At 39.2% G+C, this 108,013-nt stretch overlaps 3 protein-coding genes and 1 long non-coding RNA gene across 8 annotated transcripts in view; 3 read left to right on the forward strand and 1 right to left on the reverse strand.

Moving 5' to 3' along the window:
- The window catches only part of PSMD6 (proteasome 26S subunit, non-ATPase 6), a 9,851-nt gene extending 4,057 nt beyond the window's left edge, over window positions 1–5,794 (forward strand). Inside the window, exons 6-8 of the mRNA XM_075158699.1 lie at window positions 423–591; window positions 1,909–1,986; window positions 2,109–5,794. Of these exons, the coding sequence (XP_075014800.1) occupies window positions 423–591; window positions 1,909–1,986; window positions 2,109–2,205 (344 nt within the window). The 3' untranslated portion in view covers window positions 2,206–5,794. The remainder of the gene's footprint in view (window positions 1–422; window positions 592–1,908; window positions 1,987–2,108) is intronic.
- Window positions 5,795–11,388: 5,594 nt separating this feature from the next.
- On the reverse strand, window positions 11,389–98,936 carry ATXN7 (ataxin 7). 3 transcript variants are annotated; one of them, XM_075158697.1, is made up of 13 exons: window positions 98,774–98,936; window positions 79,722–79,814; window positions 71,451–71,711; window positions 70,746–70,814; window positions 47,822–47,926; window positions 19,824–20,076; window positions 18,861–19,123; window positions 17,951–18,033; window positions 15,948–16,213; window positions 15,331–15,529; window positions 14,324–14,445; window positions 13,078–14,035; window positions 11,389–11,783 (listed from the first exon to the last, which is right to left on the reverse strand). In XM_075158697.1, the coding sequence occupies exons 3-13, from the start codon at window positions 71,698–71,700 to the stop codon at window positions 11,766–11,768; spliced, it is 2,586 nt and encodes an 861-aa protein (XP_075014798.1). In that variant the 5' UTR covers window positions 71,701–71,711; window positions 79,722–79,814; window positions 98,774–98,936; the 3' UTR covers window positions 11,389–11,765. The 3 variants fall into 3 exon arrangements, with proteins under 3 accessions (XP_075014798.1, XP_075014797.1, XP_075014799.1); XM_075158696.1 differs by lacking the exons at window positions 79,722–79,814; window positions 98,774–98,936 and adding an exon at window positions 71,845–72,095; XM_075158698.1 differs by lacking the exons at window positions 47,822–47,926; window positions 79,722–79,814; window positions 98,774–98,936 and adding an exon at window positions 71,845–72,096.
- LOC142086123 (uncharacterized) lies at window positions 71,840–88,427 on the forward strand. 2 transcript variants are annotated; one of them, XR_012674974.1, is made up of 5 exons: window positions 71,874–71,921; window positions 74,104–74,170; window positions 79,169–79,257; window positions 81,340–82,000; window positions 86,451–88,427. It is a non-coding gene; the product is annotated as an uncharacterized LOC142086123 (long non-coding RNA). The 2 variants fall into 2 exon arrangements; XR_012674973.1 differs by lacking the exon at window positions 74,104–74,170 and having other exon boundaries at window positions 71,840–71,921.
- On the forward strand, window positions 98,376–107,553 carry THOC7 (THO complex subunit 7). Of its 2 annotated transcripts, XM_075158701.1 has the most exons (8): window positions 98,376–98,549; window positions 99,065–99,182; window positions 100,020–100,147; window positions 100,509–100,595; window positions 102,048–102,105; window positions 105,684–105,750; window positions 105,872–105,941; window positions 107,166–107,553. In XM_075158701.1, exons 1-8 carry the CDS (start codon window positions 98,531–98,533, stop codon window positions 107,231–107,233), a joined length of 615 nt encoding a protein of 204 aa, XP_075014802.1. In that variant the 5' UTR covers window positions 98,376–98,530; the 3' UTR covers window positions 107,234–107,553. The 2 variants fall into 2 exon arrangements, with proteins under 2 accessions (XP_075014802.1, XP_075014803.1); XM_075158702.1 differs by lacking the exons at window positions 98,376–98,549; window positions 99,065–99,182 and adding an exon at window positions 99,350–99,545.
- The last annotated feature ends 460 nt before the right edge of the window (window positions 107,554–108,013 follow it).

Below are 108,013 nucleotides of genomic sequence, written 5' to 3' on the forward strand. Positions count from 1 at the left end.
CGTTTCTTCAGGTAGTTACGTACCAAGTACTGCTTGTTTCCAGCACCGCATTGCTCCTGTGTGACAGCTGATCCCCGCGCTTGCCTTCAGTGAGGTGGTCCCCCTGCATAGAGGGGAGACTGGCTCACACCCCGAAAGAAGTATTCTCTGCTGACAAACAGGGTCATTAGCTTTGCCACAATATTGCTTCCAAGTTATTAACTGCTTCTGGTTCTATGACTGATACAGGTTATACGAATTTACTTCTCTTCAGTGTAGAATACCTTTCATATCCTGAAGTATGCAAGAGTACAATATAGTTATGTTCACACTGATTACTTATTAACTGGTGTTATGTGTTTTATTGACATAACTGATATGTTACATTTCTTAGAGATTACTGACTCATTTTCTTTCTTTTTTTTTTTTTTCTTTCTTTTCAGCCATTGTAGAGCAAGAGATGAAAAAAGATTGGCTGTTTGCACCTCATTATCGATACTATGTACGGGAAATGAGAATTCATGCATATAGCCAGCTCCTAGAGTCTTACCGGTCATTGACATTAGGATACATGGCAGAAGCATTTGGAGTCAGTGTAGAATTCATAGATCAGTAAGTTATCTGGCTTTTTTTAAGTTCATAAAGATCTCACTTTACACCTTTCAATTACTTATAATGATCATATTATGAATAAAAATCTTTGTTCTACTTTGATTCTAAACATGCCAAGTTATGTTTCTATGGAAGAGCTTGGCTAAATTTAAGTGAACCTTATGTTTCAATAAAGAAAATAATCTGATTGCAATATCTCATGACAACTTTTCCAGTTTTTCTTTCACTCTAAACATGTGTGAGAAACTAGTTTTTTATTAATAACTTTGTTCTTTATACTGCTCTATCTATTGACCTTCATATGCTATGAAACTTAAGATTTCAGAGGATGACTTAGTTCACAATTATGCGAAAACTTGACTGTTACAACTTTGGGGATCCGCACATTTTATGTACCCTACAAGTCTCCGTATTTAGTTTTGCTTGCTTTCTGGTACATGGGCAGGATCTGATGTTTTTCGCTTAACTCAAACATACACTGTGGTCTCGATCTGCAATTCTTTTCTAGTGTAAAACCAACGGATTTAAATCATGATGAGAACTAACGTGAAGTGAGAAATAGACTTTTACTCTATGTACATGAAACGCTTTGTTTCAAATGCCTTCACTAGAGTCATTCTTCTCGCATAGAGACGTTTCAGATTTTCTAACATAGAAAAGTCTTACAGTGTTACTGCTTGAAATATTCAGAAATGAATTAATAGGTGTTTCAAAAGAAACCAAATACCATTCAATTCGAAGGTAAATGTTTTAAAGTCATACCAGTTCTGATGCTTCCCAGTAATTTATTACTAGTTGTAACTTGTCTTACTCTTGATCACAGGAATATTTTCTTCTACTATCAGTAATGCACTGTAAACCACCAGTGGATTAAGCAAAAAAAAAATTAAAAAAGAAGCAGCATATTTAGAGCTACTAGAGAGTAGGGAACTATTAAAAGACTTTTCTAATTAATTGACTGGCATGAAGATATTTACATCAGGATAAATTCCGAATAGGTACACTACACGACTGCTGCCTTTGAATTTGAAGAGTAGTTGATACTAAGCCAAGTGATAAATTTCACTAACTCAACTTTGGCCTGAGAAGAAAATACTAAGACATTTTGTATTCAGATCACTAGAATGATTATTCTTGTGTGTAACGTCCAAGCTTTAATAAGATGAGGATGTATAAGATGCCTTATGAAAATATATAGGCTGTTGCTTCAGAAATATAGTGTGGTGACAATGTTGTTTTGTAGTAGCAGGTTCAGTACTGCTAAGTCTACAAGTCCTTGGTGAAACAAGATTTAACCAACTTTTTTTTTTTCCTTAGGGAGCTTTCAAGATTTATTGCAGCTGGGCGATTACACTGCAAAATAGACAAAGTAAATGAGATTGTAGAAACTAACAGGTATGCTAACAATTCCAGTTAAATTCTATACATTTTGATGACACTTATTACAGAAATGTAAGTGGCTTGGTGTAAAACATTCTCACTTCTAAATCCTTTTTTTTCCCCCTCACAATTCCTAGGCCTGATAGCAAGAATTGGCAGTACCAAGAAACCATCAAGAAAGGAGATTTGCTGCTAAACAGAGTTCAGAAACTTTCCAGAGTAATTAATATGTAATTTTTTAATGCAAGGGGATGCAAAATTTAGATGTTTAAAACATTTTGGAAGTAACCTATAAATATATTGTATAACTTGGTATACTGTAGGTAAAAGAATTACTAGCGAGAGAGGTAGTGTTTTTACTTTCCACTTCATTATGTAAACAATGTTCTGTTTTGGTGTATGGATCCCAGTTCATTTATTAAATGTATGATACAGTTGGTGATCTCTTGTAATATACTTTGTTCTTGACTGTATACTTTACTTGACTGTGTTCAATATTTAATAGCAAAGCAGGGTCAAGATCTGTTAACAGAGAGAACTACTGGTGATCCTATGCTTGCTTTTTTAAGACTTCCGTATTTGAATCAAAGGTGAAAAGAATCCGTTGCATAATAATAGTAAAGTAGCCAAAAATTTTAGTTTGCGCACTGTCCAGACAGAACGAACTCTTGTTGCAAGAGGATTACAGCTTACGGGAGAAGGAATAAGGATACAAATGACTGCGGTGAAGCAATAATATAACCACAAAAACTGTAAGGACTATGACTTTGGGAACATCTTTAACTGAAGTAGCCTCTCCCTTAAAATGACATTTTTGCTAGCTGTTGAAAAGAAAGTCAGCACATTAGCAAAGCATTACATTTGTAATTACTTCCTCTGTTAGATTTGCAGATGCCAAAATGACGGTAGGAACAGGGGAAGACACTACTGCAGTTTGACACAACTGATCAAATACTGAAGGGGGTTATGATTTCTTTCTTCACAGCTGCTGAGGAGTAAATGTTTCGAGTAGGCTGCTGCCATACTGATGACACATGGTTTCTGGCTGTAGCAGAGCCTACGGCAGCAGCTGTTTACCCTGCTTGCTTGGCTTGGCTTGAGGTTTCTTTTTTCCTCCCAAAGAAAGTCTGTGACTTAGTTCTGTTAGCTGTTTGATGCCACTGCTCTTAGCAACAGAATCCATTTACTCTCTGTATTCATTGCGACTTTAATGCTTGAAGTAACACCAACAGGTAGATGTGCCCACAGAATGATCCTGACATTTGGAAGCTGCTGTGCAACAGCTCGGACAGCGTGGCATTTCGCACGCCTGCTCCTCTTGCTGGGAGAGCACGGAGGATCTCCCGACTTTGAATCGCTGCCACCTGCCCGAGGTTAGAGTCCTCAGCAGTCATGTTGAGGGTCCATTAATATTCTCTGTTGAACTGTCCTGAAAGCCAAAATACGACCTAATGATTTTTGGTTTTCTTTTACTACTTACTAGAAGCTGTTTTGTTTTTTCCAAGTAGCAGCTATTTAGCTAAAGTTTAAAGATTTAAAGTTCAGACAGTACTAATTAGAAGAAAATTCTGATCTTTGCTTTCATTAGAATAGTGAGAGTAATAACAGAGAACCCTAGTTTGTTTACCATGTGGTCAGCTATTGATTCTGTATTTTGTGTGTTCACACACATACCACTTCAGATAAAGTTTTAATAAATTTAGGCCAATATTCAGACGTTTCAGGCTGCAATAGTACCTCTCAGTTTTTCTAGATCTGTTCCATATCAGATAAAGTATAGCTAGCTAGGAAGACTTTAATTCTGGCTGCCTTTTGGTAACATCTTTTCCACCTTCCATACATGCAAACATTAAGCGTTTCAGAAGACCATACTACAGGCGGTATGGGCCGTAGGCTTCACTGAATTGAGGGATTTCATTTTTGGTACACAGCTGAATCTTCCTTTCCAACATATTTGTAATTGAACTGGCCTTAATTAACTATATCAAAGCTTCGCAAACTAAATCTCAGGATTTCCATTCAGCTTATGTATTACCATATATATTTTTAACTGTAAGTTGAAGGGAATAGAAACTTACTCAAGAAAACTAGGCTAATGGAGGCTTCATTCACTCGAGAGAAATCTTGCTGCTCTTTTAGTACAGGTAAAAGCAACAGAAAAAAAAACCCTGGAAATGTCTACTTTGTGAGGAAAATAAAAGTATTACTAAAGATTCTTAGTGTGCTGTAAGATATTTGCAGAGCTTTCACTTTTTATTTTATTCTAACCATCACTATCATCCTGTGGGAGCCAAGCATTTCCTCATCGGGCGTTCTCTGCGCAGGCAGGTGGAAAACCAGAATGTTCAAAACAGAAGCACGTATCCTACCAGAGCAAAGTGAGAACTCATTTTCAGTGTGCCACCAATAATTTCATTCTAGTACGAATCTTGGTCAAGATGTCAGCATTATCTAATCTAGAAAAATGCAATTCCGCTAGAGACAGTTTTTAAAGACCTCCGTTAAAGCTCCCGACTTGCCTTGCTCATTTCCTGATCTCGGCCCGTGTCTGCGAAGGAGGATCCGGGAGGAACCTGCAGAGCTTCTTGATAAAGCTTTTTGGGCCAAGGCCTGGCAAGAAAGTGGCGGCAAATTCTACCTGAACAATTTTAAGGCTTTCAGCAGCAGTTCAGCCTCTCGGCCGGGACAAATGGTGGTGGGATAAAATTCTGGACAGTTGCAGGGAAAGGCAATGCCTCCGGAAGTCCGCAGCTGGATGCATGAAGCATAGCCAGAGCAGCTGTTTATTGTCCTCCTGAAAAAAGAAAAAGCAATCTGGTACATAGTCTTTTCCAAAGAGCGGGAATGCTGAGGGGTCCAGGGTGGTCAGGCCTTGAGCTGATCAAGGGCATAATTTTTTCTATTCTATTATTTTTAACTGCCTACTTCAGTTTCCACATCAAAATCAGAAGCAATAGGATTTCTGCTTCCTTTAAACCCTGAAGTAACTTCAAGTTACCTTTCACTGTCCCGTGATGATGTTAGTTTTACCTCGGGTTTATTTCATCTCATAATTTCCATTTATTTAACTGATTGTGAGTGGCACTCCAGACACACCCGTTCACGCCTCGGTCTTGACACCTTTCCATGGATTTATAGTCCACATGCCAAAGTTGTACATTCTCTCTTGTAATTTAAGCTTGTGCCGTTCCTTGAACCAATGCCATTCTCCAGTGTCGCTTTGGAAGGCTGACTTCATACTAGCAACAAGGTAGCCAGAATCGGACACAGGTTTCAAGACACAGCCACACCACGGGGACGCTTTCCCCTTGCTCTGGAGGACGAAGAAAATTGCCGGCACTGTGTTGGAGAGCAGCTAAACCGAGCAGCAGCGCAGCGTCCCTGCTGATGCTGAAGAAAGCTTTTGCACCGATTTGGCTACAGGTGTCAACTACAGTCATTCCCCATGGGCTTGGACAAGGCTTTTTGACTGACTGCATCTCTCAGGCCAGTTTTCGTCCTTTGGAATGAAGTTTGACTCCAGGTTAGTTTGAACAACTTCAGAAAAGGTTTTTGAGATTCCCCTGAGGTTTGGTGGGCCAGAAAAAACAAACCCAAAACAAGCATATGCCGCTTTTGCGCGACAAAGATCCCATGCTGCTTGTTAGGAACAAATCCAGCAGCTAATGCCGTTCTGAGCCAAAGCACTGAGAAAAGCATTCAGTCAAATTAAGAGTCCCATGGTGGATCCTACAAGCCACGTGTGTTTGATTATTTGTTGCAGCAGAATGTGATAATAATGAACCAACAGGAATTTGCATTTAAATAAAGCCAATTGCAAGCCCTTGTATTGGTGGTTTCAGTAGTTGGCATAAGTAACAGCGGCCACAGAGCGCTTCAAAGGCAACGGGTGCTGGGGCCGTTCGCTGTCGGCGCGGCTGCACGCAGCGAGGGCCGCGGGCCAGCTGTGCACCCCTGCCTCCAGAGCTGCAGGTGCAGGACCAGGATTTAGGAGTTTTCCCACCACAGGCAGGTTGTAGCCTTTGAGCCCAACACGTCTCCACCAGAAGGCTGACACCTTCGGGTTCGAAGGACGTATCACCAGCTTCCATTTTAAATGCGAAGGGTTCCGACAATATGCGCATGTACGCAAAAGCATAGAGAACCTCTGACATTTGGATTTGCATTGCGCGCACCACCGAGCTCAAACTCCTCCACACCAAGTGGCTCCTCCTGGGTATCAGCAGGAGCATTTTCCTATGAGACAATCAGTGGCAGGAGAGAAACTGTCAACTTCAGGGAAGTCTGTGTTGATGGGGCTCTACCCCAGCACCTGGTCAGAAGGCGTTTTTCATGACAAACCCCTTTACTGAACTGCTGGAGTCACTGGGAGAAGCGGTAAGGCGCTGGGCAGCTCTGCTCCCTGCCCGAGGGCAGGGCTCCCTGGCCCTGTGCTGCAGGGGCCGGCAGCGGTGCCTAACGCAGCAAAGGACGGGGAGAGCCAGGATACTCCAAACCCGCAGAGCTCCGAGTTACATGGGATAGACGCAAATTTTTCCATCTTTTCTTCACCTTCCCAGTTTTAGAGGATACAGAACCCTATTTCAAATGCAGCTAAACGCAGAGTTAATCCTTGAATTCTGAAGCAGACGCAGACAGCTCAGTCACGAACTTGCCTGAACGTGATGACAAGCAGAGAGCTCCGCTCTGCTGCGCGACCTCCCGTCTCCTGCACGCTCCGAGCTGCCGTCGCTTGTACGGCCCAGCACAACCAACCTCGGTGCCAACATTTATAGGGCGGAGCAGAAATTAGAAATTGCTACTAGAAAAGAAAGATATTTGCAGGAACGTGAGACAATAAATCAATAAATATCTTCAGTCAACACAAAAGTTAAATGTAGAAACATTAGAAGTACTCATTATAAAAAGGCAAAGCAGAACCTGCTTGCTGCCTGACCCCCCACTTGTATCTTGTAGCATTTATTCCAAATACTAAAGAAAACTTTGTTCTTATTGTTGTAAGAGGAAAAGGGGGGGGAGAGGGGGGAGAGAGAGAGAGAAAGACTGAGACTAAAGGAAGCATTGCCATGGATGTAACTATGAATTCCTATCCCACTAACAGGAGTTTTACCGGTTTTACAAACCGCTCCTCAGAAGTCATCCACCACACACGAGTCCCGAGTCACTTGCAGAGGAAAGCCTGCAAGGGTATTTACCTGTTGAATTCACACACTGGATCTTTAAACTGTGAAAACACAGAAGATGCTTTTTCGGAAGGGGGGTGGGGAGGGGGGGAAGGAAACAGGGTCATTCAGCATAGCGCATTTGGCGTTGTGTAAGCTGCTTCTCATTATTCTACTTGGAAAACGATACAAAGCCTGAACCTTAAGTAACACAACGTCCTCTGCACCAGAAAAACACTGCGGAGTCGGTACAGGCACCTCTCAAAAACAGGTACCAAAGACCCTGTAGTACGTAAAGACCCCATCCTGCCGGGCTGATTCTGTAGCCGCTCACGCGATGCTGGGGAACAGTGACAGAATTTGACCACATCCAATTCTCTGAAATTAGTTCACATAGGCACCGATACAGATAATGTTTTCCTTTAATGGTGAATGATTTTATAATGAAGCAGAAACATATAATGTATTCCATGCAACCAACCTCATTTATTGAAAAGTCCTAATTTTATTGCCTTGTTTAGTAACATGTTTGTTCAACAAACTAATCTTTTTCATGAAGCAAAGCACAACTTTTTCTTATAAATAGTATAAATTATTTTATTTACAGAAACTTGTTACAAAACAAATAGACTATATATTTATTTTTCTTTTAAATATCCAAAGTAATTTTTCTATCCCATGACATTTGTTCATGTACTATACAGCAGCCAACACAGAGTTCAGCTGATCAGATGCTCTTGATTATGTATACAAATTATCAAACTATTCACACATTTTACACAGGAGATTGCTTTTAGAACCAGGCTCAACACCAAGCAAGATGCTTTCAAGGCCTACATTCACATTGACATTATGTAGTGCTCATTTTAAAATTATCTTTAAAACGTAAAATATCTTGCACAAAAGGTAAAAATGATTATTTTCTGCTGAACAGTGAAACATTTAAGAATCTTTCTAAGCCCAATTCCCTCCTCCAGGACAGAATGAGTGAAAGACGAGAGAGAGATTCCTTGGCAAGAGAACTCTTACAGGAAGACAACGGCCTTAGAAACGTCATGTGGAAATCACATCTTTCTTTTTTAATGGTTTTAAGAGGTACTTACTTGGGTTTTTTTGTTTGTTTTGTTTTCCTGGAATACCGACTATTTTGAACATTTTCTAAATTATTTCATTTATGAATGAATAACTCCCCCTCTCCCTCCCTTCCCAAAATGAGACAGTTAAATAAACTGCTGGTTAAAACCATATTTCAAACGCTTGGCATTATATTAAATATGAGCTATCAATGGGATTGTTCCAACACAAGGTATTCTAATTAAAAGATTTTACAAAAGTTACCAGCATCATTCGCTTTCTTTTGTCAACCCATCTCATTAATTTCAGAAAATAAATATATGTATGTGTGTGTGTATATACGTATACACACACACACACACATATATATTATATATAGGTGGAAAAAGCAAGCTCCAAAATTTCAACTGAACATTCAAGTCTTTTAAGGAGAAGCTGTCTAAACAGTCCAAGCTTAAAACTAGTTATATCAGGCACTTTCAGTTTTTCCGTTAGTTTTAAACCACATGAGACCCACACAAATGCGCACGCACACACACGCACACAAACACTAAAAAAAGAGAAGCAGTGTGTCACTTAGCTAAATGTAGTCTTCTGGGAATCAGGCAACTGATAAGCAATGCCGTATCGACCACTTCGGCTCCAATCCTGCGCTGGGGTTCCCGCGGCAGAACCCGACCGCAGGACCCGGGCAACAGTTTGCGTGTATCCACTCCCAAGACATGAAAAGGGACACAGCTTTCACAAAACGGAGGCATCCCTTAAGTTGCAAAGTAGGCATGTTAACTATTGGCTTGGCAGTGAACCACTTCAAATTATAAAAAGGTATTTGCTTTTTTTTTTTTAATTAATTAATAAATAAATACTAGATGATCTCAATTGTACCAAAACTGGATATAAGAAAAAAAGACCTGTGCAAAAATACATATTTAAATATGTACAATCAATTAACAAAATATGTCTTCTGAAATAGGGATACTTCAATATTTATAATAGAACAAGAAATTCCAAAATAAAGATACAAAAGTATGTTTTTTTTCTTGTATAATTCTTTGTTCATCATTGCAGCAATTTTTTAGGTTAAGAAAACTGCAGGAGTCATAACGAGAAGTTGGAAAGACTATAAAAACTGTATCTCTTAAATTAATACCAAAATCTGTCTAGAAACAACCCAGCCACTGCAAATTCAATTTTTCAAGGAAAATTAATTTTAAGCTTCCTTAATTATTTACAGTAAGAACTATGTGACAATAAAAGCTTCAGGAACAATGTTCTGCTTATAACCAAGATCTAAAACATAATATTTAAGCAGGTCTATGCTCAAGGGCAGACAGAATTTACGACGTTCTAACTCTTTACTCCTAATGGCTTAAACCCACACGACGCAGGTGACTGCAGACCCCGGCTCTGTACGAGCAGCAATCAAGAATTCACTTTTTAACATGTCTGCATGCTATCGAAGGAGCACGAATTTGCCATTTATGCTTTCAGATCAACAGAACCTTAGAAAACCAGAGGAGAGTTCAATCACAAACTCGCTAGCGTTCAATCTTGCCAAATTTTTGTTTCCTTTACCTTTGTGTCTATCAAGAGTCAAATTGCACTTGTGGCTGACGCTATCCTGAAGTGGAAGCTCTGCCCCAGGGACTTCATCAGAGCGTGGATTTCACTCCAAACGTGCAGGATTTAATACGCTTTGATTTCTCTTTGTGGCATATCACTTTGGTTCCTTTTAAGTTAAACCAATCGCAGTTCTAACAATCCTTTCAACAGGGCATCTTATTAAATACGAATCCTTTTGTTCCTGAAAAGTTGTCTTTTTTTTTTTTTTTAAAGTTTGCATAATAAGCGTCTCTAGTACGTTGCTTTCTCAATGTGATCTTTTGTATCAATTCAAAGCTAAAGTGTCTGCATAGAGGCTTCTTGTTGTTTTGCTGTGTAACAATGATTTCGTAGCAAGTTCAGGTTAAACTGAAAGCATCGTTAGGTAAACAACTAAGCAACTGCTACTCAGAGTGGCTTTGGATTCCCTGATGTACTACTTGCCACCAGAACTGGGGAGAAGGCTGGGCTACGCGAACAATTGGACAGGCTCAGATTGTCTCTTCTCAGCAATAGCTGGTGCCCCTTTAAGGCAGAAAAAAAAAATGTCTTCTTCGTTAGGAATTTTCCTTTGCTTTGCCCCTTAATAAAAGTTTAGTCAGTTTTGAGACTTTACCTGGTGTTTAAAAACGTAACAAAAACATCCAGACAAATCAAATCATAATACAATAAGCCCTTTAGCGGAATTCACTTTTGAGGTGTTTTGAAGCAAGACAAAATATTTCATAAAAATTGACTGGACTATATAAAACTGTGTAAAGCCCCCTTTATTCATAAAGCCTGGGTAGGTGTGGGATGACTGTGATGCACACATCTCGCTTTGCGGTGAACTCGGCTGTCAAATTGGCGCTTATTCCAGAATTTTGAAAAAAATTGTACTGAGTGGTTGAAAGCATAACCTGTTAACAATTTAGTTATACAAACAAGGCATAAAGTAACTGACTTCTACGTTTTTTAGAAAATATTTAAATACTTCAAATACTTAGTTTTAAAAGGGCTATTTTTACCGCCTGGAAGGCAAATCCAGCCTAATTTAACCAATACAGTTTTTTTTAAAAGAACAAAGGCCTACGGTATACAGTATAGGTCAATAAATACGTTCTTTGGGCATATAGTTTTAGAGGTTATTTGCCTTTGTCTGTTTGATGTTTTTGGATATTTTAAAAAACAAAATGAACTTTTATTTTCTTCTGCAATCAAATCTTATTCAAAAGAATAGAAAATAGGTTTTGTATCATGCAAGTACGACATTTTTATACTTGTTTTCTGAGCGATGGCCTCAAACAAGTTTTTCTGGTTTTTGTTGGGTTTGTTTTGTGTTTTTTTTTAAACTCCTGATAGCTTCTTATCCCAAATTACTTGCAAAAGGCTGGGCAAAACACAGACTGTTTTTTGAATTGTGCTATTTTTATATTCCATTAAAGGAACATTGCTATAAAAACACTAAAGCCATATTCCCTTCTTGAGGGCTTCTTTCCATTGTGCCTCACACATTTTTCCCCCTTGTCGCGGGGTCCTCTCCATTGAGGGTGTCTGTCTGGTTAGCTATCACCTACAAAAGACACCATCAGTATAAAAATAAGTCCACAGTAACGTTTATTTCCCCCCAGAAAACATTCGTTTGCCCGGCCAATCTATGTCAAATAGTGGCAAGATGATGTACTCCTGTAAGTAAAATCTCACAGATTTGTAGCAAACAGTCCAGACCACCGTTAACACTGATAAGAGCAATTATGTGGCTGAACTTCATCCAGTGTCCAATTCTAGTATATTCGCTGCTACAGACATGGCTTCAGGGAAATTCCTTGTTTAAGTGACAGTCCAGTAGATTTCCACACCTGAGGACCATGGGAAGTTGGGAAAACTCAAGGCATCTTGGAGTCCAGAATTCCAGATGGAGGTTTTGCTTGTAGTGAAAATTGTCCAGTTCGTTTCTCACCATGGTGCGTTCAGCTATCAGGGACGTGCCTTCGGCTTTTGAGCAAGCAAAAGAAAGAGAAGGATGAGTGAGCCAGGCTGTTATAGCAGATGCCCTTAAAAGACATTTTCTGGATAACAAGAGCATATTTTGGGGAGAATCAGCAGGCACAACGCAACACCACTAACATGCGGTTGGCTTCTCCAAGACTTGACAATTCTCAAGCTAGAGCTCTTTAAAGTTAAAATGGTTTCAGACATGATTTCCTTCCTTAATTCACTCAAATTGTATTTCTCCTTTATTTATATTGCATAGTTGAAACAGTAAGTATTAGGTAAGTCCAAAAATAAATTGTCATCTGAACGCTTTTCTTGTTACAGTAAACACAATATAATAGCGAAAATCTTCCTCTATGGCTGAAACTGAAAATTCAGAAACCATTCTAAAAAAAGCTCTTACTGACCTCCTAGCTCTCCAGGTACACAGATTTCAGGTTATTAGCACCAGAGGAAACAAGAAGTTTCTTGGGGTTTCAATCTCGAGAAATCTAGTTCTAAAGCTACTCTCTAAAATTCCATCTTCTCTACTCTCCTCGAGCTGTATCAAATTATTTTTACCCTTCCAACTGATCCTCCAAGCCAATTTGAATAGTTTTATTAAGAAGTCTGAGCTACTGGTTTCTAAGTTATATCTCATCCTAATTTCTCAAGAACTTTCTCTCCCAATACACTACTTTTCTAGTGCAAAAAAACAAAAAAAACAAAACCCCAAAGTCATTTTTAAAATGGGATCTTACATATTCATGAGGTCTGCTTCCTTTACAGTAAATCTGTTTGCTTTACCGACTAAAAAGGTGTCTATCTTATTTATAACATTTAATCTCGTTATTACTAAGTTAGCCAATGACACCTTGGGATAATAGGCTTATTTTATCACAGTATCACAGTTCTGTTATCAGCATCATTATGTTCCACTTTGTAGAATGTTTGTTACTGACACAGAAACAAGAAGTCAGGCTGAGACATGCAGCTCAGTTCCATGGCTGGCTTTTAAAATTATTTTTTTAATGTGTGAGGACTGAATTTCATCTGAGAGCAATTCACAGGCAACATTTAAGGAACTTGGAACGTCATACTTAAGGTTACTTTAAAAGAAGATAGCTACAATTTATGAGAGTGTTTATAAAAAACCTGCGTAAATGTGCTATAAAAACACTCAAAATGAGTAGTGGACAAATAAGACAACTATCTTTTACTTGAATTGGCTAGCTAATAATTAAGAGAACACATCTCATATAAGAATGTGAAGAGGCATGTTCATATTCGCTTAGTTCGAGACAAAATTTCATACCTGATGAAAAAGAGAATTGTTCATCAGCCCTTGCGTCCCTGGGATTGCACCAGTGTGTTTTGCATGAACGTTGTTCACCGATGTCAATTTGGCAACTTTGTTTGATTTGCTGCTGCTGCTGCTGCTGTTTATGCTGCTTGAACCAGGTGAGCACTTTCTTTTCTTTCCTATTAATTTGTCAAGGGAAGTATGCGAATGTGAAAAACTGCTGTGTGAATTTACAGTCAGCTCGCTGGACTGATGAACAAACGGCCCTAAGGAGAGCGTGGAGTCGCTGCTGTTCATCATCACACTCATTCTCTTTATCGATTCTGCAGGGCTTCCAGTCGGAGGACCCCTCCCTGATTGGTCATGTTTGAGGCTAACAGAGTTAGCTTTGCTAGTCATACAGTTGAGGCCAACGCTGTGGGACGAAGCTGTCACCGATGGATGATAGGAGGTCCCAGAGTTTCCAGAGTTAACCACACAGTTTTTTCTAAAGGACTCTGTGGAATGAGAAGGTGCTAGCAGTGCGGAACTGTTTTTACGCTTCTTTCCTGAGCCGCCGCTGCTACTGACGCTGCCGGTACTGTTACAGGTGCCACTGCCAGCAGAAGATTCCTTAGGTTTAAAAGATTTGCTGGATTTCATTTTCTGAGGTTTGCTGGGCATAGGTGAAGGTACAGAGGAAAGCACTGTAGGTGTTGAAGGGGATGAAGACACTTGTCTCGATTGCATACTGCAGACAGGATCCACTGCACCCAAAGTAGCAGGATTGGCATTTAGTGTCGTTCCATGTGATGGTACCGATTTGTTATTCAGAGACACACAGGAAGGAGATACCAATGCTGGCGATGACATAACCGTGGTGGGTAAGAGGAAACCTGCTGCACTGACACCGTACTGCGAAGCAGGCATGGAGTTTGTCCGATGTGGTGCACGAACTGACGCTGTGTTAGTAGAGGCTGGAGGAATTTTCCTGCAGGTGAACAGAAAACGAAACAAAAACCTACATAGCTACCATTCTTCAGAATAATACCCAGTCTAATAATGCTACATTGAAGTGATTGTATCTTGAGGTCGATTAATGCCACTAAAATATTTTATTAAATTAATGGTTAATTGTTGCAAAAAATGTAAAGCATAGACTATCAACCTTAATTCTGATTAATCTGAACACAAAATTTCTGTTCTTTAACTAGAATCAGAGGTTTCATGTATTTCTACAAATACTAAGAACAGTAAGAACTCTTTCACTTCTACTCACTTCCACATCTGTGAATTAAGATGTTTCTCCAACATGAAGTCAAGTGCACACCGAATATGGTTCCACCGCTTGTCAAACACGTAATAACCTCTTCCAATTTGCCGACTACCAAATGTGCAAAACTGAAAAGACAGATTTTTGTTGGTGTTTTCTACTTTCAGTAGCAACTCTCTGAATAACAATGCACTTGTTTATAAATAAATATTGCTAAATTAATATACTTTTAGATGTTTAAATCAAGGATAAAAAAATAAAAATTAGAATTTTTATTTCTATGGTGTAACAACTATTTTAAATTTTTGGCCTTGGAATATTGGGATCATTTTCTTCCCATCTGATACTCCCATACTTACGACCAAAAGCAGTGGTCAAATTTGAATCCCTGTGATTAAACAGGGAAGGACAATAGTTTGTGTTTGTGTGTATAAAAACATTATATATATATATATATATATGTAACATCCACTTCTGAGGAGCTATCAGCTATCTGCTCATAGTCTGTTTTTAAAAAAAAAGAGGAGATAATTTGATATACAGGCTAGGCTATAAAGCTTGTGCTTTTAGTTAGACTAACTAGCTTTTGTCAAGATTTAAATATTAAAACAACACGTTACTGCTACTTTTACTGTGATGATTGGCACCTTGAGTAAAAAATGTGCGTGTGGGGGGGAAAGTCCAATAACAAAATCTCACCAAAAAGGCACTGTTTACATGTCCTTATTCCAAAACCACAGCCCTTTAGAGCAGTTACCAATTTCATCTTCAGTATTTTGGCATTTTGATTTCTTTTGGATTGGGGAAGTGAGCTCCAAACATATTTCTTTAGCACGCTTACTTTGCAACTACAGTTAAACCTTCACTGCCTACTAAGCAACAAAATAATTTTCTTAAAATCTAGGAAAAAAAAAATCACACCCAACAGAAAACCACCCTTAAAACCCCCAAGTAATTTGTTTACAAGTTCAGAGGCAGCGAGAGACCAAGGTTAACTTTTACTTAAAACGTACAGCGGCTGGTTGAGGATGATGACCTGAATAATGACAATCCAGTTTTTCAACAGGCTCTTCTTTTTCATCACATTCTCCCTCATCACTGGATAACCGAGATGCTGGCTCAGCTGCAGGCAAGGGAGGGTGCGGGGACTCGTGGACAGAAGGAGACTCGCTGGGGGCATTTCCACTGTGCTGGGCTGGACAGCCTGGAGGCCTGGGCAAGGCAAGCAATAAAGATGTTATTGAACTAAGTCTAGTTAAAAATTCCAAGCTTAAGTGCTTACTGTTACTGACAGAAGGAAATCTACATTAACAGACTTCTGATATTTTCCATAGTCTCATAACACATCTACTGAGAAGAAAGGCAGGAGGTATGGTACCTCTGGAAAAGCAGCGTTGCCCAATCGCTGCTGAACCGCTTTCATTGATGCAAGTCAGCTTTTACTATTTCAAACACCAAACCCTCGTTGCTAGGAGTTACAGCTCAGCATGTAATTGCTAATTGCAGACAGTCACCAGGCCTAGAGCAAAAATACTGCCCTGTCCAACAGATCTATATCGCTCTTTCAAAATCCACCTGATGAAGCTACCAGTATTAATTTCATACCATTGGATCTGCAGATTTTCCTTACCTTGGAAGACTGGGGGGGTGAGGTTTGGGTTTATTAGGTAATAAAGGCTTTGATTCTGTAAGAGTAACTCCATAAGAATTTTGGTGCAGCTCCTGGGAAGTTTTAGTAGGTGAGGGATGTGGTTCCCTGAGAGGGGGCATCTGCTGATGATGATCCGAATGTCGAAGAAGTTCCTTTTCCCTGGTTTTGCTTTTGTGCTCGGCTAATAACACATCAAATCGTTTTCTTCGACCCTGTACAGCCCTCCGCTGGGTTAAGGAATGTGTCTGCAAAACCATGAATAAATCATTAATCCCGGCCTATTAGATCTGTGGAAATCAAACACTCAAAACACGTGTCTAGAGCTCTAAAACAGAAAATCATCACACTCATGGTTTAGTAGACAAATGGAAGAATGACTTAGAAAAACTTTAAAATTGCTTGGTGGATGATTATAACCCTGTCTGATACAAAATAACAAAAAACAGCAATCGAGTAAAAGGCTTCTTTCAAATTTCTTTTTAAAAAAGAAACTGCTGAAGTTCTTGTAAGGTTAAGACTAGAATTGAAAATCTTTGTTACATTGATATTTTAACTGCCAACTAGTGCACAACCAAAAATACTAAATATTTACTTTCACTTATGAAAATATTTAACACAGTACTGTTTAAAATCAAACTTTTAATGGGAGACATGACATATAAAAATACTTTGCTTCCTTCTATATACTAATATATTCCTTGAAAACTAACATAATCAAATAGATATTAAGGAATGCAGAAAAATACAGCAGAATCCACAGTCAGACAGAACTCAAAGTCCTTTGAGTGCCCTGAATGCTACATGTAGTAACATGTGTATGTGTATACATGGCACAAATTCTAGGTAAAGTGAAGTAGATGGAAGTTATTTTTCTGAATTGTTAAAGTCACGTACAATACCTTTTTTTCATATGGCATAAAAGGTTTGGTTGCGTTCACTTTAGTAGGTAAAAATTATTATCACATAATTCAGACACAAATAGCAATTCCTAAAAATATTTTATGAGTCTGTATAATATAAGGAATTGCCAAGAAAAGTTTTTACTTTCTTTCTCTTTTACACTTTTGATTTGCCTAGTTCTCTTGTAAAATCTTGAAGCTTTTCCCTCCCCTATTAGCAAAACAATTGCCTCCCCCCTGTAATTCCAAAAGGGCAATGTGTTCAAGTTCAGTTCCTCTGGGTCATTAGTACCAGCTTCATTTACCTTTGTTCTGTAGGTGGTTTATTTACCAGATGCTTCCCCTACTGACAGTTTAGCTGCTTTGCAGGAAAGTAGCTAAATTTTACACAATTGCAGGGCATCTAGATTTTCGGTTCCTCGGGACTAAGTGATACCCCTCTGTTCCCCATGATTTTTGAGCCAGAGGACACATTTCATCTGACTTAAAGTTTTTATGGATTGTTTAATATAGAGTTTGACCTCTAGGCATACTCCGCGGCTTTTTCAGAAGACTCATTTCTGAGTTAGCTGTAGTCGTACATCAAGCAGCATTAGCATTTACACAAATACCTCCTAAGTATCTGCTGCAGACTCTGCTGGGGGGAAAGGAGGGGGAGTGAGAGGGGAGGAGCTTGATTTATTAAAATCCTGCATAAACAAATAATACTTTTAACGCTTCTGAGGAATTTTAAAATTCATGATCTAGGACCCAAAGGTTATCCCCAAAAAGAAGAACATGCTGGCCCCCTACTACCTACATGTAGAGTAATGTAATGTAATCTGTCTCATGTCAACATCCATGTTTAAAGGGTTTATACAAAAATACAAATCCCAGGTTACTTTAAGGAATATGTTTTTGAATAAATAATTAACTGAACTTCGAAAACAATTCCTTCTTGGTTCTGGGCAACATGTTTTGAGAGGTATCATTTACAGCGCTAATTACTGACAGAAAAAAATTGTAGTTTTCTGTTTTCTGTCATATTCCATAGGAAATTGAATTAAAACTTTACACAATCTTATTCTGATTAAGATATCCTACCTTGCATGTCAAAGACCTAGTACAAGGTTTCCTGGTTTCCACATCAATGACACCACAGTATATATCAGGATCAAATTCTCTCTCTGTCAAAGGTACACAGTATCGAAAAGTTATCAAAAGACATTTTGAAATACTAACATTTATTTTTATTACAAAAATTAACCATATTGGAAACTGTTTTCAAATGTAACACAGGCAAATGTACAAATAAAAATGCACAATAAAATCGTACAAATAATTGCACACTCTATTACAAATAATGTACAAATAATTTCTACACTCTCAGCAAGTGAGGTGTGCTGAAATACAGATCTCAAGTCTACAAACTGAATGGAGAAATTTACTGTAAGGGACTGTAAGGGACCCCAAAGGAGGAGTAGATCCTGCGTGTTAGGATTAGAGGTCACCATCGATATGAAGTGTGACAAACAAATGGTGTGGGTTTTGTTGTTGGTTTTGGTGTTAAAAACTTTTCTACCATTCTACTAACACTCAAAGTTACTGTGTTTAAAAAGTGTAAAGAGCAGACTGGGTTTACATTTTTGAGTTTATGAGGTGCTAGTTGTTTCCATTTTCTATGTACATTTCCATGTACCTTCCATATAGAAAGAAGGAAAAGAAAATCTTTAAAGATAGAAGAACGTAATTTTAAAACTGTAAGAACTGACAGCCCTTTGAGGTCTGTATGGTTTCTGAAAGCAATAGCCACATTTCAAGTTGTTTGCATCCTTTAAGAGTATGTCAAGTTATAGATCTAAATTCTAATATATAAAATGTACCTAATTACAAGTTACAGTGTTATAAAAGTGTTTAATTTACTTCTGAAACTTATTTCTATATATTCTATATATGTATTTCTATAGATACACTACTAAGAGGAATATAGCAAATAATAATTAAAAACAATTACCTGACAATCTTTTATGTAAAAATTTCCTATTATTTGTATTTTCTTCAGGTTTCTTTTCCAAAAATGGAGGCACAGAGAGAAGACCTTTACCATTCAGTATCTGTCCAGGGGAAGGCAAGGGTGGCTTTGGTATTGAGGGACAATTAAGGCCAGTCTTTATTGAGGAACTCACAGTAGTAGAACAAGTTGGACCAACAGCAGCTTTCAGTTGGGCACCATCTATCTTTGGATGAATCTTTTCCACTTTGACAGATGGAGTCATACTACCATTTATGAAAAACAAAGGGGGAAAAATTGAAAATTATAGTCATAAATTATAAAAAGTACTTAAAATATGTTATTACTCAACAATACTCTGATCTATTCATAATGCAAATATAGACCTTCCTCCTTTATTCCCAGTTTTCTTATTCTTATCTTTTTATTTTCACTTTTTTTTTTTAATGATGTCCATAATCTCTTCTGTCCTCTTTTCCCCATTTCCTTGGAAGTACTTCAGAGAGTCATCAGGGACTTCAGAAACTGTTATCTGGATTCACACACACAGCGTATCACCAAAGCAACTAGAATGGACCTGTTATGCGCAGTGAGAAATGCCCCATTCTGTGACAGTAAATTATGTTATCAGTTCTGCAATCTCACGCGTGCAGGTCAAAAATCACCTGAATCAGTGCTAAAACTCCCTTATGATCAAAGTATGCAGATTAGATCAAAGAATTAAGAGCCCTTAGCAAAATGACCTTTATTTATAGTGATTTAAAATGCAGCTTTGCAAGAGTTCTTGTTCAACATAGTCATGAGTATTATCTATAATCTTAGGCTAGGCTGCTGGAAAAGATCTGGAGGAGTTTAAAGTGATTATCTCTTAAACTAAAAACCCTCTGAAACAAAAGGAAATTCTACTGATATAGCAGTGCCTATGCAAATAATAACATTTAATTCTTTGTCAAAACGCATACTCACATTTTATCATGGGGAACTTTGCTATGCTGTACCGAATGCATTAACCTGTTGTTTCCGCTGATGGGCAGCTTGTCTTTGGGTGATTTCAACAACTTGGAATTTGATGATGATGCACTAGTACCTCCACTGGATGAACGATTGCTCCCACTTCCACTGCTACCTTTGTTTTTTGAAGGGAAAGATGAAATGAGGGAAAATACTGAAGAGGAGGGAGGAGTCAAAGGCGGCTTGCTGGAGGAGCTGTGTCTTCTTTCTGAAAAGGAGGAAAAAAAAAGGGGTTTTAAGCTCCCATACAGAAACAATTCTTAAATACTTCACGTTGTCATTTACTCCATTAACATTTTTCCTTTATTGGCTTGGGAGGTCCCCTGCCACACACAGAGCACAGAGGATTCAAGCCTCACTGTAATCCATGAGGCTCCACTCATCGCTGGTCCCCAGCTGGTTACCGGAGTCTCTTTTAACTTTGGGAGCTACATTCCTCAGCCACTAAAGCTTAGCTTTTAATAACACTCCCCACTCTCTCTCCATCTTAAAGAACTAGAAAGTGAGAATCAGACCTAGACCTCAGACACACAAAGCAAAGAGACCCCTATCCTCAGGCCAAGCAAGCTTAAATATCATATTTCCTCAAAGGATAACAATTATCTGTAAATATGTTTCCTAATGGTCAAAATTGTATTGGAGCCAACATTCTAACTTTCACTTCATGACAACCTTTTAGTATGGTCTACCAGACCTTCAGTGTCGAACACCCCTGAGAACAGCAGCTCAAGTATTGACCTACATTGGTTTTTGGGGTGTTGCGGGATTTTTTTGGTTTTGTTTTCCTCTTATTAATTCTATAGGATTTCTATTTAGGAACAACATCAAAAGGAGCAACAGATACTCTTCTACAAAAAAAAAAATCTGATAATTTGAATTAAGAGTGGTCAAGTTCCATCAATGAATGTGTTGGAAAAGAAATTATTTAATTGACATTAAACCATTAACACTGATGTATTGCTAGCACCATTTCAGTTAAAATAGTATAAAGGTAGTTCTTTGGAACAATGAACTTCTCAGTCACAAAACACCTGACAGCTACACATGGACCTGTTAATTGACCATTTGCTGGACTGATACTTGGACATCTGTGATTCCTCGATGATCTGTGTAATCAACACCTGCTCGAGAGACATGTCTAGCAATCAAGTATATGCAAACCACAGATCTAAGAGAGAACCAAGAATTAGCAGGTCTATCAGGAGAGTGGAAAGGCATCCTTCTCCTTGACAGCGGTAACACTTCTTTCTCCGCCAAGTATTGTTAAAGGTGACCAAATCCACCACCGATCAATCCCAGGATCACCTTACAGATTTTGGCTTAAGTTTACTTAAACTGTGAAAGAAGCAGGCTACTCACGAAGTTACAACATCTACAGCCAAGAGTGAAAGTCAAGTCCAGTGCAACCGGTACGGAAGTCTGTAACGCTCTGGAAAATGTAAATTAATACATCCGTGTTCTGCTTATAGGACCTATTTTCCCCCTAATCCTAAATACGGCAATCATACGCCACTCAGATGATGACCACAGGGCTCCATTCGTAGCTGGAAACCATCAAACAAGACAGCACCAACCCTGCACCAATGTCGTCAGGCACATCACCCGCTGCACGGCTCCTGCAAGCAAGACTCTAACAGAGTGCAACAGCAATAACCAGGGGAAAAAAGACAAGCCGCTCCAGCAGTGCAAGACGACAATATAGGAGTCTAACACCTGGCAAGCTAATTTCTTACAGAGGTGGGGAAGCAGCATTTTAAATATGTTCATTAGCTCAAGAGAAAAAAAGTGAAAAAGCATAGAGCTTAGACTAGGGAACTGCAGTCAAGAAATGATCTCTGAGACTGAACCAAGAGATGTGTGTTTCTCTGTTTAACTGCAAAATGGGTGCAAACTACCTAACAAACCTTCTGCAAAAGAGTCATCACTTCTTAATTAGTATTTACCAAAAAGGTCTAAGAGGTCAGGTTAAATGCCCAACAGAAATACGCTACAAATGCAGTAATTTATTACCCATCTCAAGAAACAACTGCTTTAAAATTATAGTATTTAGAATAACTAGTTATCTGTGATGTTCAAAGTCATCTACTTAGTTTTCTAGAACCAGATGCCATTGAAGAGTTTGTAAGTGAAGTATGTTAGCATATTTATGTTCTAGTAAATGGCTGTGCTTCTAATATGACATGCTGCTTATTGCCAAATGTCTTTTTATAGCAATGGCAAGAATCCCTGAGCAGCTCTGATAAGTTACTATTTGAGGGCCATTAGTTCAGCGATGCTACACCCTGTGAGATTACTCTGCGAGATAATGAGAAAAATTGCTCAATACTCTTCCACCTTCTGTATATTTAGAAAATTCAAGGTCCAAGTTCTTATCACAGTTACAAATAATCTTTAATAAACCAGTGGATGACTAATGCAATCTTTGGGAGTTTGTTTTGATTTTTTTTTTTTTTTTTAAAAAAAAAAGGAAGAGAGGGTGTTACTTCCTTGGAGAAAACCTGGCAGATGAAAAGAGAAAGGGACTAGAATAAGACTGAGTACTTCCTTGCATCCCATCATTAGGAATAAACTAGACAAAATATTAATCTCAGCTATTAATCCAAGTGATATGAACACTTCTTTTCCGGCAACTTTAACTGGTACTGCTGTCATACTAAACTGAGATGTTACTGACTACTATTTGCATGAATGTTTCATAGCATCAATCTCAATACAAGTGAGTTAATATAAAAAGAAAGTGTTTTACACTGCTGATAATCAGAAAAGTTGACCTAAGAGAACTAAGGCTAATGGCTGATCACACACCAAGGTTACAGTCTACCTGTTAGAGAGAATTTCCATTCTACAGGCAGACATATGATTTGGAACACACACAAAAAAAAAAGCCAAATGAGCTTTTTATAGAATTGTGGGACAATTTCTGAAAGAGATATTATTAACATTGTAAGTCTGTGAAACCTTCACTCACTCCTTCTGTATGTAACCACGACTTGTGTAGTTGATCAACAAAATGAGACGACTTTTCAGCTTATTTTTCGTAACCTGCCTGGACCTGTTTTGTGTGGACTATGTACAAGTAGAGGTAGGGCTGCTACTAGGATTTGCTTATATTTAATGTTTCAGTCTCTTTATAAAATTCATGGTTTTAAGTGAAATCTGCTTAAGGTCTGTTTTGTAAACCATCTGAATACTACTGATGTCTTATTGGAGAAAGCTAATATTATTTTTGAAACCAGACATGTTTTAAGCATGGCATACTTGATCTAATGAATGTATTTATTGACAGACTGACATAGTCTTTTAATGGAATAATTACTACACAAACTGTCACTGAATAATCAAGACCACCATGCTTATTATGCTAAGCATATTATAATGAGAAATTCTACTAATCATCTGCCAATCTAGTACGGTTCCCATTTGCCATTAACTCTGACTCTGCCTGAAAACATTTAAAAATATAATTATTTCCAGGTGTTCAGTTTTCAAATTTTAAAAGTTAGGACTCACGTTCCCTTCACATAACTCTTGAAAGAAAAATATTTTTTTTATGTCATGATTGCTTTTACAACACATCAAAGTGATTATTTCAAATATTGTGTCTGTGTAACATGGTTCTAAACTCTAAAATTTGGGAGGAAGATTTTTTTTTTGAGGGGCTGGGGGTTGTTGTTCAAGGGTTTTTTGTGTTTTTTTATTTTAAATATCAGAAACATGTAAGTTTTGGCATTGGACAGAGAACCTGAAAGTCTTCCTTGATCCCACAGCACTGGGTAGAATCTGACCTAAAATGAAAGCTGCATTCAACACTAAACCTTAACAGATAAACTCCTCCCTAAATACCTTTGCATTTATAGAACATATTTGTGAGAAGGAAAAGGGCTAAGGAGAAGGGCTGTACAGAGAATTAGAAAGCTGCGAAAAGAGATGGCATCTCAGCAAAGGCACTCTGCTCAGTGACCAGGATATCTGTTAACTATCAATATGGAAAAATACAGAGATAGTTTGTGTGCTACTGGACTTACGGTTGAGCAAGCATTATACACACATACTGCCAAAGCACACTGGACTTCCTGATAAAATGGATATTGATAACTTAAATCTCTTCAAGAGCTTTAAAAAAAAAAAAATAATAATTAAACAGCTTCACTTGGCCCTTAAGTCTGGCTGCCAATTTTCTCGGGTTTAAAATCTTATTTTCCATTGTATGTTTCCTACTAAATGTGCACTAATTTCTGACAAAATGCAAAAAAGTAACCTGGAAAGGGAATTTAAAAAAAGGGGAAAGAAAAAAAAGAAAGCTTCTCACCATGTTTGGCTACTACTTTTTATTCTTCCATCAATGGGTAAACACTTGGACTTACTGTGATTTATAACTTTATTTCTATATTAAAATAAAATAGGATATCCTTTTATAGAGAAAAATATTCTGGTTTTCATAAAATGCTACTTTCTTTGCTGCATGCTTAACAAAAAAAATAATTAAGAGTAACAATACTTTTAAAATTTTGAAAAATATTCTTCCCAGGTCTACACTTAGGTCCCAAAATCTAGGAAGTGTTTTGTGTGCTGTTCATTCTCTCTGGGCATCAATTAATAGCTTTGGGCAGCAAATACAAGATGTACAGATCAAATTTCATAAACCCATTTTTTTATACTGACTTCTTACGTAAGTACTGGGCAAAAAGTCAAACTGACCCGTGTCAGTGCTAGCAGAGCCGTCACTAAAAATGAAGCACAGCCATTCGAACACGCATGAGTTTAGTTCAGTGAAATACATTGCAACCTCAGTTAACATTCAGAAAGACAATTTTAACATAGCTTAGCCTAGGTGTAAGAGTATAACGCAGACTATAGAATTAAATGTGTATATTGAAACAAAGCATAAAGGTAACTTTATGTTTAAGTAATAATTATTTCATATATCTGTCTCACCTGAAGCATAAGCATGATAAAAGTGCAACTTAAAGCAAGCTTATCTTTTTTTCCATGGTACTGAGCTACTGCTTGACTAGTCATTTGAGAAATTATTTAGTACAGCCATATTAAAACAAACATCTTTTACCTGAGGATAAAATTTATTTTCTGTCAGTATGATTATTACTTTTCTAGAGTAATTGTTGAGAGCTAATTTACTTGATCTTCTAATTTCTCTAGAAGGATCAGATCCATGACACGACAGGAAAGCACAGACTGGAACACTGCTGTGGAAGGGCACCTCACAATAGCTCCAGATTTTACTCAGCAACCAACTGAAATCCCTTTTGTGGCTCTACCCCAAACGCCTGGGTTGGGCTCTGATCCACCATCATTCTGACCTCATCATGATAAAGAAAAAAGAAAAAAAAAAATTAGATCCACGAGGATTTTGCAGGGGAATCTCGGGGGCTAAAACAATCATGGGCATAGCAGGCAAATTACTCTTCCTTTGATGCCACCCTGGCAGCGTGCAGCTGCTTGGGAGCAATCGCCTGCGTGGGATCTTGATCTGCTGCTCACTCACTTATTGCTGCTTCATTATCCCGCTCTAATCACAGGGCCTAGATACCAAGGATTCTGCCTTAATCTTCCACTGATGTCCCTTTAATCATCCCATCAGTTCTGTTTGCGCTGTAAGTCAGGATGAGGTCACTCCGTCCTCCATTGTGTGGTGTTTAAACTTACGCTCTTAGCTCAACAGACAGAATCTAAACCAAGTTATATTTTCTGCTCCAGCAAGAAAGTTACAGAAAAGAATATTTATGGAGTCCAAGCTATAAGTATGACAGACTGCCAAGGCTTGATTGGCACCAGTACAATCTGTCATGTCTCTGGAGAGAATTCTTCTTACTATTTCATAAAAAAACCTTGCTTTGCAACTGGCAGCTGATATTATTGTTTATCACTCAGTGTTAGCAAAACCACGAAGAGAATCTGACTGATAGTCAGGTATGCTTATGGCACTCCATTCACAGAAAAATAACACTTGAGCAGAAGAGAAAGGAAAAAAAAAGGAATTATGTGATTTACATTGCAGCATAGCAAATGCAAGTCAGGGTGGCACATACGTAAGCATTATGTTGGTTTACGTATTTACACCACTTACCACAATGGTCTTCCTTATCTTGATCAGAGTTCTTCAATATTATAAAAAAATAGTAATAGGTATAAACCATTTATCTAAGAAATAGGTTTATATAATATCTTTTATACAGACTATGGCTAAGTTAGCAATACTGATGCAATCTTACGTCCTGCACTTCCTCACTTTAAAAATATTCCGTGCAATTGCAGTACAGAATGTTTCTGTAGATATCTGTATATCACCATGCAAAGAGGCAGTTAAGCTACAAGGACAAAACTTTACTTAAAATGTGTCTCTTCTCAAAAATCCATTAAAATGCAAGACACGTAGCCAATTTTGAAGAGTGTATTTTAAAACCCAGAGCTCACCTCCACAGCTTGATATATTAACAGGTTTGCTTTGACTAGCAGAGATTTAAAACATGCTGCTTTATATGTTTTTACATTATACCTTTACCACATATGTGCTACAGCACTGTTCAAAGACAGTCTTACATTTACATTGAGATAGTTAATAACCAAGAAGATAAAATGACCTTCTTAGGGGCAAAAGATAGAATTTAAGTTGAAGTCATACATTACAGAGCAAAACATAATACAGAGATCAACGATTTTTAAAATTCCCTTTAAAATATTCTTTCACATTAAAGCAATTTGTGGAGGCTTCAGCTTGGTAAGTGCCATAAAACATTTATGCTCTTCCACAATGAGAACTCAGAAAATTATCTTCCTCTGAGAAAATCCTTTGTTGAAGCCAACAGACAAATAAAGCAAATACATCAAGACCTTTCTAATTGCTGACTGGGTATGCTCCAAAATTATACGTCAGTTCCCAGGACATTTTTACTTCTCAAATGAGGGCTGTATCACCACTAAGCTTTACATGTCATCTGTTTTCTGCATCTTTGTTTAACGGCAGCGTTTACCTCCCGCTCTGCTGTCCAGCACTCCTTGTTAGGGCGAAGCCCCACTGTTCCAGGTACGAATCAAAACACACACTACAAGTCTTCCTAAAAAGCATATAAAATCTGACTATACTTTAACTAGGGTGCACTGATTTATTATGAAAACGCGTAATTACAGAGAACAGATTTTTTTTCTTTTAATGCTTTGGTTATAAATGCTCAATTCAGAACCCAAAGCTCTCATATATGCAAATATTTGGGTTTCAGTGTATCATTCCAATTCCAAAATCCCTCCACAGTAATTCACACTGATTTAAGACATGTAAATAAAACATATCTGGATGTTTATGACGGTCCAGCATACTTAACTAATCTTCCTCATGAAATCCAAACTTCAATGCAACCAAAAGCCACTGATCTTTTTGAATGATGTGTTTGTAATAGCTACGTTAACTAAAAGTGTCATGTAACCTACTTCCTATCAGTCCAGAAGTCCTAGACTGACAGATTTTTAGCTCAACTTTCACTTTGGTTTGCTTTTAAAAGCAGGTTTTCCAGAGCACTTAACATAGGAAACGCAAGCAAAGTTGGGAATTGGAAAACATCCTCTGACAAGTATTCTGGCTTTCATCTTCCCCAGCCTCACTGCGCCACATCAGGTGTGCCACTTCAACCCTCTGAAGTTTCCCAACATTTAAATTTGAATATTTGCAAATTATTTACTCAACTCCCAAGAGGTGTTATGACAGTTAGTTAGTTAACCACATCCCTTTGCACAGAAACAGAACACAAATGTTAGCTATTATTATTTTGTTCATTTCATTACAGTAGTTATAGAGAAGCACTGCCTACTTTTAAAACTGTAAAACCAATTACTCGACTTCTGACTTCTAAATACATATGTTTATAATTTTCCTAGAGATTTACTTTCGAGAACCGAAATCCACTCACAAGTGATCACTGTGCAAAATACGTTAGATAAAGGAGCACGAAATTCTGCGTAAGCAGGGTCACAGTTTTGTTGCTGCCATTGAAGAAAACAGAGGGGGGGAGCAGAAAAAGATCATTTTCACTAGTAAGATTCTGAATCCCAACTTCAATATTTTAAAATCACATTTCAAAAAGGAGACAATCTTGTAACTATAATCTAGGGTATTTAAATGACGCTTTTAAAAATGGTACAACTACTGTGTAGCCAGGATGGTGTTGTAATTCTCTAATAGCACAAGATTAACTGGGCAGGAATGGCCATCTCCACTACAAAAACTGCTGCAAAATGGCCCCAAACCCAGCACACCTCCCCTGATCTCCAAGATTACCACCACAGAAAGGACAGCAAGGAGCAGACAGAGTTACTAAGAACGTAGCAAAAAATAGCAAAGCTAAAATGTATTTAAATAAATAACCTTCAAGTACATCCCTTTCTCCACCGTTGCCTCTCCACAATTCTCTGCACATTACTAAAGCTAGTTTTTCCATTTTTCTGTATTTGTTACTAATCTTTTCAAAACCCCTTGTATTCAACACATATGAGTAGTTCTGTAATAAATTTCCACAGGATTTAAAATTCCTCTTTAAAATACACGGGGTTTGCCCCTGAGAGATGTAAAATAACCTGTGAAGCATCAACCAACACAGACTGTCGTGCCAAGCCTGCAGACAGACTAGGGTTTTGCTGTGTTGTGCGGCGCTCGCGCGCAGCGGCAGACTGGAATCAGGGACGCTCCTGTCAGGTTTGTTTCAGCTATTCAAAGCCTCCTGGAGACCAGTAAATCTCTCAAGAGCAACATGGGAAAACTGATAGAAGCAGGACATTAAATTATTCACGGAGCAGAACCACAAGCAAAATGGAGCCAGGAAGACCAACTGTTGGGAGGTTGCCCTTCATCACCCAGAGGAGGCCGTTTTCCCCATCCTTCTCCATCCCCCTTTTTGCTCAGGTAAACCCAAACGCAAGGGCTTTAACATCTCAAAAAGACTCCGGCATAATATCCAAGATCAAACTTCTGGTACCCTTTCCCGAGCAACTTGCCAAGAGGTGGGGGAAGGAAAGGACAGATTTCTCACCAGGGAACTGGCCCTGGACCTTTCGGTCGGTAGCCGTCTTGTAAATCTGTCAAGCGCTGGAATATAAATATTGCAAAGTTATTATGGAAGGAGAGCAGAGTGTCTTAGATGGTAATCGGGCCATGGAGAGATTATAATGTCCACATTATGAGCACTAATCTCTGTGTAGCCTGTTGACGACATGACAATACCTGCACTGTCTGATTAAAAAGCAGGTATCGAATAAATAATTTTTTGCTATTAAAAAAATTGTTATTTGAAAAAAAACTTTGGAGAAGCCACAGTGATAGTAAACAAAAACGTCAAAAAAAGGTAACCAGTATAGATTAGCATCGTACCAAGATGCAGCATGGGTCAGCTTCCTCAAAAATACAGCTGGAAAACTGTTCTCTCATATATGCTTACCCTGAATGACATTAAAGAAAAGCTTCAGCTTTTCAAAACAAGCATAAAGCAAATTGAAAATAAAAAAACATTATTCTAAACTTTTATTAAAGTTGAATAAACAGAAGTTTAATAAAGAACTCTGTGTTGAAACCATGGGAATAAAGAATTAAGGGAAGAACCACCACCTAATTTCTGATTTTCTCTCTCTCCGCCCATTTTCTACCCAGAAATCAGGTTTACACCTTTAACACCATGTTCTTCCCCTTCAGCATCAACAATGCTCCTTACAAGACCTTATCACATACTATTATAATATTGTGTAATATATTCAGATGAGTTCACATATCCAAATGCCTGTCTAGCTTTCATCTTGCTAATGCTTCTATTCACGCCACAATCAGGAATTTTAATGTTTTCCCCTGTAGCTATTTCTTTACATGTAGCAAACTTTAATCCTTGCATGTTGACTGTCAGACTCGGCTCCGCTACAAAAAAAAAAATGTGCTGACATTGAAAACTTGCTTAAAAGCTGTTAGCGAACCAAAATACAAAGGGGGTTAAGGGCTAACTGATAAAGTTCTGGAGATGGGTGTAAAAAAAAAGTCTTGAAATGAAAGCTCTCCATATGAAAGAGATCAAGAAGAGTGAATTGACTTTGTTTTGAGTAGGAGAATAAGAGGAAATATCACAGGTTATACAAAAATAGTAGTGTCAGCTAAGTAAATCGCGTTCTTTGATTTTGTCATTAAGAAACAACAAGATAAAGAGACATTGAGCACAAATATTTTTCTTATGTACTGCACAACTAACAAGTGACATCCACTGCGACACAATATGAAAGCTTTGTGAGATTAAAAAGATAAACATGAACATGGCTACTTAGAACTAGCCACACACCGACTACAACAGCCGTTCCTCTCCCCCGACGTGTTACTGCTCATGGCAGAGACGAGGAAACACTGACTGATGGAGCTGAGAAGGAAGCTCCCGTCGCTATCTCTGACGTTACCCATCTCTCACATCTGTCCCCATATGTACGGCACCAACCACACACACCCTATGGATGTGACAACCCATGCGCTTCCCTACAGCGAACGGGACAAAAGCATTACCGAGCCTCTACACCTATGGGCAGCGCCCACTTGCAGGAAAACTTCACGGGGAAATGAGAACGGCGTGAGGGATCCAGGCTGGGCTTCTGCCTGCGCGGCTAACACCCCGTTTTCTGACCAAGTCTTTAAACACAAGAAATGTTGAACTTTTCCAGGATGGAAAATGAAGATGGGAAGCAAACCTGTGGTAGGGTGAATTGCAATATTGTTAAAAGATGTTTCAAGAGTCGAATAACTTTCCAAAATCTGAAATCTCTTGGAACCATAAATACTCAATCTGCAATTTCAATGGAAAACAGAGAATAAATATTTTGGTTTCTTGTTTTAAATCAGATCCTTACGTTATTTTACACCGATTTAAGGTTTTTAGGCATTAGTCATTTTTCAATTATAAAAAAGGATCATTACAGCTTATTTCATTAACACTGGTCAATCACAATTGGCGTGAAAGAACTGTTTTCATGTTTAAAAACATCGACCGTGTTAACTATACACTAATTAAAATTTTACAGCAGCGTTAGCACAGCAAAGTCTCACAGAAATCACTAATACACTCAAACGAGGGCACAAACCTACTGTGCTTGCACAATAATGTCTTTCAAATGAAATAAACCAGCCCTTTCACATTTCACTTTGAAAGAACCAAGCAATGCTGTAATTAGGATGCGCTAACTAAAATGTTTGTGCAAGTTTAACCTTTCAAATAAAAACACAACTGCACTTGACACATCCAGGCTGTGTCTGTATTTCCTATTTCCTCCTAAACCAGAGATAAAACGGCACAGACCATCCTGCCCACAGCCAGCCAGCCACACAGAGCCGTAACAAGGAATGTATTTGCCCTCTGATTTATAAATTACACGGATGAGTGCATTCAAGAAAACAAGCTGAAATGAACACGCTTTTAATAGTTTCTTTCTTTAATTAACACTTTGATTAACAGCTGCCAAGTTAGCTAGAGGCCTGACAGGACTGCAATCGGCTGTCTACGTTTTTATTGCTATTTTCTCCCCTTGCACTTTCCCCATCAGAGCAGCAGCTTCAGAGCGCTTGTTGCGGATTCCAAGTTTCTGCGGGGACCCAGCTTGGGAGCGGAGCCGCCTCCCGCAGCCCCCCGGGCAGGCACCCGCACAGCTCCCAGCGCCGGCCCCGGCAGGGGCTGCACGGCACAGAGCAGAGCAGAGCTGAGCTCGCCGCTTCGCCCCCGTTCATGGCAAACTCGCCGCCCGCCCGCTTTTGGAGTCGGGCCAGACCGCTCCGGTGACATTTCAGAAGGGCTCACGCGGGCCACTTGCAGCACGGAATCCCTCCCCGTGAGATTATCCATGTCGCTCGGCGAACTCCGCCGCGGCCCCGCGGCACCCGCTGTCCTCGCCAGGCTGCCTCGCCACCGGTGCTGGGCTCCCAGCCAGCCTCGGCTACCTCGTGGCAAACAGCTGCCCCCGGGGGCTGCCCCCGGGGCTCTGGCCAGCCTCAGCGTTACCTTCTGCCTGCTGCCGACGGGTGCTGGAGCCACGGAGGAGGCTGGAGATGGCCATGGCGGCAGGCCCTGCGGATGGAAGTTAATCCCCTCTCCGATTGCCGTGGTGAGCTGCCAGGCCCACGCCGGCGGCGCTGGGACGGTTCCCCCGCGGCTGCATCGCCCAGCCCGGGGGCAGCTGGCATCCCCGGAGCTGCAGCTCCCTGGGCTGTTGGTGGCCCATGGCGGCCCGGGGGGGCATGGCCCCTGCTGCCCCAGCAGAGCACCGGAGGACGCTCCTGGGATGCTTCTCCAGCAGCACAAATTCATTCCAGTATTTACTGTCCTGAACTTCCAGATAGGTCTCGCCATCCTAAATGTCCAGACTTGGATGTCTGAACATTGGGGTCTGATTTCCACCCAAAGTGAGCACATGGATACTAAAATCTAATCTTTACCAAATTACTAATTTCTGGACCATTTCCTAAGTAATCACTAGAAAAAATTATAGCGTATCTGCTGACAAAATAGAATAGGAAGAAACAACTTGTGGCTTTTGCTCTTGTTTTAAATTACCATAATCAAAGCTGAAACTTCTGGCCTTCCTCACTTATCAAATTACACCCAAGTTCATTTTTAAAACCAAGCAATCACTTTTTCACCAAAATAAAAAGTTTGCCAAGAGGAAAGGCATCTGGCTTCTACAAACGCCTTTGTGTATTAGTATCAGTGTGTTAGCATATCACTTTCTTTTCATAAAGAAGGGTTAAACAGAAGCAGGGAGCACCATTTCAACAGGTTGGGTGTTGGTTGGGTTTGGTTTTTTTGTTTGTTTTGGTTTTGGTTTTTTTTTTTAAAGGAACATACAGAAACCTGGAGACTACTACTCCCATTAACAAGCTTAGAAACAAATCTTAAATCCTAAACCACAAATATTAAATACTAACTTTCCCATGTCGGTGCACTCAGAACACGAGACAGCAACCAGTCCCTCTTTTGCTCTGAATTTCAAGAGAAGTTGACAGCTCATGTCACCTAACCATTAATTGTTCAGGACAACTCAGGAATACAAAGACATTTCCTTGGATTACGCTGTTTTTAAAAGACATCTCCTTCCATTGCTAAAATTAGTACCAGAGGCATGCGTGTTTTTGGAGGATTTGTTTCTATTGTATACTCTTCTACTTGACACCCATAATTAAAACTGGATAAGTCTCCAACAGATTTTAGTGGTTCACAAAATTCTTGACTTTAAACTACTACGTGCGGAACCAGCACTGATGTATTTGTTTTCTTACCCACTAGAATATATCCTTCCTTAGTCTTTGATTTGCTCTAGTCTCATTTTAGAACCAAGAGGGCGAGTAACTTCTATTTTTTTGCTTTTTCCACAAATAAACCGACCAAGATCAGGCAATTTAATTCCCACGTGGAACAATATAGAAAGCTGTCTTCCTTCTGAGTAAGGGTGAGGACAAAGAGTCCAATCGCTAAGAAACCCCAGCAGCTGGGTGTCAAGGCAGGAGCTGGAATGGAAGGGAGAGGCATGACGGTACATTCACATGGAGAAAAAACCGCAACAGCCCAAGGGAAGGCACACAATGGCCAAGAGGGAATGCAACGGGATTTTATGGTTGCTTATGTTATAGTAGCAGCATATATGTCAACTGTCTCAATCTGTGCATTTGTTTTTATTTACTATTTTCCAATGACTAAAGGCTTTTAAGTAACTTTATACAGTAAATATTCATGGGTTTCACCTTGAAACAGATTGATGCATGTGCCACAGTTAAATCACATGCTGCAAGTGTACTCTGACAAATGCAAAAGTAATTTTAGTTAAATGTAGTAAAAACAACCCATTATATAAGGCAATGAAATAATGAAGTTCTTTTCCTGCTACTAAATATCGCAAATGGTTTTAAGTTTTATTTTCTATCAACACTACTTAAAGTCATTTAAAAAAATCCCCAAAACACCAACAACATTAGTCTGAACACAAACACTTATATCATCAGTTAATACCTGAGTTCAGAGGCCTAAAATTAGCCTTGCAAGCTGTGATAATACTTTGTGCAGATACATAGACAAAGGGACATACATCTGCCCACACGGATCGCTCCCAGGGAATGAGGCTGAAGCGATGAGGCTCCTGCTCTAGCGCCAGCTCAGGACAGCGCAGGCAGGGCAGGCGTCCAGGGAGTTCAACATGCATCCCTGCAGAGGACCTAATTTCCAGGTCTTTGCTGTTGCAGTATCATCCAAAAAGAACAATTTGAATTGTGTTAAAACCATTGGAATGGAAGAAAGTTTGCTTCCTACCACTCAAGATAACGTAAAGAACAGCATCAACCCCCTCCTTTCTTCGTTTCCTCACTGAATCCATGTAACATGAAAAGATATTTATATCACGGGTGATGCTATCACTATGCACACACATACAGTAGCTCCCTAATATGAATGAGTACCGCAGAATGTTAAGAAATGCAAAAAACCAAAAACAAACAACAAAACCAAACCAAAACAAAAAAAACATTCTACAACCTGAAGTATTCTGCACATTTTGCATTGCCAAGAAAATTGTTTTTAAGATTGGCTAGAGAATTTTTAATCTTTTGTTTACATTATATTTTCTTGCCTGGTTTTGTGAAGTGAGATAAAAGCAGCTCTACCATGTCTCCTTACACTTGTCTACATTTTAGTGTTCTGTATTTTGAAATGATAGGTTAATTTCAAATAAACGGGAGAGCTGGATTTGAGGTGGTGTGCTCGCCCACCCCCTCCACTGACAGAGGTCCTAAAGATACCGGGGTTTATCATTAGCATTAAAATCAGCATTCAGACAGCAAAGGTGGGACCTCTCAGCGGAAGAGAGGAAGATCTTCACTGGCTGGTTCATCATGTGCACGCTCCAGCCTGGCTGTGGCATGCATATGTCTTATTAAACTGACAGGCAAATAAAAAAAAAAGCGGGGGGGATGCAAAACATGACATGAAACCTGAAGCTACATATGTGCACAGAGCAGGAGGTGTTACAATGGGAGGGAGAGCGATGGCAAAACACACAGGACAAAGCCACAGACGACCAGGCTTCATTATCTCCACTGCAGATGAAACAACTCATTTATCCTTTCTCAAAATTCAGCAATCTCAGGCACCAATTTCACAATCACTTTAAGCTGGCTGGTGCAAGCTAATACTGCCACAGCAAAAAGCGTTCCTACCCTCTCCCCCAATCCTGACCGCTCAGTTCGAGCCTTCGCACCATCTGCTCTCCCCGTAACAAAGAGCAAAACCATCCGTTCAAAGACCTGACAGTCTCACAAACCACAAGCCTTCTTGTGCCAAAGCTAGCAATTAACAGAACGAGGACTAGCAAGAATTAAAGTGTGACTTGATCCCAGGGAACAGGCTGGAGGCCTAAGCAACTGGGGATGACAAAGAGCTGCACTGTGAGCTGCAGTTATGATTAGTTTGCCAGTTCCTGGAAGTTTTGAGGGGTACATAAAAAAAATTTAGATTCGCAAGGAATTTCATCTGATTGATATCAACACTGCATAAGCTCGGCTTGCTTACACTGCAGCCTGCTTATGTTTATGTTTAATACTGTCTAAAATGATTTCGTTGTAAATATTTTGTTTTAAAGAGATTGTTTTGTTACTGGCTACTATTATTGTTCTTCCTGGAAGGAAGAGAATGATGGGCCCTGAGCCAACACCAAACTTCTTAAAAGTTGATCAATCGAGAACTCCAGCTTGGTTACTTGGAAAAACCGACTTTGCTGCTATGGGGAATGCACGGAAAGAACCCTGCCGGACGCTATGTGACACGATGAAACCAGCCTTAGTAAAGGCAGCAGCAAAATCATATATAAAAAGTAGTGCTTCTGACTTGTATTTAAGACCTTGTGTGTCTTTTTTTCCCCTGAAGCTGGAAACAAGTGCTCCGAAGTACCATCATGAATGAAATTCCCAGAATCTCCAGAACCATGGGGCAATGGATTTTGAAATCACTGGATTTTATCTTGAGCAGCTGCCACAGAGTGTCTTATGTGCTACAGAAAAGACAAATATATCAGGCAAGATTTCTGGTTTTGGTGTTTTCTTTTCTTTTCCAAGTGGCATGCTTAGAAGTTCCTCAGGTTTTAGAAAAGTGGAGCAAATCCAAAATAAAATGGGTGGCTGAGTACAGAGGAACAACTTGACAGGCTTGTTGGTGCACGATCAAGTGACAGCATTTTATGCCTTAGTATCAACTCCACTTACACAACGTGCTTGTTTATACGAAATACAAAATAAAACTGCTACCCATATAGCACGTGTACACACAGAGCGCGAAGGCTTCTATATAGACTTATGCCATTTTCAGGGACTAAAACCAGAAAAAGACATTTAGCACATTAGATTTCAAGCATACAAACACAGCTATTGTGGACCACTGCCACCTGGACACCTGGGACAGGGCAGAGGAAACAGCAAGCAGCCCAGGAGCTCATCAGGGCTTCCAGCATGTCCTAACTATCTGCCAAGCCTCCAGCCTCCCCGGGTACATTCTTGTGATCCCAGAAAAAGGTGATGGGTATGGTCATAAAGGTCAGTACCCATCCTCATTCTGAACACCGATCGATCCTATGGACAGCGTGCTGGACTGAGAAAGGAACTGGCCACTATCAAAATTAAATGACAGTAGCTGTCATTCTCCACCTGTGACAAGCGAGATGCGAGCATCAAACCTTGCAATATTACGCACATATATTAGTTTATATAATTTCTATGGCTATCAAAGCAGTCACAGGTATTTTTAGAAGCTGGCTGGTGCATAGCTTTGTGACCCACTTGATGACCTTTGGTCAAAGAGTACATGGCACTATGACGGGGATGGGACTGAACTGTGGCGGTTTAAAAACCTCTCCGTTGACCTTAGAGGCCAGGAGAGGGCCAAGATGGCAGGCTTCCAGGCATATACATGGTTATGTGTAGCTTGTCAGAGGCTGTAAGCCAAAATGAAACTGAAGAAAATGAGAGCTAGCTAGTCCCATGCCAATGATGAGAAGGGCCAGAGCCTTACAGAGTACTGTAAGGCTTAGGCTTCTCATTATGATCTAGAAAAGTGAAAGAAATGAAAACAATTACTTCACTAAGTCCATCCTAATACAGCAGAACATCAAAATGCTTAGCCTACGAACTCAAATGAAGACTTCAGCCACGTAGTAACAAAGGAGACACAGCCAATTTTCCTCTTAGCAAGGAGAGGAGCCATGAATTCCATGTGAATATCTGCAGACAATAATGAACAGCTCTTAAAACTATCAAAGTATATCACACAAAACTTCTGATCAGCTTAAATCCAGCTCTACAAATAATCCACAAACATCTGAAAGTTTCAGGCTCAAAGATGGAAGGGCGCACTGAAAGGGGTACACCTTCTACCTAACCCACAGAATTAGCCGCAACACACCGCAGAAACTAGGGCCTTTCCCACCGCCAGACACAACAAACAGGTTCTTTGCAACCCGCGGGGTCACACATAGAGGACACGGCACAATACAACTTCTGCCTGGCGGCGGAAGAATATCCTATGGGGTAAAAACATAAGAAGCCATTTTCTCTGGCTAAAAGAGAAGGCTTCCTTTTGAAAAGCTGCTCTATATAGAATTGTGAGTTAAAGATTTTCTGACAATCTTGCCAAACAACGAGGAAAAACTCAGTTATGTAGGAACTGCTTCAACTCTCCAGGAGCCTGGTCTAATTGCATCCTTTACAAACCAGCGTAAAGAGTGAGAGTTTCATACCAACATGGACAACTCATTATTTGGGGAACAGAGAACAGAAAAGAGGACAAGAATCTCTTGATGATGGCTCTTCCTTCTCTAATACAACCTGGGGAAACAAGTTAAAATGTAATTGCAATCTTTGTGGCCAGCAGTGCTCTCAGATATTGCAGAAGTTGTATGAGGCAGCAGAAAAGGCAAAGTTTATTAGGAGTTTATATATTAGACACACTGATGGCTTTTTCTCCTACATCATTTTGCTATTGTTCAAAGGACTAACCTGTTGCCCTGCTGCATGACAACTAGGGGAACATCTACATAAATTATAGAGTCAAAATATTGATTTTCTATACAAGCACTACATTATGGTTTTGTTTCATCAATAGCAGATAATAGGGTTTGGAAGTATTTTGGCTGTTACTGCCCGAGATAGCTAATGATGGCCTATTTAGTCAATAATAGTATCACAGACCTATGTAAAATTTCCTATCATATTTATCTATTTCTGTTTGTTATTTTCTACATTTTTAAAAGATATTTCTAATTGTTTTCAAGTTTCACATTGTTATGGAGCTCTTATTACCCAGTACCAGAGCTGGGTACTGTAAGAGCTAATCCAAGACTGCTATTGAAAAGCTGTTTGAATCTTTGCTACAGGTAGACACAACACAACATTTAGGAATCTGAATTGACTTCAAGGCCACTTACATTACTTGGATATAATTATTTAGTGTTCAACTGAATTAAACCTAATGAGGAGCTTGAAAAGTTGGCATTCATTGTGCTCTTTTGAAAGTGAATTTCAGCCTGCAATTATTTTTTTTTTTTAACTTATTACGTAAATCATGTGGTTATTGATTGCTATTCATCAGTAAACTTACAGGTTTCATTCCATATAAAGTGTTATACACTCCCTCTTCTGGTAATATCTTAAAAACACAGTTTGTAAACTTTATGTGTATGAAATGTTAGATTTTAAGTGTATCATATTGCCTGGAAGAAAAAAAAAACAAAGCAGTATCATATCAATACCTGGAAGTTTATTTTTAAAAAGCCAGCAAACTGGTGATCAAAAATGAGTAAATAAATAACAGGTGAAAATTACTTGACATAATGCCTAACGTAGCAGCCTACCTACTTTGTAGCTGTGCCTAAATACAAAATGTTATTTATTTCTTTTAATTTGGTAAGAATAATATTGTCTTAAGTTTTTCCAAAAGCACGACACTCACATACACGCCTGGGTACCATTTGGTGCACTATTGCTGTAGGTGAGAACATAGCTTTCAAAATGTTGCCTACTTTTCCTGAGGCAGCAGATGAAGTACTGCCTACAAAACACTGCTTTTATGTAGGTCCAGCATGGGTAACTTCCTTCCATCTAGTACACGATCTCCTTTTCTCTCCTCTTGTAGAGAACTGGTGGGCATTCCTCTTACTGCAAGAGCTGTGTGAAAGCTACGTACATCCTATGCACCTCCTACTCTCTAAAAAAAATATTATTTACAGTACAGAAAATGAGAATTTTTAAATAAACTTAAGAAGTCCAGCAAGAAATAGTAAAAGGGATGTGTAAGAAAACAAACAGAAGATGACCTATTAATAAGTGCACAAGCATGCCTGTATCCATCTCTTTCCTTGATGGTCAGTGCCTCATAAAGCCGGGAGAGGTGTCTCAAGTAGGACGCACTGTTGTTCCCCCCACTCCCAACCAAAATGTGCAAAATCCAAGAATGCCATGACGTTACACAAACCACACTAATAGCATTGCTGCCAAAACATTAAGAGAGGAAAAACCAGTGAAAAAGCTTATGTTTGTTTTGCTCTGTCAAACCTCTCCTTCTGTCTTTCACTTTCCCCCCCTCAATACAGAGTAATAAAACCAGCACCATATTTACTTTGTTCTCCCTCCTGCAAGGTCATTTTCTCCTACCTTCCTTATTTAGCTTCCTCTTTATTGTCTTCATCTATTTCTTTTTGTATGTATTTTACTTACAGTCTTTGTTTTACATTTCCTTTTTTAGCTATTCCCCCGTGTCCTCTCTTTCCCCTCTCGGACACACACCCACCCAGACTGCAAACCACTTAATTCTAGCTCTGCTGAACCAGCCCTGCCAAAGCTGCCATTCTCCTGCCTGCGCTAGCTGGCCGCTGCTGCCCCAGCCAGGTGCTGCACAGCTCTGCGCTGGGAGCAGTGGTATCTTGGCAAAAAATTAATGTAATTGATGGTTACTGATGAGATTTCCTATCTGTCCTTTGTAGCTGTGCTTGCAAAGAAAAAGAGATTATGTGCAAATCCTCTCCCTTCCAAACGCGGCAGTTTGAGAGTCGGCTGGTGGGATGAGAGGGTACAGTCTGTGCAACTTGAAACTATGTGCTTCCATGAAAAAAAAGCAAAAAACAACCCAAACTATTTTCTTCGTGACAGTTCAATACTCAACATTGTTTTACAGGCTTCCCAGAATACTCCTCCCTGGAATCATGAAGCGCTGTGGTGTTCATCTGAGGTTTGCAGTTCTTGGAATAATCTACAAAGTTCACAAGAACACATACTTCTCCCCAAAAAATAAATGAGGAAGTCCTTACAAATAATTCATCTGCGTGTGGTTAGCTTTTGAAATTAAACTACTTCTAATTCCACCCTCCAACACCAAGTTCACACCTCGATAGCTCTGACGCATTCCCAACTCTCCTCCACAACAGCAGAAATCCTGCCCTTTTTTATTCCGATTCAGGCTTCTTCCACCTCCCCAGCTCTTAAACAGGTTGCAGCTTCATTCTTCTGCACTCAGCTTAGGGCTGCGTGCCAAACCCTGCGTGCCCATGGCCTGCCCTCGCAATGCGTGCCACCTCCTCTGGCCGAGCTCCAGCTTGAAGGAGTGGCTTAGGCGTTAGAAAGAGCCCTTTTAGCTGTGAAGGAAACCTTCCAAGGATGTGGAGCTCGTAAGCTGATGCAGAATGGCCTTCCCTGAACCCGCAGAAAATCTGAAACGATGGTTGAGAGCTGTGTTCTGCTCCACATGCCATTTCAGCATTCAAAATGAGTCCTGAATGATAAAACTTAACATTGGCTTTTAGATCGGTTAACTCTCTCATTGTCAATCATTTTTAATTGTAGACCTGATGCAACTATCCCAGCTGGTTTCTTCCAAAGTGAAGCTGTAGTCAGATATACTCAACAGCTACTTTTTATTAGAACTACTTTTCTTTTTAGATCTTACTCCAATCTATTTGTCAACATACTAACTTTCCCCCTCTTGCTAACAACTATTTCTGTAAGCAACAGTGAACGCAGCACTGCTTCCTCTTTTCCCACAAAGATAAATATCTTTGTTTTTCTTTCTTTCCACTTGTTCTTCCCCCGTCAATGTTTACCTTGAAAAGGAAGCAGTCAGTCCCAGCCTCCAAACACCTAGCAAGGAGATCACTATAAAGGAGCAGGGTTTTCATGGAACCCTTGTATAATTTTATATGTTAGACTTATTTTAAATACTTCAACATTTTAGTAAGAATAGAATAAAAAGAGATATTCTCTATCCAGCCAGTAATAAAACACAAGGATTTCTGCATGTAGGTCTTCTGCTATGGCAGAACAGCATGAAATTCGATTCACGCTAACCAAAAGGCAAGAAAAGCCAAAAGCACACCAAAGCACTTTAAGTTTGCAATATTTTAGCACTCACAGTGCTGTAGGTAGAATAACATGAGTTACACGGTAAGCGGTAAACTGAACAATCAATTTCTTTTTTAAATCTGAAGCCGAACATCACCTTTTTTGTTAGCTGATACTTGAAATTGCTTTATGTCTTCAACCAGAGCTTGACAAATCCATGTACCCACAAAAAAGGAGGAAGTTTTACTAGAAAACTGCCATCAACTTCTCAAACAGACTCCCTATGCTTTCATGTAATAAACAAAGACCACAGCCATTACGCTTACAAAAATAACCTTCTGCACATGAACCGTTTGTGATGTTACAATTAACCACAGCACGTAACTTCATCACTCCTTAAAATCTGCATGGCAGAACTTGTTTGTGACTTTAAATCCCAACTAGCACATTTGGTATTCAGCTAATAGCTTTGGGGTACACATTTCAAAGCCCGAAATATATTTACAGAGTTTCTTTCCAGGTGGTAATACTTTCTTATTTAATGATGCATTATTTAAAAATAACTAAATAATCAGCTGAAACTTTTTTTTCTGAAATGAATCCTGTGCTGACCTCTGAGCCCATTCCCGTCTGGGAATATGCCAAGATGATTCTTGCAAAAGCTACAGAATTTCACAAATCTCTGCCAAGAAGAAATGAAACTAGTTGTTGCTGGACCCGGAGACTATGATCCAACTACTGGAATCTGGACTGTGGAAACTACTGTGAGAGGACTGCGTATTTAAACAGAAGCTCTGAAGCTGCCAATGATAATTTGTTAAATCATATACATTAACTCGAGCCACAACATGCCAAATGCCACCTGTGCCCGTTTGGCAATATGCTTGGCAGATTACTCCAGCACATCTGTGACACATCACATAATATTCAAGTTTCATTTTGGTTATTAGACTACTACAGAAGATTACCGATATCCAAGAAAATTCCTATGATTTATATAAAACATTTTCATACTGCTTTAAAAAGACATTAGCAAATAGCGGACACTTAATTACCGAAACAAATTGCTTGCTGCAAAAAGTATGCAGGCCATAATGAAGGCTCAGGCAATCTCCTACAAGGAAAAAAAACAACAACAACAACAAAAAAAACCAAAACCCCAAAAAACCCAACACAAAACAAAACAAAAAACCCCACCAAACAACAAAGGTCCTCAGGTCCAGTGGCTCTGGAACAAGATTCAGTACATTCCTTTCTTTCCTATCTGCTTCAAATGCTGCCTTGTACAGACACTTTAACTTTGTAATCCATGCTAAACACTCTACTCTATTTTAAACAACATCTGCAGAACTTCGAAAAAGAAAACTTACAAATATTAAATACTGATGTCAGATTTTTCAGAACAATTAGCTGCTGCCAAATTTGAGGTAACACAAAGAAGGTAGGACAAATTTATATTCAATTCACAGTATGTCAGAAGACACCAAGTGCATAACGCTGCAGGGCCTGTAATACTTAAATTACATATGATATAACATCTGAAATACAACAGCATATTAGCAGGAATAGTTAACGGATCATTTATCCCAATTAAAAACACAATAAATATCACATGTTCTCTCCAAATCCAAGCACTTAACACCAACACCAAAAAAACCCCCTTATGACTAGCTAAAGCAGTAAACCTGCTAACTAAAGGTGGGTGTGAGAACTGGCCGAGGGAAGAAAGAATACGGTTATACAGGTAGATGAAGGAGACTCATGACAGACCTCACACTGACTTGCAGATTGGACCCAAGTAACACAAGTGAACATCTCTTTCTCTACTGCCAGGATCTGCCTTCTGAGTCTCTCCAGGCTGAGTATAAGGTTGTGTGATGACCTCCTCTATTCCAATCTCACAACCTCCTAGGAATCACAAAAGGTGGGCAAATCTGTATTATTATCCTGTTTCCGAATCGTATGCTTCACACTTAAATGTGCACTGACTGGAAACAGAAACGCTGAAGCGATTCCCCACCAGCTCACAGAGCTGCAGCAAGCAGAGCTCAGTGTTGCTCACCTTTGCCACTGCACGCCAAACCTACGGAAGTTAATCAAAACGCTGGGCATAGCTTTTTAATGACTCAAAGCCTGATACACTATCATCATCTCTTCCAATATGTACTGGATTAATGGTTTTCACAATTGCTACATGACTCAGACACTCTCCGTTTAAGTCTGACAGGTAGCCGCCATTATTATTGCTGAGAGTTTAACCTCACTTTATATTTACGGAAACCAAGGCACAGAAGAAACAAACAACTCTGCAAAAAAAATGGGAAAAATTAGAAGGAAGAAACGCCACATCTCTCCACTGATGCTACTTCCACACTGCTGAGCTGCCTCCTCTCCTCTGAGCCACAAAGCAGCCCAGATGGTGCAGAGAAGCATCTCTCCTCAGACAGGAGGCTGATAACCACAGGGAGATGCGATAAACCCGTGGAACGGCTGAAATACCAACGAAAGGTCATACGGCCCGAAAACCACGTCACTTCAGGGTTTCCACGAACAACCTGAAATAACTGTCGCGATGGCTTCCTCAAAGAGCAACCTTGCAGCGCAGCATGGGAGCCGTATCTAGCACATTTTCATGGGAAGGAGAGAGAGGAAATAAAAGGGGCACAGGCACATCCCGCTGCCTGCCGAGGGGGCACTCCTGAGGAGCGTGACGGTTAGCAATCTGACCGACAGCAGAGTCATTTTCGTATGTTAAGAGAGGAAACTGTGCGGGGACTTAAGAAATACACATGATTTAAATACAGAAGGAGAGTCTACGTGGCATGGAAGTTGGAGAGGCTGGCACACGATCATCCAGAGTGTAGAGAAATACTTCAGCTGCAGAAAAATACTGTGTTTTTTCAAAACAGGCCATCACAATAAGTGAGCTCAGGTGCTTCACCCATGAGACTGAATGCCTGAACATTATACCTTTTTTCCATCTTTCACCTCTGAACTGATCTTGAGCCATCCAAGGAAGATGCCGATACCATGACAGCGTAACCATTCAAAAAGCACCAGCAATAAAGGACTTAAATCCCTTGTCCAGCCCCACAAATGAGGCATCTGAGATCTGACAGAAGAGAGGATTTGTCTTGAAACAACTCTCCTCGGCTGGCTGGCCTGCTCCTGCCCCGCCAGATGCCCAGCACCGCTGCCACCCTAGGCTGAGAGGGCAAAACCATCTCGGTGTACTGACAGTCAGCTGCCCTACACAGGCTGGAAGAAATACCACAAGCAGAATTCAGAGATCTCGTTATATTAGATTGCTTTTCAAAACGAACCTACACGTGGTGTTACGCATACCAAACACGTCACTGAATTTTGTAAATCAATGATAGTATATATATCAACAGTATAGAATAAATTATTAAAATGGCAATTCATACTCCAAATGCATGCTTAGATTGCCTCAAAAAGTAGAATTTTGAATTAATACCTCTTCTAGTCAATCAAAACCCACGAAATATAAAAGTATCAGTTACATACAAAAATCTGTGATTTGTATCAATAAAGTATTTTACTAAAAAGGTCAAATATTCTGATGAACAAGGTTACATTTAAATTATTTCTGACTACTTGTGGTCCAGGGAAAAAAGCCAGCATATGCCGTGCAATGCACTCTCAGCCTACCTAGTTAAGTAGTTTATCACAAATATGCTTTGGAAGAAATTAATTAGCTCATTAGGTTTAGCTAATAGTTTGTTTGGCCTTCCTTTGACAAAAGTGACATTTAAAAGAGCATATTCTACTTCAGAAAATAAAATCCCACGTGACAAGTTTCAAAGAACACCAAGTACAAGCAACACATACCACCAGGAGTTGTAGAATATTTTAAGAGATTACTCTTTCTCTGGTAATAATTAAAAATAACTTTAAAAGACCCTAAGAACATCACAAAGGTACAGCTTCATTGATGCACTGTTGAAGTTGAACTTGTTGAAGTAATCTCTCCTTTATCAATCCCTGAAATAATGCCACAAATAAAAGACCTAATTCAGGGAAAACCGACTGCGATGAATTCGGAGTGTTTTATTTTCTCATTATCATGACAGCGTACTTTCTGTTTTAAAAGAACCGTGTGTTTTGAGGACTTCAGCAATTTCCTTCTCCTGAAGTACAGCGTTTTAAAAAAAAACCACACAAAAAACCCACCGTTGCCTGGTAATCAATCACCTACCATATTTATCAGCTTTCACATTCAATTTGCTAAAATGAGGGACAACTGTGTAGGGATTTCAAGAATGTGAAGGCTGATAAAAAGCGAGGAGAGCACTAGCTCTACACAAAATCACCAACTCAGCCTTCTTACCTTTCTGAGGCTATTAGTTTGGCAAACTAAGGTCCTTTAATGACATTCACCCCACCCAAGCCTGTTTTTCTCATCAGAATGACCCCGCCTGTTTCCTCTGCACGCCGCAGCCCTTGCCGAGCGCCTTCATTGTTCAGAATGTTAAGAAATACTAAGAATAACCTCATCATTTCCATCCCCTCCTTCTACATTTCTCTCAAAGTATGAATCTGCCACTGATGTAAGGTTTACATTAGAGAAAGTTTCATGTTCAGAGATCACGCTCCTACAATATGATACAGAATGGGAACATTACATTAGTATTTATTCTTTCATTTTTTTCAAGTATTTTCCATACCTTAATTTTGTAGTTCCCTCTTCGCTCTGTCTCTTTTAAATTGCAAGTAGCACTTATAGGAGAGTTTGAATTAACTTCTTATAACAAGTTTAACACTGGTAGAAGCAGCGTTACAACACCCCATGCTTTCATGTCCACGGTCAAGAAGCAATGCTGTACCTATTCAGTTCTTGAACTGCTGCTCCAGTCTGCCCACAAGGCTGTCATGCCAACAGCTACGATACTGGTTCCTACAGTACGGGTGTCCGTTTGTCAGACAGTATCTGGAGATCACCTGCTCATTTCAGAAAGACAACGCAGAGTGTCTGCAGATATCCACAGCTCTCCATCACTACCAACATGAGCCAGTTCCGTATTACTAGCCTCAAGATGGAAGAGTCAGTATGCCAACACTCAGAGCTGGGTACCATCCAGACCTCCCCCACAAATTTGTTTTTAACTGTCAGAATCAATTTAATATGGCATTTTAGAAGGACTTACTGGACATCAGTGACAGGTGAGGCAAGGGGTGGACTTGCTCAACTGATACAAAGCCTTCTAGCAACCAGAGTAAGAAAAGCTGATGCTCTTCTGTTCTTCTGTCTCCCTACAGCTCTGGAGACTTACATCCACAAAATTATGTTTTGTTTTGTTTTTTTAAATGTTATTACTACTGCCATCCACAGAATAACACCAAACTAGTAAGAATTATGTCACAAGACCTATCAGACTCTTCTCCAAGACACTCTGTGTGACACGACTACAGAAATCCAGCAGCAAGGGCAAAGATATAATCCGTAAGGCATTATAACACAAAAAACCTCAAGTAAGAGGTAGAAAGGATAAGAAGTTCACCCTCTGCACAGCGTAGGAAGACCCCTTCCCAGTCTCTAGGAAGCAGAAGAAGCGAGTATGCCTTTTCTTGCCAAAGGGCTGGAGTATTTAAGATGCAAGAAAAGTTATCCCTTGTTCTCAACACTAGAAGAGCCTCCCCACCCATATCCAGCATTTTCTACCCTTTTAAACACCGAGGCATATACATCAGTAGATGCACTGGGCTAGAAAAAAAGGAAACACATACAAATACGCACACACAGAGGGAGAAAGGAGTAGTTCAGAAGATGCTTTGTCCGTCTTTTTTACTAACACTTGGTTAGAAAACATCTCCTGAATTTCTCAAGAAACAAAAAGCCGAATATGCAAAACCTCCTATCCAAATATTGGCATGGAATTGTTTGAGATTAATTTCTAGTCTTGAGAGGAGTATGAAAAAGAAGAACTGCCAACCTCCCCCAGTTAGGTTTGTAGTTAGTAACAAAGCACTTGAACTTGCGTAGCACTTCACATTTTCTCAGTCCTCTATAAACACTGGCTAACACCAACCAACACAACAAGAGCTTCCTAGCATAGTTTATATACAAAACCATCGGACCAGTAAAACAAATACAAATTGATACTCCTGAAAATAAATAAGCAAGCTTACTGGCCACTGGAAGCATACTATGTTTTACAACAAAATTTGTAAGTTTAGCTTTTAGCTCAAGTTCACAGTTCACACTGCAACAGAACCCCTGTAAAAATAATTTGTATAAATACACAAGGAGAAATGACACTCTCAGACGCAAACACACTACACATACTGTCTGTGAAATACACCATATATACATGTCATTTCAAAATTGAACTGTACGTATGCAGCATTTCAAGAAGGCATTAAAAAAATTAAAAGGAACAAGATTTTTACGTAGCTGCATTACAATGTATATAAAATGATTAAAACACAGGTTATGTTCTTTGACATTATTTATAATGTAATGATCTACGTACCATCAATTTAAAAAAAAAAAAATTGCCAGGCTTAATCCTGATTTAACCTCACCCTTAATTATTAAAAATAGTTAAGCACTTACCATAATGTGATTGAAATGCCTGTGGTTTTACGACCTGATTACAGTGGTTACACATCACCAAATAGAAATCATCATGAGCCGGGCAAAGACCAAATATTGGCATATCTAAAAACAAAAAGACAAAATGGCATCTCTCAGCTGCTGTCAATTATTGAAAAACAGTTTAATTACAGAGCCATGACACTAGTGTTGAATCATAATTTTAATACATTTGTATCAAATTTGAAAATGAGCAAAAAAGAGCATATAATGCAATAGATAATTTTGTGCTGGAGTATTACAAAAGCAAAAATCTTCCTACAAAGATAAATGTAAAATGAGCGATTATTTGTAGAAAACATCTATTAGAAAAGTGATTTAGGACTGATTATCTTACACCAGATGCAAGAATGTAATAAAAAAAAACTGACTTCAAATGACAAACACAACATAAGAGGGGATGTTTTATGTATTCTGAAAGGGGTTTGGATTTTATTCCAATTTCATTAAATGAATGAAAAAATGAACTTTATTTTCTATTTAATTTTTTAAACCATTTTAAAAACAGACAGTCGTTTACCAGGCAGTATTACATGCCTAATGGTTTTATTTGTTTAACAGTACATTATAGTCCAGCCATCTGCTGCCAGAGATCTGTGTAACAGCTATATAAGAGAGAGAAATAGAGATAACAATATGTCAGAGCATGTGTGGATTTCAGAGATAACACACATACTTGCAGACTTTTACTAATAAAAATAGTTTCTACAACTTTGTTTTTAAGAATACAGTTTCTTAAGAATACAGTTTAACAGTTAAAACTGCATTCAGAGACTACTGGAGCATTAAATACAACATTTACTACACAACTTAAAGGTATACTACATTTATATAACTAAAAATGTTATTCGATCATCAGAAGACAAAAAATAGGAAACTGCAAACGTAAGAGTATAAATTTATTATTGCCAAAGCATGTGGCTAAGGGATCTATAATACTATTTAAAGGTTTAAAACTGATATAAGAAAACTTACTTTCTTAAAAAAAATACTCAAGTAATAGATTTGTTAACAGTAACTTAGAAATTAAGTTAAACTTATTTACCTCTGTGCTAGAACTGACCCCAGGGTTTTGTTTTAAAGCTACTAATTTGCCTATGTGTATTTTTAACAACATCCATATTTTTGTTTACTAATGGAACACCAATTATGAAATAAATTGAGTGGGCTGCATTTTAAGAGTGAATGCGCCATAACCCAAGGTAACCGCTGGCAGTGCGACGCTATCAGCCCTGTAGAGCCCCACGGACTCCACTTCGTTTCTTGCAGAGAAAAGAACGTATCCACACCAACCAGCTTCCAGAATTAAGGGCTCCCTTTGTAGTAAATATCTTCATCATAAAAATTTAATTACCTTTCTTTAACAAGTAAGGTCTATCCCAGGTTTTCCAAAAACCTTATTAGTGCTACATTAAAATTAAGCATGATACCTGCAATAACAGCTGCAACTGGAGTTTGCAGTTGGACGCAAATACAATGACCATCGACATCTGACATGGCTGCAATAGATCAGAGCTACACTTACCTAAATCACAGGCACCTTTTGGCAACTGAGGTTACATTAAATAAATAATAAATTATAAACAGATTTGCACTTCATTAAGCAGCGAGTCTTGCTTATTTATTTTTATGATATTTATATAAAAAAAGCTCGGGCACACCTAACACTGCAAACTAGGCAAAACTGAGTAAATATAAGCTGGGGAAAAAAATCAGATAGGAATAATAAACTTCTATTTTTCAATGTATACTTTCTGTGATGTAATATTAAGCTAGTTAAGGAAAAAAAAAGTATAAACTGAAATGTCATTGCTAATATTTCATGCAGGAGCTCTTTGGGTATGCCTGCGTAAAAAAGTTTCCACACAGCAAGCAAACACTCCAGGGTCACTTCCATTTGACTACTAATACACCATGATGAATGGGACAATAACAGTGCGCACCGCCTGCTATTTACATTGTTAATAGCACACAGACAGGCTGCTACTGTATAATGTCTAACGAACTGTAAATCCACACCCTGTAACCTGTTCTCATAACCGTACCTTTCAGACAACACTGGATTCACAGACTTTACACCAGCTTGTACAGAATGCGAGGAGGGGAACCATTAACAGGAGGAAAGGATTGCCTACTTCTGTGTCTCTTGCAAGATAAAGCCCTCCTTGACACTAGTCTGAGACACCACGCTCACTCTATTTAAGTATCCTTTTATGAATATTTGCTGGCAATTCAGAGCTGCAATTTTAAACGACAAGTGAAAGAAATTGTCAGAAACTGATGTAAACAAAAATGTTTTCCCATTTCAGTTCGGGGATCCCAAGAAATCTGAATAATTTACAAGCATCCTTTACACCGTGAAGCACATCTTCAGAGTTTCAAAATCAAAGCTCCAAGCAACAGAAAGCAATGCCAAAATACTAGGAAATACACAAAACTCATCAAGAACCATTCTAAGAGTAAAACTACTTGACACAGAAAAAAAAGACTTGTTCCAACCCAAAATCACAACCATGACTTCAAAGGAAGTCACGTACAAGACTCCTGCCAGATCACACAAATCAATGTAAAAGATGATCTACCCCTGCAGTGCTCTCCTACAGTACTGAGAATAGAGCAGCATCTAAACGCAGGGAGGGAGTAGCGGGAAGGTTAGAGTCCCAAACGCAATTCCTTTTGTTTTCTCATATGAGGTAAAAAAAAACTATAAAACTATAAAAACTATAAAACTATAGCTTTTTATTATCAAAGCATTTATTTAAAATGGAGACAATCAAAACCTTTTGTTGGAGAAACCCAGAGGGCCCCAAATAAGACAGGAACCCGACTATGCTGAGCACTGCATGAATGCAAGAGACCAGCCCACGGACTAGATACCAGGGGGCAAAAAGTAGTATCAATACTTCATGGAGACCTGAATGTTAGTTTTAACAATGGGTTTGGAACTGTAAGGAGTGTGACCCAGCCAAGATCAGCTAAGACGACTGGAAGAGACCTAAATCCACACTTCCCAACCCAGAAGCCTCGCTCTTAGGCGGGTAAGCTCCCACGCATTTAACGTGCTTCACTGTCATTTTAGTCAAGCAGAGCAAGAGCAGGTTTCAGGGAAATCTTGTTTCTGTTTCTGTGTTCCAATCCAAGGGGCAAACATCTATGCAGCACTGCTATGAGAACGACAAAGTAGACCATGCAAATGTTAGAGAATAATATACAGAATAATTTAACAAAACTTATGTAAGTACGTACCAAGAGTAGGAGATGGATGCCTAATTTTTCTGTTGCCCCCCAACCACTTATGAAAGTTCACAAGTCTTGCAGTTGATATTCTAACGTCTAATACTTTATACCTATTTCATTTAATGACATGCAAATTCTCTATCTAAAAGTCTAATTGAGTTTATATTATTTCACCAGTGTCATTTCAAATGTACTGTTTCTCCGAGTTTAAAGATTACTTTTTGAAATACTTCACTGTAAATGTAAATCCTGTGCCTCTCAGGGAAGAGCCTAGCAACCGTGATTCGTATGTTCCTCTTTCAAAGCTGGGCTCATTTAACTCTCTCCATCTGGGAACATTTTTCAAGGTCAAACTAAAAATTTAAACCAAGACCTCAAACTTTCCATTTATTTTTTTCAATAAATGCAGTATTCATACAGTATCAACATACAAATACTGTTATAGGAGCTGCTAGTTACATTAATTCTATTAACATCATAAAGAAAAACAACTTCATTCACCTCCATAATATGAAACCTCTGAACATTGTGACCTCCAGAATTCACTTCTCCTTTCAAATGTAACTTAGTTACTGTGTTTTTAAAAAGGTAACTTGAAATGATATATTGCGGTACACTTCACCAAAACTAGAACAAGCCCATGCCATAGGCAACTCTGAGATATTTTAATTGCATTATTTATTGAGCATGTAATAAGGAAAATGCTTCTTATTTGGAAAAGGCCAATACAGCATCTTTTCTAATAAAAAAGGAAAAACAATAACGGACAATCTGGCTTACTGTACATCAAGTAACATGGAGCTCAGCATGTCTACTCTGAAAAACTTTCTTAAATTGAGCTGCCACCTCTTCTCCTCCTGAGGGATGTAGAAGCACATAAGTCACCTAATAATTTCTTTGTATTTTCAACATTTTCTTTCAAGACAGTTACACTACAGAAATTCACGCCTGTGGTCGTTAAAAGTAACTGTGTCTGTGTACTCTCAATTCTATTACTTAACATCACAGACAACAGAACAAATAAAACAGGCTAAATCACGCAGCTAGAGAACAGGTCGGCAGTTTGTGTTTATTGAGCCACTAGATTCAGTGACTTCCACAGCTCCGCTACGTATTTTTATTGGATTTTTTTTTTAACCCCCCAAATTTATCAAATTTCCTACAAATCTTCTTGTCCCTTTTCAGACTGGGACCATTGCACAGTCCATCTATCCTAGCATCTAATAAGACAATATCCCTTCTAGAAATGAAATGAAATACCACCAAAAAAAGTGAGGTCAAGATCTTCTCCAGGACAGCAAACTCTGGAGGAAGAGGGTAAAAGGAGGCCTAATCCTGGCTGTTTGCAGAGACCAGAACACAAGCTTCCTATTTTGCAGAAGTCTACTCACCGCGACTGAAAAAACGAGGAGAGTGAAAACTGAAACAGAGGAAGAGAAAGCAAAACCAGCAAGGGCAGAACTGAAAGGGCAAAGAACAAACTCTATCACAGTTAGAGCAAAAGAATAAAACACTTGATGAAAAAAGTGACAAGAATACATAAAAGTACTGCAGAAATATTTTTTAAGCCAGAACGCTGCTAATGGTCACTTTTTCCCTATCCATTCTCAGCATAAGCATCTGCTTATTAAGATTATTTCTTAAAGCCTGAATCTGATTTATCACAAATATGTATGTACTGCTTGCCATTTACTGTAATTTGACAATGGACATCATGCTGATGCCCGATGTGAACAGCAAAATGTTTTGACTACAGAGATCCCCACGGCATTGCATAACATGCCTTCAGCACATCACCAACCTGAGTATACTTCCACAATATTTTTAATCACTATAGTTAATATTAGATGCATTAAAACGCGATGCCCTAGACTATTAACTTTACACTCACAACAGATATAACTCCCTATTATCTTTACAACTCCCCAAACACAGAATTTATTTTTCTTTTTACTGGGGCCTGATCCAAATCCACCCTAAGTAAATGTACCAACTTTTATCGATTCACTAGGCTTTCCATTAGGACATCAGGGAATTGTTCTGGAGGTACTATATAAGGAAATTATAAATATATCCCATTATTTTGAAACGTTGCCAAATCTGGATTATTTGAACTATTTATTTCATGGACCAAGTAAGTTCAAATAGTGTCCACAAAAGCTATCTTGAATACGTTTGCTCCGTACTAGCTGTGTTTTCTCTTCTCGTTAAAAGAGAATTAGTCTTGATCATACTAAGGTAAAAAATATGCGAATACACCTTGTTTGAACTTGACTTAAGTGGTAGATCTCTTTCTCTAAAGGCATGTTTTTATTAGAACTTTTCTTTAAAATAACACAACTCTTCAGTAACATCTGAAAAAATTTCAAAAAGGGAAGAAAAAAACACAGCAGCAGTAACTTGAAACTAGTTGACATCTTGAAGGAAAAAAAGTTTTGTGCCACCTCCTGTAATTTGCTTATAACACTTGTCCCAGCTCCTGTCAAATCCTGTTAAAGTAATAAAAATATTTCTATTCTTTTACCCTTTATGGTTGTGGAGGACATGAATGTCATTTTAATATCTGAAAGCAGACAAAACCTCCCACATCACTATTTTTAAGAGCTTGTGATTTGGGGGGGAGAGGCACGAGGAGGGAGAAGGAAGGCGACTAACCAGCGTTTAGGACCACATGAAACAGCCTGCACCAAACCCAGGCAGATTTCAAACAGAAAGCTGAGCTTGGTTACAACCAGACTAATGGCTTATAGTCAGCCCCAAAAGCTAAAACTTAGCTAAGAAATCCTGCTGGATTTATTGCTGACATTAGTTGTCAATAACAAGTAATTTTCAGGTGCAGAGAGGATCCTAGATGCAAGCCTGCGGCAGCTTGCACAAATAGCACTACAAGGTATATTAACTTAGTTATCTTAAATAAAGCTCCCATCAATTGTAAGCCATATACTCCCTTATTTTAATTGATATGAATGTTTTTAAAAAAAAGTGATCTAAGTTAGCATCTGAAAACTTACCTTTCATACACAAATACTTCACTTTCTGCAACTGAAATATTATTTCTACACAATATTTTTCCAAACTATTTTCCAGAAACTCCCAAGTCCTTACCATTCATGAACACACAAGTGTTTTTGTATACTTATCAATGTTGAAATGAAATTAAACTACTGGCAATTTTTTTTACTGTATACTATGCAAAATGATAATAAAAAAAGAATATTCCTAAACAGATATTGTGAACAAAATAACTAAAATCACGTAATTTTCAGAGTGCTCTGGTTTAGACAAGTTTTAAATCAAAATAAGAGATTCTAGTAAAAATACACATACTTGATGGTTTTCTGCAAAATTTCAAGTAATGAACACATGTATTAATAGAACACAAGTATTTTATGAACCATATGTGCAGGCATAACAAATTTGTGCTTGCAAGCAACATATGCATAATCAAACAAACTGAACATAAACAGATCAAATTTACATACAGAAACACTTTTTTTTTTTAAATTTGTCCATTAAGGTCTGTGCTCATGTTGCCTCAGATACAAAAGAACCTTTTAATACAAAATAAAGCAAAACAAATGGACATTCCCATACCTGAGCTGTTTCATTCAGGCTCAGAGGGAAGCACTGCTAAAGTATTTTCTGCAAGGTTATCTATTTTTTAAATTCCTTGCCAACTGCGCTCTGTCCATTAAGTAACTTACATTTTTTGCACATACAGCTTTGAAAGCCCAGCTACTTGAGGAGACATTTAAAAGGCACAGCTCTCCTTGGGTTCTGAGCACAAGTGCATGAACTTTGTTTCACCGTGCAGTTGCTGATTGATCGGATGAAGGAAGGAACAGCTGAAGACTTGATTAAATGTTTTTTACTGCGTTTTTCACTTTGGCAAATATAGCAATTACACAGCATTTTATTAAAGTCCTAAGAATACCCAAACCTCAAAGTTTTGGCTCAGAGAAATGACTTTCACTTCAAGACCAAAAGTCCCCACCATCTAGTTTAACTAGACACAGGAGCTGCATTACGAGATTTGATCGGTCATAAATCTTTATTAGCGTTAGAACGCTGTATCTCTAAAAGCAGAGTCCTCTCTGTCCAGTCTCCTTTCCAAACTCAAGACAGACTATTCTTCCAAAGCTACAGTTCTGTAGTTTTTACTTTGCTTTTCCAAATTCAAGGCAGAATCTTGCCCGGTGAAGCCTGAAAGGGTGAAGGAGGACCTACCTTTCCCGGCTCACGTTTTCCGTGGGTTCAGCCATGCTGCATTTCCAAAATCCCATCCCCTGCACCACCCCCTCCAGCTTTACCTCCAGCAAAAAGGTTTGCCACATGCTGCAGGCAGTAACACTCCTCCCTGCATACCCCAGCGGCAAATCCAAACATCAGTCCTTTTGCAAGGCTACAAGCGCATGATCATTGCAATTCTCCTGCAGCCTTTCCTCTCTCCTGTTCTCTAAAATTTAACAGTCTTGGGAAATTTCTGTATCATGCCCACTGATAAAAACTGAGCAGCAGATACCAAAGAGAAGTGTGTCATGCACACGTGCACCTGCAGCCTAGCGTGCAGCTGGGAGTTCTAATTTTAGGCTCCCAAGATTTGAATGTTCCTGTAATTATATATAAAACACATATTAAAGCAGACATCTAAGTATTTAGTTAAATTCTTTGTATACGAATTCAGCTACGCACAATTAATCTTTTAGAAAATCTAACACAAAAAGTATGTCAAATTCTTCACTCAAAACTATTAAACAGTTTTTCTAAGTTTATTATTCAGAATAATACAACATTTCAGTGAGCAAGTTTACACAAGATTGTCTGTAGAAAGACTGATTAATACATTTCTCAATGAAATACAAGTAGCATATTTAAAGCTTTTCAGCAGATGAAAAAGTCTCCCCCTCACACTGTATTCTGTTACATCAGGTTTTCATCAGCAAATTTGAATGAATTCAGTCATCTGCAAAAACTATTCCCATTTACTCATTAATTAGTTTTCAGAGTTGAAGATATTTTAAATTTCTCCAGCCAACTTGTATAATATTACGTAAATGCTGAACATACAATTTGTCATGTAAGAAATCTTCAAAGTCATGCATTATTTTTAGGTGACATGATCTCATCGTGCCACTGCTACATTTTAGCTAACAAATTATTATTTATGTTTTTGTGGCAAAACCCCCTATTTGTTACATACCTAATCCTAAAATACCTTAAGGAAACCTCAATGTTGAGTTTAATTTTGCAATTATGACACAAAAATTAAACAGAATTCAGGAAATAAACTTGGAGTTTACACAGTAATACTAAAATCTGGGGTAATTTAACATGAAAGGGTACACAGAAACACTTCAGTTATTATGCAGAAAAACAGGGTCTATTATGAGGGGACAAAGAGTTCTGGCCAAGCAACTAGTCACAATCATAGCCTCAATTAGAATTAACTATATCATCCAGAGAATATTCTGAATTGTATCTTAAGTCATATACCCCAAAGCATGTTACTGTTATGAATTGTTTTCACATCAACAGGTTTGGTACTTTTCTCCTCCTTCACACACAGCACTCTGTGTACTTTGCAGCAGCTGTACTTTTGTAGTAGGAAAAAGGAAGTTTATTTAAATCTAAACTCACAGTTTACATAAAAGCGCTCATTGCAGCAGAAGTATTTTGATACATCGTGACTGCAAATGGTAAACGTGTTCCAAGCTCCTCACCCTTTCTCATCTCTTATCTAGGCTTTTGAGGAAAAAAAATTTGGCGTTTTTGCCATCTTTCCCTATGTAACTGTCCACATCACAGCAACGCAACTGGGTGCTGGCTGTATCTCGGCGCCCAGTAACTGAGGAAGTAGAGCGATAACAACAATTCACTTACAGATTTACACATTTTTCTTACTCACTGAGAACTGGAGGAATATAACATACCCATGACTGTATCTTTTGTGATAGGCAAAACCAACAAAATTTAGTAACACATAAAAAAATAAACAAAAAAGTGACATCAAAAACACAAGAGTCAATACAGTCTTTAAAAATATTAACTTTTTCAAAACCAATAAAAATAAGAACTAGAGACAGTTATGCATCTCTCGCGAGATGGCATTACTGCAATCTTCATATTAAAAACATCATCAGCTAATACATTATTTTCCCCGCTACACAGGGCATGCGTAGTGCTCATCTTTCAACCTCTTCCACCCCCTCTCCTGCTGACCATGGCCCCAACTCCTTTGTGATACCAGCACAGCATTCTTAATTCTGCAAAGACAATGCATCTCTGCACAAAGAATACTCTGCATACATTTTACATCATGTACCTGATACCAGGTAGGCAAAAAAAAAATTCTAAGGAAAATAATACAGACAACCTGTCAACTGAATTCTATTTCAGTATTTTCTTTTATTAGGCAACCCAACTACCTAAAACCACCCCACCCTTGCCACTCCCATTCTCCATGCACTGGAACATCCACTTCAAAAATAAGACTTTCAATCACGTCTAATACAGCTATAAGGAAACTGATGCCTGTCAATTTTCACATACCAACTTACATTTCTGCACCCCTCTCAATTTGGCAGGCACTATTAGTTTTTCTATTAAAATCTACTTCCTTTGCTTTACAGATTTACTAGCAGTTGATTTGATACAACAAAAAAAAATACTGTAAGGTGCACAGCAACAGCCATATAAATGTACTATAGCAAAAAAAACCCCAACAGTACTGTGATATTTAATAAGATTAAAAGATAAAGTGGAAAATAAAACAATGTTTTTGTTGTTATAGTGCAGTAAAAGAACTAACCCACTTCTTACGTATTTGAACACACATGTAGTGCCACAAAGTCTTTTAAACTTGGCTATTGCATACCTTTAGACAAATAAATACGACTATTTCAATTGTATAGCTGAGGAACCAGTAAACCGCAAGTCTTTACTTCTCACAAATGATATATTCCAGCACATACAGAGCTACAGTCATCCGAGCTTCCCTTCCAAGAGGCTATCTATCTATTCAGAAGTGTTAGGCTTCAAACCAGTACCAGTTGACCTCTGAGACAGTTAATAATATTAACTAAATAGGTAAGCACTGAAGAAAATCAGGCTACCTGTTCACAGTATAAGGTCAATAATTCCACAGCTGGCTGTTTGTGATACAACACAAACCCAGTTCAGCCTAAAAACTCTTTATGGAAGTGAATTTTTTTTTTTATTGGTATGGAATTTCAAATTCTTCTAAAGAAGAAATTTAGGTTTTGCCTTTGCATGTCATCTCCCTTTTAGAATAAGCCCATCACTATCCTTATTTCAAGATGTATTTCTTCACCGTTAAGAGTGATTTGCCTTATTTTAGGAGCCCGCCTTCACAAAATTTTCCAGAATTCCATCTCCAAACATTATACATAAAATACCTGATATCTGTTACAGAATAAAAAAGACTCTGAAAATACTGGGCAAAGCAATCTGTACCAGGTATTATCCTTCCATATCTGGCGCTAGTTCTCTGCTACTGAAAGCACCCATTTCACTCTTAAATAGAAACAGGTTGGGAAGGACTGCAACTTTTAATATTTTTAAATTTAGATGTATTCAGAAATGAAGATCACTTAGGTCATATTATACATGCAGAAGATCTGAAAGGGCTGATATGCTTTAAAGTAACTTTTCTGCTCTTTCATGGTCTGGGCCTCTATAATATAACCGGAACACTGGCCCACTTGTGATGTACACAGAAGGTAATGCCTACAACAAAACAGAAGGGAAGGAGAAAGAATTTGCTCACACTACTTAATGTACTGATTTGGTTGGTTTGGTCTAACTCACATTTTTGACAGACACTTCTAAGACTACTGCTCTCCTCTGGTCCCTCTGCAGCTAACAGTGCTCGTTGCACTTGGGAAGATGGTATATGGATACATATGAATGGATCTAAATACACAGGGGGAGGGGGAAAAAGGAACTTTTCTCCCTTTTGTAGGCCAGCTAGGAAGCAACATGCTCTGCTCTTGGGGGAAAAAAAAAAAAAAAAAGTACTGAATTGGGCACAAATTTTAATTTTTAAACATCTCATGTCAAAAAGGACATAAGAACAAACCTGATTATACAAGCAGCAAGACAGAGAAAGTCATCCTTATGCAGATACAAGAAAACTAGACATATTCGGCATATGACTGTGCAATGAGACACAGGCAAGCAGTGTCCTGCACCCCCCGAGAACCCCACAGACCTCAAGCAGTGGTCCCGGCACATCGTGTTACAAGCCTAGGGCTGTTTGCAAAGGTCTGTAGAGGAGATGTCACAGAAGACATATGGAGTCAGTATTAAGCAAGAGGCACAGCAAAGAACATAAGGAATTGGTATTTAAAAAAAGGCACGGAAAAGAACATTTCAGAGCACTAGTTAACTGCCCCTAGATGACTCAGGATGACAACGGCAAGTAAGATTAAATAGATAACAGAAAATTGAAAGGTAAACAGGATCCTCTGATATTATGACAAATTTGTAGAGGTTACCACCCTCCAGTACACTGAAAACAAACAACACATCCACCTTCCTAAAGCAGACAAAAGGTAACTACTGCAAACATACCTAGGATAACAAAACTGTGGTTTACAACAGAAGCAGATCCTTTGCCAGACACAGCAGTTGCACGCGCATGAATTTCAGGACCTAGGCTGAGGTCTTTAGCGCAAATCCGCCCAAGGACTACAGCAATCTCCACTGGTGCCTATCCAGGGTAGGCAGGAAGCCAAAACCACTGCTGCCAAACTTGTTGAGCCAGTCTTCCCAGCGCTGGCCCACAATGCACCGCTTTGTGTTTGGAAATTGCTCAAAAGCTTTTGCTTCCAGCAACAGTGCAGAGTACTTGGGGAAAGATGCCAAAGGAGTCCATGAAAGGGTATCACAGGGCCACCATAACAGTACAGACACTCCAAATGCTCCTGTCACTTGGTGACATCACCCTGAATCACTGCGATGATGAATGACGCGGCGCTTCCTGTGAAGCCCTGATCTCACAACACCACTCACAGGAGTGCAGGAAAACTCTCAACGTGATTAAACTATAAATAAAGCTGCTGATGTTGCACCTTACATCATCATGTCTTCCCATTTTACAATGCAGAGCACCGTCTATCCAGACTGTGATTTTGGTCCTTTCCCAGGGCAGGGGCCTTCCTTCACGTGGTCGTGGTTATCCACGACGACTCTCGACAGCGGCAGCAGGATGACAGAGAATTGCAGTGTTGCACAGAGAACCCCTTTCTCATCCCAACCAGTTGTAAACAAGCCTCAGACGAGGCACACTGACAGTGCACTGAAGATTTTACCCCTGTGCTCTACCTACTGCACAGATAAAAATAGCATTCTTATCTCCAAGGCTATCAAGCCAACACTTCAGATGATTAAATTCAGGCCACAAAAACAACAGAAGAGACTTGCAAGTTTTATTCCAGCAATGACACAGTGGTCTATGCCCCTACATTTCAGGGCATAGGCTGATAGGCAGAACGAGAAGGAAATTTCCCAAACAAGGGCTGATGCGTTTTGGACGACTTCTCCACACACCCCATGGAAATAGCGGTGTTGAAATAACCAGGCAAAGCAAACCAAGTCAGCTGGCTATTAAAGCAGGTCCTAGAGAAGGAACAACAGATAAGGAGAGGGCTCTGCCCAGCCTATAAACAAGACATAATCAAACTGTATCAGGTATGGTTCAGACATCGGTATTTTCCCCCAAGTCCCAGAACACAAGTGGTAGTAGAAGTCTTCCTTCAATCACTTAGCCACAAAAAAGAGCATTTAGGACAAAAATTTGCAATCTATTATATAAGCACGTATTACACTAGCTTTGGTAGGCAACACAGATATATGGAATTTGGCTCTAAACTTCTCCTTTGTAAATTATGAACTACAATATGGAACAGAAGCTCCTTAACAAGTACGATTTCTAGACAGTTGCTTGGGGTAACACAACTTACACAGAAATGAAAAACAAAATTGCTTTCCGAAATTAATCTTTAAGTCCTTTTATGAAGTAAATGCTGCCTATCAGGACATTCATTTAAGCCCTTCCTCTCAAATCCATCCAGCGAGAGCAGGATGACTGCCATCTCTTCTAGCCAAGCAGAACACACGTATTCAAACACAGATTATACATTTTAGAAAACAAATTAACTGAAGAAAACATCCTAAAACCCAAAAGTATATTCCTTACAAACCAAAGCCGAAAGCCTTCTAGTTGTCAGGGGCAAGGTAAACTCCTTTAATACATTTCTAGAGTCATCCTAATTGCACTGGAGTGAAACAGACAATTTTAACATTTCCTGGCAAACGTGGGAAAATTCCTGGGAAAATTTAGTATTTTGAAAGCTGCTTTCCAAATTATTTTACATGGCTGTCTTAATAACCCAACACCCACAGTGTCTGACTACTGGGAACAATTTTTGCTCCTTTGAAATATCCATCAAAAATACAGCCAGTTAACCCAAATTTTTGCAGAGTTCAAGGCCTCTGAATATTTCACGCTACTACAGATTTGTTCTGAAGGGATAAGAAGAATATTTGGAATGGTTCACATTTACGTATACTGTATTGATGATGCCTCTTTCTCCTTTTGGCATCATTTGCAACAGCCCTCCAATAGAAGATAAAAAAACGGTGCCGTAACTCTTCCTCAGCAGAGTAACCCAGATTCAAATTATATTCTCTCCAGTTCACAAAGTTACTGGGAACCGCCTCGGGAATTTCAGTCAAAGAAACTTTTCACTTCTATTACCTAGTTTTCTAACATAGCTAATTACTGAAAATAATTAAAAAAACTAACCAATATGTTAAATAATATAAACTAAATTCTTACTTGCTGTTTACTTTTCACAATACACTTACCTATTATAACTACGGTTATTCACTGATATAATATCTCTAACACTCTTAAAGATAACCAAGATACAAGATCTACTATACCATACAATCATATAGGTAGCCATGTAAAAATCAGATCAGATTCACTCTGAAAAGATACATAAGCAAGTATGGCCCAATGGACTCTAGGATTACCAGACCAAATACGTGCTGGAAAATTCAATATCTTCTTTAAGCAACCATCACCTTATTTTGGAAACAACTTGAAAGTTAGAATGTGACCATTATTTCACAAATGTTGCACTCAGCAGAGATGAAGGAGCTGCTTAATCCAGCATTACTGGGAGGAAAAAAAAAAAGATCGTAGAACCACACCCTAGGTGTAAACCGATACAGATTTTCTTCTGTATTTTAGCCTGAAACAATAGCCAGAGGGTGTCATTTAGGCTATACACACCTTGACAAAGCAATGGCTACAATATCTAGGGACTGACAATTAAAATGTTTGCATAGCGAAGTACTTCTCTGCCGGCTCTCTGATCACAAGGTTGTAGTGAACGTGGCTGTCTCCCACATGCAAACTCTCTCGCCCGCCAAGCCCCGTAACCTGGTCCTGCGTCCTCCCCCCAGTCACAAGCAAAACCCTTGTTGACTTCAGTGGCTCACGACAAGTCCTCACATCCCCAGATACCACTTAATAAACTGGCAGAACTCCAATTTTCCCACTGACAACATCTACTACGTCATTTATGCAGTCAATGAAAAAAACTGTAGACAGAAAACTGAATTTATGAAGGGCAAAATACAACAGAACTTGATGTTAAAAGAAAACAAACATCCAATTTACTGTGTATTCAGTGTATTATTTGCTTTTCAAATTTAACTCATTAAAGCTTCTACGCTTCATTTTAATGCAAGCTGCTATAGGACTTTCAGGCAACTATATCAGCGTGAAATTGTCCAACAAACTTTCTTGAAAATAAAACCGTGAGAGCTCTAGATTTCAGAACAAAAGAGCACATCGCAGACTTACAACCTCAAAGCTGCTCCCTATTGGATTTTAGCCCTTCAGCTGCTTTGTGTGCATTTTTTCAGTGCCAGTTGAGAAGATTGCATTTTCTATTACTACAAACAGTTGATGAAAGATGCAAGTCCTGCTTAGCCACCGAAAAGCAGATCAAGAACACTGCGTAAGTTTTCTGGCTATTATAATCCCACCAGAAGAGAAGGGAGGCATGACCAATTATCCCTTTCACCTTTTATTATCAATGAAGTTTGTCTATGAGCTACGCTGAAGCTATCAAAAGTCGAAATCAGGGCGGGGGTAAGCTTGTAAATAAACGATCTTTCTTATGGGAAAACAGGTTACCACAAAACAGCTTATTCCACAAGGGCTGACAAGCAGTGTTTACACACAAATAACTGAGCATTTGAGTATTTATAATCTACTTGAGCCAATAACCTAGAATATTTACCATCACAGTGACCATTTCCAAAGCTAGCGATCGTGACTCCAAGTGATGTGGGAGCAGCTGCATGTGCAGTTTACTTGGATGAAGTCATACCCTGTAGTATCTGGGGTTACCATGAGTATCTGACTTACCACGAGAACCAGTTTGAGAGCCACTGCAGCCCCGGTCCTGGCTCACAGCTGCACACAGCCTGCACAAGCAGAGAGAACTTCTGACTGGGCAAAGCCTTCTAGCAACAGGAACACTGGTTACAATAAATTCATTGCCTTCCATGACAACTGCTTTTACAGTCGTGCTACTCTGCTTCCATTACATTTGAATTCCCTTTGCCAGTTTTTAACACTTGCTGCTAAAAACATAAGGTGTAAGTACAAAGCTGTATTAATTTCTCTGCTGTCACCTATACTATAAGAATGTCTAGGAAATAACGTTGAGTATCATACATACAGGCAACTTCACAGCAGTGATGATTTTCTTCAATAAAAGGGAAGACAAACAATTTTTAAGCATCTTCTAGACTATTTAGAATACTTAATTAAAAATCAAATATGATAATGATTTGTGAAAGATTAAATCTTTTCTGTCTTGTAACTGATAAGAGATCACACGTATCCCCAGCCGGCCTTTGGCAATGTAAGAACTGTGTGCATTTTCTTTTATAGATCCACTGCAATGGAAGAAATAGCTTTTAAAATAGTTACCTTAGAGAGAGTAATCTGCATCCTCTTAACCCAATTTATTTAAAAGTACCCTTCACTAAGCCTTTTTGTCTTTCCTGCTCTACTTAGATGATAGTGTATCGACTGGTGTGAAAGTTATATTTCTACATGATATTTATCGCATTGTTCTTCTCTTACTGAGCATTTGTTGTTAAATATAGAACAGAAACTATACAAAAAGCAATATTTAATCAAGTATTATCAAGACATCACCTCTTCTGCACAGGGATAACCTAGCTAATCATACATACCACTTAAGAAGCATTAGATAACAGTGAATTCCTGACTGTTATGTATGTGTATAGACAACTATTTCAAAGGTTCTTATAAAAAAAAAAAAATCCAGCTTCCTCACATATTATGGATAGATTGAGGCAGTTTTGTGGCTGCAGTTCCAGTGAAAGTCCCCAAAGCCCTGCAATATCACACTAATAATATGGTAATATCTAAAACCTGCAAAATATCTTTAAAGCATAAAAGATGACACAGTTCTAACTTGCAGTCTAACATCACAATATTCTATTTATAACATGTGACTCATCTCGCCAGAAATAATTAAATATTGTAAACAGAACTTGGATTTAAGGGGAAAAAAATAACAAGAAGAAAACGAGGGCCATTCACTGCAGATAATCTCAAAAGTAGCTTGAAAAACATGCAATTTGAAAGGATGCTATCTCATAAAATCTCTACAATTTTCTTAAACAGTTCAATGCACTTTTAAAGTCTCCTTATAATTGTTTTACGATAACCAGTCCACAAATCCTTAAAACATTTTGTGTAAATAGTCAATTAGAATGCAATGAAATGAAGAGGAGATTTATCTGATTACAGACTGTGAATAGCTATGCAAAATGTCAAAAAAGAAGCATGGCACTCTGTACTGCTACCTTAAAATATTTATTTCAATCTACTAAAAATTCTCACAGTGTATTTGCAGGCAGTCAAGGACTATAGAGCCCTCTAAGCATCTCTGACATGATTTAACACAACAAAAATCAACCCAATTGAGCACCTCCCAAGGCTGAATAAAAACAAATTTAAATTTGATATAAGATGCTGTCTCTTACTTGTATTTACAACTTAATATTGGAACAAAAGTTTCACCAATGCTTTAATTATTTATTGAGCCTGCTGCTAGGAAAATTCTAGACCTTGGGTCTATGTGATAAAGATGCTTCTAGTGAGCCCTCCTGGCCCAGTCCTGGATTTCACTGCTTAACCCAGCCCAGCACAGGCTCAAGAAGAACAAGGGTTCACTGCATAGCTCTCAGTACCCTCGCAGCTCTGGTAACTTCCATTAATAACAATTAATATAATCAAATCTCAAAGCTTCTGCCGAATGCCCAAGAGGTTCACGGAGTCTCTTTTTTCGCCGCCCCCCCCGCCCCCGCCCAGACATCCTAACTGTCCAAGACCAGAAGTTCAACTGCTATCAGGTGACACGATGCTGAACAGAATTTGCTCCCACCTGCTCTCCTGATAGATTCCTATGGTCATAAAATCTTCTGGAGAGTCTTCTGAAGGTGCCTATCAAAAACCGACGATCTGCATTCCCACAGAAAATTCAACACGTCTTTATTAAGATTAGTATAGTCTAAAAACGTAAGAATGGTACCAGGCTACCTCACCACACAGCCAGCATCAGTTCTGACCTGCGATACCTCCGAGCACATCTAACACATCAGTGACCATCGCTCAACTAACCGCAACCTACGATAAAGTAACTGTCTCCTGTGCATCTCCCTCCATGATCATCGAGAGGACCACCTCACCCAAAATAGCTCAGTTACATACAGAGAGCAATCAGAAACTTCCTCGGGATTCTCAGAGGCACCAAGTACAAACAGTTAGAACAAATCACTGGCAGACTGTATGGATGCTGTAAGGGTGGCAAAGACCTCTTTTTAGCCAAGATTCAACAATCTTGATCAATGACAATTGATCAAATCGAGCTCAAGACCCAAGTTACAAATGTTCTCTCCTCTTCCTCCTACACTTTGGTGCCAGTTAGCTATAAACTATGGTGACACTACTAGTGAAGTGCTTGAAATAGGCAGTACCAATGGATTCACCTCTCAAAGGATGTAACACACACACACACACAAAAAAGAGGGGGGGCTCTATGTGTAACTGAAAGGATGAGATGCTTAAGCTCTTGCAAAGACACTCCATGGTTTCAGCATGCACTTGAATAAGCTATCAAAACCAAACACTCCAACAATTTTAAATTGTCTAACCAAATCTCTCTTCTGTTCTCCACACTTTTATTTTCCATTCTGAAATGCTATAGATTCCTTTGCATTTTTATTATTATACATATTTCAAAATTATTTTATGAGTCAATATAAGAATCTAACAGACTTTCACCCCAATCGCTTCAAAAGGCTTGCACACATTAACAAGTATTACTGCAAGTAATGATGATCTTTGTTAAAAGCAGATAGGCTCTTTGTCTCTCCAATACAGCCTTGGGGGTCATGACGGCTTGGGTTTTGGGGGTTTTGTTTTATTTAAAACAACATACAAGATAACTGGTAGCAACTGGAAATTTACTGTGGGGAAAGTCAGAGTTTCTTGGGGGGTGAGGGAGGGTTAAGCCCCCAGTCCCAATGAACAGCTTTAGGCCTCGTTGTTTCTACTCCGAGCTTCTCTACTCTTCCACAGAGCAAAACAAACCAACCTGTTGTCAAATTTTGCAAGAAGCAAAAGTTCACTCTGTTGAAGCCTGTCAAAGTTACCATGAATGAACTCTATGCTTACAAACACAGTTCTATTTAGAGATCATCTTCACAACAATAATGGGCTAGAAAATTTTTTAAAAGAAAACCAAATTCAACACAGGTTAGTTAGCAAGAAGATCCTGAAAAACGAACTTGTTTGCCAAAATGTTTCAAGCACTGATTACTAAGTTTGACACTAAGAATCATTTTCTTCAAATAAAAAAATATCAGACACTACAGACACATCAACCTCCTTTTGAGACCTGCTGCATCTCCAAGATGAACTGAGTGTATGTGTGAGCATGTTGGTTGTATCTGACAGAACACGCTCCCAGTATCAAACAAGTTTGAAAGATGCACTTCAGTAAAGTTTCATTTTAAAATATTAGCAAAACGAATGAAGAAGACTAGATTTTCTGCCTCACTGTTTTAGAATGCATTTACAGATTATAATGCAACATGCTATACTTGCTTCGTCACAGCCAAAGCTGTGTGGCAGGGAAATCACACCTTTAGCTGGTTCACAAGCAGTAAGTAATTAAGTGGCTGTATGAGCTAAAAGATTCTGTCATGTGAACTACATATGAAAATAACTGAAGTATGATTGCTTCTAATATGCTCTTACATTGATAGCATTGCTCATCATGAGAAGATTTCAGTGTACTAAGTCAAAGTAAATTTTAAAGGGTACTTTAAAGTAAATTTTTCCCATGGTGGAGGATGCCCCTTTTCTCATTTCCATCGGTTGGGGATTTTCTGTACCAAAAGCGAGCCAAGTCCATCGGGCCCGTACCTTATTCCTGCAGCTCTAATTGCTACATCAAAGCTCCGTGTGGACTGTTACTGCCTCAAAAAACAACATGTAGGAAAGCATCCAGCAAGTTTCTCACTTCAGTGAAGGTCTGCGAGGATTCCAGCAGGAATGATTGCATATTATGAATTAGCAGAATAGAAAGCATATAAGAGTAGTGAAAAAGAAAACAGGGAAGTATGAGACACAAACATCGGGAGTTTGGGAAGCCCAAATTCAATTTCTAGTTCTTACTTCAATGAGAGCTTGGTTATGTCAAGGAGGGTTAGATACAGAAAAAAAGTGTTTGAGACTATGGACTAATTTTAGTTTCCTGATCCCTACATGGAACTAGCATCACTGACAGGTATTAAGGACTCATCAAGCTTCACAACCACCAGCATGCTGAGAGAGGAGCTGCCTGATCAGCAAATAGGAAATGCCAGTGATAAAGGTGGGTCTGAAATCCTGCCTCTCTCCACAGCTTGCAAATGTTGTCCTGGAAGTACACATTTATGTCCTTTATTCCTTTAAAAGAATAACAGGCATCATTCTTTTCCTTTAACAAAAGGAGAAGCTGGTAATGTTAAGCCCTTTTTTAACACAGTGCTACGACAATGGGAACACTCATTCTTCATTCAGGAGACCCAGACTCTACTGCCTGCAAGCCCAAAATCCACCTCTTGCCACCAGGCAGGCAGATGATGAAGCTATTCCCACTAGAAGATGCAGAGAAACCGCATGTGGGAAAGGAAACAACTACAACCCATAACCCATAACTACAACTCCGGGTACACAGGCCGGTGGGAGCCTGACCTGAAAGCTGACAATTGTTAAATAAAGAAAAGAGTTCTTGGTTTAGAACCCAGTTCTAATAAGTGGGCTGTAAAGTCATGTTCCCTCCTTCGCTCCCTCTCCAGGCCATGAATATTTAATTCTTTTATGCAAACTGGAAGAGTTGCAATGCAAGGTTAAATTAGCCTAAATAACCTTGAAATCCTTTTGTCAAGTTGGGCCTCTGAGTCAACTCCCAATCTGTAGAGAAATAACTTTCTTACACAACGAGTTCTGTTGTTAGCCGTATTTAAAATACTGTGTGGTACCATGACAAAAATCTTGAGGTTAGAGTTAATTTAACAAAATTTATACCTTTGGTTCACTTTTCTGTGTTAAGATCCATGGTTTAGACAGTCGAATTATTTAATAAATGTTTGTTCCTCAATTTTGAATGCAAAATTCTTCCCGGGAAAAGGAATCAGTTACAGCATTCTCAAAATTTTATTTGATAACACAACACATACATATGCTGGCATGTTTTGCTGCCCCTAGTTCTTTAAGTGCAAATGTAATTAATACTACTTTTTCTTTTGCTTTATTTTGCAGTAGGCCAAGCTCCCTACAGACTAGCTACAGGTATATGCCAAGGCAGTGTCTCATTCATATGTCATAAAGCAACCAAAATAAATAGACCTCTGGAAGCCTGACAGAGCTACTAAGTTTCACTTTTAATTCTCAAAGTGTTTTATGAACTTCCTTCAACTCATAACCCTACAAATCATTCACATGGTTGGAGTCAGTGCGGAGAAGCTGTGTCTCTGTGGTCAACCTATGCAAAAACAATTTCATGATCTCTCTCCAGAGGGGAGAAGAAGAAGAAAAAAAAAAATTATTCTTCACCCTGCCAGCTAATCTTTAAAATCTGGAAACCTTAGATGCTTGCATTTTAAGAGGTAGAAATAAGAAAGAATGTTTAAAAATCCTTATTAGTAAAATCTTTACTAGGATAATGTGTATGCTTATTGTTACAAATGCTGTTTTAGCACTTGAATGATTTGCCTATTCAGAAAAATAAATCAAATATCCAACACAACTATTAGATTGGAACTCGGCAATGAAGTAATAAAGCGATTTTTCAAATGCCTAAGAACTTACGAACACTTAGAAGATGGCAAAATGGCACAAGTGTTTCTGAATGTCGCAGCATAGCTGTCTATTGCGTCTCTCTTACAGGTCAGTAACCACTGACTCTGGTGATAGAAATTGATTTTTTCCAAATTTTAGCAACACTAGTAATTCAACAACAAACAGACATTTTGATTCAGCCTCAGTATAGCTCACTGCCTCCCAATCTTACTAGCCTGTGCCACCTTGCTTTAGTTTTCATTTGCTGTTTGTAGCTCACAAGTAGATAAGTGCTGAATCAGATCATCTCCTACGGTCCTGGCAAGTCCTGCCTTCCGTGATCATAAACCAAGTTTACAAACTCAGTCTTCCATTTCTAACAGTGTCAAATAAACGACTCGGGTCTAACTGCTCTAACATTTAAAATAACGATGCCTAGTCTACGGCATACTTCTCAGTGACAGAAAGTCCAACGGAACTGAGCTAGCGCCAACAACATTAAGAAAGTTTTAGAATGTTTCTCTGCTATAAAACAATCGTTAAACTGGAAAAACAAAAAAAGAAAATTGAACATCACAAATCAGACTCATCACTGTTTTCTCCACTCCCTGTTACTAAGTTACCATAATCTATAGCTTTCATCCATCATTTGCCTACAACTTCAAGTAGCATTGTTACTCTTGAAACGAACTGGGCTGTTGATGGGCTTTTGCTAATCACAGGTGAAAGGTCACTCTCATTTAGCAGTACACTAAGAAATAAACATAACACATTGACATGACAGAGAAGGATCAGTGTTCAAATACTGACATGCATTATATTAAGAATCAATATTAAGAATCAAATATTTTAGCTCAAGAGAAGATATTATCAGTGCTGGTCACACAGCTTCCTTAGGACTATTTATAGCAAAAAAAAAAAATATCCAACTAGAAACACAGTAAAGACAATACAATAAGTAACCTATGCCCTACCTTACCTTGTAGTTTTGAGATTATGTATTAATTTAATAATAATGCTAATAACACCACTCACTGACAGGCCGCAAGTCCCAAATCCAAAGCGATAGGATTGAAGATAGGTCTCCTTTCTCTTTCCCATGCACGTTCTCTCGTAACTAGTTACGAGCAGGAAAACTTCTCCGTACACTTTTCTTCAAGAATGAATCGCACTCACCTTCTCGGCAAAGTCGCATTGCTTCTCGGTTTCTTCCGTATTCCTTGAAACTTTCTTCTAATGCTGTTCCTAAAACCAAAAAGCCACAAGATCTCAGTCCACGCAGAAGTCGCAGAGTAGGGCTGACCCCCCTGCTACTGACCTCCGGTCCCTTCCCCTGTGGGAACAAACCAGCCCGTCAGGGATACGCGCTCCTGTCGCCGCGGCAGTAAACACGGCTTCAGGGAGACTGAGATGGGCCGTCCCGTCCCCCGGAGCGGGGTCGGGGCCGGGGCCGCCCCAGCCGCTGTCAGCGGAGGGGGATGCCTCACCTGACGCGGGATCTCCCCCCGCCCCAAGCCCAGGCGGAATCGAGGGCAGGAGGTGCCGGCCTCCGAGGACTGGCTCCGACCTCCCCAGCACCGTGTCCCGGATTACAGGAACTGGGGCAAGCGCTGCCCGCTCCGCGCCGCTCCCGAGCCCCCGGCCGGGCGGTGCCGCCGCCTCGGCAACCGCGTACCGGACAACGAACTCGGCCGCGACGTTGGGGGGGGGGAACGGACCCAACCTCCTCCCCGGGCCCCGGCCCCCCCCCGCCCGGCGCCCCGCCGCCTCTTATCGGCGCCCCACGGTCCCTCCGGCGGCGGGGCCGCGCCCGGGGCACCCACAGCCCGCGGGGAGCGGGGGCCGGGCCGGCAGAGGGTGTTGGGGGGGGCGGCCGCTCACCGTCGTTCCCGTGAAGTTTAGCAGCATCGACCCAGTGGCTCCAGGGCTGCCCCAGCATCGCCTCGGGGCTGGGCAGGGACCTGCGCTCCCCGACGGCCGCCATTGCCGCTGCGGTGGCGGCGGGGCCGGCGCCGCTCCCGCCTCCTCCGCCTCCGCCTCCTTCGCCGTGGCGGGGCCGCCGCTGCCGCTGCCTGGCCGCCGCCGCGCTGCGCTGCTCCCTTCTGACGTCACCCGCGGCCCGCGCCGACATTCTTTCCGCTGCTATAATGTAACGAGAAAAAGTCATCGGGCGCTTAAGGTGGCGCCGCGCTTTTAAGGAAGCGCCGCGGCGCTGTCAGCCCGCTCGCTCTCCTCCCCGCCGGGAACCTGCGGCCCTGGGGCGGCGTCGACTCACCTCTGCGGCGGCCCGGGGGGCAGGAGCCGGGTGCCCATTATTGTACGGGGAGCGCTCCCTTCCTCTTCACCGTGTAGGTGAGGCGCGTTTGTGTGTTTGCGCTAACAAAGCAGCGGAAGGGGGGGAGGGCAGGGCTACACCGCCCGCCAGGCGCTCCCCGGCTCCATGGGCCGCCTTTCTCGCTCCGCACCACGGCCCGCGACCCTACAAAAACAACGGCCGCATCACAACCCCGCCTGGCACCCGCTGCCCCGGGAAGGGGGGCGGACCAGCGACGCGACGCGGCGGGGCGGAGCCGGGCTTGCGCGCCCCGCCCCTCCTCGCCGGTCCACCTTAAACCCGGCGCCTCCTTAAAGGCAGCGGCGAGCAGGAAACTCGCTCCGGGCGGCGGCGTCCTCCCCCCCCCCGCCCCCGCCTGGAGCCACCGCCCCCGGGCCGGGGGGGGGACGGACACGCCGCCCGCCCGGAGCGAGTTTCCTGCTCGCCGCTGCCATCGTTATACTCGTAACCTGTCTCCCGGGGGGGTCTTGTCATTGTTATTCCGCGTTTCTTTTTAAACAACAGCTTTTTTTTGCCTGAACTTTGGGATGACGTTGGGCGGTATTAAAAGCGACGGTTAAAGGATGCTTTCCTGCCTGAAAACTCTTAGTAACAAAGTTTAAGCTTTGCAAAATCAAGTTCTTTGATAAAAAATTTGGTTTCAGGATCCATTTATTACAGGGTTTTCTCTCCAAACGACTAAAATGTTCAAGTACCAATGTCAAACTCCCAGGCCATGATCTGCAAAGATTTCTGGCCACACTTGATGCCACTGTCAGTAATAACACCTTCAATGAACAGCAAAAACCGTATATAAATCTGTGCAGGCTGTGCTGCCTCCTCTATAGGTACTCAGCCCACAGGTAAGCTCGAGAGCACGGGACTTGCGCTGTCGGTGGAACTGCTCACAGATCCCATACGCGTATTTGCGAAACTAGACAGCAGAAATCAAAACGGTTTTGATTTGTTTAGACCACGCGGTCCCAGTCCTGCAGAGGTATATGTACGTGCAGGCTTAGCTAACACTCTATTTTCATTTGAAGTGTGGAACTATACAAGCTATAGATGTTTCTTTCCAAATTTATGCATATAAAAGATGTATAAATACAAGCTCATCATACAATTGTCATATGGGATGGGATAGGCTGCAATTATAAGAATAGTTTCAGTGTTCCACCCAACTGATAATTTATGTCACACTCAGAACATATCTTGTAAAATTGTAGAATAGCTAGTGAGATTTTTCTCTCCTCTTGATCACTGTAAGTCTAATTTAACTGGTTAAAAAAAGGCAAACACCATGAGATTTAGATAAAGATAGCAACAATGACTTCTACCACAGACATTTGTAGCAGGATTAATTAACAACGGCTATCAGCTTCTTGAGCTGGGCCCTGATCTTTCAGTTGCAGGTGTTCATAACTGTACTGTAGCTTCCCAAAACACTGGAACAACTCTTCAACTTAGGTCTGAGCATGAGTAAAGGTGTTTATGCGAGCAGAGTCTAAAGACAAATGATGAATGGAGGGCATTATTGTTTGATTAATTATCAAATAGTATACTTTATAATATAGAAAACTACTTATAATTAAAGCTAAGAACATCACTGGAAGAAAAATGTCAGTCAGATTAAACAATTTCTGAACAGAACCTAAGCTACTTTTGTGATATAGAAGCCAGATAGGAAAAAAATCTGTGATTTCTTTCAAGCTTAGTTCTTCAAGTCCTCCACAAATGGCGCCTAATACAACATCCATAGCTGAATTCAGACACCAGCCATAGCACAAGGCAAGTAACAGACAGAATTATATTCTCTGTGTCAAATATTCTGGTTTATATTACAAACTTTACTTCATTCATACATCTCTCCTTTGTTCTGGAGGAAGCTGTCAGAAAGCTGCCTCAGCTGCAGTTTGAAAAAGATCCTCGATATATCCGACTGTCCATCAAATTCATAAAGGCTTTCACTATTATTTATTTTACATAGGTCACAAAACAAATAAAGTGATGGGTGACCAAACAAAGCCATAGAACACCAACGCCTACCGACAGATTTTACCACAGCATATCAATTTAATGTTCACACATCACATGATTCTTTTCTTTAAACATTGCTGATGTATTTATGTCAAATTATGCAAAAGTAAAATGGCTTAATTTGGCAAAATTACATTGATTAACTAACTACTTTAACAAGCCAATATATTATCAACTCTTCAGTTTCTAAGGTTGACTCTCATCAAGTCACTGAAAAGCACCTCTTGCTTTAGAAGTGCCATCCAAACAGGTAAAGCACACACCACCTTTATTTCATACACCTTTGATTATCTCCTTTCTTGCTCTTTTTTGCTCTTTCAAACTGCTTGTTGCATTTTTTCCCCTCCCTCTTTCACAACTTCTCCTTTTTTCCCTATATATTCCCACTCAAGAGCTAATTCTGCAGTCTGGGCCTCAGGCTGTCCTTTAGTAAACCTTAGTCCGCTAGTAAAGTATTTTCCCACTATGTCGTGAATACATCAGTATTCCAGTAGAGGGAGGAAAGTGGCAGCAGTAAGATCAGTTCATCAGTTCAATGCACAAGACCGATTAGTCAGAGAGCAGGAATAGGGGCAGATGAAAAACCAATTTTACAAGGACTGGAAGCGGAGAGAATTTTCTTTTCCCACAAACTCACTATGCTGAATATGTGTTTGGGTTTTTTTAAGCACACAAGTGCAATTCTCTTAAATTGTTTCCATAGTGCTATACACAGATGCATTGATGGTTTTAGGGAAAAATAGGGAAAACCCTGAAAATCCATCACGTTAGAAGGAGATCAGAATTGAAAACACATGTACAAGCTGTAAACTTTGAACAGAGGTGACTATTACGGATCTGAGACATCCAGGCCAGGAGTATAGTCATCTGAAGCTCCCTTGGCAATCAGTGGAGAGCCAGGGATACTTTTGGGATCAGTTTGGTCCCTCTTGGTCCAAAGCACTTTTTGAAGAAGCCCTTCTCTTCCCACTGACCACAGAAGGAGGCAAGGATGACCATGCATATAAATTAGGCACCTCCATTAGGCACCCAGAATTAAGTGGGATGAATCTGCTCAGGAGTGGGCAGAACATTCATGTGTGGAAAGCGCTGCCTAGAAGCCAATGCTCCCTTAAGAGAATAAGAAGTGGTCCAGAAATGCTACAATTCAAAAGGCTTAACTGAGGAAGCAAAACAGACGAAGAAGTAGCATTGGGACTGAGACAGCGTGTTGAATAACCACAGACTGCTTGTATGTGTGAATGAGGACAGGTATTCAGAGAACGGAGGAAGTTAAGCTCAGATAGCAAAGTGGAGAAGGAAAAATGTGAGGCAGGAAAACAGCAGAAAACAGTGGATGATGTAGAGAAAACAGCCAAATAATGGGGTGAAGAAAGCCTAATCAAACAAACAAAAAATATTAACACAGCCTGCAAAAGAAAAGAAAGAAAGGAGCCCAGAAGAGGAAACAAAACATACAAAAAAGGAAAACCCACAGTTTTAAAGCTCACTAAATAGATGTAACAACATATTAAACATGGTTGGCGATACTATGATTAAATGTATGCCTACAAACAGCATGTAACTGCTTAAAAATGCAGAGGATGGTTATTTTGTGGCATGATACTGCAGGCATTTTTTCACCTGTACTGGCAGGTTTCATTCTTTTGCCAGGTGGTCCGGGAAAGCCATTCAAACAGGGAACACCTACCTCAGCTGTTCAGTTAGAATCTGTAAGACAGCCTCCGTATAGGACCTGAGATATAATAATTCTTAACCGCAATGAAAAAGGAAGGATGGATCTTTTAAGAGCAGAAGTACAATGATAGGATTCACCGATGATTTTCCACAACAAAAGCGAAAGGATGCATGAATTGAAGTGCAAAGGAAGAGACAGGGAGAACCTACAAGGGTGTCACTTTATCAGTACTCCGAAGAAAGAAAAATAGTGAATTCATAAAAAGGTCTGTCAAGGAAAAGATCTGAGGGGCATTACAGCATTACAGGAAATCAAATAAGTTAATTCTAGCCAAAAGGTATGAAATGATCAAGAAGGGCTTAAAAACTCAGAACAAATATTATTAGTGAAGACTCGTTGGTAGATGAGATTCAGGATGAAATGACAACTCAAGTAGTTGATACGCTGAAGTGAAGTCCTGACCCTCCTGTCAGCTCCTGTTGACAGCAGTGGAACTGGGAGTACATTTTGTGCATTTTAAAATATGTCTCCAGTCTGAGAAGTATAAGAATATAATTGGGGAAGTAGGGAAGCAAGAGATAAAAAGTTCATATAAATCAACATGTCCAGATGATGGGAGAACTATCCAGCCATAACAAAACAGACCATTTCGTTTAAGCCCCACTATAGAAAAATACCGATACATTAAGAAAAACGCATTATGGTAATCTGTAGTTCACTCTCACCGCCAGTGAAATCAAGCAACTTCTCCCTCTGTAACTATACACAGGGCTGTGATCCTGCAGAATAATAATCATGAGCAGAACACAATAAAAAATTATACAACAAACTATGCCAGTCTATTACCCTTCTCCCACAGATCCTGGGAACAGGTTGATGTGTATAATTTTATTTAGGAGTAACACTTCAAAGGGGGAGCTGAAGATGCTCAAAAGTGCCAGAATACAGCTACTTTAAATACTGGAATATGAATTTTTTGTGGATACCTACCATAAACCACCTGTACCAGGGAAAAGAACAATAGTATTAAGAGTAGAAGACTAACTTAAAGTATCCTTTTCTGAGGAGAAGGAGTGGGGGAATGGAGGCTAATAAACGTAAGTAAATCTGAGAAGAATTCTGCATTAGGATGAGAATGCTATAGATGACCCCAAACTTCACGATGACTATACAGAAGATAACATAATATTTTTACACCCAAATTATAAACCTATGTCATTGCTATGTGTTAATAAGATATACAGTATCTAACAAGACATTGCAACCACTTCCTTCTTTACTTAACTATCAAATATGTCTTAAACGCAAGTCAAATTCCTGCAAGAACTGATAACATAGCAACCTAAAGCAGAATAAGGAGCATAAGGAATACAGGAACACAGATCCTTGCCCTGCTTAAATGTCACTAAATACTGTCAATTCTTGAAGAGACTTTTACAGAGAAAACACCAAATAGTGATACAAAGTTTTCAAGTGTTAAAGGTAAATAGCTAAAACTATGCAAAATACATCCAGTTAATGATTTGGAAATCAAACTAATCTTTATTTATTTTACATAAGGTATTAAAATCACCTTTTGAATTTGGAAATGTTAAAACAATTTCGGCAACCTAACTATGCAGATGAATCATTTTAATCAGAGGAATCAGAAATGGGTATGACCTTTTAAATTCTCATTTATACACAGAGAATATGATGTTACAATTTAGAATGATTAAAATACACAGCTATTCAGGTCAATTGTAACAAAACATTAGTGCTGAATTTCCATTTGTTGAAATCAAAGCACTTAATGGGAAGAGTTTGATATCAACGATCTTCCGATGGAACCTACCTACCACGCAAGGTTTCATAACTCTGCCTGGTTTCTTGCCAGCTTGTCTACATGGCTCCTTGGCAGTTCACTGAGGCAGAAGACTCTGGGTCCAAGCACAGCCCACAGGACTCAAGTTCCTTGAGACCACAATGATGCCTACCTATGATGCGAAGCTGCCTGAGTCCTCATACCCTCAGAAGTTTGACATGCTGATTAACATCAAAGCAAGGATCCTGAGAAGCCTGGCACAAGGAAATTTAAATTTATACCGTTCTTCTCACATTTGATTGCTGCTTGCTGATACTACCTGCACTGACCACACGCTTAGCAAGTTAGCAACAAAATATCATACAAATTGGACATGGACAGGCCTATGGGACTTGACAGGATGCATGCAACGGTGCTAAGAGACTTAGCCTGAAAGGTCAAGGATGTGGACCATGAGATTGGTGGCAAACGGGCTAAACTGCTGTGCTCAGAGAGTGGTAATGGCTGAAAATCAAACTGGCAATCAGTCACAAACAGAGTTCCTTGGGGGTCGATATTGGGCTCAATCCTATCCAATATCTTTTAAAATTACCTGGATGATGGGAGTAAATGCATCCTCACCAAGTCTGCACATGACATGAAACTTGGAAGACAGGTAGACACATGGGAAGGAAGGGTCACTGTGTACAGAGGCTGTGACACGCTGGAAGACTGGGCCAGTGCGAAACATTAAAAAACTGGACAGGGTCCAGCAGAGGGCCACCAGCGTGATTAGAAGGTTGGAAAACTTACTGAAGAAATGAGAAAGAATTGAGTTTGTTTGACCTAAAGAAGAGAAGGCTCAGGTGGCATGTAATCATAGTCTTCCAATAAGTAAAAGACAGTTATAGAGAGGATGGAGGTACCCTCTTCACAAGAAACACTAGGGCAAGAGGCAACAGGCACAAGTTGCTTCAGAAGTTCTGTCTGGATACAAGAAAAAAATATTCACTGTAAGAACAATTAAATATTGGAACAGGTTGCTGAGAGAAATGGTAGACTTTCCCTTGCTGGAAATACTGAACACTTGGCTTGACCAGGCCTCGGATAACCTGCTTTCAACAGAAGGCTGGACTAGATGTTGTCCAGAGGATTCTTCCAAACTAGACCTTCCTATAATTATATGAAAATCTGATAGATGTTGTGGCCCTATTTAGTGACGAGGAAGAACAATGCCGACTTTAGTTTGCAACTCCAGGCACTCTGGGTCACTAATATAGCCACTTCTCAGGCTGCTGGAAAATCCAGGGGAAGCATTTTGTTATAGAAACTTCATATATTACAGTTTCCAATGTTACATATTGCAAGAGCCACACCGTGACAAACATTCCTCACTCTTCTTGAGCCCAGATTAACTCTGCCACTTAAATAACCAGCTCCATACTAACTGTAATGGCCCTTTCTGCTGCAATATATTTTAAGATATATTAAAAGATGATTTGCACAGCAAATACTAGCCAGGCTGTAATATACTGGATTCTTCAAGTCTGTGCACAAGAAAAATGCAAACTTAGAGTGAAGTCTTTTCTTTCGTGATGTCAAGCAAAAATATACCAAATGGTGAAACACGTGATAATAAAGAGTAGAGACAAATGTAAAGGAAACAGAGAAACAGATACTATTTCAATGAACTAGCAGTACCTGATAAAATAATCTGCACTAACAGCTTTTAAGCCAAAATTTCAATTAATTATCACAATTTTCTCTTTCTCCTAACATTTTGCCAGGAATGCTAGTCACGGAGAAGAACCCCACTGTGTTAGGCAACTGTACAGTCTTTGCCTCCGTTTACAACTCTACTTTCTGAACTTCTAAGGTAACAAGTATGGTATATACCAGGGCCTAACAGCCTTCAAATGCTTTAAAGCATCAAGGAAACATGGAAATAGACAAAAACATAGTTATTCAGAAAAAGAAGTTTACTTCTTCTAAAATATAATAAATAAATAAATTAAAAATATGCCTGTCTGCCACATCTTACTTGTCCCAATCACTTCATCTAAGTAATTGAGAAATATAATCCAACTTACTTTTATCTTTTTAAGTTTGACTGTTCCATGCATTGAACTCCCTTTAGGTTGATTGCAAGGTCGCTTTATTTCCCACTGAAACGTATATTAAACACCTGCATTTAAAAAAAAAAAAGGCTCCCCACTGCATCTGGTAACACTTCAGACTTGCTTTGCAACCCTGCTAATATCCTGTTCTCCACGCTTCTCACATCTAAAGTATGTGAATATTACGCTTAAGGAAAATATTTGGTCAAGCATGTCACAGTACCTTGAAAGTATGGTGAATCGCTGGGTTGATTTATCAATTGATCTTCATCTGTTCAGATTTTGGAAACTTTTCCTAACTTGTACCTGATTAATTCTGAAAGAAAACAAAAAGAGTACAGCAATAAGACATTTGAAACCTTATCTCCATTTCATAACTAGAAATGTATCTATTTAAAAACTAATACAAAAATTTTATCAATTTTACAAATACAGTTTCTGCAATGGATTTAAAATTGAAAGGTAAGCAGGGAGCTGTTATGCACTCGTATGTACAGAGCAGCTCTTTAAATGGCAGCCTGACATTACCAGAAAGGTATGCATTGGATGAAATCTCAATCTTCAGCCCAGTTACTGCACTTATATCGACTATTACTGACCAGATTTCCAAGCAGAAGGTCTGTATCATCAGCTGGTAACACGACAGCGCTGGATTTTCTACACAGGATTTTTCTAGAATATAGCACTACTCCAACAACAGGGGCTCTCGGAACGCAGTCATTGACATTTTTACCACCATGTCATAGAACGCGGATTGCTAAAAATGATCCCTCACGTAATAGTCATTAGTGACTATTACTGTATCGCTGATGAAGAATTTAACAAAAATTAGAGAGATGTACAGATTGAGGCCTTTCCCACAAAAGAAACTTTTATCATCTCAAGATCAGGTTTTAAAAATCCTTTCATTCAATGCTTATAAACTTACTGTTTATATAAACCAAATTTAAGCACTGTTTGCTTTGGTTTAGCATAAATCAATGCCTAATTGGTAAAGCTAAACCAAAGTCCTGTTAAAACTTAAAAAAAAAAATTTTACTCATCCTTGTGCAGGTTATAGTAAAGATCAAATAACTGACTTTTATAAGTGGCTTGGAATTAAACTGGTGATTTTTTTCATCTACTAAAAAGTCATCAAGATAGATATAGATAAGCCAGTCTAGCGCTGGGACCAGATGACTCTTCAGAGAAAACTGGTTTTTTCCCCTCCAAGGATTAAAGTCCAGACAAGAGGAATGCAGTCCAAGAGGGCATCCAAGCTGTCCCACAGGCGGTAGGGCTCTGCCCCAGTGGAAGGTGCAGAACGAGGCTTTTCCCTGCTGCTGCTGCTCCTCTGGGAAGCTGTCTGCAAACTGAGTTCATGTCTTTAAATTCTTCTTATGCACCAAGGATAAAACCCTTTTTTTCGTTTTATTTTAAACTGCAGCTTAGCAGCTGACACTATCTTGACTGAGATCACCTACAGATCTATTTACTATTTCTAAGCTTTACCCTGCTCAGTGACATACTTGATCCTTAGAAGCATATCCGAGCTTAATTACGTTCTAGTTACTCAATAAAATCCAAAATTTTCTTGTCTGCAGTGGACAACACTTGAGAGCAAGTACAGTATTATTTTCTCTCTCCTCTGCAGTCATTGTTCTGCTTTACAGTTAATAAAACCAATTGTTAACAAATTTCTACACTAGTAGAAATCTCAGAAAACATTGTATTTCCTTGTTACACATACAAATCTCATTGAATACTACAGTATAACACTTTCTCTTCAACTCTTGCTGCTGCTCACTGGGAAAGGCAATGCAGTGTTCGTCAAAAATCCTTTTTTTCCTTTGCCTGTTTAGGACAGGAGATTCTGAATTCATACGGACCATCCCCTTCACAGAAGATCATTCAGTGTTTACCCTCGAAGTCCCAATCCCTTCAAGCATATGACTTCCCTGCTGTGGAAGTCCATCTCTACCCGAATTTCTTTAGGGGATATGGGAGCTCTGCATTCAAAACGCCCTTTCTTTTATTCTGATGTAATTGTTATTTGTTACATAAAAGGCAAGTTCCATTGCTTCATGCAAAAATGAAAACAAAAACTACCTATAAAACAGAAGACTTCTCCAAAGACTTAAAAATCTAGAAATAGGGCGATAAGTAAATGGTAAGTACAAAAAATGCACCAGATGAGGGTGAAGGAAGGATCAGCAAAAATTTTATTCCTATATATGAGAGATCAGAGCATACTATGTCACCACCTGTGCATTTTGCTGTAGGGATTACATCTGGAGTTGAGTTTGAAGGAAGTTAAGAGAATAAGTTTCAAAAGAGTAAAATGACAGCTTAATGACCCTTTAAAGAGAACTCTTTCTCTGGATAATGGGTGGCAAAGAACAGGAATGATTCTTGTTGAGAATTTACAGCAGGTCAATTACAACCACAACTGTCAGCAAAGAGCAATGCAAGGAAGCAATCGGATGATTGAGAATAAGCCAAGAGGAGCTCTCTCTCCAGAAGGTAAGCACTTCGGTACCCTGGAAAAGGGAGAGCTAGTTGAAAGATGGAAAGATGACAAAAATAGCCAAAGCAGCAATCCAAGAAAATGGAAAAAGGCCTGCATTTTCAAACCAGCGAAGCAGTCTTAGCACTAAGGCACTCCTGATGCCTGACTATCAAAGAGACTTGGTTGCAATTGCTGTTGAATACTTTGAGGAGTTACTGATATGCAAGACAGGAAGTCACAACCTGGCAGAGCAAAAGCTATATCCCAGTCAAAATTGTATCTACACAGACATATATAATAAAGGCATAGTTATGATGACTAACGCATATTATCCACTTAAGGGAAACATACTTTCATGAAAATCGTAATTGCAAAGCAACTTATTAAAAAAAAGGAAACATAAATGTATGTGATAAAGCATTCCTAACTTTAGAAAGTATCAAAACTAATGCCTCAGCTATCCAAACTCCTTTAACTTTTTTTCTTTTCAGCTGTCAGAAACAGGCACCAAAGAATGTGCCTAAATTTTGGAACATTCTTTCTCCTTTATTAGTTACTAAATATCCACATTTAAGACAAAATACAATGTATACATTTATATAAACAAAGATATAGACACGCTAGGTATAATCACCCACCCCCAATACTGGGCTTCATTTAGACATTTTGTAATTATGGGGATAACTTAATGAGGTCTTATTCTGCCCCTTGGAAAAATGGGTGCAGGTGTGTGTTGAAAGAACACGAGCTGGCCAGCAGAAGGCTAGGGACTGCTGTTATGGCTAGCTAGTAGCTCAGGGGTAAATCAGAGCAATTCTCAGGCTAATCTCAATTGTGCTGGAAACGGACTCGGGACCCACCAACTACATAATCTCAGGGGGTCAAAGATGGTATAAGAACTGTAAGCTCTACGAATTACACAACTGGCCCTCCTATTCCCGTCGGGAGACACAATTATTTACATCTTCACAGATTAAAAAGTAAGTACCAGCTACATGCTTCAAATAGAGATTAGATACCAAACTTCTGTAAATACCAATTACAAAATTGCAGCATCTCAAGATTTCTTATAGTTCCTTATAGTTCCTTATAGTTCCAATATAAAATATTTCTCAGAATTACCTAAATATTTACTATTATTTGTGCAAACACAAATGCAACAGAATAGCCGGTGCAAAATATAATAATAATCAAGTTATTTTGAAACTGTTTCAAACATGCATCGGTATCTTCATAGATAATGAGAAGGGTCAAACTTAAATAACTAATATCTTAGTTACTAAATAACTAATATCTTAGCCAATGGAGAAACAACAACCAAGTGCTTTTGGATAATTCTAAATACATTGATAAAAATTGCAAAATAATTACACAGAGCAAAGTGCACTTGAGGTGTCTTAACTTTCACTACTGTCATTTTCCTTTGTCTAATGGCAATGGGAAAAGATTTGCATTCATTATTTTGCTCAGCAAACCATGCTATCACTAATTTTGGTTTTATCTTCCAACAATTTCTCTTTTAACTTAGAAGTCTTGTTTAGCAGTAAGATACAAAGTCATAAGAAGCCTTTGCATATTGCACTTCAACTGTTTAAGTACAATCACACAAAGCAGAGAACAGACGGGTTAGAAAAATACTTGGTTTCAGAAAAAATAAAAGATATTCTATAAGTGAGTACCTTGTCTTATATTTCAAAACACCTGCATCTTGCAGTATGATTTATACCACCATTTGAAAGTTCAATCCATAAAACACATTAGCTTACTGCATCTAAGATAAATAAGGACAGTTGAAATTATATTTATACATTTCTTTAAAAATGGTATTTATATACAACTGTAATGAAGAAAAAGGTATGTTCTGCATTTTATGCCATAGGAATATTTCATACCAATTACAACTTGTATTACATCAGAAACACAAAAAACAAAAGACTGGTAGCAAGCAATAAGACACTGGACATCAGGATTTTCCATTTTTTTAAATAAAATTGGCTCATTTAAAAGGGTGCATGAAGTAAAACAGTAATGTTAAAAAGAATATACAAACGTATAATATAAACATACTTTTCAAGACAGAAAGGCACAGCTAATCAAGACAATGCAGAGTACATGATTAAGATGATTTGCAAAATTTATTACTGAGCTTCTCTTTTAAAGGTAATATTATTCAAACTACACCGTCACGGTTATTGCAGATTAAAGATTTCAAATTAGCTCCTCATGTATATCATTATTGTGAGTGGTTGCATTTTATCTGTCTAATTTTAAATTACTGCAGGCAGATGAAAGTCATCTTAAAATCTGACTCATAATTTAGGTACCATACCACTAACCTTACCAGAGATGCTGGTTCCTACACAGGTACACCACTATTCTCAATGTAAACAAAGGACACTGGCATGCACCCCAGGCTAAGGATGTCAGCATTTTTCAAACACCTTTCTGACTGTTCCATTTTGTGGTGATGCAATATGACCTACATTTTCAATGGCCAAAGAGAGACAGAGAGATAGAAAGGGAGGAGATAGAGAAAAGAAAGAGAGACAGACCTTTCCTGTCCTTATTCTCCATTAACTACAGCTTTAACTGTCCCTCGTGGGGATGGTAATGGGCAAGAATAAAAGCAGAATAGCCTTATCGTAAATTCTGAATGAGAAGCTGAAAGATAGGCTAGCGTAAGAAATAGCAAGATTTTTTTTCTACTATGCTGTGTACAAGTACATAGTAATACCCTCAACAGGAAAGAACAGTAGAATCAATAATTTTATAATCAGTTGCCAGTACAAAGCTGTCCGTAACACAGATGCTTATTTTACCACCTTATATTTCCCATCATGTTCCTACTGATTCATTTCTCTGTGTTCCCTTTAGATCTCAAAACGAAACACAAAATAATCCACATCATTATCATCATTTTTACAGACAGAGAAATTGAAGAAGGAGAAGTGATTTGCCCACAGTTACCTACCAGGCCCAAGGCAGGGTTGAGAACAGAAAGCATCACTCTTCATTATCTCTGTACTGTGCGATCTATTAGGGACTGTGATACCTGTCATCCTAATACATAATCTTGACATAATACCAGAATTATCTCTATCTCGTCTTTCTTGCACATGAACTTCACACAGAAAACTGTACTAAATTACTGCTAACTCTCAGAAAGCTTTCCTTCACAAATGATAGTCCACATTTCTCAAACTGGCTCTGGAAATGCACTTGACTGTGAATTGCAAAACTTGGCGTAAAATGTCAATGGTATTTTTCATTATAAACATGTAAAAATAAAGACCTAATTAAAGCTTTGGTTGCCTTTTTCATTCTTCTGCAACTAAAGCACCCTTCCTTTCAAAACCCAGTAGTTTTCCACAGTTAAACTAGTACATTAAGAAATTAAAAGCTTGTTACTAGGATTGTATTAAGCAAAAATCAAGATCATCTGATTTTCAGTTACTCTTTTTCAGTGCATAAAATGTCCTGCAGAATATTTGCAAAGCGCTTACAGGATCACAGTACCTTTACTAATGTTGGTAGTTAATACAATATGCAATATGATTGAAACTGAAGGCCAAAACTTGATCTTAAGTATACCTCTGTAAATCCAGAATGACTCTAGCACTTTCCAAAGAGTTTCTTGGGATTTGCACATACATAAACAAGACTATAATTTGGCACTGCATTTGAAACCAGAGATCAATAAAATCTATAGATTAATTCCTGGTTTTGAACTGTATTTATTATAACAACAGCTTTCTTATCAAGCAGGATTTATCTCATGAAGTGTAACCATCCCTACACAGCAAGTGCTGAGAAACTGTTGTTCATTTGCTTGCGTGCTGCTGCCTTTTCTAACCACAGTGTTACATTAAAATGTTTAGTAGTGACAAGTTAGGAAGGCAAACAGCATCTATAAGAAGAAAAGGAGAGAAAAAACTTAAAGCCTGTCCTACTTTAAAGAGTAGAGAGAGTGGAGAGTCAAGAGACAGATTGCTAACAAGTATGAAGGAAAGGAATTACCTGTAAAAAAAATGGGAAGGAGCTTGGAAATTAAGAGAGGATGGACACTGCAAAGGGAGGATGGGGGGGAAAGAGGGTGGCGGAAGACACAAGGTCTTAAGCAAAAAGACGACTATTTCTCCAACAACACGTGCCCGTGAGACTGTGAGGAAATCCTCATTCGATTAAATGAGATTACAATCACACATTCCTCCACTCCTATTATCCCTGGTTGCACCTTGGTCAATCTATTTTACTCTTTGAAACTGAATTTAGTGGGAAACTGGTATTTCTTCCATTAGAAACAAAGTATTTCTGTTAATCTAGGACAAGAGTCTTGCTGATATAAAAGAAATCTCTTCACTATTGTCAGCATTACTAAAGCTCTCTTTTATGCATGTTTCCCTGCAACATTTTCTCAGTTTCTCTTATTTTTTGCCTTTTTTTTTTTTCTTTCTTTCTTCATAGTATCTCTGTTGCAGTTTGGAAGGGAGAGAAGCTGAGGACACTTTTATTGCTGTCCAACACCATAAAAATTCCAGTTAGAGAAGCCAACCGGTGCAGAGGCTTGCAGGGTCCAAGCCAATCCAGAAGGATTCTTCCCTTTGCCTACCAGTGACTGCCATCTAGAGTCAGAGCACACCGCCTCACATGAAACACAGTATTGGTAACAAGAAGGAGAAAAATGTTAGAGCAATGAGAGAAATGTGAATCCCATTCAAAGAAACCAAGAACTCGCATTCTAGAAAGTTACACCTAGCTTAAAAAATTCAATTATTTGGGTTTCTCTTCTTAACATGCCTTCTGACTAATGAGCATTTGGCCCATGTCTCCTGCTTTTCTCCAAAAACTGCAACTGCATTTTGTTACAAACACTTAAGTTGTACGTGTTGGGAAAATATAGCACTGTACTGCTTTTCAAGTAAATCCTGTGTTTCAGATTGTTTGCTAAGAAACATGCTGGGCCATGCTATGAAACTGAATACAAAATTTCATCGTTAGCTGAAGATGCAATTCACCTTTCAAAGACTACCTGTGTAAAAATGCTGACAAAGCTTTAACATTAATGACATTACTGATACTAATGAGATTTAAAATGTCTTTCTAGTGGCATGGAACTTATTTTAAAAACCTTAACATTTTCATTTTAAGAAATACATTCATACCGACCCAAATATATAGTGGCTTAAATGTCTACGAAAGCCCACCCAAGCCAACACCACTTCTTACACACTTCTTACCACTTCTTAAATTTGACACATATTTATATACTATATTAATTCACAGCTGTTTATTATACTATATAAAAATAATATCTTTTTCTAACTAACTACTTATGTAGCTATTAATAGGGCACTCAATACTCAAGCATTAATCAAACAACCACTCGATACTCTTTAACTAAATAAAAGGAAGGATTTTTTTGTTATTATTTACCTAGAGAATATAATAATTCACATTTTAACATAGTCCCAGTAGCTGTTACTTTCTCTGCAAACCACACACAGATAGGAAGCCACAGCTGTGTAAGTGCATGCTAGCATACTCTTCAGTTATTAAAATAATTTATTAGCTATGGCTAATAATGTCTTGTGAAGAAATCAGTTCTCCAGTTTCCTTACTCTTCTGCTCATGGTCAAGAAGACTGGTAATGAAGCACTATAAAAACATAAGATTTCTTCTCACATTTGTCGTTGCGATAGATACACAACCTCCAGGTCACTTGGTGTATCTCCTCTTACTGCTAGTCCCACTAAGAAATTAATTTTTCCTAAGGGGATACATATTCACAGATAAAATGAAATTAAGTGGGATTACAAAACTCATTGTTGAACATGGCTACCTACGCATGAACCAAATGTCAAGTTGTAGTCTACAGAAATCAACAAATTCTACCTCGTGCATGCATGCAGTCAGCTGGAACAATTGCTCATTCACATCCACACTCAGGCCACACTTTTTCCCCACAAGCCACTCCACGAATCCTCTTAGTTTTACCAAGTAGAATAACAATTCTATAACTGGCCTGGATGCAACCTTAGAGCAGAGAAGAGTATTATTTAAACGGCAGGAGGACAGGTACTCGCTATAGCATTGTCCTGGAGGACGACATGCAAGAAACCCCCCCCAAAAACCCAAACCCATTGAAAAACATAACCTTTACTTGACAACTACCATAGCCTTTCTTATAGATGTAACAACTTCCAGTTGCAATAGAACTGCTAAACAGGTCACAGAGGTGGAAAATAGGTTTCAGCGTGTATCAGTCTTGTACTCTGATCTTATTAAAATCTGTGTGATGTGTAGTTAAAGGTCTGTTAACCAAAGGAGGGATGGAAGGAACCTCCAAAGATCAGCTAGTCCGGCACTCAGCCCCAGGGCATGATAACTAAACTATCTGGTGGGAACAATACAGGTAATCGAACCTGTTTTTAAAGACCTTAGGCAATGGAAGCACCATCGTCCCCACTGGTGATTATTCCAACGTTTCAATACTTCCGCTAGAAAACTGTTTTTGTCCATGCTGACTCTTCATTGCTGCAATTTGATCTATTTCTTTCCCTGCCTGCCATAAGCCCCCCACGCTTTGCAATGCTCTTCAATAGATCTGTCTTCCCACTCTCTCAGTCCCCTCTTACTTAAGGAATTGCCTTCTTTCGGTGCTTGTTTATGCATCATGTTTTTCAGATCTTTAAGCGATTTCACTGGTGTCTCCACACTTCCTCTTTCCTAATTTCATTCAATACAGACTCTGTTGTCCTGCCTGTGTGCAGTTAATTAATACTTTATTTCAAAACTAAAGGAAACCGAGCAGTCTGATTTTCAGAAACTCAGGATCCTTAATAATATATGCATTTTTTTATCTAACAAAGTTTAGGAAGCTCAGCTGGAACACAGTAGCCACTCTTTCCATATGTAGTGTTTTGTACTTATAAATAAACCAAGCAAAAGTATATGTGATATCCCTATCACTTTAAAAATTCAAGTCATGTTCCTGAGATAATAAAATGTCACTATTATGGTGTGAGCACAGATATGAAAAGAAGGTTGGCCCCATTGCCCTGCAGCAAAACTATGCACCTTCCTGTTGATATCAGAGATGGTGCACCAAGAAGAGCTGGTGAAGAACTAGAAACACAGAAAAATACTCGCCAAATGGCAAGAAAAACAAAAAGACAAAAATTAATCTGAAAGCATCAAAGTACATCTTTGCAAAATACGACCACATAAACCACATAAAAGTGATTTTTTCATTTATATATCCTCCAATATTATATTTATGTGCATAAACTCTCAATAGGTACATTTTCTATTTTTGAAGTATTTATATTTCTAAAGCAAATTTTACTCTTAACCTTTAAACTCTCTGATAACAACAGATAACTATATCACAGTCTCAACATGCCTCTTGATGAAGACACTTGCCTGGGAAGATCTTTGACTTGACATCGGATGATTTTTGGCAAAAAGGATCATGAAATTTCCAATGACTCTTTCCTCCTTTCTCAACAAAAAGAATAATGGGCCCTAGTAAAGTCTGGACCCTGCTGGCAACTGGAGTAGCAGAAATCATTCTTCTTTAACTACAGTGACACATAGTTAAGGTAATAGTTTCCTATTTCTACAGCTTTGTCAAAAAAAATTCACATTTTGATGTGAATTACTATAATACTTTTCTCGACCACAGTAAACAGCCCTGTACCTTACCTATACCTACCAGAAGCTGTCTTATGCTAGGGCTACCCATTACTTATTTTTCCCCAAGCAATGACAGTATTGCAGCTGCTTAAAAGACACCACCTGCACAGAAGCCAACAGAGAACAACTGCTTATTTAAAGAACGACTATACTTGCCGAATAACTTTAAGAGGCCTCTTTGAGGGAGTAGCATATTCTCATAGCATCCATCTCCACAGAAGAGCAACAAGGAGAACCACCACCAGAAAAAAGATAAAGAATAGCAATTATACTCACTGATACAAGCAGAAAGAGAAGAAAATGTAGGTTGCAAAATGGCTGTCTTAGAGTTGTAACTCTCTGTGCCAAATTTAGCAGGCCAGTCGGAGAAAGACACGATGGGGAACAGACTCTATAAAGAGGCAATTACAAATAAAGAAGATTCGATAAGAATAATCCAGTCATTAGGAAACTCGTTACCCGTATCATCATCATATTACAAGTCTACGCCAATGTTTGAGAGTACTAAAAAATTCAAAATCCGTTCAAGAGCTTGCAAGAACAGGACAGACTTCTTTAACATATACATTTGAAATAGCAGCTCTTGAACTATTTCCTTCCATTTGTTTGATGACATAAACTACAGTTACAGTCAGTTGCTCCTGTTTGTTCAAGTCTTTCATGTAACAACAGGAAAGAAAAGCTTTACTAGAAAACCTGGCTGTAAATATCCTCCTATTCCAAACCCAGCAAAGTGCAGCTCAAGGGCAATTTAGGTACTTTTAAAATTAAATTTCAAATTCATGACATTTAAAAAAAAAATCCCATATGTTTTATTTTAATATACATGTGCACAATTTTATTTCAGGATATGTTATTGTTCAACGCCATCCTAACTTCACATATATATATATATACACACACACCCCCAAAAAACCACAAGCAGATCTCAAAAATGAAAAAAAAACCAATCCCTAACTGCCAAAGTGACAATGAAATGAAACTGAAGCGAAAATATTTACAATGAACCACTAAATCACAGGTGCATACTTGTAGTTATTATTAGCATGGCTTTGTTTTACTCTCATCTCTTACAAGCCAATCTTTATTCATTTAAGTTTTAAAATCCAATTTATCTGCCTTGTCTCTTTTATTAGTTCAATTCTCTCCATGTATAATCAACATTTAAATTTTTATTAAAATAAAGGTAAAAGGCAGAGGACCAAAAAGAATTCCTCGTGGTTTTCAATCATTCTGCACTAACGTTTTGCAAAAGAAAAAACAACAAGCAAACCTGAATGCTTGTTTACACCAAGTCTCCACTAAAACATTATTATAAGAAAAGTTACCTCGGGAGTTTTGTAAATACTATTAAGAGAAACAACATTTTGGGCTTAATGTTTTGGGCACACATATAACCACTTTCATATCTCAAGCAAAAATTTACATGTATATATAAATACATACGTAGACACACACACTTTACATATAATGTACTTTGCATCCAATTTGTCTTTTTCCCAATGTTTGACAATAATTTTTCTATCTACCTTTTGCAACCCACCAAAACAGTTTATGAACCAGATAATTTTATTCCACAACTTGTTTTCTTCTGTTTACCTATCCTTTCCAAGTCCAAATTCTATTCCTGCTTGCACATAAAATTTGGAAATTACCAAGAAGGCACTAATACATCTTTGAACAGAAGCTGATCTTCAGTTCAAATGTAATCTTTGCCACACTTGCATGTTTTTCTCTTGCACTTCTGAAACTACTAGCTTGCTTTCATGGATTATTTCCTTAAACGCCTTAGTCCTCGGTCATCTAATATCTCTGTGTTGGGCTATACAGTCGTGTTCAGTCTTTCTGACAGCAACACCACCTCATACTAGTCAACAGGCTGGTGATTACAAAATTCACTCTGATGGAAAGAATTACGGGCGTTAATCCCCTCAGGAAGGAGGATAGCTGGGTTGAAGTCTCCCACACATGTGGTGAGCAGTCTAGCGGATAACAGCTCTGCTAATGACGGAAAGGGAACCAGAACCATTGCCACCTCCTGGGTTTTGAAAGCAAAGATTGACCTTTGCTCCCTTTTTGAAAGAAAGAGCTTATGATACTAATTTCAAGAGTGCGTGAATCCAAAATGCTTCCTAGAGAAAGGTGCTTAGCCCTGAATATAGGCAGGATTTAAGCACATTCCTACTTCAGCTACCGAGCAGAAAATGTGCAGATTCATCATCTCCTTCAAGCTGCTCCGGCTGGTAGAATTTTAATGAAACACCAGCAAATACTAAAGCATTTGGCCCCCTCTGCCTTCATGGAAACACGATCCAACTGGCCTCAGCCAGACCAACCTTTCATTTGGTACAACCAGCTCGAGAAAGGTAAGGAAATGCCATAACCTGGATCTGCCCCTTCTGGATCTGAGAGCTCTTCTGGAAAAGACCAGTTATCTTATCATCATACATCTCTTGAAATATTTGTTTAAACCATCTGCTTTGACGGCAACTGAAGCAATAGTTTAGAAGCTACATTTGGCCCACTCAAAAAAGAAAAAGAAAGTGAAGAGAGCGTGCCTTCTTCCTAAGAAGGCCACAACTTCTCTTTGGGGTTTTACCCTGCTTCCAGTCACTACTGGTAGGACAACGATGGTCAGAAAAAAAGTTCAGTGTTTTCATTCAACATATGACATACTAAATCTAGAACTGAGCAGGCATCACCAAAGTGTGCGACCATGCCTCTGATTACTTCTGTTACACTGCTCAGGCTTGTACTTCACTCAGAAATCAGGGGCTGAGAACATGCTTCAGTGTATCATGTTTTATGGGAACTGTAAATTGTAGCTGTGCTTGAACACTACCCACTGACAGAGTTACTCTATTAAAAGAAAATAAACCATAAAATAATCCAAAGCAAAATATAAACCCAATTTAAAACAAGAAACATATGTTTATCGATATAGACCTGATACTCTCTTTCTTCATCTTCTGAGATAGAAGCGTTTCTTCCAACATGTCTCCATGACGTGGCCAAGCTCAAAGCCTTGTAACATTTCTAGATCTTCTTTTACAAATTTGGACTGCTTTTAAAAAAAATTAATAAAACAAAACAAACCCAACCAACCAACTTGTATTAAACTTTGAGAAGCTGACTCAGAAGCTGCGCAATAGCTCTGATTCAGCTTTCTTAGCCAAGTCAAAGCATCTGGCCACGTGATTCAGAAAACGCCGCTCTGAAGTCGGGCAAGAGCTGCTTTCCAAAGGAGGAAATGCCTGTTTTCCCCTGTGCAAAATTTCCTCAGTAGCACTAACAGTTATTTATTTAAACATCATACGAGTAAATATGATATTCACAACTCTCTTACTGTTCATCTAGTGTTTCAAGCCACAGTTAAATACAAACATTTACCATTTGGCCTGATGCCAACAGAGACAAATTCTTCTTCTTAGTCAGTGTAAAACCTCATTCAACATCCACCTCTTCCTCGGAAAACTCTGGCATGCCACTGATGGTCTTCAGGGCACAATGTAAATGTTACCAAACCCAAGAATTGAAGGATTGGGGAAGGAAAAATAAAAATACACTGTTTTTTTAATTAAAAAAACCCCACAAAATAAAGACACACACACTGAAAATATCCTGCCAACAAATTAAGAGGCTACTAGATAACTGATTAATCCTGCCGAAAACAATTCCAAAAGAATAAATGGTTGCTTCCTTACAAAATAGACGAAACATGAAATGCCACCCTAAAATTACCTGACAGTCATTTTAAATCACAGAACGCAGACACTGTGTGGGAACTCTGAGACATCGCACAGGAAGCTGAAGTCCACGGTGTTAATGATTTTTAGATTAAAAGAAAAATCTAACCATCTAATCTGTCTTGCCGCAGTTTCATAACACTGAGTTTCTTGAGATACCCGGTAAGATACCTTGACTTTCTTGCCAAGTGGGAACCTACCAAGTCACTGGGAATAGGTATCATGGCCCAGTGTACCACCTCTAACTTCTGGTAATTCCACTGCCTCAATTAAAGCACCTTTTAACACGCATGCAAGGCATGCTTCCATTTGCTGGGTGCATCCCTGCAACTGTAAACTCAGTTTTCTACACTGAATACCTACATTTCCAGTATCATGTAGTTTCAATTTGAGTTTGACAAGCTTTAATAAATTAGTGACAGATCACCTTAAAATGTACAATAATTGATCTTCAAGCTTCATAAATATTCAGTAGGATCCAGATATGAAATGTAGAAAGCTCTTATATAATTCCTGTGAAGACATCTGGAAAAGGGCAATATCAGAATGCCACTTGTATAATCTAGATTAAGCAAGAGACAGAGTCCTTACTTAGGAAAGAGTTAGTTAAAAGGACCATGCAGCACTATTTTTTTTTAAATTACTAAGATAAGCTTTAGTCTCCCTTCATGAGAAAAATAGTAGTAATGACTAATGAACAAAGTATTTTCAGGACCTGTACTTTGCAAATTGCTTCTGTCAAAAATTCTGGAATTTTACATGCTTCTTTCAGTTACAAACTGAAAAATAAGAAATAAAAACAATTCTGTAGCCCACAACTTGTAGTTACATTATTATCTGATAGGAGCCTGGTTTTTAAAGTACGGTATTAACAGTACATTTAATCAATCTTGGTAACACAGGCAGTAGACAGCAAAATTTATCACTGTTCGCATAATAAAATGTTGGATTTTTAAATTATTGTTATTGTGACTACAGTCGCAACAAGTATTTTCACTCTCCCTTCTCTTGCTATGTTGTAATTCTATGAAAATGTGCTAGCTCTGCAAAAACACAAGGGTCCATGTTAGGAAAGCTTTTTACAAGGCTAAGAACCACACTGCTTAGTATCTAAAAAAAAAAAAAGAAACCCTACTACTTTTTTACCCCAATCACTGGATTGAAAAATTTCAGGTTTATCTTACAAAAGTTAATATTTTAATATCTGCAGAACTAGACAGCCAATGTCTAAGAACTTTTACAGAATGAGATGACAAGCTCTTGAAACACTGATGCTAGTTTTCAGTAAACACTGAGGCTAAAGACGACTGCAAAGAAAATATAACACTCTAACATAATTTAAAATGAGAAAACAGGGTGACACCAATAGGTTAGCTTGATACCAGTCTTGCACAAAATCATGGTATACAATCAACAAAGAAATAAAGGATGGTGGTAAAAAGTAATCTAAACATAGGCTTACAGAAAATAGGTCTCGCTAAATAAATTTGGTATGGCTTTCTGACAAGAATATAGGTTGGACTGGATAAAAATACCTTGTAGTTTCTGACCTACTATACTTAGATCTCTGTAAGATTTAGTGCCACACAACAGTCTGATTTAGAAGTTACTCAACACGAAGAAAACCTGGAATCTAAAACCACCTCATAAATTATTAGGGAGGTTTAGGAAAAATATTTTAAATCCACCTCATCAATAGTTAAAGCTGTTTTCTTAGCTCTAAAAATCATAGCTCATTATAGCCTGGAATACTATAAAAAGCTTCTTCCCCTTTAACTTTTTCTGCAGTTGGAAAAAAAATATATATACACAGTTAAAGAAAAGGGGAAGAGGTATAAAGTCACATTAAACTTTGACTTTCATAGATTTTTTTTCAGGAAAGAAAACTTCAACATTAACAGATTTCCTCAATAAAAAAAAAATCTGGTGTACTTAAAAGCCATTTTTTCAGCAAAAAAAGGATACTAATGAAAAATCTGAGCCAATTCCACACACGTGTAACATCTTGCAGTACTAAACTTACCTAGCGTATACTTCTTGTATCCAGAGTCACCTGGAAACGTTACAGAGGATCATTTAACACTTTTGACAAGGACAGGTGTGCCACAAATTATTATATATAAGCTGCTTCAGGGTCTTACCATATGGCACACATAAAGGAATTCAAGGAAAGAAGGAAAACGACATCACATTTAGCTTGGTTGAAAGCTTGCACGCACAGGTATGTATTCCAAAAGAGCTGGCACAGAGTAAGGCGCTATGCCCCGTGCAAGACATTTTTTCCTATTGCATGAATCTCCAAAACTGGTGCCTTAAGGAAGGTCCAATGCTACCCAATGCCAGTCAATGGAAGGGTTATATAAAAGACTGTAGCTGATAGAATCCGCACAGAATACACGAACTGGTGAAGAACAAATAAATAAGAATAGGTCAGCCCTACTCCAGAGACCTACATCATACATAACACTGAGTTAATGGAAAAAACATGCTTGTATACAGCCCAGTGCAACACACACTCCATACATGTGAAACAAGGGTTATTTTGTACTTACAAGATGAGGAACTCTACTTGGAAATGGAGCAAATCGAAACAAGACTCCAAAGACACAGTGAACACTCAAGTGCGTATAGAAACCCAGCAAGCTGGAACTGGCTTCCTGGGCAAAAACATCTCATGGATGTTTAAAATGGCAAAAGAGAACAGGAAAGAGAACAGGCTATTACATCAATACATAGCCTTAGTGAGATTCTTGGTGATGTATTTACCAAGTTCTACTTCCCATTCTAAAAGAGAAAAGTTAATGAACATTGATGATGCCTGAAAGCCCTGTCTTAAAAAGAAAAATAGTGGCTTTGTTCCCTAAATTGTTCTTATGAGCCTAAGACCCAGAACAGAGAATTTGTAAGAATCTTGTAATTAGTAACACGTATGAAGACAAGAATGGCACAAAAATCATTAACTAATCATATGGACTGCTGTATTCTAAATTAATTACTCAAGGACTATCTATTTATCATTGCGGAGAGTTTAATAAGAGTATCTGACCAACACTGGAATGATGAACAAAAAGTGAGAAAATATTATATTGGATTAAATCACAGAAAATAACACAAAAGTATTTTAACATGATTAAATAAATAATTGTGGATTTTCATCTACAATAGTCTTCAGTTCAGATCAACTTCTCTCTGTGGTAGAAACAGAAAGGGCTCGGAAAATGGAAAGAGCTCAGAGAAGGGCAAGAAAAAATATTAAGTCTTGATAAGAGACTGGATGCTTCAAGATGCTTAAGACTTCCAAGAGGTAATCAGTGGGTAAAGAGGGAAAGGCAGCAGCAACCTGCACTGTATAAAATTTGTTTAGAGAAGTTCAGCTAGGCCTTCTTCTCACCCTTTGCCAAAACACTAGGGCTATATCATAGTGACCAAAGCCTTAGGAAAAACAAAGGCTTTTGTCAAACCAACTATATTAAACGGCAATAAATTCAGAGTTCATAAAAGTGAGGTTTTTTAATAGCGCATACATAGCTCATGAATTCATGGCCCGTCTTTGGCCCAAATTTTGTATAACTGAATAGAGAGTTAGGTTTTCACATAAAATTCTATCACTCACAAATCACATAATAATACATAAAAATTTCAAGAACAGAAATCACTTATCCAGGTTTTCTATATTGGAAACTCTTTATTCTCAAAAATTCAGGCAGACTTTTAATGACTGCTCCCTGTAATGGTTTCCCAATAGCACCTTCCAAAGAATCTGACCAGTTGCCTATGGTACTGTTGCAAGGTACTGGCTTGAAACAACCTAGAAATCCGTAAATAGCTGTTAAATGCCGCTATCCAGAACAAAAAAGCGCCTCATAATCACAGCTCTAAAACCAGGAAAGGACAGAGTATAGCACACACCCACTTTGTTCTTTTCTTACCCTGATTTTCTCCACGACCCCAAAATTGTCAACGCAAAGCGCTGAGCAGAACAAGTGTCCAAACCAAAATTAAGGAATATGAGGGTGTCAGGCTCTGGACATACGTCCCATGCACCATGACATGTACTAGAGTAACATTGCCAGTTTTAGCACTGCCCACGTGCCGAAGTCGGTGGACCAAAAGCCTAAAACTGAACATTTGGTATCAGTAATACCTTAATATCTCTTTTCTCCAGACACCTCTAGCCTTTTTTGCCAGTGCCAGCTTAGTTTTTCAGGGTAGGAAGAAACAACTTTTGTTCCTATCCACTCATGATAGCCAAACTCCCCAGGAAACATGTCAGAATAATGATTTTTGCACCCCTGGGCCCTGCTGCTTGTCGCCCCAGCATCGAGGGGGGATGAGCCCAAGGGTGGCCCGGGGGAGGCCAGCCCAGCTCCCTCACGCCTGTGCCACGGGCATGTCCTCCGCACCCTCGCCAGGGAGTAGGCACCACGGGGCTGATGCTCCCGCTCCTTCCAGCCACAGGGACCAGCCAGCCACCGCGGTGGGTCCCACCACCCTCGCGGCACCATCGCCTCAGTGCTGGGCACCATGGCGGGACCGTCCACCTGTTCCCCCATGCCATCGCCACCACCCTCGCCGGGCCAAGGCCGAGCGGGAGCCCTGTGTGGGGAGGATGAGGCCGCCAAGGGCGCTGGTGACGGCGGCCCCGGGAGGACGCTCTGAGGCAGGAGCGTGGCGGGAGCACGGCCGAGGCGCACCCCGGCCGGGCGGCTTCCCCGCCGCGGCGCGTCGAGGGCGAGGGAGCATGTGCCGGGGGCATGGCGGGGCGGCCCGGGCGGGGGGCGGCGGGGCCGGGGGCGCGGTGGCGGGGGCGGGGAGGTGGAGCCTGGCTGCGGGCGCGGGGACCGCCGCTTCCCTCCCCCGTCGGCCCCTCACCTGGCGGGGCCGCCCCTCGCCAGGGGGCCGGTTCCACGCGGGGCGCAGGCCTCGCCCGCCGGCCCTCCCCGCCGCAGCCGCCGCCGGGCCGCGCGTCCGCCGCCAGCCGGCTCAGGCCCCAGCCGCCGCCGCCGCCTCCCCCTCCATGGCCGCCGCTCTCGCCGGCTGCATTGTGGGAAGCTGACCTCACTCGCTGCTGCCGCCGCCCCGCCGGCTCCGACACTCGCCGCCATGGGGGCCGTGACCGACGGTGAGACCTCCCTCCCTCCCTCCTTCCTCCCTCCCTCCCCGCGCCCGCCGCCCCGACCCCTGCCCGGCCCGCTCGGCTCGGCTCGGCTCGGCTCCCCTCAGCGCCGGGCCCGCTTCGCCTCCCGCCCGCCGCACGGCCCCGGCCGCCCTCCGGGGAAGAGCTCCCCGCGCCTCGGCCTCAGGCCTCTCCTCCCGGCCCCCCGATCCCGATCCCCGGCCTCTCACCCCGCAGACGGGCCTCCATCCTGGGCCCGACCCCACAGCCCCGCTCCCGGGCCCTTCAAGCCGGGGCACGCCCGGGCCTTGGGCGCCCCCCGCCCCCAGGCCTCTCCGCCCGGGCCCCAGGGTCCCTCAGCCCCGCGCTCCGGCCCGGGCCCTGGGCCCTGCCCTCCTGTTTAACAGATCCTCCCGGTTTCGCCTCGGGAATCGTTCCCTGAAGGCCTGGGGTGCAACCCGCGCTCGGCTCTGGGGTGCGGCTGCCATAGCGTGAGGCATTAAACAGGAGTTTTTCCTCAGATGAAGTTATCCGCAAGCGACTTCTGATCGATGGCGATGGTGCTGGTGACGACAGGCGGATCAATTTGTTGGTGAAGAGTTTCATTAAGTGGTGTAACTCCGGGTCTCAAGAGGAAGGGTATTTGTTTTCTGTTTTGTTTTTTTTTTTTTAGTCTTGGAAATGATTAGCTCGCATTTCAGTGGAAAACTGGGCTTGATCCGTTTTGAAAAGATCCGTGTTAAAATGTACACGTCTGCTTTTCAGTGTGACTCTGTGGTGTTTCCAGTGCAAACGCCGAGCACTGTGGTAGGAGATGAGGACTAGAGACGGGTCAGAAATTACTGAAGGCTGCAGGCTGTATCATGAAATCTGCCAGCGCCGCTCGAATGTCCTCAGGATTGTCGTGCCGCTGCGTGATCCGTCCGGGAGTCCCGCTATTCTAACAGGATCATGACTCGAATATTTCAGTTGGCAGTTCTGCATTTGTTCTGCTAGGGGAGGGTAGTACTGCTGGTATTTCTGCTGCTGCAGTTTGTTTTTTTTTTTTAAAAACAGGCTAAAGTAGTAAGGGATGAGCGACAACATAGTGTCTCTGCTGTGAGGTCCGTACTAGTACTGGATATAAATTCCTGGAGGACACAATATAATGATTGTGTGTACAGAGAAGCACTGCAGCATTAAAATACTAATATCTCGGTGGTCACAGAACCGGCCTTAGCTGGGAAGTTTGTAAGCCCTGGATCAATCTGGCCATTGCTTTAATACTCACTTTGCACCTTTAAGGACATGATGGTAGAATTAATGGGTGCAATGTTTCTAACTGCACTTTCAAAAAATTATACATTGAATCTTGGAAATATTTTATTTCTTTAATAATTGTTATTTACCTGTTCCTTACGCTACATGAGGCTTTGTTTTGTAAATGTAGGGGGTATTTTTATGCTGCTTAGGAATAAATATCTTGTCTGTTTTCAGTTACAGCCAGTACCAACGAATGCTGAGTACTTTATCACAGTGTGAATTTTCAATGGGAAAAACTCTTCTGGTGTATGATATGAACCTAAGAGAAATGGAAAATTATGAAAAAATCTATAAGGATATAGGTAAAGATGAGAAAAATATTACTGTTTTCTGTTTGACAATTTCTCTTTTATGAGCAAGCTTGAGCCAGTTCTGGTGAACATAATGTACACGTATGATGAGTGGTTTGGGTTTTTTGGTTTGTTTTTTTTCTTAATAGATAGCACTCATACATATGCTGTAAGCATCTTATCAGTATATAAAATACATACAAATAAAAGCTTTTTTAACCTATTGAAGTGTCTGTAGTTTTGAAGCTGATTGAGCTAGCAGGCCACCGTGTCACAAATAGCTCTTTATCTTTTTATAATTTAGCAGAATGGCTTGTTTACATGTATTGTTTGATTTCAATATAACTCTGTATATCTTTTTTTTTTTTTAAAGAAAATAGTATAACTGCAGCACATGAGAAGATTTCTGAATGCAAAAAACAAATCCTGCAAGCAAAAAGGATTAGAAAAAATCGCCAGGGTAAGGAGCAATATCTGTGTTTACACTGGTCAGTTTCGTTATTTTGTTACCTTTTGAAATACATTGTATCGGAAAATAGATTCCAAATTTTTGAAGTGCAAGGGAATATGCTGGCATCATGAATACTGTATTTAGTCTGGTGGGTTCCACACCCACTACTGAAAGTTTTTGGTGGGTGAGGCAGGCAGGATTGAACCAGTAGATCTCAATGACATGCAACATCAGGAAAACTTAAAACGGTAGTTCAGAGAGATGTTTTCAGGCCAAAGAAAAACCTCAAAAGCATCCTACCCCAATTCAGGTGACTTGAGAAGAACTAAAGCACATTATTAACAGCGAGACAAGAGTTGAATAGACTTACACCCAGCACTGAAGGTCATGCAAGTGTATTCCTTCAGCTCTTAAGGGAAGGTAATGTCTTGGCATACACAGAGACAGTGGTGCCAGTTACACAGCGAACAACTCGGTATGTGTCCTTACTGAATACCTGTTATGAGAGGTGTGGTTTTTCCCTACTCTTAAAAGTATGTGCTGATAATTTCAATTGAAACTTAAAGCATTTCCCTGTAATACTGTCTTATCAAAAGATTAGCAATTGAGGAGAAGCAAGAATTTGTTTTTTCTTGATAAATTAAATGCAAAAAGAAAATGTTTAGAAGTATAACAGATGAAAGGTTTTAAATACAACTGTTTGATCAATTCTGTGGATAATTTTAGACTCAACTGGAAATGAAAAGAATCTTAACCAGTAGGAATGTCTTCACAAACATAGGTCTGAAGTGTTTGCATTTTGATATGTTCTGTCTAGCCTGCAGCACAGATTCTTCCATGTGAATGAGGTAGCTGGCATATGTACAGTCTTACTATCAGGAAATGGCTATGTTAGTTGCCTATATAACCATAATATTGTTCTTAATGTGTAATACAGTTAAAAAAAATCCTGTTGTTTCTCATGCAGTATTTTATACTTTTTCCTAAAAATCTTAACTGCTTATGTGTATCATCTTATCAGCACCATTTTCTGTACATATATATTAGAATGTATCTAAAACCAATGCTTATGAATCATGCACAAAAGAGCAACTGTGCAGGAATGCAGCGCTATCTAAAGATCGTGTTTTCTGGCCTCATCCTGTACGAATCGCTAGCACTGGGTAAGTCTGAGTGATTAGATAATGGCCTACAATCATATCTGAAGTTTATTTAAAATCTCTTTCGATGTAATCATCTACTTTGAAATGTTATAGCATGGTATAAGTTATATACATTTTTAATATATGGATATTTGCAGGTACTTTTTTATATGTGTAAGGTGTTATGTACAAATTTGAAAAATGTTAAAACAGTTTTTCAAGAAGGAGAAAGAATCTGTACCATTCTATGGTACCTGATTTTTGGTTCTTGAATCTATACTTTAGAATTATTTAGACTAACTATTTAAATTTCTTTCAGAATATGATGCATTGGCCAAAGTCATACAACACCATCCAGACAGACATGAAACATTGAAGTAAGTATGAGACTACATTAAATTATAATAAGCCAGTAAGCTAGAAGTCACCAGATTTGACATTTCCTTGGTTTCAGTTTGACCTTTCCTCACTTTTATATAATTTCTTTTGACACAAGAAAAACTTGGGTTTTGTTTTAAAATTGTGCCCTTATCAGCTTTCTTTAATTAATCTCCATCTGTATAGGTTCAGAAGCATTGCTAATCATTTTGTATTTGAAATTTTTCCATTGTTAAGGTGAATAAGCAAACTCAGATATAAATGCCCATCTAATGTCAGTTTACTGGGAACGAGTTGCTCAGAAAAGAGAGATAGTGGGGAAGTGCTGTAAAGTGCGCCAGCAAGGGATTCAGGAGTCATGCAAAATACATAACACACAAGCAAGTAAGGTGGAATGAGAGAAAGCAGGAGAAAGCTCTTAGGTTTTTTTTATGTTTTCCTTGTAGTAGTTGTTCCTGCATGCCTGGTATAAATTACTATGTTGTGTACCACAATGCAACCTGCCCTGGCATGCAGGTTAGACCTACCTGTTGTCCAACTCGTCTTGCATGTAACTTACAGTATTGCTTGTGTCATTTGGATTTGCATCACTATCTGTGCTTTTGGGTCATTTTGGGCAGTTGTGGGGACATAATCTTTGTAACTTTATCAAGCCCCAGAAACGTTCCAGGACTCATTGCATCTATGAGTTTGTTGTTCTTAACCTGATTAAAGATGTAGCATGCTGTTACTGTTCTCATTTATGTGCAGTTTGCACCTATTCTGTTGCCCACTTTCAGTGAAATTGCAGAGGGGGGCTGTCTTTTCACATTCCATGGCCTTTTATAGCAAAAGGAAGATTTTTTTTTTTGTTATATTATTACCCTAATAGTAGGATTTTTATAGCTATAAGCCACTGAAAATATTTCACACATTTCTTGTATGTTGTTTTTCTATGCCTTGATTTCATTACCACAAGTTTGATTATTACAGGCAATTCTCATAAGGCTTGACTACTTACTTCATTAGTCAGCATGTGCCGTTTATCAAGTGAGGCTTCATAATAAAGAATTATCAAAAGTGAAGTTTTTCAGATAAGTTAATTGATTAAGAATGGAAACAACTAAATGATAATATTTTTTTCTTAGAGGATGCCAGGTTGTTTAGGTTTGAAGGAGTTGTCCTAACTTTCATTAACACATCCAAGCATAAGTTTCTTGAGCAAAGCTAAAAATGGTGGTAAGTTACAGCTAGTAAATTTGGCATTTTGTCTTTTCTTAAACTTAATTTTATCATCTCTTTAGAAGAGTATATTACAGTTAGAAATACCAGTGTGATCATCCACTGGAAGAATACAGTGTATGCCCTTTTTCCTTAGTCCTTTCTATCTGTAGTCAAAGACACAGACTTGAACTATAGCAGAGTATGATCCCCCATTTTATAGATGGGGAAATAGGGCATAGTAACAGAATGGAACATTTTTAAAGGGAGCTTGGTTCATAGGTATTTTAGCTTTAACTGATATCTCTAAGTGAATAGACTTTAAATACACAAACTAGATGAAGTTTTCATCCAATGTTTCAATTACAAGGCTTCCTCTCTCTCCAGTTTGAGGAAACTATACAGAAAATCATGCTATGAACCAAGAAGGACCACCCTTAAATCAGAATGGAGGAAGCCTCACTAACAATGTCACGCTTTTCATGGAACTCTTAATCACTAAAAACACTTGAGAAAACTTCTTGTGAGGAGAAATGTCATGGTTTATTGCGAGAGTTACATTTATAGCTTTTGCAGGTCATATGGCACAATAGGACAAAGTTCAGAAAAATACTTTCTTTGTGCTTTTAAAGGACTGTTTCTTGGAACAACTAGTCATACAGCACAAAAGAAGAGAAGGTGTTATCGGCTTAGAAGTAATGCACAGGAGCCAATTCAGGAAGTGACAGGAGCTGAACTACTAAATGGCAGTGCCCACGGTATAATTAGATGCGGTATCAGAAGAGCTGTTAAGAGGACTAAGAAATGACACTGAGTCTTAGAAAAGGAGATACAAAAATGAGAAGGCTAGGCAAAGATTCTCTGGAGCGGAAAGTAAAAGAAGTAAAATTCCAGATGTAGCTTGGATGTTATTAGAAAAAAATTGCATGTCTTCTCACAGTCTGCTTATACCTGACAGCATGATATAAACAGCAAGATTTAGCCAATTTTTTTCCAGAAACTAGAAACCAAATACTAGTGAAATCATTGTATGAGCCTATAAGCTGTTAGCCTGTTTCCATTATAGGAAGGGATAATGTCACACCCAACCCTCTTTCAGGCATTCCCTAGGGGTGCCAAGCATACTGGCTCAAAAAAAAGACAATACCTTCCAGTAGCACTAAAACAGACCTTTTTCCCAGCCATTGTGAGTTCCTTGGGACTGGAGGCCTTTTTGTGGTTGCCTGCCCAGACCAGTTGCAGCAGCTGTCAGTGCTTCAGGAAAAAAACCTTTTATTCCCTTGCTGACCCCTATATGGCTCTGCCTGTTAATTAATCAGGGATGGTCAGCCTCAATCCACTTCACCTTTAAAGAAACAGATTGTTCTCATTACATAGAGCATAAATTATGGTAGGCATTAGAGGAAAAGTAGAAGAGCCAAACTGGAGGTTTGAGTGTAAGAGTTGATGTTCCATCCTCATTTGAAAGCTAGTGTGCATTATGGTACCTGTTATTCTTTGCCCTACCTCAAAAAGGATTCTGATGGTCCATGGTGAGTCCAAGTGAGAACAGAAAACAATCAAATGCTTTCAAAAAGATCTCAAAGAGGTATTGAAAGATTATGTATTTCAAAAGGATATGAATAATAATGAAGATTATAGGTGTTGCACGTTTCCTTTATGTCTTAAGGCCAGAGGCAATCAATTAAAATAAAAACTGGCATTTGAGAAGGACAACGAGTATTTATGTGGATCACAGTGTTAAATTCTGTGTGCTGAGGCATAAGCTGTATCATGTAGTTTCATCAAAAATGTAGATTATTCTACATATGCCTACTGTAAAGTCTACATGTTATCCACTACTTTGTCTGGTCAGGCCATTGTCAGAGATAAGGTACCTGATTATGTGTTTCATCAATTGTTGTGTCTGGGGATTGTTGTGTTTGTATGTTGGGTATGTAGGTTTATTAAATATGTTCTCCCTGCTGATGCTATGTTTTTGTTTAATCTACTCATGTCAACATAAAGAAATCTGTGAAGTAGCGAAGCCTATGAAAATGCCAAGGGTGTTTAATGTAACCCACTTCTTTAACTTTCATTGTATGGCCAAGTAAATAACGTTTGTGGCAGGACTGAATTGTTACAGTCCAAATGCCCAGTGTACAACTGTATTCCAGCTTGGAGGCCTTGTTTTCTGTACAAGTCCTGAAACTACAAGTTTATGACATAACAGTTAAACATTTATGTGAAGTGGCCTTACGTCTAATGTAATTTCATTTCTTATGCTTTGTTTACTTATGCTGTTTATTTAATGGTTCTTTTTCCTCCACTTAGTTCAAATCTATTTTTCAAGAATTTTACAGAACTTTTTAAAAATACTGTGACAATTTCTTTTCAGGCAGCTAGAAGCTTTGGGAAAAGAACTTCAACATCTTTCTCATATTAAAGAAAATGTTGAAGATAAGGTAGGTTTTTCATAGATACTGTTATGTAATTATTAGGAACATCATTAATGGAGGATCTGCTATGCGTTGTTTGGCTGTATGTGCTCTCTGTTCCCTAAAATGTGTATTTTTATCATTCCAGTTGGAGCTGAGAAGAAAGCAGTTTCATGTTCTGCTGAGCACCATCCATGAGCTTCAGCAAACCCTGGAAAGTAAGTGGTGTTCTTAGGTAGTATATATAACTGGGTTGGGTTTCAGTGGATCAAAAGGAATCACAGCTTCCAGCAGTGGACTAGCTATGTGCAATTGAGGTTGGTGACCTCTTGCATCGGCAGTGGTTTTTTTTCCCAGTAGTAGTCCAGAGCGTGAGGCTGCTCAGAATTTTTTTCTTCTACAAGCTAGCCACCATGTCATTTCCTGACTAGCTTCAGATTAATCTGTAGGCAACAGACATCTTTAAAATGTGAGGATGGAGATTAGCAATTTGAGGTTGTTTTTTTTAAACAAAAAAGTACTTCTTACAGAAAAGTATTCTTGTGCATAGTTTCCAAACTTACTTGTATAATTCCTGTTTCAGTAGTTTTGAACATGTCACTGCCATCATGGTATCATTTGAGGCTTTACTAAAAAGAAATTGGAATACAGGAAAGCTAAATGACTTACCTACTCAGACAGTGAGTCTGTAATAGAGCAGGGACTAAAACTGTCATAGACAAGAGCTAAATTCAGGAATTTAGTCATACTCATCTTTTGTGATACAAATACTTAATATTTTCAAATCAGCGCTTACTTTGCATGCTCTCATATGGATAATATTGCTTTAAGTATTATTTGCTGGATTTTTGCTGTGTCTTTCCAAGATGGAATCATTGGTATAGCCTTTGAGCATGACCTGATTAACATACGTTGATGGCTATAAGAGCAGACTTTCATTCTCTAAGGCCATCTAGATCTTCTTAAGCAGAATGAAATGTTAATCCTAGGTGCACTTTAGCAGAAGGTTATTGTTATTATGTGTAACTAACACTTGCTAAGTGTTAGTCTCTAAAATACATTTTCACATGAATGTATAGATTACCTTTCAGCTTCTCGAATTTTGTGAAGGAAGTAACATTTTAGTGGAAGGCACAGCTTCAGTTTGAAATAAACCATTAATAGGCAAAGAGAAGGCATGTAATTTGAAGCAATCCGGTACTGTTTGCTTGAATTGATACTATAGGATTTACCCCATGTTTCCTGTAATAGCTACTATAGATAACAACCTTAAAAACTTTGAAGGACTTTTTTTTGTTTGAACGTAGAATTTTGTATAATGAGATACTCAACTACATGTTTAAGGCAATCAACGTAAAATTTTTTTTTTTTTTACACAGCTTTGCAATATAGTCTGCAAATATAACCAAGCATGTTTGACTAACAGTAATATTGAATTTTAGATGATGAAAAACTTTCAGAAGCTGAAGAATCTCAAGAAACTCAGATGGAAACAGAGACCAAACAGTAGATATAATACGAAGACTGACTATACTATTGAAGAATGTCCAAGTGTCTTCACTTTGTGTTGAAACCAACAGTAAGAGATATGGAGCTGAAAAATAGTTTTCTACTGCTTCTGTGAATTTTTATACAAAAATATTTGTTTTGCTTATGCTTCAGGGGAGAACAGTTGTAGATCTGTGCAGACAGGCACTTTGTGTTAATCCACAAACTTTTTAATTTGTGACAAGAAATACATTTTGTTTTACAAAGGATGAAGCTTCTGCACAGTACTTGTGATCTAAGGTGTTTGCAAAACATTGTCAATAAAAGGAATGTGTACAAAGAGTTTCCTATTTTTAGTAGGCATTGAGCCTAATAGTAAGGGCTCCTTTTCTTACTCAACATTGGACCAAGGGCAGTGCATCTTTGCATGAGTCCCAGCTTCCATACCCTAGTCCAGATGGGACCTAAAACTGAACTAAATCTTAATTTTTCAAAGTAGCTGCCATTTTAGAACTTACCTGTGAATAGACTAGAATTCACTAGTTTCATATACAACAAATCACTTCTATAGAATTAATGCTTGTCAAGGGGTGTAAAACAGCAAAAATCATACTGTACTAGCTTTATTTTTTTCCTTAAGGTGATGCAAAGAACTGCAGTGATCTGAGCCTTGCTATGTTGTGTTCTGTGCAACCACATCAAAAGTCACATGTTTAAAACTGCAATTTAAAAGCTTTGCTCTTGTAGAACCAGGAATCTAATCCTGATACCATTTATAATCTGCTTCAGGATTTTAACTGTC

The sequence above is a fragment of the Calonectris borealis genome, chromosome 10 (assembly GCF_964195595.1).
Source record: "Calonectris borealis chromosome 10, bCalBor7.hap1.2, whole genome shotgun sequence".
Taxonomy (NCBI): Eukaryota; Metazoa; Chordata; class Aves; order Procellariiformes; family Procellariidae; genus Calonectris; species Calonectris borealis.

Bases quoted from the DNA above. Each gene is read 5' to 3' on its own strand.
- THOC7 (XM_075158701.1), top strand. The intron at 100,148-100,508 runs GTAAAGATGAGA...TTTTTTTTAAAG, and splicing joins AAAAATCTATAAGGATATAG to AAAATAGTATAACTGCAGCA. The intron at 105,942-107,165 runs GTAAGTGGTGTT...ATTGAATTTTAG, and splicing joins GCTTCAGCAAACCCTGGAAA to ATGATGAAAAACTTTCAGAA.
- ATXN7 (XM_075158697.1), bottom strand. From the start codon at position 71,700: ATGTCGGCGCGGGCCGCGGGTGACGTCAGAAGGGAGCAGCGCAGCGCG. The intron at 18,034-18,860 runs GTAATTGTTTTT...TACCTTTGACAG, and splicing joins TTTACATAAAAGATTGTCAG to AGAGAGAATTTGATCCTGAT. The intron at 14,036-14,323 runs GTGAGTAGAAGT...GTTCACCTGCAG, and splicing joins CTTAATTCACAGATGTGGAA to GAAAATTCCTCCAGCCTCTA.